Source organism: Lampetra fluviatilis, chromosome 43 (assembly GCF_964198595.1).
Source record: "Lampetra fluviatilis chromosome 43, kcLamFluv1.1, whole genome shotgun sequence".
Taxonomy (NCBI): domain Eukaryota; kingdom Metazoa; phylum Chordata; class Hyperoartia; order Petromyzontiformes; family Petromyzontidae; genus Lampetra; species Lampetra fluviatilis.
In genome coordinates, this window is record NC_136317.1 from 6,988,552 (window position 1) to 7,132,730 (window position 144,179).

The following is a 144,179-nucleotide window of genomic DNA, read 5'->3' on the forward strand; positions in this document are numbered from 1 at the left end:
AGGTGTAAAAAGGCACAGCAAAATGACTGTAGAGTTATTTTGCTGTGCAACTTTACAGTTATTTTGCTGTGCCTTTTTAAATATTTTATATTAAGTTCGCTTGCTTGCTTACGACCGTGCAAATCTTTCGGTCTTTTTTAACCCACTTCCCGTGATCCAATCGAGCTGACATTTTGCACACAGACTCGTTGTGCGTGACAATTAATGTTCGTGAAATTTTTTTTCCAAAATTTTACACTTTTTAGGACAAAAATATTATATTTAATTACCAATTGCTTAATGGTGCAATGCAATCATCTGACCCATAGGTGGCAGCTATCTCAAGAGGACTCTAGCCGCCACACATATAAAGGATTTATAGTGAAAAACTTTGTTTTTACGGGTTATACTTGTTACACCTGATGAAGAAAGCTTGTGTTGCGTCCGAAACGTGGTGATTTATTATTTTATTTCTATAATTTTGATTATTTATTTGTAGTTTTTACCTACGTGACTTTACCGAAAAAAAACCTATGGGTGGTTGGATTGTCAATAGTGGCTGCTTTAGTTGCACTTGTTGACCTGGACAGCCCTTGAATGTTGCGTTAACACGTTCGGTGACGATCATCTTTTGACCTTCCTTTCCATGAAGAAGGGCAGCATTGGGGTGGATTGCGTCTCCGTACGAACAGTCCAACACTGCCTAAACGCCAGTGCAATACAAACTCATAATGGAGTGTTCAGACTTTGAAAATCGATTTATTGAATTACTTTTTGTTTTAAGTTTGTTGTCCTTACCCCGGCACCTCCGATCAGCACGGTTGGCTACGTACGGTGCGGAGGAAGTTCAACATACATTCAGAAGTATAACTTAACCATATCTGTGTATGTCTGCTATAAATTGTCTGGCAAGGTTGCATATGATTATTTATTCAATGAATCTAGTGTATGACAAGTGTTACCTTTAGGCTAATGAAACGCATATTACAAAATATACAAGACAAGACAAATAAGAGTTTGAAACGGACAAATAAATAATCGAATCACAATCCCAGTGATTGATTTGTTCACAGCCCTAGTGAGTGTGTCGTAACCGTCCATCCGGGTGCCGCAACGGCCGTCTGGAACGCTCTTCCGATTCTCGGAAACCACCGCAGCTATCAACTTTCAAATCATCGAGATTGAAAAACTATTGGAGGAGGTTGGTAGTTCAGGGAATGTTGAGTTAAGGGCGGCATGCAGGCCCAGAGTGAACTACTGTGTGCGTGACGGAACAGGGGAGCGGTGTAGTCGTTGCGTGAGAATGATCACTGAAGCACATCGAGCAAAGGCCCTGTGACGAAGGAGGTTCTGGAATTGAAGCGTACTACGCCCATGGCTCGCCGTCAAGATTACGATTGGGAATAAGAATTGTTGAAACAAATGGCAAACATTTCAAGTTGTATGATAAGGAAACCTCTTAAGCAATTGATTATACGGCTTTGAACAAGCCCAATGAATAGGCAATTGCATTTAAAGCTTTCGTGACTGCAGGGATTCATCTTCTTGGTTCTTTCGGTAAAGTCACGTAGAAGGGAAAGAAAATAATAAAAATAAAACATAATAAAATTATTCTCACGACGTTTCGGCCACAACGCAAGCCGACAGACCTGTTCTTCCCCTGAGGACGGCTGCTTGCGTTGTGGCCGAAACGTCGTGAGAATTATTTTATTATGTTTTATTTTATTATTTCCCTTCTACGTGACTTTACCGAAAGAACCAAGAAGAGGTCATTACAATCGGCATTTCTACGCAGACTGGTACCAACAAGCACTGGCCCTGCAATTGATGGAACAAATTAAGTCCGAACCTCAAGAATCCTAATAATAAATCTCATCAGAGTCAAGCATCTCAAATGGGATTATGCACCTCGGGTGAGCATGGTTGGTTCCGTATGGTGCGAAATAAATTCAACATACATTATAGCAAACATTGTGCCCTACTGAGAAGACTGGGCAGGACCCTCCTGAGAAAGAGTCCTGAGACTCGTAAATAGTTTCCTGGATAAGCGAGCATAGATACTAGTAATAAAACAACCATTACATTCTTGAACGACCCTTTACATCCCATCCTAGTGGGGAATGTGGCATATGGGGCCATCCATTTAGTACGTACGCAAAAATCTGTCAACTTGACCCCCCCCTTCCCTGTACGCACGCGGACTTTTTACACCCCCTCCCCCCACCTGCGTACGTACGCCTGACGCACCCCCCCCCCATCCTATAGAACGGCCGATATTTAATCCACGCAGAAACGATCAAGGATTAATGATATTAACGTGTTTAAGCAAACAGATAGTCCACCGGCCGGCTGCATTAAATAATTAAGTTGCGTACATTAACCACTTATTTTGCTCAGCTGCGTGATAGCTGCAGTCAGGGGCACGGTGGCACACGAAGTGACACCTCTCCCACAGCTCATTTGAAGGCCAATGTCGACAAATTATATTATTATCGAGGCTTCACCCCCCTCCCCCCCGTTTCCTATGCGTACGTACATTGTCAGTAGACCCCCCATACGCACGCGTACGCATTTGGGTTAACCACCCCCCTCCCCCTTCTACGCGTACGTACTAAATGGATGGCCCCTATCTCGGCGTTTCGATTGATGTACCACGTGTGTATATTGATTATTTACCAAATTGCTTAAAGCTAAGTGAATTCCATAATATAGGTTTTTACGTTAGGTCGCGTAAATATATAAATGTGTCGTTAAAACCTGCCACCACCCGACACAGCCAACTAGTAACAGTACGTGGCCAATTCGTCACTAGTACAGCACACCGGTGTGTTGGAGAGCCAAGCCACAACATTTACAAACTGAGTACGACGTTACACCAGTAATTACAACCAGCTTCATCAGGCGACAGCCAGATTTGTTTGTTGTGCCTTACAAGTTGGCTGTGTCGGGTGGTGTCGGGTTTTAACGACACATTTACGCGATCTAATCCAAAAACTTCTCTTATGGATGATATTGTACCGTCAAAGCCTACGTGTTAAACTAAGTTAATTCCATTGTTTCCAAGTTCAAGAACTTATGATCCCAATTATCTCGAATACTTTTTCTCTGGGACCTAATTGAAATACCTTTTTGAATGTAACTTCTGAATCTTCTCAGTGGACCACGGAATGTGGTGATGTTATTCCGCACACGTGTGATGTCATGTTGCGTTTTCGTTTCTGCTTTTAAAAGTTTTGTGCAGGGACCACCCATGGATCCACGTTATAACCCAGGCGTGCATGGAAGTATTGCCTGTGTTGATTTCACAAGTGCATTTTATGATAAAAAAAAATATTAAACCGTCTCTCGTCGACTGATAATTTTGTTCTCTCTCACAGTACGGTATTGCCTTCCGAAATGTTTCTTTCGTACACGTACAGCCCTTTTATCGGTCCGCGAGTGAGATTCTCCCTATGTAGTTGTGCAAACTTTGGGGTCGTTAAAAAACGGTTCAAGTTGTATTTTGTGGAGCCAGGTGAGGACTCCAGGATGAGTTGTTTGCAAGAGCGTCCTGGGTCGCCAACATGAAAAGAGCAAAATTACAAATACTGACACGTGAATTACACACATGAAACGCATGGAAATCGGTACAAAAACAACCATCACGTGAGAAATGGAAAATATCGTGCACTAACATCAGGAGAATACGCTTTTGCTACCGAGAGCAATCTTGCAGAAATTATTTGTGGTGACACCGCTGCGTTGGCATTGGTGTAACAAGCACGGTTGGCAAAAATAAACCCTCGGCACATTCGTCAATAACACTCCCCTCATCAGAAAAATAACACAAGAGGCGACGTTTTGGGCAATGGTCCTTCTTCATAGCACACACATATCGAGGATAGAGTGACTTTACCGAAAGAACCAAAGAGTATGGATTGCTGCAGTCACGAAAGCTTCAAATTAAGATTGGATAATTCGAGTTGGCGACAACAATTATATACACCGTGGGATATGATGAGAATTTAAGTTTTCTGTCCAGTTTTTAAATTTACTAACAGCAACGATTGAGTAACAGGCAAATCTAGATTTGAAGCTTTCGTGACTGCAAGGATTCATACTCTTAGGTTTTTTCGGTAAGGTCACGTAGGTAAAAATAAGTAATACAAATAATAGCAATGCCAAAATAATAGCAATAATATTATTATTGCTATTATTTTGTGACTTTACCGAAAAAACCTAAGAGTAACAGACAAATCCTTCAATACTCGCTAGGTATTTACTCGTAAATAAATACATTTACATTAATGAATATATTTTTTTATGTTGCTGGTACATTGCATTTGGGAAGATTGGTTCTTGTGAGTGCAAGGCGCAGTGTTTGCCTTTTAACGTTGATTCTGCACAGTCGGCTTAAAACACGAATTATGAAAGGCAATGTGTCCTTTAGCATTATAAGACGCACACCCAACGTTTGCTTTTAAAATGCAGGTACAAAACAATGCGCATGATAATCGGGTGATAGCCACACACGCATGCCCACCGTTCCTATGATCACTGTTACATTGTTTTTACAGCTTTATTTTGGTGATTTCGAAAACGTTTTGGTTTAGACATATTTGTGTGTTGTAGTACAGAGTTAGACTGATAATTTTTTTTAATCTAAATTGTCTTATGGTTGTTATTGTTTGACTTGCATCCCACTTTGCTGTTTTTTTCTGGATTTTTCTGTTGCGCGTAATCACTTTAAGATGTTTTTTGTTCATGTTTTTGTTTGTTGCGGTTGCACTCGATTCAAGAGCCGAATGGCTCACAGGGCTACACCTAATAAATGCACTGAACTGAAATGATCTGAAATCATAAAATGGAAAAGTCCATCCAAATCCTGTCACACTCTTAGGTTTTTTCGGTAAAGTCACGTAGGAAAAAAATTATTAAAACAATTATTTCTATAATTTTTTATTAGAATTTTTATTATTTCTTTATTTTTACCTACGTGACTTTACCGAAAAAACCTAAGAGTGTGAGTCCTTGCAGTCACGAAAGCTTCAAATGTAGAAATCCTATCACTTCCACCCCTCAGCATAACCATGGAATGGGAACGTCCACCCACCCACCCTGCCCAGCCCCCCCCCCAGCGAGGGTAGCCCCACCCCTTCACCTCGCGGTTACCATGGTGACGGGGCGTTTGGGCCGCGGCCATTTTAGTAGAGGAAAAGTTGTCCGGGGTCTGTGTGTGGGGGGGGGAGATGATTTGGCTGCTTTAAATTTGCGCACGATAAGCCAATTAGTTGAGCTGTTATTTTTGTCCAGGTCTCTTCTGAAAAAGAAGTTACTATCTCGATGGGCTTTGCCTCGTAACATAAAAAGTTTACATTTAGTAATTTTGCTTAGCTTTCCTGCACTTTTACACTCCTTTCGAGTTTTTGTATCGTTCGTTGCAAATTTCTGACCCGCCCCGTACTGGACACCCGTGAAAAAGAGCTTCATAGCTAATCGGATTTCTCCTGCAAGTCTAAATAACATAACAAAACGGCGTACCAACCTCGCTCCCTCCCTACGTAAGATGGCGGCGAGGAGTCTTGCGCGTGACGTCACCGCCAACCCGTGCAGCGCATTCCTCGCGGGCAAGAGGCGCGGCGGGGGCGGCGGCGGCACCTCCCTCGTCCTCACCCTCCTCCTCCCTCCCATCTCCTCCTCCCCCTCCCTCACATCTCCTCCCCCCTGTGCTGCTGCTGCTACGCTCATTCTCGCCGCCTTCAGCGCCACCAGCGCACGGACGACACAGCCCCGCCAGCAGCGCGCGCGTGTGCGCCTACCCTTCTCAGGTAAAGGCCGCCGCGCCGACATCTCTCGCTGGCCTTGCGCGGCCCGTCGGGGCAGTCCGAAGGTGCCAGGCTGGAGGCTTGAGGCCGGGAGAAGCGACGCTTCATGCACTCGCTCGCTCGCTCATTCGTTCGCTAGCGACTCGCTCACGATTCGTCGCTGGCCAGCCAACTCGTTCGCCACACATTGTGGACGTCTGTGACAAAGCGCTTCTTAGCTCATCGGATTCTTCCCCGGTAAATATGGGTTCTGATTCACTCACCGTTCACTCGCCGCTCTCCGCTATTTCAATCCTCGCTCACGACTACTCACCGCTCATTACTCACCACAAATTCACCCCTCACCGCTGATTCAGCAGTGACTCCCAACTATTCACCATAGCCCCTCACCCACCCCACCCCTAATTCTTCACAAGCTACTCACCAACCATAGTCCACTTCTCTCGTCCCTCACCACGAATCCCTCACTCACTCCAGGCCCTCCCTGCCTACCCCCATGCCACCGGTCCCTCGCTAACGCCCTCCTCCCCCCTCAGCCCACCACCACCACCATAATCACCTGGGGGTCTGGCTTCCCTCCACCCTCTGGCGTGTGTGCACGCCTCTTCACTCTCATCACCCTCTCACATTCTCCCCCTCTTATCTCTCCCCTTCTCCCCCCGTGCCTGTCCTCCTGTGCCGTTCCCCGTTTCTCCAGGACCCACGCTCCCTGCCATCCTCCCATCCCCTCCCCTCTCTCTCCTCGCTACTGCTGCTCGGCACCTCCCGCTGTGCGCTCCGCCCTGATCCGTGCTACGCGTGACGCCTCATCCTCATCACATCCTCAGCAAAGCCTCATCTCATCCTCATCACATCCTCATCACATTCTCATCCTCCTCACATCCTCATCACATCCTCCTCACACCCTCATCACATCCTCAGCAGAGCCTCATCACATCCTCAGCAGAGCCTCATCACATCCTCAGCAGAGCCTCATCACATCCTCATCACATTCTCATCACATCCTCAGCAGAGCCTCATCACATCCTCATCACATCCTCATCCTCATCACATTCTCATGACATCCTCATCCTCATCACATCCTCCTCACATCCTCGCATCCTCATCACATCCTCATCAGAACCTCAGCAGAGCCTCATCACATCCTCATCGCACCCCCCCCCCCCCGGCACCTCCGATTAGCACGGTTGGCTACGTACGGTGCAAGAGAAGTTCAACATACTGTACATACATACTCATCATACTCACAGCATTAATAATAAGGCCAAATCTGGTCCAGGGTGGACTAAAACCGCATCTTCGTATGTCCGATGTTGATGTTTAGCAAACAAACTATAATTCTAATGAGCCAGATGATTGTGGCAGGAGTAGCGAGCGGAGTGTTGAATCGCTGCGCTGATGACGCCTTCTCCCCCCAGTATTTGTGAACGTGGCGGTGTTCGTGTGAGGCCGTTTCATCTTCCACGGTTTCTGTTCTGGCTGGTGATCACATTCGCCGCACAACTGCCCGCGAGTTATATTTTTTTAAATGTTCAATTTGTGCATCATCCTCATCATTAAGTGTCCGCATCATCCGTTGCCATGGTTTGTGTGTTTTGGGGGATTGTGGGTCCCATCATAATCTTTCGCGAAAGATCGAATCCGGGGGTATCTTCTGCGTCGCGTCCCTCGCGAGCTTGCGACTCCGCGTGTGTGAGTCGCTCAAATCAACTCGGACGTTTTGAGGTCGCATCGCCCGGGGTGGGATATCAATCAACACGGTTTTTAAATATTTAGTCGCCTGCTCAAAATAACTTGATCTATCCCACCGAGGTGCACGCCAGTGCCTCCAAAAGATGCAATGCTAATCCGCCTCAACGGCTATTTCCATCTTCTAGTCAAATAATGGATAACAATCAGCGATTGTTCCACAGACTGCATGAGGAACGTGTAATTTCCAACCAGCAGTGGCCGCGTGGGGAAATGTGGACACGAAGCTAATGCTGTTGTGAATTGATCCCAGTCCTCTGCACTGCGGATGAGTCAATGAGATTCATGTTTTTCAAACGGCTCTGAAATTCTGCGATCATTGTTATCGAGTTGTTGGTCTGTCGCCGAGGTAGGGTTTCGGGTGAGGCGAGGTTTTCATTGTAATGACCTAAGCAGATGCCCGCCACTCGCGCGTGACTCACAGTGGCGCCTTGCTGCCGGAGCAGCGAATGGTGCTTTGGGCGTGGTGCAGAATACAGCCCTGCTGAGCAGCCCTCCGTGATAATAGACGTGGCCACCACCCCACAGGGCTGGGCGTAGTTGGTGTGTCCAGCAGGGAAGGGGTTGGCAACCTAAATAGCAAGAAGTGACATTTTCTTCGAATTGGGTAAAAAAAACGTAATATTTCGAGGGCCGCAATGCGTGTGAATACGATACGTGAACTTAATGAATAATGTCAAAGCATATTTTTTGTAATCACTATTTTATGAACAGCACAGTCATTTGTAATGCCACATTACAAATCATTGTTGGGCTTGTGAGACGTTCACCGTTTATCGAAAATAATTAGGAGGGGTTTCTTTTTCACTTGGAAATTATAGTTTTGGGAGCCACGCAGCACTTATTTGAAGAGCCGGAGGTTTGCTGACCCCTGATCTATTCTGAACACACCTTACAGCTGTTAGCCCAGTGGTCCGTGTAGAGCCGGTATCCATGAGGTTGTCGATGGTTGTCGTCTCCGCATAATTATGTAATTTCATGTTGGCTGTGTGCTACCGCTGTGGGAAGTTTCAAGTTAGTTTTGTTTAACCAGATGAGAACTCAAAAGACGATTATGAGTCTCATTTGAAAGAGCGACCTGGGTCATTTGCAGAATGATTGACATGATATACCAGTAGTCATGGAGAGACTGGGAATGTGGAATTTCCACCACTGACTCAAGGCCACCAACGTCACATCCCAGGGAAACGTCGTACTCAAATTGTAAATGTTGTGGGTTGACTCTTCAACACACCGGTGTGCTGTACTAATTGGCACGTTTTGTTCATGTGACAAATCTTGACTTAAAGCTTTCGTGACTGCAGGAATTTATATTCTTGGGTCTTTTGGTATGAATGGATATATATGTGTGTGGTTTGAATGGATATGTATGTGTGGTCTGAATGGATATACAGACCACACTATCTGTAAAGCTATCACCTCAACCGTTGGGAAGGAACCATCTGAGGACCCGATCAAAACCATCACCTTGCCATACATCGCAGGGGTCACTAAAAAGATTTCCAAAATCATGAGCAAACACAAAATCCAGGTTCGATTTAACACAATACCTAAAATTCGTGATCTGATCCCATCTGTGAAGGAGGTGATCCCTGACATGCAATACCCCGGCGTCTACAAACTCAGCTGTGTCTGCGGCAGTAGTTACATTGGGGAAACTAAGCGACATGTCTCGGACCGTGTTCGTGAACATAAGGCAGATCTGAAACACAGTAGGACCAATACCCTGATCATTGTTTAATGCGGTGGGCTCACACGAAAAGTATTTCTCTAAGACGAAGGTACTTTGCAAGCCCACTGGCTATCAACAAAGATTCGTTCATGAAGCCATCCATATATATAGACACAGACACAATTTCAACCGAGAGGATGGGTACAAACTGAGCAATCATTGGAAGGACGTTATTAACCAGTTTAAGTCATAACTGGCTGTGATGTTTCTATCCCACCTTTCGATGTGAGTAGTTATTTTCGACTGTCTGGTTTTACATTAACAGGGTAAATGTCTTTACATTAACAGGTTAAATGTCTCACTAACACAGCCACCCTTGCTCGTTTTCCTCGATGTGGCGGTGGCTCTGCGATCTTACATTGACATGCTAATCTCTCACAATACAATGGCCACCTCTGCGCCCTCGTCATCGTGGTAGCTCTCCGATCTTACATTGACATGCAAATTTCTCACTTTAACATCACTAGCCCCGCCCACTTCGCTCATGACCCTTGGGCTAAACCCATTTCAAAACCTTTAAAATATCCTCCCTCAGCAGCTTTCAGGATAGTTTTTCTCTCTCCTGATGACGAATGCTTGTGTTGCGATCGAAACGTTGTAGTTTTTTGTACTTTTTTTGTTATTTTTTTTGAACCTATCTACGTGACTTTACCGAAAGAGCCAAGAATGTGAGAAATCTTGCTAGTTGGCTGTCGGGTGGTGGTGGGTTAACGAAACATATTTACGCAGTCTAACCCAACAACCTTTTATGATGAATAACATTGGTCTCGAAAGCCTGCATGTTCAACGAAATATGAAGATGTTGACTGTTACATCTAGATTGTGCCATCAGTCTAAGGAAGGCGCACTGGGATGTTTTTTTTGGCATCTGCCTTATTTATTAAAGTAAACAACGTAAAAAACTAATTTCATGAAGATAATGTTCTACAAAGTCACAAGTAAAACTTATGTGAGTTATCGGCTTGCTTTCACCTTGTTTAAATTACAGGATACTTAGGTTTTTATCATGCACCCTTCTCGGATTGATTTTTAAAGGTTATAATACAAATGATAATAATGTGACGTGATGTAAGAAAATGCTGGAAATTGCTGACAAGGCTTCAAAGGCGCATCGTAGTTTTGATGCTTCTCTGACTTTTGTTTAGACATTTAACCTGTTAATGCAGTACAGTACACAATTGTCAATCATACGAGAAAACCTCCCCCCCGCACCAATACATAACAAAATAAATACGCAGATATGACATGTCTTTCACATATCCGTCTCTCCACGTAAAAAAATAAAAGTATTTCTCACACAACCCATAGCCGCACAGCTTTTCGGGAGTGCAGGATTTCAGCAGCATTAATTAAATTTAAGCAAACTCTGGACCTGTTTGAACATGCCATGTCTCATAAGCAGTGTCAGGCTCGCTTGCATGAATGCTGGGGAACTGCCAGATGTGAAAGGCAGAGACCTGCCTCTCTTTACGATGTGGGTCCAAATTGGATACAAATGTAATAAACGCATTCTGATCATTAGCATCATTGCGGAAACCTGCTTTTTCTGTGCTGCCCCCAACAAGCATTTCATTGCCTGACAGGTGGGTGTCTCGTAACGAAATACGTCATCGTAGCGTGGCCCACAAACCCCATTCATAATAATAAGTCCGATATACGACACGTGCAGCGAGTTGCAGACAAGTCGGAGGCGCTGGGCACGATTCCCCACTGCAGCGTCCGTCACCGCCACACCTGTGCCATGCGCGGTTATCGATTTACCACGCGGCAGCGCCTGCGGCGGCATGGTTAATTTCCTGTAGCGAGCGCTGCCGTCCTTACACGGTGCGTTCTCTTTTACCGTGAGTGCGGCCGCTGGGCAGAGGTCGCAACCGGGTACCCGATACCCGTACCCTACCCGATACTCGGCCAGGTACGGGTACCTGTTTGCGACCCTGGTGCGGCCGGGTACGGGTACGGGTAGACCGTGCGTCACTGGTGAGTAACCGTTTGTCACTCATTTCCCAACGTCTTGTCTCTTCTCACAATTAAAGTTCCTAGAATCAACCCACCCGCGCCTGCAACATGGCTTCATCCCAGAGGTCGCAATCGGGTACCCGATACCCGTACCCTACCCGTACCGGGCCGAGTACGGGTAGGGTACGGGTACGGCCGGGTACGGGTACCCGTTTGCGACCCTGGTGCGGCCGGGTACGGGTAAGGAATCAAAACCCGTTTGCGACCTCTGCCGCTGGGTCGGGTGGCACCGAGTGGCGGTGGCACGAAGAAGTGGGAGGGGTGGGGACTGCTCGAGTGGGTCCTCGTAACGCGCAACGTCTCGTCTGGAGAGCGCTCTCGGTGATGTCACGTGCCCTCGGTGATGTCACGTGCCCATGTCCTCTACTGCAGAACTTTGTATGTTTTGCTCAGAATTTTGTCAATCCACTGCTGGATGAAGGCCTCCCCATGCCATGTCAGGACTGGGGGTTCATACGCTTAGGTTTTTTCGGTAAAGTGACGTAGGTAAAAAATAATAGAAATAAAATAATAAATCACGACGTTTCGGAGGCAACACAAGTCTCCGTCATCAGGTGGGACCGTCACAGCTAGATTTACTGTAAATCTAGCTGTGACGGACACAAATGATGACTTGTGTTGCCTCCGAAACGTCGTGATTTATTATTTTTTTATTTTATTTTATTATAATATTATTTTATTATTTATATAAAAAAATGTTTTACCTACTTGTCTTTACCGAAAAAACCTAAGAGTATGAATCCTTGCAGTCACGAAAGCTTCAAATCTAGAATTAGGGCTGGGGGTTGTTTAATCCATATTTCACCTTGCGAGGCAGTGTGGATTGGGCTTCCAGTAATAAACAGAATCCCAAATGTAGCCTTTTATCATACCTATACTCCTAAATGCAAGCTATAAACCTGTTGCCTATCCTCAGCCTAAAACTTAGTCTTAACTTCAGCCTACCCCAGTTCCATCATCTTATTGTTTAATATAAAAGCTGTGTGCAAGTTTCACTCTCACTATAAACATATTACCTCCCGTAGGTATAAAATAAGATAAAATGTGATCTATTTTATTTTATTTGATACCTACGTGACTTTACCGAAAGAACCAAAGAGTATGGATTCCTGCAGTCACGAAAGCTTCAAATCTAGATTATTTCCTCCCTTTAGGGGCTACTGTGGGGCACAAGCACAGGTGAGAAGTAGCACTGTATCATCTTCAATCGTAGGCTAACATTGCAATTGCAATGTTGGAAAATTACAACTCTCCAATGTGCGACTGTGGTCATCCAGAACAGACCGTAACAACGTATAGCGACGCAATGCCGGATCCACAAATATGAAGGAGACGTCATCACGGCGATGATACACTCTCCTGCTCCTGATGCGGTTATCTGGCTTGACGACCTGAATGTGGAATTGTAGTTGTTGCTCTACATCTACATCAACCATATGAAAGAAGAAGATTGCGATCGCGCTTATTCAGAGGAACTATTTAAAAGTCTTCCACGGTGCTTTGAAGACAGCGGCACAATGTGAATTGCTTTATCCAATGGTGTCAATCAAAATCTTGTGATTGGGGGGTTTTTCTGTTGTGACGAAGGGCATTTGTCCATTGATGTTTCCTGTAATAAGGTTGAATGAACAAGCTTTAAGTGTATTTGTTTGACCAGATGAGATCTCAAGAGATCAGGAAAGTTTCATTTCCAGGAGTGATCTTGGTCACCAAATTGACAAAATCAAATTAAATGAAGTACAAAAATTAAGCAAATATAAATCAACAAAACAAACAACCGTGTCACATGGGAAATTCAAAATACAGCACGAACAAAAATTGTTGTTAAGTAATTAATTCTAAATTCCCTTCAGGTAAGTCGGCTCCAGCAGATTATTTGTTGACTGATCGCAGTACAATTAACAAAAAACGCCATACATTGGTCAATAATGGCACTCGTTTCAGGCAAAAATATAGTTTTACTTTTAAGGCCACAGTGTTACTGACAAATGTGTTTAGTTTTTGTTTGTTATGTGTGTTTGTGCACCACTTGCCAATGCAGCAGCATCACAAAATAATTCCCACAATTTAAAAAAATTAGTTGCACAGAAGCATTGAATAGATATCGGGTGACTAATATGTTATGTAGTGGAGTGGCGCTTCAACGGAACCACGTGCCGACTGCCGACTGCACACTCGCTCGGTAGACAGATGTTTTTATGGTGCAACTTTACTGAATGTGTGTTTTTTACTTCCCCCAGATGGGTACGCACCAAATGTTTTTGCGCGCTAAAATATTTTCCACCGAAGAAGAGTAGTTTCACAAACTGCTATTTTGAAGGAAAGGAAAAAAAAACTCTGAACCGCGTGACCGAATTAAGGAACGGAAATCTCGCCATTTCCTCAACTCCTCTACGAAGTCACTGCCAGGGTTCTCATGCCGGTTTCCCCTCCGTGTCGATTGACCTTTCCTCGCGCGGTCGCTCGATTGCTTCGCGCACACATACAACGCATCGGCGCCCTCCTCGCGTCTCTGCGGTGCCACACTTGGAGCGGTTATTGGGGGCGTTATCACTGGAAAAGGGGGAGCTTTGTGCCGATGTGGCCGGGTGGCCACGGCAGCTCAACTATTTAAAACTTAAACTAAATCATTTTTTATTTTACCAGGTAAGGGCCCACTGAGCTTGTATTGCTCTTTTTCAGAAGCAACCTGGCCACAAATTATAGTTCAACGAAGTGGCTTATCATGTAGAAATGTAAAGCAGCCAAATACTTTAAACGCATGTTTCTAAATGTGGAGAGAAAAACCGGAGGACCCAGAGAAAAATTTACGTGACCACCAGGAGAACATACAAACTCCAGATATATAGGCGGTGGGGTCAAGATCGAACCCACGACGTCCTGTATACGAGGTCAGTGAGTTAACATCTCGCCACCGTAGTGCCTCCCGACACATTGACGCCCAGCACCACTGACCTCCAACATATTAATTCCACGCATGCTCATAGGCAATGTAGACTGTTGTAAATTGTTACGTGGCCACCGAGGACGGCGCTAAACTCCCCATCGTGTATATTGTATACCTAAAATAATTTGGCCTAATTTTGTACGAGGACTCTTATCTAAAAAGGATGGCATGATACAAATCTGTGAAAGCAGCCGTGTGAAGACTGTGTGAGCAATCTATCGGGGGGCTACATCATCACCTGTGATGTCATTCTCTCTGGGGGTCGGTCCATGTGATGATGACACCGTTTCACCACGATCTCGTTCTCTGGAATGGATACTTTTGCCTTGTAACCTGACTCTCGATTGCACAATTGTGATTTATAATCGTCATATACTAACAGATTAACGATTAGAAATGTGATAAGTGGTTAAACAACATTGAATGAAATAATAACTTGGTGGAAACACAGTTCTTGATCGTGAGAGTAATGTCGGCATGACCCAAAGTTGTGAGTTCTCAAACACGCTCCTGTGTGAATATGAAGCCGGCTGAATCCTACACCATTGGCAACACATGGACAATGTATTTGTCAAGCAAATGATACGGATCAAAATTACATATGTTATTAAAAATATATATTTATACCAAGAGAACCCCCTGACTTATCAATTTATATTGCAATATTTCATTGAGTTGTGAATTTTTTTTTATATTACCGGCAATCGCATGAACAAAACCGGTAAAAACTGGTTGCCAGTTTGGCACAAGCATAGAAATGTGGAGAGCAATAAACGTGAATGTGTTTACCTCTTTAACTGAGAAGCGACGGGAGCTGCCACGATGGTGTAAGGGTTGGCCGCACATGGGACTTGCATGCCAGACGTCGCCGGCTCGACTCCATCTCCCGGCGCGGCGGTTGAAACGACTGGGCAATCCCCTCCCGCCGCCTTTGTCCACCCAGCAGTAAAAACCTGGTTCACCACGGTTGGTGTGGCTGGTGGGGTGAAACGTGGGTATGCCCGCCCTCTTCCTACTAAAATACCACTGTAAACGATAACCACTTCCCGACCGTGAGAACTCGTAATCGATTCTCAAAACGGTTACCAGTTGAAGAACCCCAAGTATTTAATCACACGCTTAACCTGTCCAGATTGGGTTAGAAGACACGTAGATCACCGTGGCGTTGCGCGTGTCCAAGATAAGCAGGGCTGCTTGACAACACGCACGGTCTAACGCAGGCTCGCGTGGCGCGGATGTCGTGCTTGAGAGCAGAGGCAGTGAAACACTCCAGTGCATCGCAGATGGGGACACGGGAGTGCGCAGACGATAACTGCGTGTGGTGCCGGGCTTGGGGGCATTGCAGAGTTCGACATTGCACCGAGGCCGGACACAGGCACTTTAAGGTTCGCTTTTTTTGAAGTGAATTCGATGGCACTTGTTAGGGTTGGGGTTGGGTTCATGCACCTTTGTCACAGATGTCGGTGGGTAGTGAGAATGTGGAGCTAGAAGATGATTGTGCATTGAAGTAGTGATTTACATAATGCAGGGTTTTGTGAGATAGAGGTCAAGAGACGTATTGCATTCGCAGGACAGATTACCGATTGACTATATAGAGTTAAACCACTTTTTTTTTTATATAGTGTTAAGGTCAACTTTACTTTTAAAAGATGGGTGTTTGAAAAAGAAGGTCTAAGGCCTATTTCCTGCAGGGGTCAGAGAAAAGAAATGTAACCCAAGCAAGTGGAAACGAGACTTTTGGCCTTTGAGTTCGGGTACGTTTGGGGGATGTTGGGTATTTCGTGGATGGGATAAGGTCACTTAAAAGTGCGGAATATAACTATTTGTGGTGCAGTCTTGGGCGCCCTGCAGTCTTAATTGGTAGAGTAATGACACTCATCACTACCTGCTTTACATTGTCTGTGTAGTGCAGTGAATGACATTGACTAAGTATTAAACGTTGCACAAGCAGTTATGTGCAGTCCTTTGTGAACGGGCTATGGTCCTCTCTATCACGGAGCGTTTCACCGAGCCTTAAGCCTTTTTGTGAAAGTCTCCTACATTTAGATGTTTGGCTGCCTTAAAAGAAAAAATAATATGATCGGTGATATTTTGGGCAATAGCCCTTCTCAATAGCACGTGGCATTGCCTGAAGAAGGCCCGCTGCCCAAAAGCGTTGCCAATTATATATTTTTTTCTTTTAAGGCAGTGCTGTTGACAAGAGTGAGTTGTTTTGTTAACCGTTTCTGAGATGCTGCACTCGTGCGCGTCTCGGCGTTAATTTTATTTAGAGGTCTAGCGCCGTTGTTTTAAAAAAACATTTTACTCACGGCAGAGAACTGTAGCGACACGACCACCGCACTCTACGATAGCCAGCGCCAAACTGCCACGCCCTCTCGCATGACCTTGTGGGAGCCTCTGTACCGATAAAGTTATTTTAGTTTTATTCTAAAAAAAAAACATCAAAATTATAAAAAAAATAAAATAAAAATTTTATTTTTTTATTAATTTTGATGTTTTACCTACGTGACTTTACCGAAAAAACCTAAGAATATGATTCCTTGCAGTCACGAAAGCTTCAAATCTAGAATTATTTTAGTTTGATTTTTCTTCATATTTCGTTCCGATGATGTACGCGGTATGTTAATTGTGCTTTGTGCACCACTGCTGGTGCAGCGTCTCCAGATACATTGTTTAATTATAAACAGTCTGAGTGGTGAGTTAATCAACATAGCTGATGAACTCTCCTTAAGGAATCTCGCTGCCTCCATAGGTGGGCTGCTCGCACACATAATCTGGGCGTGAGCCGCCAACCCCACCCCCATGACAGTTTCATCTGGATAAGTGGACTTTCTTTGTGTTCCACACTGGGTTCTCTGTCTTTCAAAAGAGAATGTTGTACCTCGGTTTCAGAGATTAAGGATTAGGTTAAATGCCCTCCAGCCATAGTTTTCTATTGTTAATAAACTCAAGGAAATGGATTTCAGAATATTATTCAATACCTCTTGCGCCAAACCCATTCAACCTTAACAACCAACCCACTGGGAGTTGCTGCCACCCCAATCACAGGCGATGAAAACGCATGGATGTTATTCCATATTTAGTATTTTAAATCGTTTTTATTTTAGCAGGTAAGGCCCACTGAGCTGCTATATAGCTCTTTTTCAGAAACAACCTGGCTATCACAAATGATAGCTCAACGAAGTGGCTTATCAAGTGGAAATGTATAGCAGCAGCCAAATACTCGATGGGCTCTAGTTGATTTTAATGGATGCAATGTATCTGCGATGTCGATGGTGGAGCCCCGAGTCTTCTTCTTCTTGCAATGCCATCACCTCTTCCTGGATGACGCAGAGTTTCCGCATATATTTCAGTTTTAAGCCGCAGATTTCTTCCCTCTTCTTGCTCACTTCCTTATTTCTCACCTTCGTCTCGTTCTACACGGTTGTCTCCACAAGCCCGAAACCAACTTGGAGCCCGATTTGTGCTGTGACGCACGTCCGCTGCCCGCCTTCACTTAAGTTATTGCAGCCACATTCAATAAAACACTTTTGGGTTAAGATTCATAATTATTTATTTTAAGTTAGGTCGTGTAGGTGTTCTGTCAATTCATCAACTATAGCTCTCCACCACCCAAAAACAGCTCCAATCGATTCAAGTTGTCACGTCGTGGGCAAACACGCAATTTGATTTGAGTGATCGGCAAAAACCGGAGATAAGTTGAATAGCAAGCAAAACATTTCTTGGCAATTTTGTTCGACCAGGTTTTAGGCTTGAGATGCCATCGAGCATCATCAGGTGTTAACAAAAGCTCAGCACTCAATACACACAAAGTGCTTCCCACGAATGAACCACAGTGCCTTGCTGATCTCGTCACACAAGCACCGGTCGTCCTCGCAGCAGCGGCTAATGGCTAGCCACCGAACAAAGATGGTTACTGCATCGCGCGCTGTCAGATCCGCTTCTGCGGCCGTCTGGAACGCTCTTCCGATATCAGGAAGCCACTGGAGCTATGTACTTTTAAATCTATATTGAAAGCTCATGTCTTTCGAACTGCTTTTTGTGTTTAGTTTGTTGTCATTCCTCGCACCTCCGATTGGCTGTGTTCAACATACATACAAAGAAATGGATACAAAAAGCTTCTCAGTCCAGGTTAATTTGCTCCCGACAACAGGAGTGTCACCTGCTGGGGCATTACACTCGATATATTTAGTTTGTGCAGACGCATTATGAGCGGTGTAAAAGAGCAGATATGTCTATAGGTGATGGGATTTACAATAACCAAGACATCCGCAACTATTGACATAACATGTATACATATGAGCAATGTTAAACATGCAGTACTGTATTTACTTTTCAAGACCTATGTCTCAAACCCGGAAAATGGTGGTGCAGTGGTTAGTATCGCCGTGCTATGAAACAGGCGACATCATAGGTTTGATTCCCGGTCAAAACTTACCACAAGTGGTGAGTGATGTCTAAAACTGATCCCCTCTTTCTCCAATCCACACTGACCAGCATGGTGAAGTATGGTCGAACGACAGCCATGATTGATATGGCTTGGAGAGGCCTTCATCCAGCAGTGGATATAAGATAAATGGGCTGTCAATTATCACAACACATTTTTTTTCCAGTCGGCCAACAGCTTGTTTAAATGCTGTCAATAAATTTCGATTTAAAGCTTTCGTGACTGCAGGGATTCATCTTCTTGGTTCTTTCGGTAAAGTCACGTAGAAGGGAAGTAATAAAATAATAAAAATAAGACATAATAAAATAATTCTCATGACGTTTCGGCCACAACGCAAGCAGCCGTCCTCAGGTGAAGACCAGGTCTGTCGGGGAGACAGCGTCTGTCTCCCCGACAGACCTGGTCTTCACCCTTGCGTTGTGGTCGAAACGTCGTGAGAATTATTTTATTATGTTTTATTATTATTATTTTATTACTTCCCTTCTACGTGACTTTACCGAAAGAACCAAGAAGATGCTGTCAATAAATCAAGTCAAAATAATATTTACAATATATGTTATTGCGGAGCGAGAGGTTGATACGTTGCGAACAGATGTTTGCATTTTAATTAAAGCTTGGTATGCTGAGGTTGCAATTGCAAAGTAATTGCAGTGGAGCAAAACGTCTACAAATTTTTTGCAAACATGACGTACAGTGCGACCAGCTACGTTTATGCAATTCGCTTCGCGATCGCCCCGGACCACAGCAATCCATTTCCAGCCCTCATTGCCTCGCACAGTTTGATGGCAGCTTGAGAGAGAAAAATCTATTTAGGAGTGCCAAGCTCTGAAATTAAGGGTAAGTGGAAATGAGGTCGGAGAGGTGAGAACGAGCTACGCCACGAGGTGATGTGGCTGATGTGCAGCTGATTGGAATCTGGTGGAGCTGGAAGCGCGGCACTTTAACGCACGTAAAGCCAGAAGATACGAGTTTGTCCGATAACTCTGTCCACTTTATTCGTCTTCTCGTGCCCTCAGCTGTCTTCGTAACCACAGCCGCATGAGAGCGGTACGCAGCTGCCGTATTCATTTTATGTCCCATGAAGAAGGGAAATTTCCTGATATGTCGCCAATTATATTTTGACACTTTTAAAGCCCACACAGCGTTACTCAAGAATGTGTTGAGCTGCTTTGGCATTTTCGCTTGCGCACCACTGCCATCGCAGCAGCATTGCCAAATCATTTGTTGTGTCCTCGGATTTATTTCATATCCAGAACACCGAAACGAAGTCCTGTCGACGGCAGGCGCTTCACGTCTCCACTCAGCATCTCAGGAAGCCACCAAGTGAATTGCAAAACTCGACGTTCCATCGTCAACTTCTCGCGTCGTACAAGAGAACTGAAGATTCACAGTAGAGGCAGACTCGACTCTCACGCATCGGTCCGCTCGGCCACCTGTAGCAACGCATTTTGTCAGGTGCTGCACATTTGCATACTGCGATTGGTCATTGCGACGCTGAATGCACAATTTCACTTCCTTTTTGCCGAATTGCTCGCTCAAATGCGGGCAAAACAGTTGCTGCGGGTGGTTTAAGTTGAGCGGTGATTTCGAGAGCGATCTGATTTCGCAAACTGATCGCTCGCATGCGGATTTGAGATCAGGAGGTGGAGGAGGTAGATGTGGAGCCATCCTTCTGGAACTCGTGTGTGTGTGTGTGTGATGTCAGGTAGCAGCCCTGAAAGGTCACTAATTTGTGCACCACTGCACTCTGGGACGCACTTCCTCGACAAGTCCGTCGCCCTGTCTCGCCAGGCTTCCCTCATGCCGCACGGAGGAGTTGACTGCGTGCTGGCAGTCAGACTTGCGGTGCTGGGCCAGGCCCAGTCAAGTGATGACAGCTTCTGTGCAGTCACAAACTCGAACTCCAGTCATCCTTGCAGCGGCTTTTGATTAACCATCAAACAAAGATGGTCACTACTGCATCGCGTGCTTTCAGATGTACTTTTGCTGCAGTCTGGAACACTCTTCCGATATTGGGCAGCCGCTGGAGCTATCCAGTTTTAAATCTAGATTGAAAACTCATTTCTTTAGAACTGCTTTTTGTTTCGTTTTTGTCCTTCCACACCTCGGATTAGCACTGTTGGCTACGTACGGTGTGAAAGAAGTTCGACATGCGTACATACAAGCTGCACTTGAGAAGGTTGTTAGATAACGGCTAGCAATATCTGGATTTGAACACATTTTTTGGTGATTCTGCTGCATTGGCAGTGGTGAGAAAAGCACAAATAACAAACAAAAAGTTTCTCAACATGTTACGCTGTAACACCGTTCTGTCTTAAACATAGGCAACGTTTTATAGCACAGTGGAGCCAGAGAGGGAGTCACTTTATTGTCTCCATTCTCCCTCTCTGGCTTCTCTTTGTGCTCTAAAGAAGGGCCATTGCCTGAAACGTTGTCTGTTATATACTCTTAGTTTTTTCAGTAAAGTCATGTAGGTAAAAAATGAAATTAAAATTAATAAAAATAAAATAATATAAATCACGACGTTTCGGAGGCAACACAAGTCTCCGTCATCAGGTGGGACCGTCACAGCCAGATTTGCTATATCAAGTGAGGCTTCAAATCTAGAATTGTCTGTTATATATTTCTTTTTTTAAGGCCACGATGACATTTCACACACACATACACACCCTGGAGATTTCGCTCAATGTGGAAGTCATCGTCCCTCCCTCTCCGCAGTCGTTTAGTGGGGCGTTGACACGGGCGGTGCCACATTACCTCATTCGACTGTTCGTCATGCTGCTGCTTCGGTAACTTCAATGTTATTTATAGGTTTCTGCCGCCGACTTTGATCTCCTTCATAGAAGCGGAGAAACAAACGCGAACCCCGCGTTCTACACTTTTAGATGATAATTGCAGGCAGCCGTACAGATTATTGGAACGGGGAAATGTGCCAAGGGTAATAACGCACACCACCACTGGACTTTCACGAGGGAGCAGTCTTACAGGAGTGGCACCCACGAATGCCATCGACTCCCTCCGCTGGAGGAGACTGATGAAGCTGCTGTCATTGCAATCACTTTATTTGTTCAAACCTCCTGCACTTGTTCCCCAAACGTGAGGACATGGTGTGAAGCAGCAAGTGCCTCTTGTGTGTGATGTTAAAATAATGATAATTGAATTTCAACTAGGAATGTACCGCAGGGTATTCGCTCGCTCTCGACGAGAGAGAACGACGCGGAGACGCAAGGAACAGCAGACGGCAGTCACGTGGTGAACTGGTGCCAACAATTGCCCACGCTCCGCTGCGGTCCTCTGCGTATTGAGATGTTTTCCACCAATTAATGAGTGTTTGGTATTAAAATAAAGTTGGAGGAAACCAGAGCCTGCAGGTGAGGGGGCAAGGCTGTCTCACCATACAGGAGGCATAGGTGGTATTATACATAATAGAGGTTTTTGGGTTAGATCGCGTAAATATATAAATGTGTCGTTAAAACCCGGAAGGACAAGTTCAAAGGGCTCGCATAATGCACATGCATAATGTATGTTGCTCCTGTAATCCCCCCCCCCAACATTGTGGAAGAGTGCAGAAGGGTGGTCACCACATCTACGCCTCTACATAAGGAACAAAACAGGCGGACTTCTCCACAAATCTGGCTGTCGCCTGATGAAGCTGGTTGTAATTACTGCGAAACGTCGTACTCAGTTTGTAAATGTTGTGGCTTGGCTCTCCAACACACCGGTGTGCTGTACTAGTGACGAATTGGCCGCGTTCTGTTTACGTGACAACCCTTACTAGTTGGCTGTGTCGGGTGGTGGCGGGTTTTAGCGACACATTTATATATTCACGCGATCTAACGTAAAAACCTATATTATGGATGATATTGGTCGCGAAAGCCCTACGTGTTAAATAGGTGGTATTAGGTCACATTTTTTCTGTACTGCCTTCTCCTTGCGGGCCAGGGTGCGGCTCCTCAATGCCCCCAGGAAGGGCGTATCGCAACCAATCTGAGTGCGTTCCACCAACCCTCGCTGCTGCCTCCGGAGCGCGGGATTCTAGGCAGCCGCGTGCATCGCCACCGACCGCTCAGGAAATTGGAGCCACTGGTGATCCGCACCGATAATGGGCCCACGGCGGTGGAGTTCGTCGCAGTTTTTGTGCAAATTGTCTCCCCGTTTTTTTCGCCAAGCCCAACGAAGCTGCAAAGTCGCTTCAAATATGACGTTTCTTTACAGAAAGTGACGGTAAAAAATAAATCTACACAGCACAGTGCTGCATCCGTGCGTAACGTCACTGCAAAATAGCCCCCCCCCCCTTTATTAATATTCCCGCGTGGAAATTTACACGAACGCACAAGAAGGTCGCGCACTCCACATGCCACACCCCTCCCCTCATTAATAATCATGAGCGGGTGACGTCACTCCACATGGGGCACCCCCCCCTCATTAATAATAATGAGCTGAACAATTTTTCTATTGAATATTTAAGATTTACTGCAATATACAACCGTCCTAGGACGGGCAAAAAAGCTAGTTATATATAAGGTCCAAATCCTATTTATAGCAACTACTAGGTAAAATAAAACTCTTAGAAAATGTATAATTAATGAACAAGTCAAGAAATGGCACCAAAACAAATGGCCCAAACAACACAATGTATCACATCGGAGAAATGAGTCCATTGAGTCACATTCCAGACCACAATCCCAGGTATGTGCTAAGTTAAGACATCTGGATTTCGGCATTTATTTTTTCATGGATTCCTCATGAGCTGGGAGAAGAGTCTGGAGGTTTTAAAAGTGGACACAACCTTCTTTATTCTGTGGCCTTTTGCTGATTCAACACAGACTAAACTGAAATATGTTTTATTTCACAAGGTAAGGCCCACTGAGCTATTTAGATTATTTTCCGAAGTGACCTGGACACAAATGATAGCTCAACGAAGTGGCCTATCATGTGGAAATGTCGAGCAGCCAAATGTTCTAAACGCATGTTGATTCTACCCGGAGGAAAATGTACGCGACCACGGGGAGAGAGACACGCAAACTCCAAATATACAGCAGGCGTCCGGGTCGGGATCGAACCCACGATTTGTGGATGACACAAGCCGTCAGCAGCTGTAGGCTTCGGTTCGTTCTTTATTGTTCTTAGCGTGCTCTGTTGTGACTAATCAAGCGTTTGGTGCCCACGGTGGCGAGATGTTGTTGCCATCTACTGATCGGCTGCCTTGCTGAGCAGAGTTTGTTCTCCCGCCTGATCCTCGTGGGCTGTTTCTCCGAATTCTCTGGTTGTTTCTTCCCTGCAGCTAAAAAGAACGTGACTGGTGTTGGCCAAACATCCCAATGTAACAGCAGGAGCCTCCTGAAAACAATGCATTTAGCCTCAGTGGGTGTGGCTTGAATTAATAAGTAATAATAATTGTTATTAGTTTCGCCATGGGTTCTCTGGTGTTGAGGTTATTGTTGATGTCCCTGGTCCTGCTTATCAGTCAATCAGCCAATCCATCCAGCCCAACCAATGTGTTTGGGCACTGGGGATGAACGATTTGGGGAAAATGTCCCATTGAGATTTTTCTGACAGATGTTGCGATTTGATTTGCGATTACATTTTTTAAAGTCAAGCTTCAGTTCAATATACACTGTGTAATAGATTTAAAACATGTGATAGAGCATTACCACATGATACCATCAAAATATGAACTGCTCTTTTTATTCTAATGCAATGATGAGAACTTAAAAGATATGAATTGCTTCCAACATGTATTTATAATTTTTTTTATTGAAATAGAACAATTAAACATAGAAGAATTGTTAAGTTAAATAAATACAGTTCTAATAAAACAATTCCAATAAGAAAGTAGTAGGACTTTTCAATTCGCAACAAATCGCAAAGGCTGCGATTTCGATTTGAAATCTATTAATCATTCAGCCCTATTAGGCACGGAAAGAGTGCCCGTTGAGATAGCAGATTGGCTGTCCATAAGAGCATCATTGTTGGTTATAATTATGGGAATTTAGAAGCAGGTTCCACTATTTGCTTAGGTTTTATCAAAAGCGAAAACCTGAGTAAGCTTCAGCAGCTCGTAGCAGAAATATTCAAAAAATCGCATCCATGATGCTGGTGAACACTTGGGACTCTCATCTCTGTGCGATTTGTTTGCACCGCCAGGGGTAGCGAGATGTTAACTACCTCGCCTGGTATACAGGAGGTTCATGGGTTCGATCCCAACCTTGACGCCTGCTGTATATTTGGAGTTTGCATACTCCTTTCCCCGTGGTAGCGTGGATTTTTCCCTCCACATTTATAAACGTGCGTTTTAGAGTATTTGGCCGCTATAAATTTCCACATGATAAGCCAATTCGGTGTAGCTATCATTTGTGTAGCCAGGTCGCTTCTGAAAAAGAGCTATAGAGCTCAGTGGGCCTTACCTGGCAAAATAAAAATAGTCATTTATTTGTGTCGCCACCGCAGACACGATGAGGATTGGAGGGATGAGAATCGCAGGGTGAAATCTTTCACATTTCCAAGTGTCTGTGCGTAGTAGTTGTATGATCCTCGTCCAAGCTGCCCGTTTCACAAGGCATCTTTAATCATTAATGATACCGCCAACTGTGGACACACCTACACACTGTACGTTGATAACGCTATATAAGCCATTGTTGTATTCACAGAGACTTGCAACTTATGTAGCATTGTTGGCTACGTTCGGAGAGAAATAAGTCAACGTATAAACATAAAAAAGAGATTGTGAAGAGCAACAATTATTTTGCCTTCGGTTTTGGATTCGGTCTTCATTCTTAGCCGTCTTGGCTTGAGTGGCCATGGCATTGGATTTAGTTTTGACTCACGGCTTTTGACATGGTCTTTGAATGTCTAAGCCGCAAACCCTGGCTTAGTCCTGAATCCTAACATTAGCATTTTGAATCTTAGACTTTCGAAGTCCCATCCTTGTCCTTGGAAATCTTGCCTTTGGTTATCATGGGCAAAAGTAACATCGATGGGAGGAGTATTTTGTCAACGAGGCTGGATCCTGCCACGAGATGTTTAATACTGTGCTCCACCCGTACGTGTAATTGCGTGAGCACATTTCGCAAGCAATTTCATTACGTGTGCAGGTTGATTTGTCAACGCACAATGGCTTGGCACAGTTACCCCCTTGAGAGAGAAGCAAATGCAGCCCCTTAAACACTGGCCAAATGAATCACCACAGAGGCTTGCAGTAGTTGGGGCGTGAATAGACAGACAAGCACCAGTATGCCTGGGTACATCGTGACTGCACAGGGGAGACATTGAATTCACAGACTGCGTGCAGGTTGAGTGAAGTACCTGGGAGGCACACGTTTGTATTGGCTTCTTATATTTACAGATGCTTCACCGGGCACTGTATATGCCGTATATACACTCGAGTGATTCATGGTTAACCTGCACTTTATTCAGACTGGTGCTAGTCTCAACAGAGCTGAGTAAAACAAATAAAAAATATTTCAAGAGAGAGATGAGGGTCGGAGATATTCCTCAAGCGTGTTCCTCGTCGTACCAGTGATTGGAGCACCGGGGCAGTCTGGGCACGCGTGTGACAAACCTGGGCTGGGGGTGATTTGTGCGAATCTAACCGTAAATTCTGTTCGGCGTAAGTTATCGCCGCTCTCTGATGAACGAAATGGATTCTGCTGGGCTGTGGCGCGCGCGATGTGTAAACGCCGGCGCGCCTACCCAGTCACGCCCTTCCCTTAGGCGATCGCTTTCGCCCTTTCTGCACCGGTGAGTCGTTCAATCCCCTGGCCCCTTCAGACCGCTGCATTCCTCCTCTCTCTCTCTGTGTACTTGTTCTGGAGTGCCCCCACTTGCATGCCTCCTGGCTCTTGCCTGCTGCACCGTGACGAGCCGACGCCGTGCCTTGGACGGCCAACTGTGGCGCCGTTACGCAAAGCCCTTGCCAGAGCAGAGTTACCCAACGTGTCCGCGTTCAGCCTCTTTTTTTTCATCTAAGTGAGATTGGAGATGGTTATCTGTCGGCGAAGAGGTCTTTTGCAAACGGTGTTAGGTTGACCTTTAACGTCCTCTATGAAGCAGATGGCACGTAGTATTGTTATGATAGTTCACTACCGCAGAATAACCAGGTCGGTCGCTCGTTTCGAACCGTGAGCCACGGCAACAAGCGGCGAATGCACGACCACTGTACGTATGTACGTTGAACTTTTTTCGCACCGTACATAGCCAACCATGCTAATTGGAAGTGTGGGGGGGAAGGATGATTGTGTGAGTAGTTGCTGGCGATGATGAATGTGGCATGAGGACAGGTCGGGCTCACTCAGGGGAGGTGTCAGGTCTTTGCGTCGATGTTTTGGATCTGGAGATTTGATTGGGATAATCTCACGTCGTACACCAACAAAAACAATTGATTCCAGGTCAAGCGGTCAACAACATCCAGTACCGTTGGTGCCACCGCACTTCGCCACACCTCGCTTTCATCCCAGCCATGGGGACGCCCCGCCTGCGATCCAGCGCGTCGCCGGCAAGAATCGACGGGTCACGTAGGTTCATGAAACCCCCAAATGCGCTGGGCAGGAGATTGCAGTCTAGCAGGTGGTTTTGTTGACCCGTCGGTGGTGACCTTTGACTGTTATCTCCTTGTATTCGTGGGGTTTCTCCAGCTAACTCAATTCCATTCTTCCCTATGGAATTATTTTTCAGGAAGGAAACGCCAAAGGTTATATATAAAACCTATATCACCTTTGGCTCTATATTTCTTCCTGCCTCAGCAGCCCGCCTGCTGTATTTTGCCACCTGAAAACGATTGCTTGTGTTGCGATCGAAACGTCGTGATTTTTATTATTATTTTATTATTTTTCCATCTACGTGATTTTACCGAAAGACCCAAAGAGAGTGAATGCCAATGTCTTGGTCTGCTGCTCGTCACGACATAGAGGGCTTCAGCACAGATAGAGTTGGTGTCGTTTTGCTGTTCCTCTTCCTCCTTAAATTGAAGGAGTGCAGACCCACGGTGTTTTTATTCAAACAGGTGCTAGTCTCGACAAAGATGAGCAAAACAAGCAAAAGATTGCAAAGGAGAAACGGGTTGAGATATTCCTCAAGCGTGTTGTGGTGCGAGTGATTATAGCTCCGAGCACTCTGGGCACGCGTATGACAAATGGGCTGGGGGTGATTTGTGCGACTCTAACCGTAAATCCCACTGGGTTGTCTTTCATTTTATACGACACTTCAATGTTCTCCCAGCTCTAAAACATTAAAATGAGAATGGCCTAAACATCGCAATGCAGAAACCCTCCTGAGAAAGAGTCTTTGAGACCACTCCTTGAGCCCGTCCTGGGTAAATGTGGCATTGTGATTATTAGCCCCGAGCAGTCGATCCCCTTGCCCGGAGAGCCACTCGCTCTCTCTGCTGTGAAGAAGGATCACTGTCCAGAACAACTCCTGTTATATATTTGTTTCCTTTTAGGGCGAGTGTTATTGGCGAGTGAGTTTTTGTCATTTGTGCACCTTGGCCAATCGAACACGTTTAGCATCACGGACATCATTCCTGTCTTAGAGCTCCCATCGTTTAAGCCCTGCAGTTTACGCATCCACTTTTTAAAATGTGGTTTATGTAGTCGATTATAGTTCATCCGGCAAACAAACAAACACTCTTGTCTCTTCACCAACTTCTCACAGCACTCTACCTCTACTGCCTTATGCCACTGTATTATAAAGGCAAGGTTGGGGCTTCGTTATATGCCGCGAGGTTTGTGTTTATGTGTAACCATATTTTGGGGGGGTGGAGCGGTAGTGCAGTGGTTGGCGCACTACACTATCAACCCGGTGATCCAAGTTCCGTTCCCGCTCGCAGACGAATATCCGAACCAGTCCTGTCCTCCCCTAGGTCGACTCAACCTTAAATGAGTACCTGGTGCCGTGTATACATGTTTGCACATGGAGATCAATACGGCTGGGCGTGGTGCTGGGCACCCACCCCTTGGAGCGCCACGTCAGCTTTCATAGGCGCTCACTCACAGCACTTGCCCCATTAGCCTGTTAAAGGCTATCTGGGGGGGGACTTTTACCATTTTGCGACAAAATTTGAATCACTTTCTTTGACCCAGCACAAGTTTTGGGTGCTTTTTTTTCACACCTCCGATTAGCACGGTTGGCTACCTACGGTGCGAACGAAGTTCTACTTACATACATTATAATCAGGTGCATCCACATTTTCTCTGCCCACTGATACCTTGCGTTAAAGCTGTAAAGGCCATCCCTTAACACTGCCATGAACTTTGTTTCTGCCATGAACTTTGCTGTTGGCAAGCAGTGGTGGCATCATTACAGCATAATGATTACGATCTTGACTTCTTGCCTTACCGGATTTCATTTTGCTCACACTGACGTTTCAATTCCTTTTCGGGTTATTTCTCTGTCCAGCTGTTATGCAAATTATTTTGCCTTTGTTGTCGCATATTTCACATTGATTCGTTGAGATATTTGTATGTCTTTCCTGTTCAAAAGCCGATTAAACCAACTCTGCTAAACATCCGTGACGGTCATATTTTTCTTAGTTTCAATTTCTTCACACGTGTATGTATATTTAACTTATTTCGCACCTTACGTGGCCAACCTTGCTATCGAAGCTAGGATCAGTTCAGAATTCACTCACCACTGGTGTCAGCCGTGGCTGGAATCGAACCCAGGGCACTGGGTTCACAGCATAACGCGCCAAGCCAAGGTCTAACACTTTTGCAAATGTTTTCATTTATTTAAATAACTCGGCAACCATGGCGCCCTATCTGACAACGTCCGTCAGGGCAATTGGACACGGGCCAAGGTCATGTTTTCCAAAAGGCCTGTGGTGGAACTCCACTTGTGTTTGCTCACGTGAAAAAAATATCTCGTGACAGAGAATAACTTACTCGAGATGACAGGGTAGAAGCATCGTATGATAAGGTCCGTGATATTTTTCCACAGCATGTTTGTGTACTACACTAATATTTTCTTATTTCAGATAAAAAAAACGGCTCAAACGCGAGTAGTCCTCGCCCGCAACATGGTGGTGGCTATGCACGTGGCAGAGGTCGCAAACGGGTTTTGATTCCTTACCCGTACCCGGCCGCACCAGGGTCGGCACCAGGGTCGACAACAGGTACCCGTACCCTACCCGATACCCGGCTACCCGTACCCGGCCGGGTATCGGGTAGGGTACGGGTACCCGATTGCGACCTCTGGAATGAAGCCATGTTGCAGGCGCGGGTGGGTTGATTCTAGGAACTTGAATTGTGAGAAGAGAGAAGACGTTGGGAAATGAGTGACAAACGGTTACTCACTAGTGACTCACGGCCTACCCGTACCCGGCCGCACCAGGGTCGCAAACGGGTACCCGTACACGTACCCGACCGGGTACGGGTAGCCGGGTATCGGGTAGGGTACGGGTATCGGGTACCCGGTTGCGACCTCTGGCACGTGGCCTGTAATTCGGTACTCTGGAGGCAACGAGGGTCGGTAGATCGTACAAATATTCTGAAACTCCCTTCCTGTGGGTGTCGAAGGCGCTATATCCTGGCTTGCCAGGAGGAGGCGGTACAGAGAATGTGGACTAATATATCATCTGTCTCTTCTGTATGGGGATAGTGTGTTGCCCTCGAACACATGTGAGTATTGTCCAGGCGCTCTCCAACATGTAAGCACTCAACAATGAGCTGAAAACATCTTAATAGCTTGGGCTGTCGTTGATGCGGGCTCACCGCTTGACTGCTGCTGCCAAGCCGCTTGTCTATGGCTCCTCGTACCTCTGAGTCTCCCTCTCTTCGTTAGTGAGTGAATGCTGTGCGTGATGAAAGTTTAAGTTATTATTACTATTTCAATTATGATACGTACGCAAACCAGTCCTGTTTTTATTTTTTTACGTTGCAACACAAACGCGAGCCGGGTACGACGCGCTCGTAGCCATTAGGAGTTTCCAAACGAGACGACGGGGACCATGCTTAGGGGAGAGAGGGTTGGGCTCGCTGCCCCAACCAAATGAGGACTCCGTGTGGGGGGGTCGGGGGTGAAGATTTATATGGGGGAAGAGAGGGGAGGGGAGAGATAATGAACATACTAAGGGAAGAGCAACAATAGGGGAGGTGTAACCCATTTTGATAAAAAAAAAAGAATGCGCTTCAATCACTTTGTGGAATGTACACGCACCGGCAATGTGTCATTGTAGCAGGCAGGAGCACGGTTGGCTATGTACGGTGCGAAAGAAGTTCAATATGCATACGTACAGGCATGCGTGAGATGCACAAGTTAGATTGGTAGGGCGCTGTATGTGTGGAGCACGCAAGACGCGCTCGAAACGCACACGCACAGGAGAACCGGACACGTGGTCAACGTATACACTCACGGGGTCAGTTGAGGGTGCCGCGGTGGCGAGATGTTCGCTCCCTTGCCTGGTATGCATGAGGTTGTGGTTTCGATCCCAACCTTAACGATGTCTGTATATTTGGAACTTGTGTGTCTCTCTCACTGGTTGTGTGAAATTTTCTCCGGGTCCCTCGGTTTTTCCCTCCACAGTTAGAATCCACATCATACATTTAGAGCATTTGGCCGCTATGAATGTCCACATCATGAGACATTTAGTTGAGCCATTGTTTGTGGCCAGGTCGCTTCTGAAAAAGAGCTATACAGCTCCGTGATCCTTAACTGTAGAAATAAAAATTGTTAAAATAAAAATTGTTCGTTTAGTAAATAGTTAGTACGTGTTACAGCAAATAAAAACAGATTCATAAGCCGAACCTCGTCTGGATCTTCTTTCACATGAAAGACAATTGGTCCAGCAATAATCACATCTCCATAATACGTGTTAAACACAACAATCAGATCTGTGCATGACGAGGAAATCCCATCCCAGCTGAATAACAGTGCAGGCCGGAAAAAAACGATGAGATTCACACAACACGCAACATTGTGTACAAAGCACGCAGACCATTTGTGCGGAATGCCAAAAACCATCAGCATTTGTGGCCCTCTTTTCTCTTTGATCGTCATTCTTCAAAATTACTGTGAGCTCATGTGACCGACTGTCGACAGCAGTGGCAGCAGTGATGAAACCAGTCCACAGTTTGTCTATCACTGCATCACTGCAGCTGTCAGTCGCCAACATCTGCTCAGATTTGTTTCGATGGTGACCAAAGATAAGTCCACCACAGTGAACATCTCCAGGGAGTGCTGATACTTTTTGCACGATGCATCGAAGTCGTGTGCTTCATACCGATTTATATATATATTGTTTTACATTTGGCTGAACACATGCACGAGAAATGTCCAAAGTTCCAGTTGACGTGTGACGATCTTACCGGGTAAATTCCGTCAACCAAAACGACGGCGATGTTGCTGTAGAATGGGGTTAGTGAGTTTTAAAGCGAGTTGGAACTTTGTCTGTGATTACCACCACAGGCATGTTTCTCTGCTACACCTCGTGGTTAGACTGGCTTCTAGATGAACTGCCTAATTAAAGAAATGGAATAATTTTTATCCGTATTTAATGGTGAAACTGTTGGGGTTGCTGCGTGTTAGTAATCTGGTAGAGGGATCTCTGTGACCAGATTTGTATCTACTTTCTGGAACGTCTTGTAATCTGCAGCATGTAGCGTATAGCACGCGGGACATTTTCCTGTTTACAACCCTTAGCCGGTGGTGGCAATTCCACATTCCTTTGGCGGGGGGTGGCGAGTTTATGCAAAGTACAAGCGCTGTTGACTTCCCCACGAAGTGGCACCTAATTGTATGACCCTGAAAGAATATTGGGGCCGAGACAACCCCCCAACCAGAACTTGAACTCTCAACCATCTTCTCGCGAGCAGCTCGCAGAGCCACCTGGGTACTCTGAAGGGGGGAACATTCTGAATGGGGCTCACAAATTATGAATGGCGGTGGCTGTAGCACCCGCTGGGTGGTGCAGCTGCCGTTCACGCGAGCGTGCTGGCTGGGTGGGGTTGGCTGGGTGGGGCTGGGTGGGGCTGGGGGCTGGGTGGGGCTGGGGGCTGGGTGGGCACCGCGGGTGGCCGCCCCGCACGTGGCTCACGCCACCTCTCAAGTTGCGTCCGAGTCCTCCGTGATGTTCACGAGCGCTCATCCCAGTTGCCTGTGTAACGCCTACGGGGCAGGGCTGCGGCGGGGAGGGAAATGACACGGCGACATCGCAGTGACACCACGCGGCCGCCCGCCCTCTCGCGCTAATTAATATTCATGACGTCGTGGCTTTGGCCGTGACATTTGGGGCTCCCACGGCAGGCAGCGCCCAAGACTTAAAGAGGAGCCAAAAGACGGTGGGTGGAACTTATCAGCGTGTTGCTTCGATCCACTTGGCTACTTTGTTTTAACTAGTTTATTAACTTTTGATTTAAAGCTTTCGTGACTGCAGGGATTCATATTCTTGGTTGTTTCGGTAAAGTCACGTAGAAGGGAAACAATAAAATAATATAAATATAAAACAATAAAATATATAGTTTTATAACGTTGTGTTATTACTGTTCTGCGAATAACGTGACACATTGAGAACGTGCTTGTCCAGTAACGCCTTCTGCTCACTGCTCATGCTGTCTCTCTCTCGCTCTGCATGGGAAAAGGAAATGTATTTCCAGACTCAACGTTAGTCCGGTGTTCCGCAGCATTAGTGGCCATTATCCCCGGCACCATGCCCTTTTAGACAAAATGTGGTTACAAGATACCCGTGCGTATTGCTAATGGACGGAAACGGAGCGAGCTTTTTTTCAAACGACGGGCATGCTTGAGACGTAGTGGAGGAACACGCAGCGCTGAAGGATACATCTTGTTTACATCCATTGAGCATTGATAGCAAAGCTGCGTTGCAGATTATGGCGCCCAAATTTGAAAGGGTTAACCACAGAGAAATTTAAACGTGATTCTTAGTATAATAATAGAGGTTTTCCCCTTTTTTCTGGCAACAAAACTGAGACCTTTTGTCCTTATTATCAGTGTATATTGTTTGCATTTTGACTGCAAGTATTGTGGTTAATGCAGACATGAATGCTTGTAAAAAGGTTTCATTTTTGTTGCCAGAAAAAAAGGGGGAAAATCCTTTTATTATATTTTGGTACTGACAAAGGAGGTCTAATTATGTGATTCTTAGTCTGAGTGGTTTGCATTTCAAGAAGCCTTTGGGGTAAGAACATTGGAGTATAATCGGTTGCCATCGCAGCCATTGAAATTAAGTCTTTGTTCTTACAAAGTCCGCGTAAGTTCTGGTTGAAGTCGCTCAGACAGGATCTCTCATCCCTGGTCACGGTTATTTGCTGAATCAGGTGAGAACTCACAAGACCAAGATTGTCTCATTTGTAAGGGTGACCTAGAGCATTTGTCTGCCAGTAGGGGGCGATTATCGCTCTGTAAGATCTAAATTAACTCATATGCAGGTACATTTTCACATTTGGAAAAATCGGATCCTGATGCCGGCACACAATGATGGCCTATCTATGCGAATGACATCACGGGATCGTTAACGTCTGATGTCAAGCAGATAGTTCATATTATAATTGAAGTTATTACACCGCAGTATTAGTCAGGGTGACTGCTGATTTCGAATCATGATGCTTTACAACGGCAGCGAATAGTCTAGAACAGTCTCGTTTTATTACAGTTTGCTGGTAAATAAACATCACGATCGCTGTAGACCTCAACACATGCGTCAAATAACTCTGCCTTAAGAGGTCGTATATGCATAATAGGTGACGTTTTTGGGAAATCACCCCTTGCAGCGTATGTTTTTTTTCCTTTTAAGGCAGTGTTATTGATGAACGTGAATGTATTGCTATTTGTGCTTGTACACCCACCGCCAACGCAGCAGCAACATCACCAAATAATTTGTTTAATCTGTAGACCTGCTTGCTGCCAAGCCAGCAATGCAGGGAGTATGGCCGGCTTTGCCATCAGTGGTCGCTCCTACAGCTGTGGGTAAGTGGTGTACCGACCACTTGGGCTGTCAGATCTGATATCTTATATAGATTTATATAGCACCTTATTCCAAGGCGCTTTACAGCAATTATACAACTCTACGTAATATGACAGTGATTGACATACAGAGTGGGGTTATTAATAGTGGTGGTGGAGTTGTGGTAACAGGAGAATGCGTGGGAGAGATTAAGGAGGGGTTGGGGTAGTGATAGGGGTTGGGATGGTGATAGGGGTCGTGATAGGGGTTGGGGTAGTGATAGTGGTAATGGTTGGGATAGTGATAGTGGTAGGGGTAGTGATAGTGGTAGGGGTAGTGATAGTGGTAGTGATAGGGATTGAGGTAGTGATAGGGGTAGAGGTAGTTATAGTGATTGGGGTTAGGTGTCATGATAGTGGTTGGGTTAGTGATAGGGGTTGGGGTCGTTTTCAGTAGCGACCTGGCCACAAATGATAGGTCAACTTCGTGGCTTATCATTTGGAAACGTATTACAGCAAAATACTCCAAGATAAATTCACTCAACCACAGGGAGAGAGAGACAGGATCGAACCCATGACCTTCCTGCATGCCAGGCGAGGTAGTTGACATCTCACATTGCTCGAAGCGGGGATGGACGATGACCAAGAATAATAACAAGAGTGGCAACTGAGGAATGGAACACGTCCGAAGGGACATCCACAAAGCAGATGGAGCAATGAAATCGGTTATGTGCAGGTGCTGGATGGATCGTTACATCATAAGTTCCTGAGATGTTGCGGTGGCTTGGGAGGCCTTCATCCAGCAGTGGACTGACCATGTTTCTTAGCACACTGCGCGACAAAATCGGCAGCCCAGTTCAATTCCCGCTCACTACCAACAATGGTGACAAATATCTTCATATTTTTTTCAACGCAGTTTCCGAGTCTAAAACGTATGGAACTTCCTTGTTTAGTTTAAGTTTCAATTAAATGGAGTGTCCGTGTTGGTGGTGGTGTACAACCACGAATATAAAAACACACCACTCTTAGTAATACTGCCACAGCTCCATTATATCTAACTGTATGTTTTCCCATTGCTAAACTGTATTCACAAGGAATGCGGTCGGTTGGTAATGTTAAGCAGAGGTGACCGGGTGGCTACAGGAACTGAACTGTTGACCCTGTGCCAGCCGGCTTGTGGCGAGCGTTCTGACCACTGTGCGCCGTTCTTACCATCTGTGCGTGCGAGGCGGGAGAGTGGCGGCGAATCTGACCGTCGATTCCCAGCATCAGCCAACATCCGTGACCAATGACATTTTGAACCACCGGGCCTGCTTCTGGCTTGACCACCAACCCACGCTGACCAGCAGAGTGAATTATGGTCAAACAACCCCCGTGACCGACACGGTGATTGGGAGGCCTCCAACCGTTCTTGATGACCAACGGATAAGAGTGTCACACGAAGGTCGGGATCCATTATGACTTGGTGACTACGCTGGCCAGTGCGAGTTTGATACGGTGGGTGGGTGTTGCAGTGGGAGTGGCCAGGTTAGGGTCGCTGGGTTCATTTTGCAGCGCACTGAGCACTGCGTGTCTGCTCCCTATAACAGGGACTCCGCAAACCACAACACTGGGGTTGCAGAAATTAGGAGGGTTTGCACAACTTTCCTGCACATGAGAATCGGAGCCAGCCGACCGGCGTGTTGGGCATCAGGGGTCTTGCTGCGTCGCCATTTGGCGTTTCCATGTCGGCCGCGTGCTCTGGTCACCCTGAGTCGCCGGAACTTTGCTCTTCAAGTTAGGGAGACTCCATGAACACGAGTTGGGCAGTCAGCATGGCCACAGCACCAGCGTCCATGGATCAGTTTACACCACACCCGCACCTCCGATTGACACGGTTGGCTACGTACGGTGTGAAAGAAGTTCAACTCGCGTACGAACATTCCATCCGGTAATTTATCCACCGGGGAGTGACTTCCCAAAGCAATGGCCGTCTGCTTGATGAACAGCGTCACGGTGTCTCAACTCAACCAGGCTCAGCCGAGTGGCGGCGACTGCGGTGCTCGCTCTGACATCTCGCGACGTTTCTCTCGTGTGCCTTCAGCTCGCCAGTGGGAAACCCGCACCCCGTGTGCCAGGACCAGGCTCGGTGTGACTCTTCGTGCTTCCACCGCCGCGGCAGCGACGCAACGGTGACTTCATCGAGCAATCACTCGCGCGATTTACCTAGTCACACAGCACCCACCTACTATACACAGCGATTCACTCACACACCATCTATTATACACCATGATTCACTCACACAGCATGCACCTACTATACACAGTGATTCACTCACACACCATCCACCTACTATACACCGTGATTCACTCACACAGCATGCACCTACTATACACAGTGATTCACTCACACACCATCTACTATACACTGTAATTCACTCACACAGCATTCACCTACTATATACAGTGATTCACTCACACAGCATGCACCTACTATGCACAGTGATTCACTCAAACCGCACGCACCTACTATACACAGAGATTCACTCACACAACATGCACCTACTATACACAGTGATTCACTCACACAGCATTCACCTACTATACACAGTGATTCACTCATACACCATCCATATACTATACACAGTGATTCACTCACACAGCATGCACCTACTATACACAGTGATTCACTCACACAGCACGCACCTACTATACACAGAGATTCACTCACACAGCACGCACCTACTATACACAGTGATTCACTCACACAGCATTCACCTACTATATGCAGCGATTCACTCACACAGCATTCACCTACTATACACAGTGATTCACTCACACACCATCTACTATACACAGTGATTCACTCACACACCATCTACTATACACAGTGATTCACTCAGACAATATGCACCTACTATACACAGTGATTCACTCACACAGCATTCACCTACTATATGCAGCGATTCACTCACACAGCATTCACCTACTATACACAGTGATTCACTCACACACCATCTACTATACACAGTGATTCACTCACACACCATCTACTATACACAGTGATTCACTCAGACAATATGCACCTACTATGCACAGTGATTCACTCAAACCGCACGCACCTACTATACACAGAGATTCACTCACACAGCATGCACCTACTATACACAGCGATTCACTCACACAGCATTCACCTACAATATATGCAGCGATTCACGCACACAGCAATCACCTACTATACACAGTGATTCACTCACACAGCACGCACCTACTATACACAGGGATTCACTCACACAGCACCCACCTACTATACACAGAGATTCACTCACACAGCACGCACCTACTATACACAGTGATTCACTCACACAGCAATCACCTACTATACACAGTGATTCACTCACACAGCACCCACCTACTATACACAGAGATTCACTCACACAGCACCCACCTACTATACACAGCGATTCACTCACACAGCAATTACCTACTATACACAGTGATTCACTCACACAGCACCCACCTACTATACACAGGGATTCACTCACACAGCACGCACCTACTATACACAGTGATTCACTCACACAGCACCCACCTACTATACACAGGGATTCACTCACACAGCACCCACCTACTATACACAGAGATTCACTCACACAGCACCCACCTACTATACACAGTGATTCACTCACACAGCAATCACCTACTATACACAGTGATTCACTCACACAGCATCCACCTACAATACACAGTGATTCACTCACACAGCACGCACCTACTATACACAGTGATTCACTCACACAGCACGCACCTACTATACACAGTGATTCACTCACACAGCAATCACCTACTATACACAGTGATTCACTCACACAGCATCCACCTACTATACACAGTGATTCACTCACACAGCACGCACCTACTATACACAGTGATTCACTCACACAGCACCCACCTACTATACACAGCGATTCACTCACACAGCAATTACCTACTATACACAGTGATTCACTCACACAGCACCCACCTACTATACACAGTGATTCACTCACACAGCATCCACCTACTATACACAGTGATTCACTCACACAGCATCCACCTACTATACACAGTGATTCACTCACACAGCACCCACCTACTATACACAGTGATTCACTCACACAGCACCCACCTACTATACACAGTGATTCACTCACACAGCATCCACCTACTATACACAGTGATTCACTCACACAGCATCCACCTACTATACACAGTGATTCACTCACACAGCACGCACCTACTATACACAGAGATTCACTCACACAGCATCCACCTACAATACACAGTGATTCACTCACACACCATCCACCTACTATACACAGTGATTCACTCACACAGCACGCACCTACTATACACAGTGATTCACTCACACAGCACCCACCTACTATACACAGTGATTCACTCACACAGCAATCACCTACTATACACAGTGATTCACTCACACAGCATCCACCTACTATACACAGTGATTCACTCACACAGCACCCACCTACTATACACAGTGATTCACTCACACAGCATCCACCTACAATACACAGTGATTCACTCACACAGCATGCACCTACTATACACAGTGATTCACTCACACAGCATCCACCTACTATACACAGTGATTCACTCACACAGCACCCACCTACTATACACAGTGATTCACTCACACAGCAATCACCTACTATACACAGTGATTCACTCACACAGCATCCACCTACTATACACAGTGATTCACTCACACAGCACCCACCTACTATACACAGTGATTCACTCACACAGCATCCACCTACAATACACAGTGATTCACTCACACAGCACCCACCTACTATACACAGTGATTCACTCACACAGCATCCACCTACTATACACAGTGATTCACTCACACAGCATGCACCTACTATACACAGTGATTCACTCACAGCATCCACCTACTATACACAGTGATTCACTCACACAGCATCCACCTACTATACACAGTGATTCACTCACAGCATCCACCTACAATACACAGTGATTCACTCACACAGCATGCACCTACTATACACAGTGATTCACTCACAGCATCCACCTACTATACACAGTGATTCACTCACACAGCATCCACCTACTATACACAGTGATTCACTCACACAGCATGCACCTGCTATACATAGATTCACTCACACAGCATGCACCTACTATACACAGTGATTCACTCACACACCATCCACCTACTAAGCACACAGAGATTCACCGCCCAGCAATTTTACAAATTGGCTTTCTTCGATGTCGCCGCTTGATTCAAGCATCAAGAATTAGTCCCGTCTCCTTTTTGCCATCTCACTTTGTATCCTCTCTCCCATTTGCCTCCTTGTATCATTGTACAGCGTTGTTCTCTCATTCGCCTCAACGTAACCGATTGCAAACTTTTGGTTGTTGTGCCAGCGATTAATTGCCTGTTCGTTATATCGTCGGCGCTGCTGCCGTTCGTCGATGAGCGATGCCCCCGCCGGGCCACGGGCTTGTGCAGGGAAAGGCGTTTTGATGCGCGGGCACCAAGTGCCACCCGCCCCTGCCAGCCGTTTTACGCTGCCCTGTTCCCACAATCCCTCACTTTCATCTCTGCAACGTGGGCGCTGCCGCCGCCGCCGCAGCGAGGGGCTTCAGGCCAAAGTATATTTTAAAGTCAAATCGCGGGGTCGCAGAGTGAACCTAATTTCTTGAGCATACAAATCGTGAGCGTACTGCAGTGTGTCACTCCGTGCGTTATTAAACTTTTAACTATTTTTTATTTTACCAGGTAAGGCCCACTGAGCTATGTAGCTCTTTTTCAGAAGCAACTTGGTCACAAATTATAGTTCAACAAAGTGGCTTATATCAAGTGAAAGTTGATCGCAGCCAAATACTTTAAACACGTGATGTTGATTTTAAATGTGGAGGGAAAAACTGGAGGACCCGGAGAAAATTCCACGTGACCACGGGGAAAACGCGCAAACTCCAAATATTTAGGCCTCAGGGTCGGGATGGAACCCACAACCTCGTGTATACCAGGCGAGGGAGCCATCATCTCGCTACCATGGACATGTTATTACATGCCTGCTGCCTACCATCTGAGGCGATGTGTAAAATGCAACAAGTTTATTTTGTTTAATCAGGCATGAACCCAAGATACTGGGATGGTCTTATTTTGCAAGAGTGATAACAGTTATCTGCAGATGATGGATGTCTGTCTCCAGCAGTATGACATATACGTGGGGCACATTTGGTTTGGTGGCAGCTGGCAAGCCCAGCGATCACCCCTCCACACGGATCCAGTTTTACAGAGTCCACACTTTGAATCCCACATCCGTCTGGTGGTCACATTTGAGGAAAAAAACTAAAGCATGCCTTCAGCTGCCAAGCAGATGTTATGCACCGTGTGACATTATTTTCCGGACAAGTCCATAACCTAGACCAGGGGTCGACAACCTGTGGCTCTTTAAAGACTGCTCCGAGAAGTTATTTGTTCAGGACCACCGTCTCCATATTCACATTCCATTGCGGCTCTTGAAATATTGAGGTTTTTAACGAATTCAAAAAAAATTGCTGCTTTTGTTATTTTGGTTGCCGACTCCTGACCTGGACTTTAAATGTTTTCATTTTTCATAGCAGAATGTCAAACAACTAAACCACGCGAGGTTTCGTAGGCTTTTTCTCCCACGGGTTGTCACCTATTATTTGGGCTCTTGCAGTGTTGGAAATCTTAAGACACCTAAATATCAATTAATTTGGCTCTTAAATTCAGAGGCTTTATACGGATCCTATTCTCTATATTGAGCAAATTATTTCGTGATGCTGCTGCTGCATTGGCAGTGGTGCACAAGCACAAATAACAAAGGAACTCAACTTAATCGCCAATAACACTGGCCTTAAAAGGAAAAATGTATAACAGCTGACGTTTCAGGCATTGACCCTTCTTCATAGCACACGTGACATTATTCACAGCACATTTCATTTTACATTCTACAAAGCAAAGCCATTGCCACAAATGTAGCCAATTCTATATTTCTCCTTAAGGCACTGTTATTGATGAATGTGAGTTTGTTAATTGTGCTTATCCTGTATATTTGTTGTCCACTGAATAAATTCATCTCATGGCGGTACCCCGGGGTACCATAGTTCCCCGGCTCTCGCACAATGTCCCTGATGCAGTCATTTTTAGTCTGTTGATGGTCGGCGATACGGCAATCGACTCATCTCGACGAGCTGTACACGATGCACCACTACAGTGCGTACGAGCGTTCAGGGTTTCGGCGCAATCATCCTCGCTGCGTTTCGGCATCGCGGAGTGGCACTGAATTTTTATTGATTGGTACCCCAGTCGTGGAGTGAAGTACACCCCTGGAAAAAAAAGTGTCCCAGAAATAAAATATTTAATTGCCTTGGCCATTTTATATTATTTGGTACCCTGGGGTACAGCCATGAGGATCAAATGCACGTCATAATTGACTTTTGCATTGGGCTGTGGTAATGATCTGACCAGATTTGTGTCGTTCAGACCCTCCACCACCCTACACAACCAGATTCAATTGTCATGTGTCCAAGTGTTTACCGTGGCAATTTTTAATATTTGAGTTCACCGTGGGTAAATTGAAGATGACATTCTCACGATCAAATTTAGCGATCTGATACGACGTTTCTCTTAAAAAACGATCTAGGTTTAAACATCCTCGTAATATATACTTTTCTAAATGTATGAAAAATAAATTGCAGTGGTTTAATGTAATAAAGAGATGCTATTGCTGGGAATATAAAGTCCCAGTGCGGAAAGATCGATGCTGGTTAATGGTGCAAATATAGAACTTGATCAATACTGTGGGAGAAACAAAACCCACTTCCTTTTTGTGAGCTATAATAGCACAAGCCGCTCTATTTGCCTTTAGCTGGATTTCCAAACATCCATGCATCGTCACCATCATCACCGTAGTTAATTTACCTGTAGGGCACCTTCACCAATAAAGCTCAGTCCTGGCAATGGTTCGTCACATGACTTGAACGTCAATGTGTGTACGTACGTTGAACTTCTTCCGCACCGTACGTAGCCAACAGCACTTATCGGAAGTGTGGGGGAAGGACAAAAAACTACGCACAAAAAGCAGTTCTAAAGAAATGAGTTTTCAATCCAGATGATTTAAAAGAGCATGGCTTTTATTGGAAGCCTAATATCGGAAGGAAGAGGCAATCCAGAGGGCCGCAGAAGGGCATCTGAAAGCGCTCGATGCAGTGACCGTCTTTGTTCGATGGCTAGCCAAAAGCCACTGCTGTGAGGATGATGGAGTTTGCGTGCTGATGGTTTATGGTCCTTAATGAGATCGGAGGTCAATACGGGTAAAGGGGATGATGGTTGAGAAGGGAGAGATGTGGAGAGAGAGATATCTGGAAATTCAGTCCACATTTCCCTATAGAAGCCTTGAAATGTTATTTATACCACAACTGTGCTGCTTGCACTGTAGTAGCAGGGGTTTGCCCGGCGCTAATGGTGTTAACTGATGCGAATGCCTCGTAAATTAATAAAACCATTGATGTTTCCTGTATTATGGTTGTGGGAGGAAGCTGTGATGATGATGATGTACATCGAAATAGCCACGGCCATAATTGCGTGTAATGGGAAGCCTAATGCCCAGTTGTAAAGTGAATATAAATTTGATGTTCGGGGTTGTGGCAGCGCTGCTGTAAATATAAACAAGTGCTGATGTCCCTTACCACCACCCCCACACATTCCTGGCGGTCTCTGACATCATTTTCACCAACGGCTTTATCAGATACAGACGGCATTGATCTTCCCTTAATCTATTGGCCATTCACCCCGTCTCGGATCCATAAATCTTCTAGAGGTATCTCTTGCACCGTATTTTACGTCGCACCCTCGCTGTGTAGTTGAAGGGCCCCAGATACAACGCACAGGGGCAGCAGCATAGCTTCTTCCGATTGGTGAGAACGTGACATTCAAACTAGGGATGTTAACGTCACTTTTCACACTTTGCTGGTAAGCGACGTTGGGAGACGGTGATTTGGTGCTGCGGCGTTGGCAGCGGTGCACAACCACAGTGAACAAAAAAAACCTCCACATTCGTCAATAACACTCTGGCTTTAAAGAACACTGCCACTCTACTACGTATGTGCTGTGAAGAAGGGCCGTTGCATGAAGCGTCGCCGATTGTGTTATTGCAGAGTAATAGTTATTTTTTTACCCAAAATTTAATCTGAAAACGGTTACCGGCTTGCCCTGTTTATCGTTTAACATCCGGTAGTTCAAACGCACGATTCACTCGACCCATTATCATCAACCCTCTGGGGTCCTAACACTCATTAGCACCACCGAGCCAGGCTGTGGAACTTCGTGGTCTGTCCCTTGTTGGGTTGCCGGCAGGGATGACCACTGCTCAACATTTCGTCATTCAACGGACGTGCGGAGGAGCACTCTGACCTCTCTTTCTCGTTCACAATCATCACCACCGCCGCATGGATGGTTGTGTTGTAACTCACGCTGCTGCTGCAGCAGCCGGAGAGAAACGCGTGCTTTTTTGCCACAGAGGAAAAGGGAGGAGTGCAACTCGTACCATTGCCATATAAAGGCAAAAGCAGGGCAAGTTGAGCCTCCCATCCATTGCCCCCCCTTCGTTGAGTCACCTCGTGCCGCGCCCCAGGCTGTGATCTCGCCCAGCTAGAAAAGGCACAATCCAGTGAGCCCAGCGGATAACTCCACCGCCGCTTGCTTGTGGTGTTGGCCTCTCCGCTGTGTGCGTGCGTTTCCTTGTTTCACGCGGCCGCATTCTGAAGTGGGATCAAGCGCAACGTGGTCATCGGTTCAGACGATTGCTGTGCACGTGTGCGGGGGATGGCGGGCAGATAGAATCGAGATGAAGAATGCAGCTTAACAAGGAACCATTAAATCTTGACTTAACGCTTTCGTGACTGCAGGAATTCATATTCACACAAGCGATCGACACGTCGCAGTTTATCGTTATTTTCTTTGAACCTATTTACGTGACTTTACCGAAAGACCCAAAGAATAAGGAAGCGTTATTCAGTCACTTCCTCTCCTTCCCTACCCCCCCCTGCCCCCACCAATCCCATTCTTGCGTGCCCTGCAATGCAGGAAAGTGTTAGCGCGCAAAATGAGTGGCCCAGTGGAATCCAAATGTAAACAGGCGTGGTTCTTACGGAACCTCATGGCACTTCAACAAGCAGCGCAATATGATTTCGTGTTAACTAGCACGGCCCGTGCAATTGCGTGGGGTACATGGCCCTGGATGGAGGGTGGGGGGGGCGATACGTCAGCTTGAATCCGGTTCAATGCAGCAGCATGTGGGTGATATCGTCGCGCAGATGTAGCGGTGACTTGACTGCCGTGCACTTTCCCGCACGTAAGCCAGCAAAACTTTTTTTTATATAAAGATAAGCCTGGTTCCAAAGCCTATAGTTTTTTTTACTAAAACTAGTGTAGCCCTTGCATTACATATGTACATCAAGAGCACTGTGGATACTTGACGGCATGTAATGAGCCAACCCTCATGGACTCTTAATAAAACTAAAGACTCTAATGAACCGGTGCCATGAAGAAGACCCATTTGACCTATGATCTATTATTTATTTTAAAGCCACCGTTATAATGACTCTTTACACTGTTCATAGCCCTACCCACCAACTCCACCCATCCTTACCCCCCTCCTCCCCAGAGAACATGAGGCCAGAAAACGTGAAACCGGGACAAAAAATCCTAACTTTCGCGAATGCTTTGGGGTGACGCCGGGACAGCCTTGACTGAAACCGCCGGTATAGTTGCCGTACGCAAAGTAACCCAGATAACAACACCGCCAGATGAGTATATTTTTTTAATAGATCGCTCTTCCTAAGTCACACGTGTTTGCGACACCGTAATATTTACACACGCATAGCGGGAGAACCAACCCCCCCTCCTCCTTATTTCCAAGGGGGTTGCGATTGTGTTGTCATTGTCGCGTCGTGAGATGACGAACCTGTGTTAGCGACTGGCGGGGCAGTCCGATAGCCCTCCTGCTGGAGAGCGGTCCACGGACGATCTGCTCCTGGGCTCCCTTCAAGTGACCTCGTGTCTACCCCGCCCTGCAACGGATAGAGATATTCGTCGCGTGTCTATATTTTCCCCATGATATTTTTATTTCTCAGACCTGGAATTTATCCAAATCAAGTCGAGAGAAAAAAATTCATATCGTGGGATTTGTTTTTGGAGCAGTCGTCGGCTGAGACCCATCAACTGGCTGCACTTGGGAACTCGTGTTAGTCATGGGCAGCTGGTACCTGGGTTCGAACCTAGATTCTCAACAATGCCAGCTCAGTTTCCTGACCTCGGCCACCTGGCTGAAGTCAGTATGTGGGTAAAATTCTTAAGACTCATTCATATTCCATAGGCCTGGTGTTACAACGAGGATTTTTATACTGTACGTAAAATAACATTCCTGTGATGGGAGGGAGAATTTCATTATTAATTTTACTTTTACATCTCAATTTAAACTCTACTGTGCTATTTATATTTGAGCATGTTTCGTTCCCCATTCTATAAAAACGCAGCCATGTCAGCTGACTCAGGAGTGACATGACCATTGTTTTCGCGCTCTGCTTGAGTAGTTAATTTTCTGGCCCCAGTGTGGACGAGTGGATGATTCGTAAACTACCCGCCTGGCTGCCAAATAACCCCCCTCGGAACTGGGTATGACTGACACCGAGTCGAAAGACGTTCAATGTACATACAAAGCAGGCTTTTATCGTGGTTTCCGTGTGAAGTCTCGACACTCAACCTTGGAGCACAAACCACGGGGGTCTCCACACTGCCAACTCACTTTTTCAACAACAACAACCGCTGTTCGCCACTAAATGGCGATGATGTCACCACGGCGCTTATGCCTGCCAGGCTTAGGCGCACCTTGAGGGCAAGTGAAGTGTCAAAGGCCAGCTGGCAGGATGTCACGGGACAGACTGAGATGACTGGCAGATGCACATTCTGGGTGCTCCCCACTCTGCCGACTTCTTCCAACACAGCCACACGTCGTTCACCTTTTTCAGCTTCTGCAGCATTACTTTCGTTGCGTGCCAGTGCCCCAGCACAGCTTTCCGCTGCACGCGCAAATCGGCGCTTTCACCGGTAATTACCGTGACGCCTCGGGACCACAGCGGTGGCGGCGGCATTGCCCCGCGCCGCGCGCGTGCCGAGCTCGCGGCTCCGCGCGTCATCCCGGCACGGCCGCGTGGCGGCGCGCACCAAGGAGGGTGTCACGTGCCCGCGGCCGGCAAGGGGAGCGCTCTCCGCTGCTATTTCCTGTGGCCGCCCCTTCTCCCTGGCTCCCCAACAACAAAAGGGCTTTTATTCGCGAGGCTGCTGTGGTCCGTCACAAAGCCGCCCAGGCAACCCCGCCTTCCCACCCCCCCCCATCAACCACCTCCGGCTGTGGCTGCTGCCGACGCTACTGCCGCTGTTGAGCTCTGAGACTGGCGGTGAGGAGAGAGGGGGAGAGAGAGAGATTGGCTCCTGGCTCGTTCGCCAACCCGCACTTTGGCGAAGAGCAGCGACGCACGGCTGGCCGGTAACATATTGCCGTGTGTGTGTGTGGGTGTCTTGCTTGTTGAACCGTTGTGGCTGTCTGTCTGGCAGAGGTTCTTGCGTTTGTGCTTGGCAGGTGATATTATAGGATCTAGAGGGGCAGCGTGGGAGTGGTTTTTAACTTGCTTCTGTTTACGACTGCGTGTAATGATACTACTCCAGCTGTAAATGCTTTCGGTGTACACTGTTGTTTTAGAGTCGTTGTATATACGCTTAAAACTTGAACATTATCGAGTGCTTGCTTTTGTTCTTTTAAGTTTAAGCTGTCAGTCTGAACTCCTGCTTTAGCAGCTGCGAGAAAACGATTCGACCTATAGCAGCGGTGGCATGTGTGGTGCGGTATAAGTAACAAGGAATGATGGTTACACGCCGGTCGTCGATGTGCAGTTGGGTCGGTCAGTGACTCTGACGGCCGGTTTCCTGCGTCGCTCATCCCCCCGCTCGCCGCGGCCGTGTTTCTTGACCAAATGTTTGGGCGTGCGTTTCGTGTGTTCTTGGGGATGCGTTTCTGGTACGCGTCCCGTGCGCCATCACTGCCGGCCGATTTCATGCCCTGGAACAAAGAGACTCGTGCAGTCAAATTTGGGAAGAGTGCCACAAATCTTGCCGGGGTAGTCCGCAGAGACAACCGTGTGGATGATCTTGAACCTCTCTCAACCCCTTCCCTGTAAAAGTAATTTGAAGATTTGTTTTTGTCAAAGATTGCGAAAGATAATTTACGGCACCCAGCGAGAGAGTCCATTGATCCAGGACCAATGATGGTCGATGGTCCAGCGTTGTGCGTCATCGTAGGGAGCGGTTTGCTGGCCTAAAAGTTAATTGTGGGGTGGGGAAAACTAACACGTCCCCCAAACAAGAGCACGTGACAACTCATTACAAAGAAATTCACGCGCCGTCAATGAGTTTTGACGGAGTAACACCACTCCTTGTTAAACACGCTGAAAGTTTGTTAACTTTCAATGGCTTGAAAGTCGGGCAAGCGAGACAATGGGTAACGCAAGCAGAAACATTTAGGAGGACGTAGGCTAGAGAAATGATCAATACTAAAACTCAACACGTTTCTCGTCGACAATTATATGTGGCAAAAAACCGATTGCCTTGATGTGCCATGAAGAAGGGCCACTGCACGAAACGCCAAAAATATACCAAATATTCTTAAGAAGTCCACGCAATTTTGTTGACGAATGAGTTTTTATTCATTCATAGTGCTCGTGCACCACTGCCAGCGCAGCCGCAGCATCCAGCAGTATCACCAGATACATTGACTTTCAATAGTCGGGTAATTGCTGATAGCGGCACATTTCATGTTTGCTCTCTGTTCTCTATCTCAGGTTTTTTTTTATCAAGCCGCGCAGAGACACTTATCTGCAAGCCGCATGTAGGCGTGCGAGTGAGTTTTGCGCCACTCGAGTTACGGGCTCGTGCACGCACTGTCGCGATTGGTCAAAGCGTGCACAGATAGACACACTGTTGAACATTGTTAACATTCCGTGTGTACCCTTGGCTGCCCGTCTAGCCTTGTGCTCCGTACATTTCCCAGAGGGATTTGTTTTTGCACGAAAGTGGAAGTTTACCCAGCCCATCGTTTCTGTCGTAAACCCTCGTAGTCTGCGCTCTTTCAACGGAGGAATCGCAAAAGGACACGAACTCTGTCCTGAAGCCCTCTCGTCGTGGCGAGCGGACCTCGACGTTGGCATCCAGCTCGTGAACATATTGTCAGACGATAGAAAAGATTATAATTTATATGAATGTCATAATACCCTATTTATACGACTCATTCCTCGACCCAAATCTATTTCCAGCAAATGTGAGTTGGACAAATAAATCTGGCCAGTTCATCTTTGTTACGCGTGTTCGATAATGTGAGAGAAGGCTGGAGGAGCTACGTGTTATGTACAAGGGGATGGGGATAAAGATCAAAGGTCGCTGTAGATAGATGGGTTCACAAACCTCAGGATCTGAAACTTTATTGAGACTGCAGGAGGAATCCGATGAGCTCTGAAGCTCATTTTCACAGACATCCAGCGAGTTACATCAACAAACAGTACAAAACACGATATCGGAGCAAGATAGAGAAAAGGTAAGCAAGTCGCTCAAATAACTAGATGACGATAAGTAAAGTACAGTATAGCGGTAAGAAATTGCACAAAAACTGTACGCACATTCCTGCCGATTTGTGAAGACCAAGTGCAAGTTTTCCGTGCAGCCATTTCACTGCCCGGCTTAGCGTTGGATCTTCCTCACAGCAGGCAAACACAATTGCTTGCTTGTCCCCTCTGACGTCACAAAGGCACACAGGTGTGTGTGTGTGTGCGCTGCCTCAACCACGGGGGGTGTGGTCTGAGTGGAAGTAAGAAGCACACGGCGCAACGAGCTGGCTGACAAACGGACAGACGACGCTTTGAGACGTGCGGCAAACATCGGCATTCGCCGGAGCGATCCGAGGTGGGTCTCTCGTGGTTGAAGCGTTGAGGTTTTAGAGTTGTATTGACCGCGTGCCCGCGTGCCACGCGTCTGAATCCCGGCCTCGTTCCTTCTGTGTGTTCGGGTAAACGCGGCGGTGTTTTGCATGAAAATAGGGCGTGGGCACACGACGTCGCCGTGCACACGTTTGTGTTCATGCAGGTGACGTTCTGTGTGTACGTCAAGTACAGGCAGTGTTTGTGTGTGTCTGTTAGCATGGGGGAGTGCGTGTTTGTTCGAGTGGTGGTGTAGCGGTTAGCGCCACATGCGTTACGAACCTGGGTTGGATTCCCGCTTACAGTGACGATTATCTGAACCGGTCTTGGGCCTCCCCTAGGTCTACTCGGCCTCAAATGAGTACCTGGTGCGGTGTGTAAACATCGCCACTAGGGAAACAAAGGCGGACGGGCGTGGTGCTGGCCACCCACCCCGTCGTGTGCCGTGCCGGCCTTCATAGGTGCTCGCGAACAGCACTTGCCCCAACGGTCTGTTGAGGCTACATGGGGCATCTTTGTAAGTTAGTACAGGAAATTATGTGCGTCTGTTAGGATGGGAGTGTGTGTGGGATGTGTGCGTGTTCGTGCAGCGTCTTGGTGTGTTTGTTCGTGTGGGTTCGTGCGGATGTCTGTGTTGAGGCGTGTTGCATCACGGCGCAGGAATCCAGACAGGCCACATGGGGCGGAGGGAGTGCAGGGGTGTGGGGGCCGGGCGTGCTGTGAGTACGGCTCCTGCTGCTGTTGCTGCTGCTGCTGTTGCTGCTGCTGCTGTTGCTGCTGCTGCTGTTGCTGCTGCTGCTTCTGTTGCTGCTGCTGCTGTTGCTGCTGCTGTTATTTCCCTCTACCGGTGGCTGTACCAGCTGTTGTGCTAGGGGACTGCTTCCCAGGACCATTCCCCCCCCTCTCCCTAAGCTGCCACCGCTGCTGCTGCTGCGGCGCTGAATCCCGGTAACGTCTCCGTCGGCGAAACCAGCTCGCCGAAGTACAGACTTGACGCTTGCTCCTCGCTCCTCCCGTATCCCAGGGGCCATTCCAACCACTAATATATGGCTGCTATAAATTTAGAGTATTTGGCTGCTGCTATAAATTTCCACATGATGATATGCCACTTTGTTGAGATGTCGTTTGTGGCCAGATCGCTTCTGAAAAATATATTTTTAGCTCGGCGGGCCCTCACCTTGTAAAATAAAAAAATGTAGTTAGTTAGAATAGCTGGCAGCGTTCATGGCCAGCTTGCTTGCTTGCTTGCCGCTGAGTCACTTTGCACGGTGTGGACAGTTTTACACAGTCTGGCCACCCGGCGCTGTCTGTAGAGAACTTGTAAATCTCTCTGCTTGCTTGCCGCTGAGTCACTTTGCACGGTGTGGACAGTTTTACACAGTCTGGCCACCCGGCGCTGTCTGTAGAGAACTTGTAAATCTCTCCTTCCAGCGCCACCGGCTTGCTAAATACCACGTTCGTCTTGCTTCATTCCTTTCAGTTCGTACTTGGAAAGGAGGCCTTTTGCTATCAATCGGCTTATTGTTATAACCCTTTAGCTAAGTCCTGTTTGTTGCTGGCCGCTCGACGTTTTGGGCCCTTTAGACCTGTTCACGGCAGCTTCAGTCAAAGCAGATTATTCAAGGAAATAGAATTTAGTCAATATAAGTGATTCCTGCGCGTACGCGCGTGTGTGTGTGCGTGCGTCTGTGCAATAGTCCAATCATTCATGCGCATTATTTAACCAGGTGTGAGCCCATTGAGGTGGCTGGCGTATGTGAAGTTGCCAAGGAACTCGCCTTTATTATTTGGGGACGGCGATGGCGAAGATGAATGAGCCCGTTATGGAAGACGGCAAAGCTGCAGCGTTTCTCATCAGCGGCATCACAGCATCTAATGCTGTGGGTGTCGTAACCTTTGGTTGGCAGGGATTGGCACAGTGGTAACACTTGTTACCCTAGGGTGGTATGGCGACTGCCCAGGGCCCCACGCGGTGGGGGGCCCCATGTTTCGATGCCACGGTGTCGGATGTAATACTTCCGGGGGGCAACACGGTGGGATTTGCCACAGACCCTGCACCTCTCTATGGGCGGCCTTGGCAAGTGGGGTCTTGATTGGTTCCCAACTTGGACCCCTTCTCTGTGTGGAGTTTGTATGGATGTTGAACTTTTTTCACACCGTACGTAGTCGAATGGGTTTCCTCTGGGTTCTCCAGTTTTACTCCACTGGGCAAAACCATCCCAATGCTAAAACTATTGCCTCCAAATCACTCGATTAGGATCGCACACAGCAGCAGTAGCAGCAGCAGCACCGCCCACGACGGAGTATTGCATGGCAGGACCCTCCTGAAAAAAAGTTGAGTGACAGTGAGGATTTCTTGGGTAAACAAGCAGAATAATAATAATGATAACATCATTATTATGATGGTAACATCATTATTATGCTGTTAAGCAGCGTATGATTTTGCGATTTGGGATTGAAAAGTATTAAAAATAATTATTTCTGAAACCCCTTTATGACCCAATCAATAAACAATGTTATTAAATTGGTTACCCTGTCCACCTTGTTTACACGATGTTGAGTCGCATGACGCGTCTCGCCTGGTGTGATAGACTATTAGCGCACACAGTATAATACACGTAACCCTTCCGTAGTGTTGCCCCAGAGAGGAAATCCAATTTTAGAACAAGGCATTCAATCGTGCATGCCGTCATGTAATATACAGTATAAATATCTCTCTAGATGTAATGGTGTTCAATGTCTGCTTGATTTTATTTGGACGTCCGCTGTGATGTTGACGAGTCCTACAATGTTTTGACGTTAATTTACGAAAGTAACAACGCGTTGTCTTTACGAGTTTTGGGACTGAATGTGGTGTGATGTTTTTTTTTATTGCGTCCCACTACTGTGGCATGTCACGAAGGCGAGGATCGGTGGGATAAAGAGACGACACGCCTCTGGGGGTTGTGGCGGAGACGTGACTGCCACGTTGCTCAGCTGACTCGGCCCATCAGCCCTTCGCGGTCAATAAAATAAAGCAGGGCTTTGTGAGGAAGTCAACAGTGGTTGTCCTGTGGATAGACTCGCCCCCACGCCATAGGAACGTGGCATTTCCACCCACTGGCTCAGAGCTGTTCAAACGAAGATGGATGTACTTTTCTTGAACTTGTTTTGCACCGTACGTAGCCAACCCCGCTAATCGGAGTTGCGGGGGAAACCCAAACAAACTAAACACAAAAAGCAGTTCTAAAGAAATGAGTTTTAAATCTCGATGATTTAAAAGTGCGTAGCTCCAGTGAGCTTCCTAATATCGGAAGGAAGAGCATTCCAGGCGGCCACAGAAGCGCATCTGAAAACGCGCAATGCGGCGACCATCTTTGCCGAGCACCAATGCGTCGATGCTCATTTTGAGCAGGAAGTCACTTGCACTGGGGGGTTCGCGTGCAGAGCACGAACTTGCAAGCGTGTGTGGGAAGCTCTCTCGCTGTGTGTGTGTGTTTGCGTGTATCACACATTTAGCCTCAATCCAGGCTTTTCCTCGCATCTTAACCGGCAGTTCGCCTGTCGGCTTCGCTTAGTGTCAGAGGGAGCTTCTTGCTGAGGCCAGCATACGCAATAGACTGGGTCAGCAGGCTCTTGTGTTTGTGCCAATGCTGCACCAGCGTCACTGAGATCATGGTGGCACTGTTCTAATTGTATATAGCATCGTCATTCATGCAAATTACATTCCAAAATACGGCTTCAGTAAACTAAACTTTTTAAACTAAGCATTTTTGTTTATTTTACCAGGTAAGGCCCACAGAGATATATCGCTTTTTTTCAGAAGCGACCTGGCCACAAATGATAGTTCAACGAAGTGACTTATCATCACTTGGAAATTTGTAGCAGCCAAATACTCTGATTGCTTGTTGATTCTAAATGTGGAGGGAAAAACCGGAGGACCCGGAGAACACGCAAACTCCAAATATACAGGCGTTAGAGTCGGGATTCAACCCACAAACTCTTGTATACCAAATCTTGACTTAAAGCTTTCGTGACTGCAGGAATTCATAATCTTTGGTTTTTTCGGTAAAGTCACGTAGATGGTTCAAAGAAAATAACCAAAAACTACGACGTTTCGTTGACCACACAAACGATCGTCATCAGGAGGAAAGCGGAGGAAAGCTGCTGAATGCAGACTGTTTTATAGGGTGTAGTCCGAGGGTCATAAACGAAGTTGGCGGGGCGAGTGATGTTAATGTGAGAAATGAGCATGTTAATGTAAGATCAGAGAGCGGCGTCCGCGACGGGTGCACGGGTGGCTGTGTTAATGTGAGAGATTAGAATGTTAATGTGAGAGATTAGTGTGTTAATGTGAGAGATTAGTGTGTTAATGTGAGAGATTAGAATGTTAATGTGAGAGATGAGCGTGTCAATGTAAGATCAGAGAGCCACCTTTACGCAGAGGTCGGTGTCCATTGGTGCCCACGTTGGCGTGAGAAATTCAACCTGCTTATGTGAAATCGGAGAGCCGAAGCCACGGGGAATTTTTTCTTTACATCGGAAGGTGGCAGGAAGGGAACATCACAGCCAGTTATGACTTAAACTGGTTCATAACGTCCTTCCAATGATTGCTACGTTTGTACCCATCTTCTCGGTTGAAATTGTGTATGTGTCTATATATATGGATGGCTTCATGAACGAATCTTTGTTGATAGCCAGTGGGTTTGCAAAGTACCTTCGTCATAGAAAAATAAATTTCGTGTGAGCCCACCGCATTAAAACAATGATCAGCCACAGCTGAGGTATTGGTCCTACCGTGTTTCAGATCTGCCTTATGTTTCCCCAATGTAACTCCTGCCCCAGACACAGCTTAGTTTGTATGTCAGGGATCACATCCTTCACAGATGGAATCAGATCACGAATTTATGTATTGTGTTAAATCAAACCTGGATCTTGTGTTTGTTCATGATTTTGGAAGTATTTTTGGTGACCCCTGCTATGTATGGCAAGGTGATGGTTTGGATTGGGTCCTCAGATGGTTCTTTCCCAACGGTTGGGGTGATAGCTTTATGGATTGTGTAGTCTGAATATCCATTCATCTTGCGAGCTTGGTGTACGTGTTCCAGTTCACTGGCTAGGTGATGATCGTCAGAAATGCATCGAGCTCTATGGTGTAGAGTTTTGATGAGGGAATTCTTCTGGGATGGATAGTGGTGGGAGTCAGGTTTTTGGTAGGCATCCGTATGGGTGGCTTTCCTGTAGACACAGTGTCCCATTGGGCCATCTGGTCTCTTTTTGATTAAAACATCCAAGAATTGAAGCTTGCCATCCTTTTCCACTTCCATGGTGAATTTGATGGCTGGGTGTATGTAATTGATGTGGTTGAGTAATTGGTTCAGAGCTGGTCGGCCATGTGGCCAGATGACGAACGCATCATCTACGTGTACCTCTTCCACAAGGACGGACGTAGCGTGGATGCCTGGATGGCATCTGTCTCTAATTTTTCCATGAAAACATTGGCGACAACTGGAGATAATCTTCTTGGTTCTTTCGGTAAAGTCACGTAGAAGGGAAATAATAAAATAATAAAAATAAAACATAATAAAATAATCTTCTCGACAGACCTGTTCTCCACCTGAGGACGGCTGCTTGCGTTGTGGCCGAAACGTCGTGAGAATTATTTGATTATGTTTTATTTTTATTATTTTATTATTTCCATTCTACGTGACTTTACCGAAAGAACCAAGAAGATTAATCCCTGCACCCGTGCACTCGTCGCGGATGCCGCTCTCTGATCTTATATTAACATGCTAATTTCTCACATTAACATCACTAACCATGCCCACTTCGTTTATGACCTTAGGACTACACCCTATAAAACAGTCTGCATTCAGCAGCTTTCCTCCTCTTACCTCCTGATGACGATCGCTTGTGTTGTCATCGAAAAGTCGTAATTTTCTGTTATTTCCTTTGAACCATCCACGTGACTTTACCGAAAGACCCAAAGAACATGAATTCCTGTATACCAGGCGAGGTCGTTAACATCTGGTGACCGTGGCGACCCAAATAGAATTTATGACGCGCATTTTTTCGCATGTAGCCGCGGGAGGCCACCGGTAATGCGGGAAGGCAGCCAGAACAGGCATCAGAAGTTGCCCAAGCTCTGTGGGTCCTGTAGTGGCATGCTTGGCCAACTCCATCTAATGAGCGTTTATGGGGAGGAAACTCTAGTCCCATGTGCGATCATCTCGTGGAACAGATATGCGGCGGAGGTATATTGATTGTCTTCTTAATTTACTTAAGTTAAATAAAGGATCCGTTTAGGACGGGTCTTTGCGGTAACATGGCCTAGTAGTTAGCGCATTCGTCCTTTGTTGCAGAAGTTCATGGTTCAAATCCAGCGGCCGCTCTGATTAAATGATTACCGCTGGTGTAATAATGTAATAATACCACGCACCGTCTACTTAACATCGGACATAAAAGATCCCCATACGTCATTCAATTGGGGTTATACGTATCAATCATCGCCCCCTACTGGCACACGAGGTCACGCTTGCAAAATGAGACCATCGTGGTATCTTGAGTTCTCACCTGGTCCAACTAAATAACGTTGAACTGGGACGAGAGATGGGACAGCACGTAGGAGCGGCCTATAATGGCCTTATCAAATAGCTCATTGGGCAATCACAGCAAGTTATACCGTGCTGGCTTCATCCTCTGGACTCATCTCCAGTGGAGTCGTCACTGCCTCGCGTGTAGAAGCATTCTTGTAAGCACTGCTGTCCACGTGGTTCAATTTCCAGTGCTATCTGTGGTAACAATGTGCTATTCTGTCCGAGTACAACTTTACACCCACCTGGACAATCTGGTATGTACTTGTAGAACCAGGAGTCTTTATCAAAATCAAAGCAAAACTGCTTCGGGGTCAAACCATTGCGTGAACTTTGTCATGTGAACTTCGTCGCGTGAACTCTCGCGTGAACTTCCTGCCCATGGCAAGCGGAAAAATGCTTGCACTGCTCAGGTCCACGCAGCTGCTCTGGCAGCGACTCCCTCTGCTAGCAGCACAGACACAAGATACGATGTGGAGAGCGGAGCGGGAGTGGTCGTGGTGGTAAATGTGTGGTGCTCGGGGCTTCCAGCTGGTGGCGTCTCTGTGTTTCGGGAGGCGCAGGAATTTATTTAGAAAACGAATTTATATAGAACTGCTTGTTGTTGTTGTGTTTAGTTTGTTGTCCTTGCCCCGTACCTCTGATTAGCACGGTTGTCCACGTACGGTGCGAAGGAAGTTCAACACACATACATTTCTATCAAGGTCTGGTAGCAGTATTGCTGTGTTGAACTTTTTTACACAACACTGCACGGTTGATGATAGACTGAGGGTTTGGTCTGTGGAAATGGTAACAACCCTAGCACTCACTCATTTGCCTAATTACTCAGTAACTTACCCACCAATTAATTCCCCCAATGACCCACCCACCCATTAAGGGTTGCCACCTGTCCCAACTTAGCATCTGTGTTTGGGTTACTGCAGGAATTGACTTGCACTGAGTTTGTCACAGTCTTAACTGCACGGTGATGATAGACTTTGTGCTGACAGGGGGGTATTGCATGGTGTGTGGGTGTTTTCACGATCGGGGTGCAACAGTGCTTGAATTGAGCCGGAGGCTAGTATTGTGAATTAAATCAAAGATGCATCTGAATGTGCATTTAAAAAATATATATTAAAAAAAATTAGGTCTTTCTTTAATGCACAAGGACTTAAGGCAGCGAAAATCCTCAACTACAAATACAACCGGGCCGATACATCGAAGAGGCGTACAGACCCATCGCAATCGATCAATTGAAGGGAGGAATTAATGTATCGTTTAACTGATGGACAATAGCCCTCACCCGAATCCTCGCCTTCCCAATAAACTAACCCTAGCCTGAACTAGCCCTGGTAATAATACTAATCCTATCACTAATCCCCAGCATAGCCTCACATTAAAGGTAATTGTGGCCATATCCCGCGCTCTACCCCTAATCCGAGCACAAACCGTAATCCTCACACTCGCATCAACACGGACACACACACCACAGTCCCAGCAGATACCCGAGCGCTGTAGCCCAGACCATAGCCATAACACGAGCAGTAACAGACTCCAGCTCTTCGCCCTGACTAGCAGTCGAAAGGGTATTTGGAGATTCATCTTCTTGGTTCTTTCGGTAAAGTCACGTAGAAGGGAAATAATAAAATCATAAAAATAAAACATAATAAAATAATTCTCACGACGTTTCGGCCACAACGCAAGCAGCCGTCCTCAGGTGAAGAACAGGTCTGTCGGGAAGACAGCGTCTGAATGTCTTCGTCGTGAGAATTATTTTATTATGTTTTCTTTTTATTATTTTATTATTTCCCTTCTACGTGACTTTACCGAAAGAACCAAGAAGATGAATCCCTGCAGTCACGAAAGCTTTAAATCGGTATTTGGAGAGTGACAGTGGTTAAATAGTGATTGTGTTTATATCGTGATTGTATAGTGATTGAGTGTGATGTTAGTTTATATATAGTGGTTGTGTTTGTGTAGTGATCGTGCTTGAGAGTGACTGTGGTTGTGCAGAGATTGCGGTTGTGTCGTGCAGGGTCAGGGCAGTGAGAGACCGGAGCTGATGTTGTCCCGGTCACAGTGGTAGCAGCGTCCTTCGCGGAAATGTTCCTGTAGCGCCTTCCTGCAGCCAATCGCGGCACGTGGCAGGCAGAGAAACGCCATCTGTCTGGTTCCAATGCTACTCCACCACAGTGCCGGGCAACAATCGGCAGCAGCAGAGGGAGGCGGTGGGAACTATGAGAAATCCGGGACCCCCCCGGTGTTTCGCCGCTGCACTCACGTCCCAAGATGTAACACTCTTCCATTTCTGTGATTATCTGCGAATCCTGCGACCAGAATGCACCAGGGTATCTGAGAATCTTTCTGTAAGCTGTGAATCCCGTAAATAAACGAGTCCTGGATCTAATGTACTGTCGCTATTGCCAGCTCTCACGGCTGTGTAATAATCACAATGATTCAGGATACAAAGCCCCCTTTCATCAAGGATCTCAAAACACTGTACAAGTCACTGCAGTAGACGCTCAGCAACAACAATCACGAATGAAACTAAAAACGAATAAATAGCAGAAATATTAAATTTAATACGAAAAAACTGTTTAACATTTGAACAATTCTTTCAACATTCTTACTTCAATGCGTCGGTAATTGTGTGTGACGCCGTCGGATTATCTTTTCGATTTTTGGCTCGTGGTGTGCTCTGAAGGATAGCCACATGAATCTCAAATGACTGCCAATGCTCGAAGAGACATCGACCACGTACTGACCAGGCGGCGATCGCTCTTTTAGCCCGACAGGGTTGATAGGTATGCTGAGACAGCAGCAGCAGCAGCAAACACTGCCCATCGCCTCGTCAGGACAGAAACAATCTTTCTGCCCATGCTTTAAAAACCCAAGGATTTGCAATCCCCGACGACCGGACTTGCGGCGGCGGTGCCTGGAGGCTCGCAATATTATTGTGCAGCGGTCACCAACGTGTTTAGCGTGATGCTCGCTCACTCGTCACTACGTCGTTGAGGTTGCGTGGACGTCGGTGCGCTGTAGGGTTCTCTTTGCAGCAGCTGCTGCTCAAGAAGCGGGCCATGGCGAGATGGGACGCCTCGGTGGCGAGATGTTAACCACCTCGCCTGGTATACAGGACGTCGTGGGTTCGATTCCGACCCTGACGCCTGTATATTTGGAGTTTGCGTGCCTCTCTCTCTCTCTCCCCGTAGTCGCGTGGATTTTTCGCCGGGTTCTCCACTTTTTCCCTCCACATGCGCTTGAGAGTATTTGGCTGCTATACATTTCCACGTGATAAGCCACTTTGTTGAGCTTATCGTTTGTGATAGCCAGGTCACTTCTGAAAAAGAGTTGGGCCTTACCTTACCTGGTAGAATAAAAAAAATGTTTCTCAGCAGGTAGGCCGACTGCTCGGTAAGAGCCCAGCTGCTCGGCTTACGGGTGCGCTGAATGAATGGCACAAACTCAGACATTTCAAAAGCGAAGTCCAAGGTTGATCTGGAGGCTTTATAAAGTCAGCTCGCGGATGTGTGCACGTATGTTGAACTTCTGTCACACCGTATGTAGCCAACCGCGCTAATCGGAATCGGAGGTGTGGGTGGAGAGTGGAGTGTCGCAATCGTGAGCAAACCGTGCATCATTTCCTATATTCAGAAGAGTTTGGTAAAGTTACATTTCCCATTCTGAATAAAGTCTCAAATTGTTTTTCTTGGGTCATTCTCATCAGTGGGTGTGAGTAGAATTATAAAAATTATGATAAATTAGAGCGGGTTGCTGAACTTATTCATTCGAAATATCAGACATGTTCAAAGCTACATCATCATGCCATCTTTTACGTGAACATCCCAAGAAATAAAATGTGGAATTTTAACCCTATTTTTGTGAAGATGTCTGCCATATGAACCCATTTTAATGGCTTCCGTTCTGCTATTAATATAACATACGTATGTTAAACTACATCTGTACCAGTTTGTGTTGGTCTTATCACATTTCTCCTGTTTTCTGGCTCTTCCCATCTCTATAATCTACCCACTGGTCATGACTGGTGTACAGTATTGCCTCGTTCGCGAGGGATACCTACTGGAGATGCTCGTGAATTGCAAATTTAGTCGATAACGATATTGGTCTACGGAATCTATTATCGCACCACCTTCTCTCTCGTCACATCTCTCTCATCACTTTATCTCACCACTTTCTTTCTCTCCGTCGATGCAGTCGTGTAGAGTTCCAGATGCGATTCGCGGATGGCCAAAAGCTGGGGTATCAATTTCGCGAATAACGAGGGAATGCTGTAATTTGTTGACCGTGCAAGGAGGAGTCCTCTAATCTGCGAATTGGCCTACCTTACACTAATTCTAGATTTGAAGCTTTCGTGACTGCAAGGATTCATACTCTTAGTTTTTTCGGTAAAGTCACGTAGGTAAAAAATGAAATTAATAAAAAAAATCACGACGTTTCGGAGGCAACACAAGTCTCCGTCATCAGGTGGGACCGTCACAGCCAGATTTGCTGTATCAAGTGTGGACTTGGCTTATGAAGAGTTCCCTGCCTGTGACGGTCCCACCTGATGACGGAGACTTGTGTTGCCTCCGAAACGTCGTGATTTTTATTATTTTATTTTTATTAATTTTAATTTCATTTTTTACCTACGTGACTTTACCGAAAAAACTAAGAGTATCTACCTTACACTACCCCACGCCCATCGAACGGGTATAAAGCCAGCCGGCTCCACACCTGAACCAAGCCAAGCAGTTGCGCAAACCAAATCGCTTGCGCAATCGTCGCGCAACTTAAATCGCCTGCGAGTAATTTCGAGAACTTCTAAATTAAGTGGCGCATTCGGCATCGCTACGACCAATCACAGTTCACGAATGTGCAGCACGTGACGATCGCTTGAGCGTATTGTTGCTTGATAGTCGAGTATCTGCTGTAAGCAACTGGTTGCGTGATGTACACAACCAGGTTACGTAACTGTGTGCTCAAGTGTGGACTTGGCTTATGAAGAGTTTAAATGTAATTATGTAATAATTTACTGTAATATATTTAACTGTGACTGCGTGCTTTAGGCGCACAGTACCCAGCTTGTAATACATGTTCCTCGTGCCTAGAATAGTTTTAATCAGTGCTCATCTTTACTGAAAGATGATCTGAAACATTGGTGAAAATACCACATTCCTATGCCAAGGGACAATCACTACAATTTCCATCCAATGGGTGCCGCAGCCTCAGCAGCTGACGCTCACGTGTCTGACCTTGGAGGCATGAAGGGGCCAAGTTCACCTTGGCTGACATTTGAATCTCGTAAAATAATTGAGTACATTTTGTATTCGCCCCATACTTAACAGCGCGCGAGGCTATTACGAAAGAAGGCGATACATTTCGCAGACACCCGCCGAGTGTGGGTAGGATTATAGGGGGAGGCGATAATCGCCGCATGTAATTTGCGGGCACTTAAAGTTTTTTATTTATTTGGCAAATCTGTACCACGACTCCGGCACGTGTGCCCTACTCCCTTTTGAATGACGTCACGGACGAACCTTTGGGTAGAACACCCCCCAGTGTTGACCAGGGTGGCCGTGGGTCCCGAACCATCAACATCATCTGTAAGAAGCGGCAGAACACGATACCGCTCGGTCAAGTCACCGCCCACGATCTTTTTGGTTGTTTTTGTTGCATTTTTTGGTGGCTTTGCACATGGCCATTAATACAGCAGTGGAGGCGAGGGTTGGTGGATCGCTGCTCGAATGTTGTGAAACTCCCTTCCAGTGAGTGCCGAGGAGTCGTACCCTGGCTCGCTAGGAGACGGCAGTACAGCAGGGAAGGGGACAGTTTCGTTCGTATGGGATGATGCTTCCCCGTGCGTTGCGTGGGTTTTCAGAACGGCTGTTGCCCGTTTCACGTTTCCCACGAGTTCATGTGAGACGTTCGTTTTCAATGCAGTTTGGAGTCCGCGGTGTTGACGGATCTGCCCCACGTTTCGCCGTTAAGCCTCGCACGCACACATGGTGTTGCGATGGGGGCGTCGGCGGTCTCACGCTGCACAACCCCCGGCACGGCGTGACGTCGTCCCGTGGCGCCCGTTGGGTTTGCGGGGTGCTGCAATCTGCGTTCAGCTGCTATCTGTGGGGTCGGCGTGCGGTTACTGTGGGATCATTGTGGGTCTCTGGCAGACCGGGTCACGGCTTGGGGCACAGCTGTGAGAACTCTACTTTCGTTCAGTGAGAATTCGTACTCCGCCTAATTGGGCAAATTTTTTTATTTTCCCGTCGTCTCAGCATTGTGGGGCCCTTATTTCCATTGTCAGCCCTGAGCCAGTGGTGGCAATTCCATTTGTCTATGACAGCATCCCCAGTCTTTCCAAATGACAACTACTGTAGACTCACCACCAAATGGTGCAGCCTTATCGGGCGAGGAATTGCCGATGAATTTGAACATTGCCCAGAATTTAATTTGCGACCAACGATGTCATTAGCCGATTGCTCGAGCGCGTTGGCCTGCACGGACTGTGCTGGATTCAACCACAAGTCATGTCCCCCCACTCGCATTCATCAAGTGGGGTGGCCACGTGTTACATTACAGCTTGGGGGTAGTGATTGGGCACAGCAGTGAGTGGATCGTGAGTCGATTCAGGAATCCATTCCTTGTTTTGTTTAAATTTGACAGTTTTGTTTGTGTAATTTCTCAGATTTTTCTGCCCTGTTTATACATTCTAGTTTGCTTCGTTAGCTCGAGTGTGACGTTCGCTTATGAACTTCATATACGGTAATTTGCAAACACATTCCTGCGGAGAGAGCTGGTAGGAACGTTTGGTTGCTCGGTCAATGGCCAGGGTCAACGGCGGCGTGGTGTATTCCGCAAATATGGCCGACTGTGAGGGCGGGCACAAGCCGGCGTGAGTAGGTTAAACGTTGAGTTTTATAAGGGCACCACGGGGTGACCAGCCCCTCCCCACCCTCCCCACCCAGCCCCTCCCCATCCTTCTCACCCAGCCCCTCCCCACCCTCCCCTCCCCACCCAGCTCCACCCTCCCCACCCAGCCCCTCCCCACCCAGCCCCTCCCTCCTCAGCCAGCCCCTCCCTGCACGACGGACGGACACAATAATCCCCTGTGGGCTGGTGTAACCAGAAGGTTCCTACCAGTAATATTGTAAATAAATTGTTTTCACGCGCGCAACTCACTGCCGTCTATTAAGCAATTTACGTGAATGAAGCAGCACATCACTAACTTGCCTAATTAGCACCTGCCAGTGATTAATTGCAGCTGTCGTACGTGAAGTGTTGTATGTATATGACAGCTTCGCATGTTAGCCTGTGTTAGCATGGATAGTTTTACATCAGTGTTAATCAGAATCGGAAGTAATTAGTATTGCAACTTGTCCTGGGTGACCCAGAGTATAGAATGAGTTTCTGGTGTGTGTGTTACCACACACTGCAGTTCACTGCGCTACGAACCCGGCCACCAGAGTTCGATTCCTGCTCATGGACACCACCAGTGACGATTGCCTGAACCGGTCCTAGGCCTCCCTTAGGCCGACACGGCCTTACATGAGTATCTGGTGCAGTGTGTAAACATCGCCGCTTGGGGAGACAAAGGCGGTCGGGCGGCGTGTTGGCCACCCACCCCCTCGGGTACCGTTCCGCCTTCATAGCTGCTCGCTAACAGCACTTAACCCAACAGTCTGTTAAAGGCTATATAGGGGATCTTTGCCTTTGTTACCACCAGCATGGGGAGGCAAATGCTGGTCTACTGCAGCTTTAGCCGGCCAGGTGGCTCCATGGTAGACCGAGCGGCCCACAACCAGAAGGTTACGAGTTCAAATCCTGGTTGGAGGTGGGATGAGTCGGCTCATCATCTCTCCCGCGTTGATAAAATGTGTAGTGAGTTCAACTGAGTTGCAGGCGTACTTCTTGGAGGCAACACATTTATTAAACCAACACACGGAGTACTCACCTTAGCACATAAACAAACTGATTGTGGTGGACCACCAGGCTAACTGCACTAATTACACTGGAATTAGCTACTACAGACAGGACCACAGCTTGGGTCCCGGTTCACGTGTTGGTGACTCACGTAGGACGTAGAACGTAGACTCTTCAGGACGAACAACAGCAGCCGGTCCCTCTCGGAGACCCGGCTTATATCCTCTGTGGCGTGGCTGGCTCCGCCCTTAGCCACGACCACCTTCTAGAATCCTCGAGCAGGATCTCGACCCTGTCACGTGACCACCCCTAGCCCCCACCTGGGGGGCCCTGTGTAGACTTTATCGGTCACGTGTCCTCTCTAGGGTCAACCAGAGTGCCACGGCCTATAGTAACCCCATTCCCTTGGCCGGCACCCTGACACCCCATCCTGTAGGGGTCGGCACTGCACGCAGAGCATGGTGCCATCCAGCACTGTCTGTCAGCGCTCACCAAGCCCCACCTGGGCCGGTACTGTACACGTGGTGCCTGCGATGTCAATACATCGCACACCGTGCCTCTCTCGAGCCGATATTACACAGTGACATCCGTGATGTCACTACATGTGTACCAATTGGTGCAGAAGTTCACAATGGTTGTCCTATGGATAGACCTGCTGCCCCCTGCCACTCCCCCTGTCGTAGGAATGAGGAATCTCCACTACTGCCTTTTTTAAGCTGGACCATTTAGTAAACTGTGAACCATATAGTAATAGACTGTGGTCTGTAACTCCTTCAACGGAGGAAGAATAGAATAACAACATCAACTCGTGGCCAGAAGACCCTTACATTGTCTGTATGTTGAACTTTTTTCTGAACGTACGTAGCCAACCTTGCTAATCGGAGGTGCGGGGGGTTGGCAACAAACTATCGAGCTCCTGAACATATTGCTGCTGTACGCAACAACAATAATTTGAGCGGGGAATTACATCAACTTTAAGGGTAACTCGTGAAACAGCAACCCTGGCCCTCAGGCTGAACGAGCAATGTCCGTGTCCCGTGTTCGTGCGTGCAGTGCAGAGTAGTGGAGCAGCAGTAGCAGCAGCAGCAGGATGGCGAAGAAGGCAGTCATCTCCAAGGACGACTTGGAGGAGCTTCGGGAGGCGTTCTCCAAAGTTGGTGAGTGAGTGCTTGCGTGCGTGCAATCGCAGCGGGACAGGGTTCAGTCGCGCCATTCGTCATGTGCCTCGGTGGCTCGGAGATGTTAACTACCTCGCCTGGTATACAGGAGGTCGATCCCAACCCCAACGCCTCTATATTTGGAGTTTGCGTGTCTTTCTCTCCCCGTGGTCGCGTGGATGTTTCTCCGTGTCCTCCGGGCTTTTCCCTCTACGTTTGGAATTGACATGCATTTCGAGTATTTGGCTGCTATTTTCTGTTTTACTAGGTAAGGCCCACTGAGCTATATTGCTCTTTTTTTGGAAGCGACCTGGCCACAAATGATAGCTCAACGAAGTGGCTTATCACGTGGAAATTTATTGCAGCCAAATACTCTAAACGCGTGATGTTAATTCCAAATGTGGAGAGAAAATCCAGATATACAAGCATCGTCAGGGTCGCCATCGAACCCATGACCTCCTGCATACCAGGCGATGTCTCGCCACCGCGGTGCCCCTTATGAGTGAAGATGAGTGAAGAACACTGCTGGGTTCTGTGCCCTAAATCGCTTCCCCCGTGCTCCTAGACCTGGACGGCAGTGGCTACGTCAATGACTATGAGCTGCAGGAGCTCTTTAAGGAGGCCAATCTGCCACTGCCGGGCTACAAGGTGCGCGAGATCATCACCCACCTCATGTCCGAAAGCGACACCAACCGGGACGGCAAGATCAGCTTCGAGGAGTTTGTGTCGGTAAGGATTCGGCGATGGGGGGGGGGGGAAGGGGGGGGTGGCGGGGAAGGGGGGGTGGGGGGAAGGAGGGGGTGGGAGGTATGGCTACATTTCGGCATGATGTCGGTGCAGTAAGGGTCGTTAAACCCGCCACCACCACCCGACACAGCCAATTAGTAAGGTTTGTCACGTAAACAAAAGGTGGCAATCCGTTACTAGCACAGCACACCGGTGTGTTGGAGAGTAAGCCCACAACATTTACAATTCGAGTACGACGTTTCGTCGGTAATTATACAACCAGCCACATCGGGCGACAGCCACCTCACTCTGGCTGTCGCCTGCTCGTTATTTGTATTTGAGTAAAAGCCAAAGGGCTCCCTTAATGACAATAATAATAATCATAAACACAATTCATAGCATGCATATTTCATGATGTTCCTGCGAGAACTCGGGAGGCGTGGAGCCACACCTCAAATCCCCTCTAAGCCAGGCTGAATGGATGACAAAACAAAGATATTTGCGACATACGAGGGACGCTAAGAGCTAACGGGGTCGAGCTTGTGGTAGAGCGACCGCCGGGTGACGTTGATGCTGGGGGGGTGGGCTGGCGCTCACGCAGGTTCCCGGTGTGTGCCAGACACTCGCCTGCTGGGCAAAGAGGCGCTGCCTCTAGAGGAGGTGAAGAGCCGCACGTAAGCTCGTGTGTCGTGCAGAGCTTGAGTGTCATTTCCTGCCCGGTGTTACCTTGGCACCCTGGCTTCCTCTGCAACGTGCAAAAGAGACGCTCGTGAGAGCAATTTGACGAACGCAACAACTGCAGGTTTCCCTCGCTCTGCGCGGTGGTAGTCGCAGTGGTAGATGCTTTCAAAAAGAAGCGCGCACGAGGAGGCAGCTGCCTGCTGAGTAGCGTGCACAGTACGCACGCAGTACACACACACACAGTACACACAGTACACGCAGTACACACACAGACAGTACGCACGCAGTACACACACAGACAGTACGCACGCAGTACACACACACACAGTACACGCAGTACACACACACACAGTACACGCAGTACACACACACACAGTACGCACGCAGTACACACACACACAGTACGCACGCAGTACACACACACAGTACACGCAGTACACACAAACACAGTACGCACGCAGTACACACACACAAAGTACACGCAGTACACGCAGTACACACACACACAGTACACGCAGTACACACATACACAGTACACGCAGTACACACACACAGTACGCACGCAGTACACAAAATACACACACCGTACAGTACACACGTAGAACAAACAGTGCACACGCAGTACACACACAGTAAACAGTACACAGAGTACACAATATTGTGCTGCTTCCGACCGCATAGCTGCATGAAGAGTGAATTTAAACGGTAATAAGAATAGTGAAATTTGGGTAGAAATAGGTTAGCCGTATATATGGCGTGTAATCGCACAACCAGAACCTGCATAGAGCGAGGGAAACCTGTCGTACACATATAAAATATTATTGGGTCTCAAGTGATGCCTTCTTTGGAAACCAGTTCATGCCACGATGTTTTTACTCAAAACCCAGCTGCCTTTTCTGTTGCGTATTCTCCGGTTCGTTGTCCCCTGCATGTGTTTTGTCTAAACGCTGCTTGTTCATACACCTCATTCCAGTCACGGGTGAACTCCATCCTGTACCAGCACGATGGTGTTCACCTGTACTGAAGTTCACCAGCATTGATTCATGCGAGCCTGACTGCTGATGAGACACTGCGTGTCGAAACCGGTCCAGAGTTTGCTTGTCTTGAAACAATACTGCTGGAAATTGCACTCTCAGAAGGCCGTGCGGCTGATGGATAGTGTAACAGATACTTCTGTTTTGTATGTGGGCAAACGGACATCTGTGAGAAAGAGCTTCTTAGCTCACCGGATTTCTGCAGGATAAAAAAAGATTCTTATTCTTGACATGGGAAGGAGAAGTATCGTCCGCTTATCTATTCTGTACGGGAGTATGGAGCTTCTCTCCGGCCGCCGGTCAGTCCCAGGCTTAACCTTCGCGACTAAAGCCACGATTTGTTTGTGTGGTGACAACGTGTGCTTTGTTGTGAGCTGCTGTGCTGTGTAAGTAAACAATGTATAACCAATGTGCTATTGCAAGGACATAAGCCTCATCGCAGCACATGGCATAAGCTCCATTCCTGTGAACGCCTTTATGTGAAATGTGTTTTAAATGAATGTACTGTCAATGTTAAAAGTGGAGGCGTGCTATATTCTTATTTTTTAAATGGAAAATAGCACAATTATATTCATTCTATTTGGATGTATGAAAACTATTTTGAACTCGCCTGCATTTTTACGATCAACGTCATTGTGTGGTTACAGTTGATGGCCTGGTTTTGTTGCGTTTTATGGACGCTGGGCTTGTGACCATGCGTTGATTAGACCACGCGTTGATTTAGGGCGCCACGGTGGCGAGATGTTAACTACCTCGCCTGCTATACAGGAGGTCGTGGGTTCGATCCTGACTGATGCCTGTATATTTGGAGTTTACGTGTCTCTCTCCCCGTGGTCACATGGATGTTTCTCTGGGTCCTTCGGTTTTCCCTCCATATTTTGAATCAATAAATTTCCACGTGATTAGCCAATTCGTTGAACTCTCATTTGTGGCCAGGTCGCTTCCAAAAAAAGAGCTGTACAGCTCGGTGGGCCTTACCCAGAATCCAATGGGGATTTATAAAATGAGGGAAAAACAACAGATAACGTGTAACAGGCCAGGCTTAATGCACCCTCAAGATTAGTGAACGAAGGAGTGTCCAGGCTAGCTGCCCTACCACGGTAGGGGTCACGACCACGAGCAGCGTATCTAAGGGGGAGGGGGGGGATGAATAATGTAATGAAACAGAACAGAACGGTCGCCATGTGCAAGGCAGGGTGGTGTAGTATCCAGAGTCCATCCCATCTCCTTTCTCCCCGATTTTTCCAGCTATTCATGCTGGGTGTCCGCGAATTCAACCCTTTTTAGAGAGGGCCGTTGCGTTTGAGCGGGCGACTGTGAACTTGCCTGCTCCCTCTGCCAGATCTTCCACGGGCTGAAGAGCAGCGAGGTGAGCAAGACGTTCCGCCGGGCCATCAACAAGAAGGAGGGCATCTGTGCCATGGGTGGCCTGTCGGAGCTGTCCAGCGCTGGGACGCAGCACTCCTACTCTGGTGCGCTCCTGTCCGCGTCGACGACAATCGCCGTCGCCCTCGCGCTATACTCTGGCGCTAGACAAAGGGGCCGTCCATAAATTACGTCATGCACCTAGTGGGGGGGGGTGAGACATTTGTGACGATGTGTGATGAGGGGGGGGGGGGTGGTTTGAGAAATGTGACGTCACATCAAAATGCACAACTTTAAGTAAATATAGACAACACGTTCTACTTAATTAAATAGACTTTTTAATCAATGTTTTCTCCTACACCCTGTAACCACGCGGGCACCTCTTTATTGCGCGCTCACTCCGTGTGCTTGTGTGGCGGGCGTACGGTGCAGAGGAAGAGAAGTTTGCGTTTGTGAATTGGATCAACAAGGCCCTGGAGTCGGACCCGGACTGCCGGCACGTGCTGCCAACCAACCCCAACACGGAGGCGCTCTTCCAGGCCATGGGCGACGGCATCGTCCTCTGGTGAGAGCGCCGCAGCACGGCCTCCAGGTGGCAGCCACCAGCACCGCCGTCACGGCCAGTCCCTCTCGCCCGTAGCACCTACCAGCAGCAGCAGCAGCAAGAACAATATTATGACTGATCTTGGTTGCATTTTTGGGATGATCCGGGCGTTTACTTTGGTGCCCCCCTCCCCATTTTGTGGAACTCCCTCCTGATGTCGACTCTCGCACGATGTCGAGGGAGGGGGCACACGGAGCGCCTGCCTCCCCCCCCCCTCCCCCTGTGGGCCACCACGAGTAATAACGAATCAAAACGAGGTGTAAAGCAAAAAAAAGCGTTTAATTTCTGACGAACGTCGTAGCAAAGCTTTGTCAAGCAAGTGATTGTATATCGGTATCGGGGTACACCTGTTTTATTATAATAATTATAATAGTTACGTTGATAGCGGTAGCTCAGTCGATGTGCAGCGGAGTGAAGTGTGCGTGTCCTGCTGTGTTCTCCAGTAAGATGATCAACCACTCGGTGCCGGACACCATTGACGAGAGGACCATCAACAAGAAGAAGCTCACTCCATTCACCATCCAGGTCCGTGTCCTTGGTGCCGGGCCGTCGTGCCTCTGTCGTCAGCGCTCTGTGCTCAATGCGAGTGCTGTGCGCTGTTTGCTGTGTGCTGTTTGCTGCTGCTAAATGCTGGTGTTGTGTGCGGCACACTGTCTGCTGCGTGCTTTTTGCTTGGTGTTAGTGCTGTGTTCTTGCTGCTTGTGCTGTGTGCTAGTGCTGTGTACTATGTGTTAGTGCTGTGTGTTATGTGCCGTGTGCTGGTGCTGTGTACTATGTGCTTGGTGCTAGTACTGTGTGCTTGTGCTGAGCGCCATGTAGTATGTGATTGGTGCTGTGTGCTGGTGCTAAGTACTGTGTGCTCGTGCTGGTGCTGGTGCCGTGTGCCGTGCGCCGTGCGCTGACCGGGAGTCTCTGCGCTGCTGACCGCCGCTCGTCCCCCCCGCAGGAGAACCTGAACCTGGCGCTGAACTCGGCATCGGCGATCGGCTGCCACGTGGTGAACATCGGCGCGGAGGATCTGCGCGAGGGCAAGCCCCACCTGGTGCTGGGCCTGCTGTGGCAGATCATCAAGATCGGCCTCTTCGCAGACATCGAGCTCACGCGCAACGAGGGTGAGCCACCTCGCTCAGCCACTCACCGCCACTCACCACCACTCACCACTCTTCACTCACCACCACTCACTCACCCCTCTCACTCGCCACTCTCACTCACCACTCTCACTCGCCCACAACGAGGGTGAGCCACCTCGCTCAGCCACTCACCGCCACTCACCACCACTCACCACTCTTCACTCACCACCACTCACTCACCCCTCTCACTCGCCACTCTCACTCACCACTCTCACTCGCCCACAACGAGGGTGAGCCACCTCGCTCAGCCACTCACCTCCACTCACCGCTCTCACTCACCACTCTTCACTCACCACCACTCACCACTCTTCACTCACCAACACTCACCACTCACTCACGCGCAACGAGGGTGAGCCACCTCGCGCAGCCACTCATCTCCACTCACCACTCTCACTCGCCACCACTCACCATTCTTCACTCACCACTCACTCATGCGCAATAACGGTGAGCCACCTCGCTCAGCCACTCACCTCCACTCACCACTGTTACTCACCACCACTCACTCACAACTCACTCAACCCTCTCACTCATGCATAATGAGGGTGAGCCACCTCGCTCAGCCACTCACCGCCACTCACCACTCTCACTCACCCCTCTCACTCACCACTCTTACTCACCCACAACGAGGGTGAGCCACTTGGCTCTACCACTCTCCACTTACACTCACAGCGACCCACCCCATTCACTCACCCACCCCACTCGCTCACCCCTCTCACTCACCTTCCCACTCACCCGCCACTCCTACTCACAGCCACTCACCCACCCCACTCACTCACTCACCCCTTACACCTGCCCTCTCACCCACCTCTCGTGACTAACTCACCCACCCCTCTGTCACTTGTATCAGTACTGGGTGCGGTGTGTAAACGTCACCACGTGAAAGGCAATGGCAGCCGAGTTTGGTCCTGTCCACAGCGCCGCCTCGTGCGCCGTGCCGATCCTGCTAGGTGCTCACTGACATCACTTGCCCCAGCATCCGGTGTGGGCTACACAGTGGAGGGGGTGCATTTTTGAGTATTTATCCAACGACGTGTGCGCGCGCAGCCCTCATCGCCCTGCTGCGTGACGGCGAGAGCCTGGAGGAGCTCATGAAGCTCTCTCCCGAGGAGCTGCTCCTCCGCTGGGTCAACCACCACCTGGAGAATGCCGGCTGGAACAAGATCTCCAACTTCTCCTCAGACATCAAGGTGAGCGTTGGTGCTTGGGTCAGGCGCTCTCGCACGGACAGCTACCGTCGCTACGCCGTTACCCTCTCTTCTGCCCCCCAATTCTCCACATTTAGAAACATGCGTTGAAAGTATTTGTCTGCGATAAATTCCATCAAATAAGCCACTCCGTTGAGCTATCAATTATGGGCAGGTCACGTCTGAAAAAGAGCTATGTAGCTCAGTGGGCCTTCTGGTCAAATAAAAATAGTTTTAGTTTTTTTTAGGGTTGTATTTTGCTGGTCACGTTTTCAAAGTCTGCTGCGTGTCTTCTTCTACTTCCTTACGGCCGATGTCGATGCACAGCGACAACCGCACGGTCCCATTCAGGTGGTCTCAAGCCAGATAGTCGTGTGAGGAACAGCGGAGTGTCTTGCTGTCATTTCTCCTTCGTATTCATGTATTTGGCATTGCGTCGTTATATGTTGTTCAGTCTGTTCTGGATGACCCCAAGTCAAGTGCCAGAGAGTTTGTAATTTTCCGTTTGTGCATCGGGTATCCGCATTTGTCGTGGTTTGTGCGAACGCGGTTTCGAGGTGGACCATGAGCTTCGCAGAATATTAAAACCAGGGATCTTCTGCGTTGGGTCTTTCACGAGGTGTTTGCGAGTTCTTTTGAACTCCAGTCAGCTCTCCAAGATTCATCGGGGGTTGATTTCGCATTGTTGCAGGTGAAGCGCACCGGTCCAAAGGGGCTTTGCGTGACTTCAAGCGATGACGAGGGACGTTATGGAGGTCCCGATGTCATATTGATTGAACGCGTATCGAGTGGCTGGATAACATTGTGCTCGGTGCTTCTTGTCACGAAGGCCACAGGGCTTCGGTGCGTCCTCCGCTGCCGCCCGGTGAACTCGCTGGGCAGTTCCCAAAGGGACATAACGTCCGCTCGCTGCACGGCGTCAAATATTTATAGGGTGTAAGCCGCGTGTGTGTGTTAGCCACATCTTTTATGGCCAGTTAGTTTTTTGCAATTTGCCAGTTAATGTTGCTAAAATGCCACACAAATGTTTTAGCCTTGGACGAACTGACAACATGTAGTATTGTTTGGTGATACTGCTGCTGCTGCGATGGCAGTGGTGCACAAGCACAGTTTGCAGCAACAACAAGAACAACAACTCAACATACTCGTCAACAACACATCAACATTACTGTGTGGCCTTAAAAGAAAATAATCTAAAATTGGTGACGTTTTGGGAAACGGCCCTTGACGAAAAAAACAAAACGGCAGGGCCGTGAAGAAAGGCCGTTAATGATTATGTACTTTTTTTTTTCTTTTAAGGCCCACAACGTTGTTGATGAATGTGTTGAGATAAATAAAAACTACACTATAAACTGGTCGTACAAAGTGAACACTCTTTAAAATGAACGCCATTCATTCGCGTCTCACTTAAACAGCTGGGAACCAACCCTGCGTGGGGCGAGTGGGGGGGGAAGAGGTGCTTGCTGGCTCTCGGAGCGCTCGCTGGCTCTCGCCGTGTGCGTGCCCCCGCTCTTGTTTACCCCGTGTGTGCCCGGGGGCCTTCCTGTGCTCACCTCTTCTCCAATTTCCCTCCGCTGCTTTCCCGGGGGACTCTGTCTGGCTCCTAATGCCCAGACGGTGGCTGACTTTTGCAACGCCATCAAGGTATGGCGTGCCGGCCCTGTCGACGGCCGTCCTCCTCCCCCTTGCTTGCGTGCGTGCGTTTCGCCGCCCTCCACGACCCCCCCCCCCTCGGAATATCTGGCAAACGCCGAGCGTGCAATTTTGCATCCAGAAGCACGTTCACGCAAGCCTGTTTACACACAGCACCACGTACACATTAGAGGCTGAGTTGACCTCGGGGAGGCCCAGGACCGGTTCAGATAATTGTTACTGGTGTTGGCCATGAGCGGAAATTGAACTCGGGTCGCCAGGTTCGAAGCGCAGTGTGCTAACCGCTACACTGCCACTCCCACACACACACACACATCCCCACACACGCACATCCCCACACACGCGCGCACACATACACCATCCGACAGAGGTAGCCTATTAAGGGAAACATTTATTAATTATTGATGTCTCGTCAGCCATGCCATCTCTTCCCACTGAGCTTGAATCACTGTTCATCTGTCTTGACACTACTGCACCCTCAGTGTCATCTCTCTCCTCCTATTTCCTTGCTGTGAGGTTTTCCTTTAAATTGGTAAGCGGGCAGAAAATGTTCAACAAATGTACACTTCTGTGCACCCACAACATGAATATATACGGGACCCACACGACGTACAAATACACAAAGACAAAGAACCCCGTATATATAGTTTTAACAGACTGTTAGGGCAAATAACACGCGCGTGAACATTTTATACACCACCTACACGGCATGCGTACATGGCATACACAGCATGTGCACACACCATGTACACTCGTACACGTACGCACAACACACACCGTATAAAACACAACGCCACGTGCAGACACACGTTTTGTAAACGCAAACGCATGCTGCGTACGCACTGCACTAAGTGGTCACCAATTCCTTCACTGTGCTCGCAACCGGTGGGGATTTGCACGTGTGTGTGTGCGCACGCCATTATGTAAGCAGACGGATTCAAATTTATAGGGGACTCAACACCGCTTAACCTCTCGACCTCTTGACCCCCAGGACTCGCGGGCGTACTTCCACCTGCTCAACCAGATTGCGCCGAAGGGGGACAAGGAGGGTCAGCCGCGAGTGGACATCGACTTCTCTGGGTTCAATGTGAGCCCCTCCCTCCCTATGTCCCCTCCCTCCGTCCCCTCCCTCCGTTCCCTCCCTCCCCTTCCCCTGCCTCCATCCCTCCCCCTTCCCCTCTCTTCATCCCAGCACCTCGTGCCACCTCAGACTTTACATTTGTGGAGAGCACTTCGATCCTCACTCGTTGCTTTGCCCAGGAAAGGTTGGTCACGTCCGTTGGCCGGAGAAACGATTCGTATGCGATTCATAAATGTTTTACGGGTCTAAGTAAAATGTGTGCCATGCACCCTCCTCCACCCGACATGGCCAATGTAATTAAGCTGCCACGTGTTGCATCTGACTGTGCAGCCATGATGCAGCAGCCTCCTCCACTGCCATTGCCGAGTTCACCACCTGATGAAGCTCAGCGCGGTTTGAGTGAAACGCCACCGCCGTGCGTTGATGTTGAATTCCGCTGCGAAAGCCCTTGGGCTACTGCCGCCTGTTAATAATCAATACCCTTGCAGAACGTGCCAGTCCCGTCCGGCTGGTGGAGGGTTAGCGACAAGCTTGTGGCACAACATTTAATTTGTGTCCTTATGTTGAACTTCTTTTCACACCATACGTGGTCCGCTGTGATAATCGGAGATGCGGGGGAAGGACAACAAACTAAACAAATGAAAATATTTAAAACTACCACGTGTCCTAACTCAGGAATTAATATGGAATCATTGTACTGGCGTTGTAGAACCTATGTTTTAAGTTACTGTCTCACATTGTCCTCCTTACACACCTTCTTTGGATGCAATGATGTGGCCTATGAATCCCTCTAACAACATTAAGGCTCCCTTAATGGACTGGTTTCCTTGCTCGTTTTAACGCACGTGTGGTATGTTACAGACATTGACTCTCTTCTCGCTCTCGCTGTCCTTGCCGTTTCATTTCGTTTAATGACATTGCTTCAAGCTCAGTGGGAAACTATTCGGTGGGGAAAAAAAATAATTAAATACATTTCCCGTTGGCATTGCATGCACAGCATGATGCGGTTGTGGTCAAGGCTACACCCTGTGTGTCAGGCGTGGCTCGGGATAGAGTGTTTCCCCCTTACATGCTTAGGTTTTCTGTGAGCCCTCTGGTTTCCTCTGACATGTATATAAACACTCATTAAGTGGCTGAAAACATCTTAATGTAGAGAGGACCGCAGATCTTGGACAATTGTTGGCACAAGCTGAGTCCTCGGCTGCTGCCTTGCCACTTCTCTGAACTCCCTCATGCCTTGGAGTCCTTTTCTGTTTTCGAGAGCGATTGAATACTGTGCGTTACAAGTCGACATGATTATTATTAGTATCAGCAGTTTAAATTATATCCCCTCTCCTAAACTAGATTTGTAATTTACACCATTGGAACCTCATTTGCCAGTAAAAATATGATAATTGTTTTTTTACCCTTCTATCTGGCAACAAAACTGACACCTTTTTACAAGGAGTCATGTTTACATAGACGACAATACCTGCAGTCATACCAGATGACGCCAAAAGGCGTCATCTGGTTCAACCCATGTGAGACTAAGGAAAGCTGTCTCGGGTGTGGACCAATCAACTTCAAGGACAGTGCACATTATCAGAGTTATGTTTTTTTTTGCATTATGACTGCAGGTATTGTGGTCTATGTAAACATGACTCCTTGTAAAAAGGTTTCAGTTTTGTTGCCAGATAGAAGGGTAAAAAACCAATTATTAGATTTGTAATGTTAACTGTCTGTTTATTATCTCAATCGGTCAACCCATGGCACCAGGGTCTGTCCTGTGACCTGCCAGTAGGCGCTTGACACTTCACGTGGCCTTAAAGTGCACATAGCCTGGCAAAAGCGCTGTGGTGACGTCAAGTCACTTGGTTCAACATACATACATGTGACCACTGTCTGCCAAATACGCGCTCGAAATTCACGCTCGAAATTCACGCTCGTCCAAACTAGAGTACGGGCTCCGCTGTCGGGTACGGAGTACGGGCCTTCACAAAGGAACTTTTGTTCAACCTCTGTGAATATCCCCAGTGCCTCTTGCTGCACTGTTATGATACCACCAATGTATCATATTGAATGTCCTCTGTTATCAAACACCTCGAGTGATATTGACTAATGAATCTTCATGTGCCGGTGTTTAGAAAGACACGTTAAGAGGATTTTGCCGTTATAAATGTACACATGATAAGCCCACATCATTGGGCTATGATTGGTGGGCAGGTCGCTTCTAAAAAAGAGCTACACAGCTCAGTGGGCCTTACCTGGTAAAGTTAAAAATAATTTTAGTTTGTCGCCTAGAAATCTTAACTCCCAGAATTACCCCCAAATAAACAGGGGTCGACGTGGCCAAAGAGTTCCCTCTGGTGTTGGTGGAGTGAACGCCACCCACGAAGCGGTGCTACACGGAGGTGGCAGCACGGTGGTCGAAGTCATTCCGAGCAGAAACTGTTGCATGCCATAGCAACGTGCAATTTCTACCACTAGGCTTCAGATAACCAACAGACATAGTTGATTGAGCCCCTTTTCAATGGTTAGATTAATTGACGGAACTGAGATGGTCCGATACCTTTGCGGCTTCTGACATCCCCGAGCGAGAGAGCTCTTGCAGTATCTCCGTTATCCCTCGCCCGGTTAGTTCGGTTGACAGTAACTTGTGCTAAAGGGTCCCACCCAAGAAGGCAGAGTTAATGAAGACCGTGATGCACCCGGTCTGTTTTCGGGCAGTCGTTTACCGGCAATCATAAACTGCCGGTGGTTTCCGTGACACAAATTTGCCTTCTCTACAGAGCGGCATATATGTATGCTCCGTTAAGGCTTGCGAATGAGGATTTTCCCGCACCAGTCTTGCGATCGAGACAGATCTCTGACACCCTGTCATTCTTGTACACAAGCACTCACTCGGAGCAGCAAACGCTTGGTTACAGGTGCCCAAGACTTAGCTGTGTCATTATCACCGCTGTAACCGCTCGCACCCTGCCCTGCGCTCGTCTCTTGCTACCCACCGCAGGACAAGGATGAGCTTCGCCGTGCCGAGAGCATGCTGGTGCAGGCCGACAAGCTCGGCTGCCGGCAGTTCGTCACGCCGGCCGACGTGGTGAGCGGAAACCCCAAGCTGAACCTGGCCTTCGTGGCGAACCTCTTCAACAAGTACCCGGCGCTGCACAAGCCGGCCAACCAGGACATCGACTGGGGCCTGCTGGAAGGTGCACGCTGCGGATTGTTGCCGGGGCCTGCCAGGCTGCGCCGGGGGGACAGTAGCCAGCCACTGATGACACTCAACACAGGAACATGCTGAGATCATTGTCTGTACTGCTCACATTCAAGGGTTTACACCCACACCATGAGTGGTGCGGGTTTAGTGAGACAAGGCAATTTAGTTCCTCGGTCACCCGGATATCTAGCACAACATGATGATGACAGTGATGATAACAGTAATGCTGATGATAGTGGTGATGGTGATGCTGACAGTGATGATGGTGATGATGATGAGGACAGTGATTATGAAGATGATGAACTTGATGATGGTGACGATGCTAATGATGATGTTAATAATGACGATGATCGTTGTGGTGATGACAGGTGAGAGCCGGGAGGAGCGGACGTTCAGGAATTGGATGAATTCTCTGGGCGTGAACCCCTTTGTCAATCACCTGTACAGGTAGGCAGGTCGGCACTGAGATGCCCCTCTCGTGGCAGTCAAGCCCCCTCCCACGTGGAACTACCCTCACCTTCACACACACACACCACCACATACGGACACGTTTCCCCGAGCCTGCACCCACACATATGCAGCAGAAGTCCAATCGTCCGCGTTGAAGTGGGGAGACCGGATTGAGCAGAATTTTTTACGCTGGAGGAATTAGCCGCGTGATTCCATTAATCCAGGATAAATTTACGGATTACGAGCACTCGAGTTTTTCTAAGACACAAATGGTGCAAATCTGCCAAGATAGGTCGACGTTTAATGGGTTTTAGCATTTTTCTTGGGCTTCATATCCAAATCAACATAAAAAGCCAAAACCCCTTTTCTATAGTCAAATAAGTAATATTTAAAAATACTTTTTTAAAACACGCTTTAATGAAATGTACCGAACGAGTAATGGCAGAACTCCACGACTCCAGGAAGTGGCCCCGAAGCTTGCCATAACGTAAGGGGCCGTGGTGATTTACAGCCAACGACAGTTGAGCGTGGACAATTAGACCCAAGCCGAAACATAATGTATAAAAAATAATGTTTATAAACAATTTTCATAGAATATAGTATTGTCATGAGTATGACATAAGTATACCAAGTTTGCAGTCGATACCACATTGGGAAGTGGGTTCAAATTGAGTTACAAGATTTGAGGATACGACAACAACAACAACAGACAGAGTGAGTTAAATAAAAGCGTGTAAAAAATGACATCGGCACACCTTGTGTGCAATGTAAACAAATACAAAATAGCAAAATAACATGAACACAAATCCCACTTCCACATTTTCCCTGCAGCTCTACTCCTGCAGCTCTGCTCTTGCAGCTTTGTGTTCAGCCTTCACACTACGGATCGCGATTTGCGTGCCGTAGATTACGGGAAACGGTCGTGAACCGTCAATAATCCGCAAGTAACATTGATTCGTGAATTATTGGAGCGCTGTTATTGCATTTCTGCTGCTGTTTGTTGATGTTAAATAACTCGTTTCCCCTAACCTGCACACGTGGACATATTTACATGCTACCATAGTCGGCACAAATGTGCACATATTTACACGTGTACGTTCCAGCCGCGACAGGTGTTCTCATTGTGGTTGGAGTGAGTGAGTTCAAGTTTCCAGCGTAGTTTGTGTCACCAGGTGGGGGAACTCAAAGAGACCAGGATGCGTCTCGTTTGCAAGCGTGTGACCAGGGAGGATGTGACCACCCTTGATGTAGCACGGCGGAGAGATGTTAACTACCTCGCCTGGTATACAGGAGGTCGTGGGTTTGACCCTAACCTCAACACCTGTATATTTGGAGTTTGCGTGTCTCTCTCCCTGTGGTCACGTGGATTTTTCTCCGAATCCTTCGGTTTTTCCCTCCACGTTTTTAATCAACATCACGCGTTCAGAGTATTTGGCCACTGTACATTTCCACGTGATGAGCCACTTATTTGCGTTATCATTTGTGGCCAGGTCGCTTCTGAAAAAAACTACATGACTCAATGGGCCTTACCTGGTAAAATAAAAAAAATCAGTTTTAGTTTAGATGCAAGAAAGTGATGAGATCATTGTTACTGAATCCTTCTACCTCGCAGCATCATAATTTTAGGTAAGTTCATTACTAAACTATTGTTTAATCGTTAAATATTTAGTTAATGGGGTGTGCGTGTGTGTGTCTGTGCGTCTCCTCCTCGTGCAGCGACCTCGTCGATGCGCTCGTGATCATCCAGCTGTTCGAGAAAATCAAAACGCGAGTGGACTGGAACAAAGTGAACAAGCCTCCGTACCCCAAGCTGGGCGCCAACATGAAGAAGGTGAAGCGACACGCGCGTGAGATGGCGAGTGAGCGGGCGAGACGGGCGGTACGGTTACTCGGCGTAGGTCACGATTCAGCCGCCCCCCTCACCTCCCAGCTGTTCCCTGCATCGTTGCGATTCGCGGTTGCGATTCTGTTCGAGAATCGGTCGGCTTTTGGCTCGTTTTGTATCCTCGTTACTTCTATCCCGCTGTCAGAGTTGTTGCGCGACCTCCATCGTTAGCCCAGACGTGACGACGCCCTGTCACACGTAATCCGATCACACGTGCGCAGTTCGACGCGTGCATTCTCGGCACGTGCGATTAAGCCGATGATGGACGGACATTTCGTTGAGGCGGCCAAGAGGTGCTCTGCATGTTGGAGGGGGGGGGGGTTCGTGCTCCAGGGAGCACGGAACGCATGGTTGGAGTGAGAACGGCACTGTGCCACCGAGAATCACAGCGCCCTCGCCCACCGGCGGTGTTCGTGGTGGCGATGACGATGTATGGAGAGGGGGCGGCACTCGTAGCGAATGGTGTGTGGTGACGGAGGTGCGGGCGTGGTAGGCGGGAGCTGTGTGGTGTGGGAGCCGTGTGGCATCCAAGCTGTGTGCGGATGAGCATTGTGCTTTGGTGACGCGGTGTGGCGCTGCCTTCCAGCTGGAGAACTGCAACTACGCCGTGGAGCTGGGCAAGACGACCAAGTTCTCCCTGGTGGGGATCGGCGGCCAGGACCTCAACGATGGCAACCCGACGCTCACGCTGGCGCTCGTGTGGCAGCTCATGCGCAAGTGAGTGCCGCCCCTCCCTGCGCCACCACTGTCCACGGGGCCCGGCGCTAGGAATCGCGTCATCGTCAGCGCGAGAAGACCCAAGCTTGTTAACTAAACCACCTCGCCTGGCATGCAGTAGGTCTTGGGGTCGATCCCGAGGCTGACGATGCCTGCTGTATATTTGGAGTTTGCGTGCCCCTCTCCCCGTGGTGGTCGCGTGGAGTTTTTTCCGGGTCCTTGGGATTTCCCCTCCACATTTAGGATCAACACGCATGTAGAGTATTTGACTCCACTTGATAAGCCACTTTGTTGAGCTATCATTTGTGGCCAGGTCGCTTCTGAAAAATAGCTCTATAGCTCAGTGGGCCTTAGCTGGTAAAAATAAAAAAAACTTTTATTTTACCAGGTGACGCTCACTGAACGATGAGGTCTTTTTCAGAGGCGACCTGGCCACACATGACAGCTCATCACAGTGGCTGATATCATCATCGTCATCATCACACGTGGGAATTTACAGTCATAGCCAAATTATCTAAATGCCGCGTGTTGTTTGTAAATGTGGAGGGGGGCGGAACCCGGAGAACAATCCACGCGGACTCCAAGTATATAACGGGCATTGTCAGGGTCTGGGATAGAACCTACGACCTCCTGCATAGCAGGCAAGACCGATAACAACTTGCCACCGCAGTACCCCATTGAATGCTGTAAAGGTTGATTCTTAATGAATGTTTGAGTTAGGCCACTTAATGTTCTGACCAAATATATAACGTAAATAGGTAGACAGTACGTCTCCTTTCGCTATCCGTCTCTCCGCATAAAAAGCAAAAGTATTTCTTATGCAACCCATTGGCCCCGCACTGCCTTCTGGGAGTGTGTAACGTCAGCAGCTTTGATTCAAGACAAGCAAAACTCTGGACCGGTTTTGACACACAGTGTCTCATCAACAGAGTCCGGTTTGCTTGAATCAATGATGGTGACGAATATGTGGCAACACATTACCTGCTGATATATTTTGTTATTTTTATTCTCCACAACAAAACGATTATTTTCAATTGGAGGACCACATTTATGTCGTGAAATCCTTTGCCACCCAACGGAGCCCAAACCCCAAAGCCAAACCACTACATTCTTCCTGAGCCCGACCCTTGGAATGCGATGCAGGGCACCATCAGCTGACCTCAACGCACGCCACGGCTGATGGGGGAAACAATTACTGTGTGTTCTCGCAGGTACACGATTCAAGTCCTGGAGGACCTGGGTGAGGGAGAGAAGGTTAACGATGAGATCATCGTGAACTGGGTGAACCACACGCTTCGCGACGCCGGGAAGAGCTCCTCCATCGCCAGCTTCAAGGTGCCGCCCTCTCATCCTTTCAACCTTTCGACCTCGATCTCTTGACCTCTCTTCGGACCGGACCTCATACACATCTTTCACTGAGAGTCCACGACCAGTTGTGACACACGGACATGGGGAGCCGTGTCTGCTTGTGTGCGTGTGTGTGCACGTTTGGCGGCTGTGGTGTGGGGAGAATATTGGTCCAGCGGTTAGCGCATCTCTTTGCTAATCCGGTGACCCGAATTCGATTCCCACTCACGGCCAACATTACGTGATATCTGAACTGATCCGGGGCTCTCCCCTTGGTCGACTCAGCCTTACATGAGCGCCTCGTGCGGCGTATAAACATCAGCATTGGGGAAGCAAAGGTGGTCAGGTGTGGTGTTGGGCAAAATTAATCGAGCGGTGCAGGCACCTAGGAGGGAGAAGACGTGTGGACAGGGACACGTGAACACGACGTGCGAGCGCCTCTCGTGACGAGGCAGGACGTGCGTGGCTGCGTGGGCCACGAGAGTTCACGAGAGTTCACGAGAGTTCTCAACAGTTGCAACGCTCGGCTCACAGCGACCGTTGTTGCCGCTGCCGCTATGCGCGCCGCTCTGCTGGCCTCGGCGAGCGCTGTAAGTGGTTGGCTCTTTCCCTGCGGCAGGACAAGAACATCAGCTCCAGCCAGCCCGTGCTGGACCTCATCGACGCCATCCAGCCGGGCTCCATCCGCTACGACCTCGTCAAGGAGCAGCCCTTGACCGACGACGACCGGCTCGACAACGCCAAGTGAGCCTCGCTTGCATCCCCCCCCCATGTCCCCCCAAAGACAAAGATCCCCCCCCCTCGTATAGCCTTAACAGACTGTTGGGGCAAGTGCTGTTAGCGAGCACCGATGAAGTCCGGCACAGCACACGAGGGGATGGGTGGCCAGTACCACGCCCGGCCGCCTGTGTCTTCCTAGTGATGATGTTTACACATCGCACCGGGTACTCATAGGAGGCCGAGTCGACCTAGGGGAGGCTCAGGAGCGGTTCAGATAATCGTCACTGGTGTTGGCCATGAGCAGGAATCGAACTTGGATCGCTAGGTTCGTAATGCAGCGTAGCGCTAACCGCTAAACCACCGCTCCCCCTCCCATTCCCCCCCTCCCTGCCACCCCCCCCCCACCGCCAAACGGTGTTGAGCCTGTGGCGCTTTGCCACTGTCAGCGTCTCCATTGTGGAAGCGGCCCCCCCACCCCTCACCCCAGTCCTCTCTGAGCTGTGGTGGTGGTGACGCTGCGTTGGTGACGCTGCGTTGGTGACGCTGCGGTGGTGACGCTGCGCAAGCGTGCACACTTTACTCGGAACCTCAAGGGCACAAGTTCAGTCCCAGATGGGGGTCGACTCGGCCCGTCGTCCCCGCAGGGTCGATAAGACAGCGAAGTTACCGCCTTGCGGTCAGACTTTGTCCTGTGGAGTGCCCGGCCCGTCATGGGAACGTGGAAGTTCTAACCGCAACGGTGGGGGGCGCGTGCGTGACTCGCCCGGCAGGTACGCCATCTCGATGGCGCGCAAGATCGGCGCGCGCGTCTACGCGCTGCCCGACGACCTCGTGGAGGTGAAGCCCAAGATGGTGATGACCATGTTCGCCTGCCTCATGGGGCGCGGCATGAAGAAGGTGTGACGCGCTGCGCCGCAGACACCACAACTGCTGCGCCAGGCATGCACATGCACCCACATGCACGCATGCACGCACACCAACAATACAACCAACGATACAACTGCAACTTGCACCGCATGCAGGCGGCCGCGAGAACCACATGCCGTTGGTGTGCCAACGGCATGTCCTCCGCACACTCCCCGCAATCCACGCGCTTTACAGCTCGCTATGTCGCACGCGTAACACGCCGCACGCTCCTCCTGCCGCACGCCGTGGCACGGTAAATGCCACCCTTAGCAGTGCTGGCCCACGCCGCGCTCGGGCACCGCAGTCGCAGAGCCGCTCGCAGCTCGTGGCCCGCACCGTGGCACGCACCGTGGCACACACCGTGGCACACCGTAGCACACTGGTACACTGTGGCACGCCGTGACACATCATGGCACACCGTGGCATGCCGTGGTGCACCATGGCACGCATCTTGCCGTGCTGCGTCACAGCAATGCACACGCCACGCTTGCCAATCTACTGCAGATCTCACACCACAATGGCGCACAAGCATGTCAAACACACACATGGCACACAGGCACGTCGCACACACACATGGCACACAATCCACACCCGACACAAAGATACGTCACACACGCACTGCACTCTACCACTGGACACACATTGCACGAGCACAATTCACACACGTACACATGCAAAACTCATCATGTACACGCCCACTTACACTGCACTCCCTATCGCAGGACACGCACAGACATCGCTCCCACAGACATCCCACACACATCACCCGCACGCGCATCACCGCGGTCACAGTACGTTTAGTAGGCGTCCTTGGTCCCCTGTGGGGCAGGCACACTGGGGGAGGGTTGGAGTTGGGTCAGAACACTTACTGGGGAGCATTCCTCTCATCGTAGAACAGCAGCATTCAGAAACGTGCTTTGCAAGCTTTCTCCAGCGGATGAAGGTGTACAATACGACGAGCGGAGAAGAGTCGCCACTTTTTCCCAGCTCGGGAGTTCTGTGGGACCGGCCCGTCGGTCGGCTTGTTACGTGTGTTTTTTTCTGCATTTTATGACAATGTTTATATATATAACCACCCCGGTAAATATTACAATCAACGACGGGGAGAGGGAAACGTGTCGTGAAAATCGGTTGTAAAAGTGGAAATCCTGGGAATGAAATTGCGTCGAGAATTTTGATGTTTGCGGAGGGTATGACCGTGCGTCCTATCATGGCCTATGACCTATGCAAGGTAACAAAAAAATAAAGTGAGTTTGAATGAAATTGCGACAATTGGGTTTTATGCTGCAAAAATTGACACCAAAGGCGAAGACGACGCTCAGGCGTGCTAATTAGTGAATGTGACGACGCGCGACTACGTATTGTCTGTATGTGCAAGGACACGGTACGAGTGAAGCGCGTTAGTGTGGGACTGGGGAGGTGGGGGGCGGTGAATGGTCAACGAGGGGGGGGTGAGCTGTGTGTCGGACGATGGGGCCAGGTGACCCTCGGTGGCTGCGTCGTGGCACCGGCACTGCAAAGCCACAAAGGGGCACGCACGGGAGGAGGGAAATCCCCACGGTTGCTCGCTAACACCCCCCCCCCCTCGTACAACACCGCTGACTTGCTCGCCCCGCCAGTCCGACGTGAATCGGACGTTTTAAACACCCCGGCGGTCGTGCCCGTTGCTATCGTTGATCGACAATCCGGTCACCCGCGGTGAGGAAATTTGCCGCCGAGTGAATTCCAACGCGCTTTGGGAAGATCGATCTCACCTCTCTCTCTCACTCGACAGAATAAATAAATACATCTCGCTTGGGCCGCCACCTGGCAGTGTTTACGCCGGGAAGGAGCTCACCGCTGCCAGGCGACGCTCAATATCTGGGGAGCATTTGTGGGAGAGCAGCCTCGTGATTCGTTGGCTGGAGTTGAATAAATACAAATTTGATGTCGGCTCCCCCCCCCCCCCTTCAAATGACACCTGCAGGGCATCCCCTCCCCCACTGCTGCTCCCGCCGAGTGCTGCGCTGTCCGATGTGAACGTTCTCATTCATTCGCCAGCGCGACTGTCGGCTGTTGGCCACCGTCATACGTGTACGCCGGTCGCCAACACGCTCCGACCAGCAACCACTGAACTCCACCTGGGAGAGGTGGGGCCCACCCCCCCCACCCAGCGCTGGGGGCGCTGCTCAATTGTCACGACACCGATTGGTGCAAAGTTTCTGTGGCATGTCGGGCACAGGATGGGGTTGGATGGTTGCGAGTCGGAGCGTGTCGGCCACCACCTGCGGCAAACCAGATGTAAACACAAGTACAGTGTGCCCTCGTTATTCGCTCGTGAATAGCACATTTCGCAGATATTATTGGCCTACGAAAACCTCTTTTTAATGAATGAGCCTTAATAAAGAATCTATTAAAGACGTGAACATCCTAACACAAAATGGGTTTTAATAAAGTTAAAGTAAATATTTAACGATTAAATAATGGTTTATGAATTAACTTACCTGAAATTGATGCAGTAACGATGATCTCACTACTTTCTTGCATTTAAACTAAAACTAAACAAAATTTAATTTTACCAGGTAAGGCCCACTGAGCAATGTAGCTCTTTTTCAGAAGCGACCTGGCCACAAATGATAGCTCAACGAAGTGGCTTATCGCGTGGAAATATCAGTCAAATACTCTAAAACGCATCACATTCCCTCTCATAACTTTCTCCGTCTCTCTCGATGCAGTAGTCGCGTAAAGTTGCAGATGATCGCCAGTTTGTGAATAACGAGGCAATACTGTACTCTGATCTGTTTCGCCCGAAGGCGTTGAGCTCAACGCGACATTTTGGTTACATTTGCCTCCATCCCGAAGCGTGCTGGGGTTTTGGCACCGCGTGCCGGGAGGGGTCGGCCGCGATGTACGCCTGGCGGAGCGCACACAGAGAGAGAGAGCAGCGCTCTCCATCCCCCCCGTCATCCTGTGAACGCTGCCTCCGGCAATATGGGGCGGTCGCGCCCGTTGATTCGTAAGCGTAGCTCCATTGTCGGGTGGCGGCGACGGCTCCGCCGCTGCTGCTGCTCCACGTGGCTGCCCGTCAACCAGCGCCTTGGAGGCAGCAGCGGCAGCAGCAAGGGTTGGTGGATCGCCGCACAAATGACGCATTTCTGTGGGCGTCGAGGAGCCCCGTACCCTGGCGCACCAGGAGAAGGCAGTACAGCAAGTGTGGACTAATCTCCATCAGTCCCGTCTGTATTGGATAGCGGGTGCACCTTCGCATGCTGCGTTTTCTCCGGGCACTTCTGTTTCCTCCCACACGTGTAAACACTCGTTAATTGGTCGAAAAACATCTTAATGTATAGAGGAGCGCAGAGCTTGGGCAATTGTCGGCAGCGCCGGCTCACCGCCTGGCTGGGATTGTGAGATTCACTTTGCATGAACGACGATGCTATATACAAAACTTATGAATGAAGAGTTTTACTTTTAAAATGTATCCTGTATTTGGACCCAGTATCTTGCCAATAAACTGTTCATGGGATTCCGAATTGTGATGTTCAAAGCAGAGTATGGGACCGCAGTACGAAAACCGAGCTTCTGGACGTGTTCATGACATTATTTGTTTTTCTAGAATGTTGACGTCTTATTGTTTTACAATCATGTTGCCGTTGCTAGCTTTGAAGTTAACGTTTTACTTAACAGTACAAGGCTAGACATTGCTATTTTGTTCTTTGAGGTCTTTATATAAATATACTATTAAAAAAAAACACCCCTTGACAAAGTTTATTGTTTTGCTTGCAAATACAACATTGTGTCTACAGGATGAATGATAACAACCCTTGCTGATAGCAGCCTACGCTCCTTCAACAGCGGAATAGCAAAGCTACGCAAACTTCAATTCCCGCTCACGACCAACACCGGGCGACGAATATTTGAACCGGTTCTGAGCCCTCTGCTAGGATGACTCAGTCTTAAAGGAGTACTCGGTGCAGTGTGTAGACATCAGTACTGGGAAGACAAAGGTGGCCAGGTGTGGTGCTGGCCACCTCCCCTCTCTTCCCTACGGGGGGGTCTTTATCTTTGTTGTGACCTGCAGTGCGGTGTTGGTTGAACGCTGTGTGGATCAGACGAGATGGTCTGTCAGACCTCGGCATGGGTGGCGAAATCGATAAGTGAAGTTCACGGGAACGGTCACCATGGTAGCAGTGATAGAAGAGCGATGAGGAGGTGACCGACCGCCAGTGAGCGACCAGAGTGAATTGGCGAGTGTGCTGGATCATCAGTCACACGGACTGCTGCTTTACTCCGAATCCTATCCGGTGCAGCACTGACGTCTGAGTTGGGAACTCCTCAACAATGGGATCCCAACTCTGGCCGATGGCATGTTTGACTTGGGTGCCACGGTGGCGATGTTAACTACCTTGCCTGGTATACAGGAGGTCGTGGGTTCGATTCTGACCCTGATGCCTGTATATTTGGATTTTTCTCTGGTCCCTCTGGTTTTCCCCCCAACATTTAGAATCGACATGCGTGTCGTGTATTTGGCTGCTATAAAATCCCACAAGTCATTTGTGGTCACAGGTTGCTTCTGAAAAAGAGCTATGCAGCTCAGTGGGCCTTACCTGGTAAAATGTTTTTGTTTTAAAGACTTGGCAGACAAAATCAACAGCGGAGCTCGGTCGATGAACGGCTCTCACTGGGAAGCGCAGGCTTCAGAGAACACCCTCCGGGGAACCGTGTACCCATCGCACAAATCCTTTATTTCCTTAAAATGTCACAGTTCATTCGATTGCTGCACAGGAATTGGCACTTTAAAGATAAGACGCACGTTTAAAAGTAACGCGTAACAACCGATGATGCATTATGGCAAAACATCCCTGGGCAGTGAACGTAAGTATTACCACTTGACCGTTTCTCTCTCTGGTGCTGCTGCTGGTCTCCCACACGAACAAACGTGGCATCGACGTCAACCCCCGTGGCACGGGTCTCATCATCTCGTGGGCATGTCTGAGACCGGGAGAGGTCAAGGGGTCGCGAGCGAGTGGGCAGGAAGCTGCCGACAAACTCTCCCGCGGGAAGCGCACGGCACAGCGCTGCCCGGACTTACTTCCTTGCAGCCTCGGCCGTTACGCCCAAACGCGTGGCGTAGATATGTTCTCCGCTCACATAATTCCCCGTTCCCATAATCCCCCGTTCCCATAATCCCGCACGGCTATCCCGTGTCTTCTTTACTATGACGGTGGCCCTCTTCATCGTGGTTGTGAGCATCACCGTCGCTGTAGCCGCCCTGCTGGGTGACGATGGCAGCGGCGTCCTGGTGGAGTGGCGGCTCCGTGTTGGGCACGGCTTCCCCGGGGGCGGCCACCTGCCGCACCGTCACGTTGACGCGCGACTCGCGCAGGTAGCGCGCGCACACCTCCCAGTCGGCGGCGCTCACGGCGTCCGGCTCCGCGGCACTCACCACGGGGTCGCCCCGGCCCGAGGGATCCGGCTCCGCGTGGTCCCCCGCGGCTTCCCGTGGGTACGAGGGCTCCCGCAGGCACTCTGGGAGCGCGCCGCCCGAGTCGAGGATGCGTGGCACGGCGTGGTAGCGCAGCCGTGACTCCCCCGACATCACCATGACGTCGCCGCTGTGCATGAAGAGCGGCAGCGCCGGGTCTTCGCGCCGCAGCCCTCCGAGTAGGAACACCGCGGAGCAGCCAAAACTACGCGCGGCACGAACACCACGGTGAACACCGCCGTGAACACCACGCGCGGTGATAACCACGCGCGGCACAAACACCGCGGTGAACACAACACAGTGTATGAGTGAGAGGCGAGCGAGGATGGCGAGTACTCATACTCTTTGGTTCTTTCCGTAAAGTCACGTAGGTGAAAATAAAAATAATAAAATTAAAATAAGTAAATTAAATTACGACGTTTCGGGCGCAACACAAGCGTCCGTCATCAGGTGGGGACAACCACAGCGAGGATGCGAGTGAGTGAGTGGGCCTGCGAGCGAGCGAGTGAATGGGTGAGCGAACGAATGGGCGAGCGAACGAATGGGCGAGCGGGTGAGGCGCTTGCCTGAAGGAGACGAGCGGCTGGCTGAGGTCCAGTTCCGACTCGTCCACGTGAGGCCCCAGGGCCGAGTCGGCACGGTAGAAGTTCAAGATGGCCGCCTCGGCACAGAACGTGGGGAAGCCGCAGGCGGCGGCGAGGATCCCGGCCACGCCGGAGACCTCCACGGGGAGACTCGAGCGGTGGTGCGCAGAGTATCGCTGCTCTCACATATCACACACCGCACACACACACATCACACCACACACACATCACCCACACACACACATCACACCACACACATACACATCACACACACACACCACACGCTATGCACACACCACACACACCACACACACACGCACCACACACACACCGCACGCACCACGCACGCACCACGCACGCACCACGCACACCACACCACGCACACCACACCACGCACACACCACACACACCGCATGCACCACACACACACCACACATGCCAAACACCGGGCATACACACACACCGCACACATCGCACGCTTTCAGTTGCGCTTCATGTCTGTCCAGTGCTCGTCGAGCGACATTGGCTTCCGGTTGCCGAACAAACACGTTATAAGGTCGCACTCAATACACACAAAGTGCTTGCCACAAATGAACCACAATACCTCGCTGACCTCGTCAAGGAGCATAAACCATCGCACTTGGTCAGCGTAGGTTTGTGAAGCAGGAGCCCATGATCCGTTTCGGATATCGCACCACCGATGTTTAGCCGTGGCCGGGAATAGAAGTTCACATACACACAGCAGCGGACACTGCACACACGCACTGCACACACGCACTGCACACATCACAGCACTCACCGTGCTCACATTATCAGAGGCTCGGCAATACCGCGTTTTCACTCTCTACTGGAGCAAGTGGGAGTGAGTGGGAGCGAGGGAGCGAGCGAGCGAGCGGATCACTCATTGGAGTGAGTGGGAAGCGAGCGAGTGGGGAGGCTGCGGCCCACCTTGGTATTCCAGTTGTAGTGGTACCCCAGCGTGACCCAGCGCAGCTTCTCCAGGAGGCTCCGTGGCTCCCGCGGGCCCTTGCCGGCCCTGGGGGAACAGAACGCGGGGGAACAGAACGGAACGATCGCTCGACCACGTGGTAACCAATCGCAGCTCCTCCACCGAGTGACACCGCGAGGAACGTGACCCCCCCCTCTCGCCGGCTCCCCGTGGTCACGCCGGTTTGGTCGTAGCTGCTACACGGGGGATCTTCGTTTTTTTGTGTGGGGAGCTCCCTCACCTGATGCCTGAGGCCCACACGTCGTCGCGCTGCGGATCGTGGGCGTCCAGGTTGCACACGTTGGGCTTCTGCGGGTACAGTTTGAGGCACTGGCGCACCCAGAAGCGCTGGCCGCTCGGCAGGAAGGGGTTTACGATGAAGATGAAACCTGCGGGGTCACATGTCACGCCCCCGGCTCCGTTTGTAACAATGCCGTGCTTGCGTCTCTGCATAGTCCCCAAACGCAGGCGATCCACAACCAGCATGAACATCCGTAATAGGTTTCTTTGCGGGCTAGATCGCCGTGCGGGTACGATGATGTTTCTTCAACGATAACCCTCCACAACCCAACAACGGACCAAATCAAGTTGTCACCTGGGAAAATATACCAATTGGTTTGTCTTTACCCCCCTCCATCCCTTCCCCCTCCCCCGGTGGCCCCTCCCCCCATGTACCGGGGTATCCGTTGAGGCCGTAGGCCCTCCACTGCGACACAGGCTGCAGGCCCACTCGCTGGGCCTCACCGTCGAGTGCCGAGGCCTCCAGCCGGGCGCGGTAAACCTGGGGCAGCATCCAGGCACGCACGGGACGCACGGTGAGACTCCTGTTGCCATGAGAGACTGCGGGGTTACGGGGACGGCAGAACGGCTCACAGCACCGGAACGGGTAAGCGGGGGGGGGGGGGGGGGAGTCAGGTGCAAGTGCATCGTCTTAGTTATTACTTTGTTACGATTTTGAGCCAGCTGGCCAGCGTTGGTGAATTATTACACAACTGGCAGTAACCGTGACCGGGACGTCGATCCACGTCTGACCGATCCCTGGAGGTCTGGACCAACGAGCGGCTTAACCGGACTTTCTGGCCGGGTTACAGAAAATCTCTCTCCCTGCTCCCTCCTCAGGGTCCAGGAGGGGGTTGGGGGTTCAGGGGGGTGGTTTACAGAAATGTTTAATCCTTCTTGATATCAGGGCTCCACGACAACAAATGACGACTATCAAGTCGTGACACAGCCAACACGGTTGCGTGGAGCATGGTATCGACAGTATTGCAACTCGCTACTCTACGGGACGTCTGGCAAAACCATTCCCAAGCTGCAGCGTTCACAAAATAGTCTGGCACGTGTCGTGACGAGCACCGCAGGATCCGACCGTGTCCGTCCAGTGCTCGCCGAGCTGCATTGGCTTCCGGTAGCTGAACGAATGCTTTATAAAGTCGCACTCATTACATACAAAGGGCTTGAAACGCATGAAGCACAATCCCTCGCTGATCTCGTCAAGGACCATAAACCATAATCACACGAACTCCGGTCATCCTCGCAGCTTTTGATTGGCCATCAAACAAAGATGGTCACTGGACCGCGCGCTTTCAGATGCGCTTCTGTGGCCGTCTGGAATGCTTTTCCCTCCGATATCAGGAAGGCACTGGAGCTATGCATTTTAAAATCTAGAATGAAAACTTATTTCTTTAGAACTGCTTTGTTTAGTTTGTTGTCCTTCCCCCACACCTCCGATTAGCACGGTTGGCTCCAGATGGTCCAAAAAAAGTTCTACATACATACTGTACAGACAAACCCATTGGAGTGGCCAAGAGATGGGGGCAGAACAGCAAGTGTGCTCATCACCCATCTGTGTCGACATTGTTTCTAGATTTGAAGCTTTCGTGACCGCAAGGATTCATATTCTTAGGTTTTTTCGGTAAAGTCACGTAGGTAAAAAATTAAAATTTATAAAAGTAAAATAAAAATCACGACGTTTCGGAGGCAACACAAGCTTCCGTCTTCAGGTGGAACCGTCACAGCCCGACAGCTGTACCAAGTAAATGAGAGATTACAAGAGATACCACTCCGTATATATAATGGTTGAGGGGGGAAGGGCCAGGAACGGCACACTTTTTATTAATATGGTAAGGTGAGGCTTAAGACTAAGAATAGACTGCATAACAACGACATTGTTTTTAGTGTTACCATAAATACCGGGGTCCGGCGTGGGGAGGGTGGGGGGGGCCCCTCACCGTGTCCGGGTGCCGTGCAGCCTCGCGCAGGTCGAGCACGCCGCCCAGGTCGGGCGGTGGGCGGCGCCGGCGGTAGAACTTGAAGAGTTGCCGCATGGCCTCCTCGCCAGGCTCCACCATCACCGCCACTGCGGGGACACGCGCAGTCGCCGTGGTGAGCAATGGGGGGTGGGAGGGGGGAGCCGTGGCGACCGCATTGGAGCGATCGGTTGCCTGCAACTCGGTTGCCTGCAACTCGGTTGCCTGCAACTCGGTTGCCTGCAACTCGGTTGCCTGCAGCGGAATCTCCTGGACATCTGTGAACAAGAGCTTGAGTGCTCAGATTCCTCCAGTATGAATAAATATTCTGAATCGCGTGTACACAATACTCTTAGTAATACACTTGGTGTTCTATCACAGCACAGATCGCACAAGGTCTCAACGCGCTTGACATGAAGCTTGTTACGTGATAGAGAAAGCCTCGCATACAGACCGGTGAGTTTTAAGACGCGATTTAAAAAGGGAAACACTCAGATTTCCAAACATCTTGCCAAGGTGGCAAGATGTTAACTACCTCGCCTGGTATACAGGAGGTCGTGGGTTCGATCCCGACCCTGATGCCTGTATATTTGGAGTTTGCGTGTCTCTCTCCCCATGTTCGCGTGGATTTTTCTCCTGGTCCTGCTGCTTTTTCCTCCACATTTAGAATCAACATCACGCGTTTAGAGTATTTGTCTGCTATACATTTCCACATGATAAGCCACTTCACTGAGCTATCAATTGTGGCCAGGTCACTACACAGCTCAGTGGGCCTTACCTGGCAAAATAAAAGTGTAGTTTTAATAGTTTAGTTTAACAACCACAATCGTGGAGCCTGGTTGCAAAAATCTCCCTCTCCCATAGAACAACAGTCTGGCCTTTGGAATCAGGGAACTGATTCCAAAGGCCAGTGGAATATAAAACTGAAGCCATATCGGTGAGATTATTAGGAGCCAACTCATTCAAGGCATTAAAACGTGAGAAGCATCTTGAAGTCTATTCTGTGATTTACAGAGAGACAGTGCAGGGAGGAAAAGTGATATGGTCACGTGGTTTAGTCGCGACCACCTACATCGGCTCTATGGAAGAGGTGCTGCTCGCCAACAGCACTTGCCCTAACAGCCTGTGCAGGCTACACGGGGTGCATCGTCTTTGTGCGCGTGCGTGTGTTCGTACTTACCTCCCGGCAGCTTTGTAGCCTTGGCCAATAATGTGCAACTACAATTTGACGTGACCCAACGAGTGTGGCTCAGGACACCGTCATCGGCCGCGCGCGTGCAATTGCTGCCATAGTCGCCGGGCGACCGAGGCAACCAAATCACAAACAACGGCCGAAGGCTCGAGCGGGGTACCCTGGGAGTGAGGTACCCTGGGAGTGTGAGGTGTCGCCCTCAGTGGGCAGACGAACCGGATCCGTGGGACGCGAGCGATCCCCGCTAAGGCAGGCGCGGTTGGGCAAGATCTGAGCGTCGAAGAGAAGCTTCACCTCTGGGTGCCAGTGTGATTGGTGCGCCCCGGTGGTGAGATGTCCCTCTCCTGGTAGACGAGGTCGTGGATTTAGATCCCGACCACGACACCTGCTGTATATTTGGGGGTTGCGTCTCTCTCTCTCTCCTGTGGTCACGTGGATTTTTCTCCGGGTCCTCTGGTTTTTTTTCTCCGCATTTAGAAACGTGCGTTTAGAGTATTTGGCTGCTATAGATTTCCACGCGATAAGCCACTTCGTTGGGCTATCATTTGTGGCCAGGTCGCTTCTAAGCTACATAGCTCAGTGGGGGCCTTACCCGTTAAAATATAAATAGTACAATAGTTTAGTTTAAAGTTTAAATATATGCCAGAAGAAGATGCGTACGAGTCCAGATGAAGTGGTTCTGCACAGCACTCAAAACTGCTGCGCTCTGAACACACGGCAGCCGACTGAGAAGCGTTTCAGCAGGCATGCCCGGCAAGAAATCGCCACAATCGTCACTCGCCGCTGGAAACACCCAGAGGTGGCGGCGTCGGAGGTTTCCCGACGCCACATCGGGTGCTTTGACTTGACGAGAATGAAAAAAAAACTCAATTCACATAGACAATATTTAAGCAGCCATCGTTTTTATTATATTATGTCTTTGATGTTTCAGTGCGATCCTCTCACTCAGTTCGACATTTCCAAGCACACGGTTAGAATGGCAATTAGATTACACATGCATACATGTCCACACTGCACACACACACTGCTGCATTGGAGTTGTGCTAAAATAAAATATTGTACCCATGGCACACACCAAAGTATGGAGAGGAGTAGAGTCAAGGGGTGGGGGTGGGGGAATGGGAGAGGGAAGAGAGACGAGAAAGAATGGGAAAATAAGAAAACAAGGAATGGAGAATCAGGAGCCAAAGGAACGCCGTACAGGAATAAGAAGAGGCATGACTGGGCCAAGATGTTGGGGATGAGATGATGAGAGGGAAGAGAGGAGCGAGCACACGTGAGCTGCACGGAGCGGCGTCTGTTCTCACAGGGGGCGGGGGAGAGGGGAAGGGTTCAGAGCGGGGGTTGCCACACAGAAGTCACGTGATGTACGGGAGGCTTGAGATGATTTAGATATACTGAGAAACAATCGGTTTCTCCTGTTTGAGTGAACAGCGTGTACTGCACTGTTTAAACAACATTTACCGGCTCTACCAAACTTGTTAAATGCATGCGTGGGCAGCTGTCGGGCGTGTTGTTACGAGGGTTAGCACCGGTCTGTTCCCAATTGTTCCCCAACCCACCCTTCGTTTCCCCAACAGCAAATAGACACGGCAGCCTGGGGCAGCAGTCTGGGACGTCGCTGGCAACGAGACCCGGGCCGCGCGCAAAACAACGGAGCGATTAAAAGGGCATTGTTTGGCTCGCGGTTACAAGCACCAAACCGTGCGAGTGAAAGGCGGTCTATTCAAACATGACTCCTTGTAAAAAGGTGTCAGTTTTGTTGCCAGATAGAAGGGTAAAGAACCAATTATCATATTTTTACTGGCAAATGAGGTTCCCATAGTGAAAGGCGGCTATTGTCTTTGCGTTTCTGGTTTGGCTCAAGTGACCCCCCCCCTCCTGCAGCCACTTCACCATCTCGCCGGCGCTCAATGATTTGATTCGATTGGAGAATCGAAGGGTCGACCCATGAATTGTGGCGATGCGTTGCATTGCGTGGGGCAAGGTGGGTGGAACCGTGACAGGCCTAACACGCACCGCTGGCGGTTAATAATTCACCGCGTACGCCAGAGAACGGTGAAACCGACGCCGATTACTGCACCGCGCAGCCTCGAATTACTAATGTACGTGTATAAGGTTGACACCATGACCGCCGTAACGATTTGCGCCCGGGAAAAAGTGATATTGTTTGGGTAAATCCACTAATCAGATCTCTGAATCAAATCTAAATGGCGCACAATGCAGAATTGTCTCTATTCATACGTGAACAAAAGCAAACCATGAATATGAACGTGTAACTTGAAACGTTGCGCGTGCAATGCACAATGCGCATAAACAAAAGACGATCCTCTCCAAGCGTAGATCAACTGTTAGCCTACGACGGGCGAACGCCGCTTAACACGGCTCGCGGCTCGTACGGAGCGAGCGCTGCCCTCTACCGCGCGAAGGGATCTCGGAGGTAGCTCTGCGACATCCGCTTCCCGCGGGCCATTCTGCAAGGCGACCGTCGGGTCCGCACCGCTCTGCGAGTGATCCCAGTGGACGCTTCGTCTCGCGCCAACAGCGCAATCGGGATATCATTTGGGAGGAAAAAAATTAGTTGAGGACGGACAATGTCCGGCTGTTAAGAAGCTGCGAGGGGGGGGGGTTGGGTTTCCAGGAACGCCAGCATCACGCTGCGGCTGCCCCCCGCGGATACCGGTAACCAGACGCTGGCGCTCCGCCAGTCGTGGACGCTAGCGCTCCGCCCCGGCTGCCTCGGCGGCGCCGGGGAGCTGGCACTTGGCGACGAGCGCGGCGAGCCGGCCCTGCTGGCTCAGGCGCTGCGTCTCCGTGCCGCCCCCGATGCAGCGCCCGTTGACGAAGACCTGCGGCACGGTGCGAGCGCCCGTGGCCAGCGCCAGCGCTTGCTGCAGGGCGCGGCCGTCGGCGCGCCGGTCCAGCTCCACGGCGAGGTAGCGCGCGCCGATCTCGTCGAAGGCGCGCTTGGCCATGGTGCAGTAGGGGCACGCGGTCTTGGAGAAGATGACGACGCAGTTGGAGGCCACCGTGTCCCGCACGTACTCGCCCTCCGCCGTGTCGGGTGGCCGCGTCCACAGCGAGTTCCCCATCCTCGCCGCCCGGCACCGCTGAGCGCAAACGGGCGGCACCACAACGCCGTCCGGCCTTTTAGAGCGGACGCGGCCAACTTCCACAGCACGCCCGAGCGCTTGTGTCACACGTTAACTCGCAATGTCCCGATAGCCGTGACGACGCTGCACCGCCGCCCGACGTTCGCTCTCCGAGAGAGAGGAGGGCTCGAGAGGTGGGAGCAGGGACCACGGACACGACCGGGAACGGCAGCAGCCTGGTGGGGAGTCATCGCTAACAACTGCCCAAGCTCTGTTGGTCCTCTGTATGTTAAGATGTTTTCAGACAATTAATGAGTTTCTACACGTGGAAGGAAACCAAAGCACCCAGGGAAAACCCACGCAGACAAGGGGGACAACAAGAGATGGACATTTGCTGTACCGCCTTCTCCTTGCGGAGCCAGGGTATGGAAACTCGATGCACACGGGAAGGGCGTTTCAGATTTGTATTATCAAACAGTCCTCGTTTCCTCCAGTGCTGGATTGCAGACCAACGTGCATCGTAGCCCCCACCACCACCACTGCCTGGCTTTGCCACGTCACGTGGCCTGTACGATATTTTACCATTTTTTTTCCCGCAACTCCCTTGTAGCCGACTGTACGGCGTGGTCCTTACCTTTATTTTCTTCAGATAATAAAAAAAACTTATCCCAAAATAAAAAAATTTAAATCTCCCGCACTGTACGCACAGCGAAAGTTAACGAGCTTGGTGTCCAGGTAAACTAAACTCAAACTAAACTAGTTTACTTTCCCAGGTAAGGCCCACTGAGCTATGCAACTTTTTTTCAGAAGCAACCTGACCACATAGGATAGCCCAGTGAAGTGGCTTATCACATGGACATTTTATAGCAGCCAAATATTTTCAACATGTATGTTCATTCTAAATGTAAAGTGAAAAACCGGACGACCCGGAGAAAAATCCACGCGACCATGGGGAGAGACAAGCAAGCTTCAAATATACAGCAGCAGGCGTCAGGGTCGGAATCAAACCCACGACCTCCTGCACACCAGGTGAGTTAGTTAACATCTCACCACTGTGGCCTCAAGGTCAGGGAGCCGGGCCGGCACCCCACGGATCCTGTGCTCAACCCGGAGAACCACCTGCGATTAAGCCAGGCCCTTAGGGGCACGCGAGTTCATGACCTCAGGCTGGTCATCAATTAATTAACTCAATTTTGGAACTTGAGGATCAACAAATACCAGTTTAACTGCCACGTGATGAACAATCAGCCGGGTGCCGGTGGCTACGCTGCACGTGGCTGACTGTAATCCAGGAGGCAGCAGCGAGCTGGGTTGGTGGATCACCGTACACCGATGTTGAGCAACTCCCTTACTGCGGGCGTCGAGGTGGTGTCGTACCCTGGGCTCGCCAGGACAAGGCAGCACGGCAAAACGTAGCCTCCGCCTGTTCCACCGGCGTTCGGGTTTTCTCCCACATGTAAACATTCATTAAGTGGCTGAAAACATCTTTAGAGGATCGCAGAGCTTGGGCAATTGTCGATAGCGCCGGCGCCTCCGGCTGGTCGACTGCCTTCCCGCCCTTCCGTGGTTCCTCCTCGTGCCTCCCGAGTCGTGCTCTCTCTACGAGAGCGAGCAGATGATGGGCGGTTGCGCGCTACGAGTTGACGCGATTGCTATTCCAACAGCAGGCTGTTTGGGAAAGTGCAGTGGCCCCTTTGCAATGACAAGAGCCAAGCGCCGATCACAGAGGCAGTTTTGTGAGATCTTCTTCCGCGGACCGTACTCCCAACACACTAGGTGAGTCAAGCTCAGTCATTCGAAAGCGTGGCTGTAGAGGTGAATTTGTAAGTGTCTCTTGAAGGAGACGATGGAGGTGATGCTGCGAATGTGCAGAGGGACGGCGTTCCAGACTGTTGGGGCAGTCTGGAACGCCATCGCATTCTGCAGCTCCGCAAAACTTTTCCAATCTCCCGCGGTATGCGGTGCCATTTCCACACGGACGTGCGTGGGAAGTCCGTGCGGTGGTAATCATTGGTGGTTCGCATCGTCGCAAATTATTAACATTCTGCCGACTGGAACTCTAAACCGTGCCCTTCCCCTACACGCTCCGAACCGTCCCACACACGGTATGAAACAAGGCACACTCGGCTACCTGCAGAAGCACTATTTTATTAATCAATTACAACCTGACTTTCTCGCACCTAGACACAAGCATCGCTCGAGCTGCGTTGTTAACGCCGACTTAATTGTCGTCAAGTCCGAGCACTACTTCGCCTGCACGTAACGGAGCGCGCCTCAGTGATAAATATCGAAACTTTTGCAACGAAAAAAGAAAATGAAACATTGCAGACCACCACGACCAGCTTGTGGAATGAAAAGATTTAAAGCTGCGTGTAGCGTTCATGTCAAGTAAACAAAACCCGAGGCAGCTCTGTGAAGTGAGAATGACCGTCTAGACCAGGGGTTGGCAACCAAAACAACAAGGGACGTTGTTTTCAATTTCGTTTAAAAAAAAAAACCTCAACATTTTGAGAGTTGCAATGCACACGCGGTGAGTACGCGAGGCAGTGGTCCTTAATAGATGACGTCACGAGGCAGCCCTTGAGGAGCCGCACTCACCTCTAGAGCCGCAGGTTGCCCAGCCCTGCGCTAGGCCCAGCCTTTGGATCACACCTCTCAAGCACTTCCCCAAGCAAAAGGGCTCTCTAACTTCCAGTGCGCACGCCCACACAAACTCGCCACAATACTCCCAATTAAATGCACATTTAATAATAATTTGAACTTGTAATGCGCCGCACGGTATCCGCTCCCCGTTCTCGTAGACGGAGAGAACGATTGGGGGGCGCGACGAGGAACCACAGACAAGCGGTGAAGGCAGCCACGCGGTGAGTCGGTGCTAACTGTCCAAGCTCTGCCGTCCTCTAGCGCGGTGGTGGTTCTCAACCTTGTTGAGCTACTCTACCCCCCTTGCTGAATTTATTATCAACCAAGTAACCCCCTCGCCCGACCCAACATGGTTCGGAGAAATACATTGATTAATAATGAACAGAAATATTTTCACCAATTGTCCATTTTGTGAGGTGTCCTAACTAGCTAGGAACTGCAAACGAATAAAAACAAAATCAACAAACGCGCTGGGTGCGTGACGTCATTTGTTCACGCTCGCTGGTTATTCTGGTAAACCACATTGTGTACGATCAATGAGTTTAAAACGGTCTTCTATATAGTTCTAGGTTACCATATGGATTTAAAATGTATCAGCGTTATTTTATTGGCAGATTCACATATGATTATTCAACAATGACTCTCATGTATGATATAATTTCACACATTTATGAATCACCTCATCACGTACCCCCCGGCTGAGAACCAGTGCTCTATATATTCAGGTGTTATCGGCTAATTAATGAGTGTATACACATTATGTCATTGCAGACCGGCAGTATTTTGTGATGAACGCGGGACTGTGGTGGTGCTGGAATGTGGGGCTGGCCTGACCTAGCCAGCGGCAGCTCTGCTCGTGCAGAGAGGCACACTCATCGGGAAACGCATCTCTTCACTCAAAATTTATTTTATTTCGATTTAAAGCTTTCGTGACTACAGGGATTCATCTTCTTGGTTCTTTCGGTAAAGTCACGTAGAAGGGAAATAATAAAATGAAATTCAGATGCTGTCTTTCCGACAGACCTGTTCTTCACCTGAGGACGGCTGCTTGCGTTGTGGCCGAAACGTCGTGAGAATTGTATTTTATAATGTTTTATATTTATTATTTTATTATTTCCCGTCTACGTGACTTTACCGAAAGAACCAAGATAAAAATTTCTTGCACGTGCCGTTGAAAATGTAATTACTCATCCGTCAGTCCCTGTCTTTTCTTGATCACACACAGCTGAAACGCCCCCTTGTCATTTGCGTATGTGTACACTTTTTACATTTTCTGATATTTCAATGCAAGGCTGTGCCGATGGATCAACCGCTACCTCTACTTACTCCTCAACTGCACTTGGCTCTATGGGTCCCTCGTCATGACTTGAATTCCTGTCCACAATATGAACACAGTAATGTTCGAGCAGAGATTTCTTGCTCCGATCATGATCGGTAGACCCGCGGTGCCTGTGAATGGCATTGCGTACCGGTGCTATGCGTAGCTGTGATTATAGGAAAGTGCAGAGGTGCTCGCCAACGTCAGGAAGCTGCCAATCTCCAAAAATGCCAAAATCCTCAATCAGTGGCCACTGCCCACACTCAATTGGTAGCAGAGAACCTGCCGACTTCCTATAGTAATACAAATAAAGACGCTGCAAATGGACAAATGTGACACGGAAACGTTGAACGGGGACACTTAACAGGTCGAGAAATTTGAATTTATAAACGGCAGACGCGGTCCGACGCAAATGCTCGAAGTCGTGTTGCGTTTTAACGGTTACTTCCAGATGCTACAGCAAGTCTCTAGAGAGATGCACTGACACAACCGGACCCTAAAACTCTGAGAGCCAAACTCGTTGGGCAGGAGTGGAGTTGGCGTGTGCGTGGGGCGCTGGGCAATGGCACCTGTACCAATTAACATCATCATCATCCCGTCATATCTGTATTACAGCACGTCCCATGTAAACCGCCGAGTTGAATCGACTTTAAGCAGGCGGACACTTTCCAAAACAATGATCCGCGTTAGCTGAAATCAACGAGCATAAATAAAAACCGCTTGCGTGCATTTGTGCGTTGCATCTCAACTCTGCCAGGTTTGTGCGCGTGCAGCGGTCCGAGACTTGGCGATGCAGGAAGCAGCAAGAGGAGACGACGGCGCGTGACCTCTGTGTATCGCGAGCAGCAGCAGCAGCAGGCAAGTCCCTCCCCGCCTCCCCCCGACCCCCAAGCGGAGCAAGCATCCTGACGCGAGCGAGCATGCTCCTTCTACGATGCTTCATATGGACCCGCAGGGCGTGCCGGGGCAGGTCCCGTGTCCTTGCTCGCCACACCCCGGGGAAGTCTGCCGGCCATAGTTCTGCGCATTCCTCCATCACGCCGCGTGCAACGACTTGGCGGCCGGCGCCGGTGCCGCCACCACCTCGCCCTTCATGAACAGGTCCTTGTCGTAAACGACTCGCACGAGCAGGGAGCAGCTGGGGCACGTGGCGACGTCCTCTCCGTTCTCCAGGTCCTCCTTGCTGATGGCGAAGCGGTCGCCGCATGGGCACGGGTAGTAGTAGGTGTCCGTCTCCTCGTCGAACTCAAAGTCCTCGATCTCCACCTCGTCGTGAAACGTCCCCTCTGGCTCGGCCATCTTGGGCGCGGGGGCGTCAGAAGTAGTCAAGGCGTCTGTTGACCGGGAAGAAACAATTCGGGGTTGAAATTTGCAGCCATCTTCCAAGGGTCTACAAACTCAAGTTGCCCGCGTACGGAACCTTTGTGCAGCCAACGTTCTGACCGTCTGTACGCGTGCCCGCACTGAGCGACTGCGCGGAGGCGAATGGAGCAAAGGGTCATCTCGTGCGGGGCGGAGGCGCGGTCACAGACGCGCAAATCTGTGGGCAAGAGGGGTCACGCTCGCAGGTCGATAGACAATTTTTTGGCCGAGTTCAACTGTGACACCACTGTGGCCGTTGCCGCGGTCAGATGCCGAGTGAGAACAACGCTGCAGGGAACGATAAACACCGGCAGGGGGCTCCCTCTACTCCTCGACCCGGCGAGAGCCGAAGTCTGCCGTGTCCACGTTGGTCGACGTCATGCGCTCCCCAACTCCGCAGCCCTGGTGGCACCTCGCACGAGGGCTCCGTGCGCTCGCGCTCCGCCGCAGGAGACGACGTTCGAGTCCCGCGGAGACACGCGGGGAAGAGAAGCGATACACCAGAGGCGTGCAGACTCCCTCCACGTGCGAATATCATCAAGTGCTTCTCAAAAAACTGTACATCAGTTTTGGATTTGTTTTTCTGTTCCCAGCCATGAGACGCGGACACGACACGGGAGAATTCTCATCTGCCGCCGTGTGTAGGAGGCCGTGCCTCTACCAAAGCTCAGGACAAAGACCGCTCTTGCAGCAGACCAAGCGCTTCTGAATTCCGACCACCATCGACTCCCGATCACCACAATAGTCCGCCTGCAGTGGCTGAACATGTTCACATGGGACTTGTGTTGTAGACGAATGGCCCAATCGCGGCCATTTGTGAGCGCCCTGCTGCATTTCACGGGCGTCTAGGGAACTGTATGACTCACGATGCGGAATACATGAGGGATGTACACCGCCTTGACCAGGGGGACGCTGGGACTTGTGCGTTTAAATGAGGGACGCCATAGGCGTGTGTCCCTCATTTAATATACTATATATATTTATATAAATGTAATATATTTACATACTATATAATAGGTTACAGTGCAGGGCAATGCCCCTTCTTCACAGCGCATGGTGAGGCAAGTGAGGTGGTAGTGCCATCTCTATGCGCTGTGAAGAAGGCCCATTGCCCAAAACGTTGCCTATTTGACATATACTTATATTTAAAGCAAAAGTGCTTTTTAGTTTTGTAACAGCACACACAGCTCCACCACTCCGGGCTTTTCTCTCGTAGCCACACTGCCAGGTTGTGCCAACTCGCCTGTCACCTGGACCCCCCCTTTGACGCAGAGTTAATGAGCAGTGGTAAACAACAACAACAATTTAAAATCAGAGTGGGGCGCCGAGTCTTCATGGCGCCCTGATGACGTAGCTGCAGCGGCGTTACAACACAGCCAGCCCCTACCGCTCTCAAGTCGTGTGGTCTGGCGGCCCCCCAATCAAGGCCACAAGTACCCCCTCCCTCCCCCACAGCCCCAAAAACACAACTACGTTTCTGACGACTACCACTGCCAATACGGAGGTATTAATATGTCGACGGCTCCAGTCAACACGGTGTTAGTAAGGAGGTCATTTCACGTCGTGTATTCGTATTTTGTCGCCGCACCGTGGAGCTCACGTTTTCTCGAGCACATTTTCATATTTCCCTGCACAGTTTCCACGCCGCAGCCTACCTTGAAGGCTTTCGCACTCCGTGCGCCCCACAGGTTAGGTAGGTAACACTACTTTCGAGGGTGCTTCCATCACTAAGCGCTTACCCTCACCGTGACTTTAGATATTTTTTTTTATCAACTAAACATTTAAAAAAATGTTACCAGGTAAGGCCCACTGAGCTATGTAGCTCTTTTTCAGAAGCGACTTGGCAATCACAAATTTTAACTCAATGAAGTGGCTTATCATGTGGAAATGTATAGCAGCAAAATACTCTAAACACGCGTGATGTTGTTCTAAATGCGGAGAAAAATCTACACGACAACGGGGAGAGAGACACGCAAACTCCAAATATACAGCTGCAGGCGTCAGGGTCGGGATCGAACCCACGACCTCCTGTATACCACGCGAGTTGACATCTCGCGAGATGTTCCCGAAGCGCTTCCCCCTCACCGTGACTTAGGCCTCGGCAAGGTAAGTTACCCTTTTGACTGGGTAAAAGGGTAAAGGTGTCGACATGCCAAGGGGTAAGGTAAAGGGTAGGGTAAAGGTAGCTCGGAAGAATTACCCGGTAGGGTAAAGGTAGTGCGAAGTATTACCCGGTAAATACCGCTAAAAGCTCCGTGGCGCAGTCCGTGGCCTCCATTTAATAAAGAATATTTTTTTAAACTTTCTTTTTAAAAAACATCGCTTTTTTTTAATGTACTAGTAATGGCAGAACTCCACGACTCCAGGAAGTGGCCCCGAAGCTTGCCATAACGTAAGGGGACACAGTGGCCAATTACAGCCAAGAATATAGTATTGTCATCAGTATGACATAAGTATACCAAGTTTGCAGTTGATACCACATTGGGAAATGGGTTAAAATTGAGTTACAAGATTTGAGGATACGACGACAACGACAACAAACGTGTAAAATGACACATGAAAAAGGTTTATAACGGTAAATGCTAGGTAGAGCGCTTTATCCATATAGAATACTCTCGATTATTCCAAATTTTCACGCTTTCTTTTAACTCTGTTGTTGTTGTATCCTCAAATCTTGTAACTCAACTTTAACCCACTTCACAATGTGGTATCGACTGCAAACGTGGTATACTTATGTCATACTGATGCAAATACTATATTCTATCATAAAAAATTGAAAACATTTTAAAACATTATTTTTATGTTATGTTTCGGCTTGGGTCTAATTGTCCATAATCAACTGACGTTGGCTGTAATTGGCCACGGTCCCTTACGTTATGGCAAGCTTCGGGGCCACTTCCTGGAGTCGTGGAGTTCTTCCATTACTAGTACAGTACATTGAATAAAAACGTGTTTTAAAAAAAGGTTTTTTTAAGAATATTACTTATTAAATGGAGGCCACGGACTGCGCCACGGAGCTTCTAGCGGTAAACAAGGCACCGTATTTACCGGGTAATGCTTCGCGCTACCTTGACCCTACCGGGTAATTCTTTCGAGCTACCTTTACCCTACCCTTTACCTTACCCCTTGGCATGTCGACACCTTTACCTTTACACTTTTACCGCTAAAAAGGGTAAATTACCTTACCTTGCCGAGGCCTAGTTGTAATGAAGGTCATCACAGCAGTACCGGTACCAGACCTCGACTCAAACCACCATCTCCCGCTGCCAACTCGCGGCACGGTCAGTCGGCGCTTTACTAACAAAGGCAGCTATCCTGCCATACGCGCATGGGGACGTACGGTGCTAAAGAAGTTAAATACAGTACATACTACATACAGTACCGACACGCACAGGTGCCCACGTGGCCCCACGGAGAAGCGGATATCCGACAAGGTGAAGGCCGCGTCGGAGTGCAAGTCTAGCTGAGAAGGTCGAGGCGTGGAAGTCGAGGAGAGAACGGCGGGATGAGAAGGTCAAGACGGGAAGGTCGAGGTAGAAAGGTGGAGTGGAGGCGGTGGAGGGATCGAGGTTGACTCACCGCGAGGAGGAGGAGGCGATGGACTCCGCGCGTCAACTCGCTCGGAAACATCCCCAGTGGGCCTCGACTACGGCAAGCGCGGAGCGGTCACCCGCGTGCACTTTACAAACGCGTTCCGGGCCGCTCGCAACCGCGCATGCCCATTGGACGACTCTACAACAATAAAATAATAATAAAATCGTCTGTCGTTGAATAATGTAACTTACTCTTTGGTTCTTGTGGTAAAGTCAAGTTAAATATAACTTACTTGTCAACTCAACAATTGTTTTTTTTACCCTTCCATCTGGCAACATACTCTGATGGTGCATTGTCTTTGAGTTGTGCGCCTTTTGGCGTCATCTGGTCCAACACCATGTGAGACTAGGCTCTAAGGAAAGCTGTCTCGGGTGTGGACCAATCAATTTCAAGGACAGTGCACACATTATCAGAATTATGTTTTTTGTTTGCATTACGACTGCAGGTATTGTGGTCAATGCAAACATGACTCCTTGTAAGGAGGGTGTCGGTTTTGTTGCCAGATGGAAGGGTACAAAAACAATTGTCGTGTTTTGCTACTGGCAAAGGAGGTTCCAATGGTTACGTGTCAACTCCTTATCAGTGTCATGCGTTTGGAGTATTTGGCAGCTATAAATGTCCACATGATAAGCCACTTCGTTGAGATAGCGTTTGTGACCAGGTCACTTCTGAAAAAGAGCTTTATAGCTCAGTGGGCCTTGGTAAAATAAAAAAAGTTGTATTTTCTATCTACGTGACTTTACCGAAAGAACAAAAGAATATTAAAAAGTTGTAATAGTTTAACATCAATGACTGCAGCATCCGGCAGAGGGCGCGACACGCGGACACTCCACAGATGCGCGCCTCGACATACATATATTTTTTAGGGGCCGTCCATAAATGACGTCACGCGATTTTGGACTATTTTTTACCCTCCTCCCCCTTCGTCACACGGCGTCACAAAAAGTCAGACCCCCCCCCCTCAAATATGACGTCACAAAGCTCTGCCCCCCCCCCCCCAAATTTTTTTTATAAAACATGCTTCAAATCGCTTTAAACTATTGTCATTGTAGTGCGTATTTAATGTGGCGCTGCACTCTGATGTTGTATGAGAAAACATTTATTAAACAGTATATTTAATTAAGTAGAACGTGTTGTCTGTATTTATTTAAAGGTACGCATTTTAATGTGACGTCACATTTCTCAAACCCCCCCCTCGTCACACATCGTCACAAATGTCTGACCCCCCCCCCCCGTAAGTTCGTGACGCCATTTATGGACGGCCCCTAAGACACATTAAAACATGTGGCCCGTATTGAAACGGCTGTGCGCCGTATGGACCTGGAAACTCAACTTCCCTATACAAGAATACGGAGTAAACCGTGTGGGTTGGCGGCAATGATATAAATAACGATATCAGCAGACTCGGCATATCCGTCTCTGCACCTAGACAACAAACTAAGGACTCCTGGTTCTCTCGGCAAAGTCACGTGGGTAGAAAATAAAATGAATCACGACGTTTCGGGCGCAACACAAGCGTCCGTCATCAGGTGTGTTGCGCCCGAAACGTCGTGATTTATTTTATTTTATACTCCCGTGACTTTACCGAAAGAACCAAAGAGTTTGGATTCCTCCAGTCACGAAAGCTTCAAATCAAGATGAAGGACTCCTGTTGACACAACAGATAATCCCGCCACGGCCTCTCTGGCAGGGCAACACATCTGGAGCAAGTTTGGACATGCTGCTGAAAGTGTGCGCTCTCAGAAATGTCGTGAGGTTCTGGAGGAAGTAACACTTGTAATTGCTACAACACTTCAAATCTAGATTGAACACTTGTAATTGTTTGTCTATACGTGCAGAACGGATCGCGAGCGAAGGAGAACATCACCATACTATTTGGTTATACTGGTAGGAACGAAGTGGACCAGACCACCAATAGATTATATCGTCCGTCCGTCCGTCCGTGTATCAACATCGCCCCCTACTGCAAACACTTGGCAGGACCCTACAAAAACCTTTTGACTCAGTGGGGCTTTCCTGGCTTAACAAGTGTAATTAATACATTATGTTTATATTCTTTGGTTATTCGTTCCTACCAGCCCACCCCGCAGGGTCCTGTTTTCGGTTAAGTCACGTAGGTAGAAAAAAAAGTAGCCGGATCGATTAATTCCCCACCCGCATCCACTATGCCGCGTAGCTGATGGGATGTGGAGTAAAAAAGTCCCTCGATCATCCAGCAGCAGAGAGGTCACGGCTGATGCTGATGATGCCACGGTGGCTAGGAGATGTTAACTACCTCGTCTGGTATGCAGGAGGTCGTGGGTTCGATCTCGACTCTGACGCCTGCTGCTGTGGATTTGGAGTCTACGTGTCTCTCTCTCCCCGTGGTCGCGTGGCTTTTTCTCCGGCTCCTCCGGTTTTTCCCCCTCCACATTTAGCATCAACATCACGCGTTTGGAGTATTTGACAGCTATAAATGTCCACGTGATAAGCCACTTCGTTGAGATATCGTTTGTGGCCAGTTCGCTTCTAAAAAGAGCTACACAGCTCAGTGGGCCTTATCTGGTAAAATAAAAAAGTTGTATTTTCTGTCTACGTGACTTTACCGAAAGAACCAAATAATATAAAAAAAAGTTTTAATAGTTTAACATTAATGACTGCAGCATCCGGTAGAGGGCGCGACACTCAAAGAAAATAAACACGCGGGCACTCCAAAGGTGTTTTCACTTTGTAAGTTGTCTGGGCCGCACTAAATACCACCAGGGGCTGCCAGTGGCCCACGGGCCTTGCGATAAAGAACACCGCCTTAAGTGAAACATCTCCCTGGATTGCTGCTGATTTGAATAGGTGATCAGCTCATCGTGTACCTATAGGATTGGCAGACTGATGCCCGCTTGCAGGCCTGGGTGCTGACTCACCTCGTGCCGCACAGAGACTGCTGCCACTGAGAGTCCCCTCGGCTAGGCCGCATGCAATCATCGCCGCCGACTCGCAGTCTGATGCCCGTTCGACAGAGCCAGCCTCTCGGTCACCTCGTGCCGCACAGGGACAGCTGCCACTGGGGGGTGCACTTAAATTAGTTTTAGATGAGATGAAAGTCGCTTAAAGCGTGTAATGCTCTATCAGAAACACATCAACATTGTTAAGTTGTATTATGCAACTGAGCCCATGTCCTTACTGCAGACAAATGGACCACATCTGTAACCTCATTCTCAGTCACCGTGCACGAGGGCTGGTGGATCACACCGAGACTGCGAAACCTTCCCGTCGCGAGAAGGAGCCATACCCTGGCCCGCCAGGAGAAGGCAGTGAAGCAAGAACGGAGTGCGCTCGTCCCGTCTGGATGATGATGATCGAGCGTTGCCCACCTGGCGAGTGCGGGATTACTCCGGGACCTCCGATTTCCTCCCCACGTGTAAACCACTCATCATCGATTGGCCGATGACACCTTAATGTACATATATAGGGGACCGCAGAGCTCGGGTAATTGTTGGTTGGCGTTGGCTCACCGCGTGCCTGCTGCTGCTGCTGCTTTACAACTCGTCTGCGGTTTCTCCTCCCGGCGCCTCTGAGTCGTCCTCCCTCTCTCTGCGAGAGCGAGCGAATTACCGCACGGCGACAAGTCGACGTGACTATAACGGAATAATAATAATTATTATTATTGTTATGATCTACACAGTTCTACGATCAGCACCGCGCGGTGTAACCAAACCCGTTCGCATTGTTCATTGTTCGCGCACACGACGGCCGCTGGACACCGCCCGGGTTATTTCTGCGCCGTGTTTAGCGCCGAGCGAGCCTCTCTCCGCGGTTATTTCGGTCCGTGCGCGCGCGCTGCCCTTGATGAGCCATCACGGCAGCGCGCGGGGCGCCACGGATTCATGGCAAGCTGTTCATAATTGCCACGTGTGATATTCCGAACTCTTCTTACTCGACGGGTTGCAACCGAAAAGCGTCGCCAGGCTCATTGAGTGCCAGGTCGGCTCTAAGAATCCTCAAATAAAAAACTAAAGTCCAGGTAAAGCCCACTGAGCTATATACTGTATATCTTTTTCAGAAGCGACCTGGCCACAAATGATAGCCCAACGAAGTGGCTTGTCGTCATGTGGAAATGTATAGCAGCCAAACACTCGAAATTCGTGTTTCTAAATGTGGAGGGAAAAACCGGAGGACCCGGAGAAACATCCACGCGACCACGGGAAGAGAGACGTGCAAACTCCAAATATACAGCAGCAGGCGTCAGGGTCGGGACCGAACCCACGACCTCCTGTACCCCAGGCTAGGTAGTTAACATCTCCTAGCCACCGTGATGATGATGAGAGAGAGAGACACTCAAACTCCAAATATACAGCAGCAGGCGTCAGGGTCGGGATCGAACCCACGACCTCCTGTATTCCAGGCGAGGTAGTTAACATCTCCTAGCCACCGTGATGATGAAGAGAGAGACACGCAAACTCCAAATATACAGCAGCAGGCGTCAGGGTCGGGACCGAACCCACGACCTTCTGTACACCAGGCGAGGTAGTTAACATCTCCTATCCACCGTATCCTCTCCATTGGCCGCCCCCTCCCCTAAGCCAACGGTGTAAATTCCACATTGCTATTGCAATTTTCCACACATGATCGTAGAAGGATGATACAACTTAACACGCGTTCGTCAACAACGTTGTGGCCTTAAAAGGGAGGCATATATAGTAGGCGACGTTATAGGCAATGTCCCTTCTTCATGAATGATACGGTACACGGCCGCGTACCCTCATCGCAGTTCTTTGATCCGTCGTGCGATGACTGCAGACTGATTTTACAGTGTAAATGTGATTAAAATTAGCATTGTTTAACGTATTTATTTATTGATTCCCTGTACTGTATATACAGTACAGTATTATTTGATGATTTAGTGTTTGTCACCACAGATTTTGCTGCACCTTGAAAAGCCAGTTTCTGACCTTGTGTGAAAGCCCTCTGCGACACGCGACCAGGGCTCCAGCTGTCAGTGAACAGATATGATTATTATTATTTGCAGAGAATGAAAATCAAAATGGTTGGTCATCACGGCAACTACTATCAAACCCCCCAGGCGCTTCACCTTTGCTTCCTTCCGTCTCTCAAATCTTTCAGCTGTGGACAATTCCTCTTCACGCCACAGAGGTCTGCTCTGAGAGTCTCATCATCATCATCACCACTCCCACGTGGTCTTATTTTCCCCTTCGTCGCCGGGCGCGACTCCAGTGCCCGTCTCGGTCACCTGCTCCACCCCCCCCCTCGTCCACCCTGCACACCACGTGTCCCGCCCATCACACCCTCATCCTTCTATCCTCAACCTCCGAGTTGCTTACCCTATCATCATCCTCCTCCTCCACCCCACGGGACCCACTCACCACAACCTCCTCCTCCTTGTTACATCTAAAATCCTATCCTGCCACGTTATGTTTTTAACTTGCACGTTTCCTACCCTATCCTCCTCTATCGTATGAAGGTGTCCCAGCTATCACAACCTCCTGATTACATCTGCAATGCAACCGACAAGTTATTTACCCTATCCTCCACCGTGCACACGTGTCCCACTCATCACAACTTCCTCCTGATGACATCTACAATTTATATACATGTTCTACTCAGATCTTGAAAATTGTTCCATTTCGATTTAAAGCTTTCGTGACTGCCGGGATTCATATTCTTGGTTCTTTCGGTAAAGTCACGTAGAAGGGAAATAATACAAGAATAAAAACAAAAGATAAAATAAATCGAAACCTCGTGAGAATTTTATAGTTTTATTTTTATTAGTTTATTATTTCCCTTCTACGTGACTTTACCGAAAGAACCAGGAATATTGTTCCATTTCTCCATGATACGACTGGCATCCCTCACGCACACAGACCTCTCTCGTCGAGAGCGAGGAGTGAACGCTGCGCGGCGCCGCGTTTACAAGTTGACGTCATCATTATCGCGAAAGGGCTTCTCATCGTTCACGAGGGGGCTGCTTTGATCATACTTCACCACGCTTGGTCAAGCGGGAGCCCGTGATCCGTTTCGGACATCGCGCCACCGATGTTTAGCCGTGGCCAAGAATTGAAATCAGGTTCCCTTGGTTCATCATAAAAGGCAGGCAGCGTGTGAACCACGTGCATTGCCACCTCTTCAAATGATCTCGTCAAGGAGCAGAAACCATCACGCAGACTCCGATCATCCTCGCAGCAGCGGCTTTTGGCGAACCATAAAAACAAAGACGGGCACCACATCGCACGGGTTCAGATGCGCTTCTGCGGTCATTTGTTGTGACATAGCCAACACCGTGGCGTGTAGCGCCGTGCTGCGAGCGTGTGTAGTGACAACACTACACGTGTACACAATTCTCTGGCGCCTGTCGTGACCGTCCAGTGCTCGCCGAGCTGCATTGGCTTCCCGTTGACGAACGAATACTTCGTTATAGGGTCGCACTCATTACGCACGAAGCGCTCGCCTCATATGAACCACGATGCCTCGCTGATCTCGTCGTGATTTTTGTTTTTATTTTATTTTACTTTCTGCGTGGCTTTACCGAAAGAACCTAAGAAGAGAATAAACCACCACCACGCAAACTCCGATCATTCTCGCAGCAGCGGCTTTTGGGTAACCATCGAGCAAAGACGGCGGTCGTCGCATCGCGCGCTTTCAGATGCGCGTCTGCGACCGTCTGGAACGCTCTTTCGATATTACGAAGGCACTGAAGCAATGCACTTTAAAATCTAAATTGAACACGAATTCCTTGAGATCTGTTGTCCCTTCTCCCGCACCTCCGAATAGCACGGTTGGCTCCGTTCAAGATACACGGACACATTGCCCACTCCACGGTCCTCAGCCGTTGGCTCATGCGTTTCTATTTATCGTGCCACCAAATTCTATTTGTTGCGGCGAGAATGCTCGCTTATAATAACCGCTTGGCTGGCATGGCAAGGACGCGGGCGCGCGTGTATGTGTGTGTTGGGTCTTTTTGTACAATTCATTAGCCGTGGCACCCGTGCCCCGTCATGGGAAAGAATGTGTGGGCATCTCAGCTGTTTGGCATAGCGAGAACAAGGGGTTATTTCTGCAGCAGGGCCTGGCCACGGGGCGGAAAGGGCAGGAGGCGAGGTGGATCCATAATGCTCAGACGTTTGCGGAATCCCGCGTGTTATTTTCGTAGGTGCTAATTTGGTAATGAGCAGCAATAAGTGTCTGTCAGGCGTTTAAATCAACCACCCCTCCTCCCCACACCCCGGGCGCTATTTGGATGTGATTGTTGAACGAGCTTCACCTTTTACAAGCGAGGCTCAAAACAAACCACTGCTGTGAAGGGGCTGTGCGTTCGCGTTCGGTGGCTGCGAGCCTGAGACTCGTTTTAAACACCTCTATTGATCATAGAGGTGGTATATCCTTGCTTTCCTGCGTCTGTGTTGTGCTGTTCACGTGGCAATGATAACATCTGCCACTGCTCCTTCATACGGGGTCTGGGTCAATGATTTTTATCGTGTTATTCTATTTATTTTCACAAATCACAGAGGGGTTATTTAAGCTATTTGAACGAACGTTCAAACTAGCTTCCACTAACATCAATGAACGATGCATTCAATATTTTTTTTAATTGATTTAGTATTTAAAGAAATGTCCAGCTGCCTTCTTTAGGATACTTAAGCACAGTAATTTAACTCGTTCGTCTTCAATCGATTTTTTTTAATATAATCTGAAAGGGAAGAAGACACATAGACGTTAATAATGATATAGATACGATATTTACTTAAGTAATAAACAATTTAAATGTTTTAATGCTGGTGTTAAAATAAAACTATGGGGCCACCTTGCTGTATATGTTACCCTGCATATACAGCGCAACAACAAACTACAAATTCCGCAATGATTAAAAACTATATTTACTGCTCGATCAGTTCGTTTGTTGTCCTTGCCCCGCACCTCCGATTAGCACGGCTGACGAATCGGGGCGACTGCCCCGGGCCCCGCGCTTTGGGGGGCCCGCGCTTCGACATGACGGTGTCCTATGTAACTCCCAGGGTTAGTTTGAAGGCGTTGGGGGCGCCACACCCCCTATGGACGGCCCTCATTGCAAAGATCCTACAATGCAAACTATAATCAACATTTTTTTTTAAAAGAAGGATGTTAAACATTTCACGGACAGACGACACGAGTGATGTAGATGTATTACGGACAGCAGCAGATACACAAAGACAATTAATGAGAAAAATTCGAGAATAAGCAGAGTTACATTTCTGGGACATGTGATGAGAAAACAAGAGACTGAATATGCGTGTGGGTTTGACTGGGAAAATGTTCAGTACATCAAGAAGCCGGGAAAGACAGCGAATTAGGAAGTTGCATGAGCAATTTGAACAAATGGAAACAACTGCGAGTGTCTGTTGCATTTTCTTGGTGAATATCGTGAGCAGGGTTGAATGTAAGGACGGTGATGATAGCCAACGCCTTGAGAAAAGACATGGCACATAGAGAGATCGACTATCATTGCCCATAGACTATCATTGCCCATAGACTAACATTGCCCATAGACTAACATTGCCCATAGCCTAACATTGCCCATATACTAACATTGCCCATAGATTAGCATTGCCCATAGCCTAACATTGCCCATAGACTAACATTGCCCAAAGACTAACTTTGCCCATAGACTAACATTGCCCATAGACTAACATTGCCCATAGACTAACATTCCCCATCGACTAATATTGCTCATAAACTAACATTTCCCATCGACTAACATTACCCATAGACTAACATTGCTCATACACTAACATTGCCGATATACTAACATTGCCCATATACTAACATTGCCCAAATAATAACATTGCCCATAGACTAACATGGATCATATACTAACATTTCCCAAAGACTAACACGTTCTTGAGTAAATACAGGGTGTTTCAAAAATATGGACCCAATCTCAAAGCAGTATATTTCACGATGGCAACATGTTACAATTACACAAAACGTTACAAACGGTTTAATGAGTTATCACGTTTAACTAACCATTTTATAAATGCTCTACGTGCCCTCCACCTGCTGTACGGACAACATCGAGACGACAGTTGAATTCGTCCCAAACGCATCTCTTCTCACGTTTTCCTCTGAGGTGCGTGCTCGCCCTGTGCTCTTCCCCTTACATCAACATTCTCAAATTGTCGGTACCAAAGACGAATGCTCTTTGACATTGGCGGATCAACGCCAAAACGCCGTTGAAACGCACGCTGCACCGCAATTACGGATTCAGTCTTGCTGAACTGCCGAACGCAAAACGCCCCTTGTGTTGTGGGGTCACCGTCTTGCGAACGACTGAGGCTAGGGGCTGTTCGTGCGCTGGGAGAGGCATCTTGCGGTAATCATTTGAAACTCTACGCCCCGCCCTTTCAAGTGGTAAGAGTTTCATTCATGGGCGGTTCGTGGTTGCAGAGATATAACGATTTCAAATCGGGTCCACGTGTTTGCAACACCCTGTATAATGGATTGAGCTGAATGGAAGTGCACGATCGCCTACGCCTTTGCCGAGGGACACGGCTCATGGTTCGAGGCAGGGTTGAGAGGCGGACTGGTGTCCGTTTCAAAACACAGCCGCAACTTACAGCCACGTTGTCAATGCACTGCTGGATGAAGGCCTCCCTCCTGCGTGTCGGTCATGGAGGTCGTTTGACCATACTTCACCACGCTTCTCGGTGGGCATCCGTGAAGGGTGTACAGATATATCTTCTCTGGCCACTTTAATTTGATCGCGGGTAGGAATCGAACTCATCCATCTGGGTCGTCACATCTGAACAATTCAGTGGCAATGATGAATGAGTGTTCATTGGTGGGTGAAGTCATCCCTGGCGGTTGAGTAACACCAGCTCCGCAAGTCGCTTTACACCTAGTGCCAAGAACAATTAGAATATACTGTTAGGGGCCGTCCATAAATGACGTCGCGCACCTAGGGGGGGGGGTGTCAGACATTTGTGACGATGCGTAACGAGGGGGGGGGGGGGGTTGAGAAATGTGACGTCACTTAAAAATGTGCAACTTTCAATAAATATAAACATTCTACTTAATTAAATAGACTTTTTAATAAATGTTTTCTCTTACAACATCAGAGTGCAGCGTCACATTAAATACGCACTACAATGACAATAGTTTAAAGCGATTTGAAGCATGTTTTATTTTTTGGGGGGGGGGGGGTGCAAAGCTTTGTGACGTCATATTTGAGGGAAGGTCTGACTTTTTGTGTGACGAAGGGGGGGGGGGTCAAAAATCGTCCAAAATCGCGTGACGTCATTTATGGACGGCCCCTTAATAGGTTCTCGCTCACAGCACTTGCGCCAGTGGTCGTGATGCGCCAACGCCCTCCACTCCTGCCACCCTCCCGATGCCCCTCCCCCACACCGCCACCACTCCCCATGCGCCCCTCCTTCTCCATCCTCCTACACAGCTGATTGTGTTCGCACGTGTTCGTGTCCGGCCAAGCGTTCGCGAATTCCCCTTTCACCACGCGACAATCCACACCCCCCCCCGTCATTAGCGCTGTTCGTTAATCGCGGCTCCCATTGAAGTCGGCGAGCCGCTCGCTCTGAGCACCGACAATGAAACGGAGTCGGTTAACGCTGTCAGTGGAGCGGTGGTGGAGCGGTGGTGGAGCGGTGGTGGAGCGGTGGTGGAGCGGTGGTGGAGCGGTGGTGGAGCGGTGGTGGAGCGGTGGTGGAGCGGTGGTGGAGCGGTGGTGGAGCGGTGGTGGAGCGGTGGTGGAGCGGTGGTGGAGCGGTGGTGGAGCGGGTAGCGCGCTGCGCTGCGAATCCGGCGACCGAGTTCGATTCCCGCTCACGGCCATCACCGGTGACGATTATTTGAACCCGTCCTGGGCCTCCGCTAAATCGACTCAGTCTCAAATGAGTATCTGGTGCGGTGTGTAAAAATCGCCACTGGGGAGACAAAGGCGGCCGGGCGTGGTGCTGGCCACCCACCCCCTCGTGTGCCGTGCCGTGCCCGGCCCTGCATAGGGTGCTGCTATTCGCTAACAGCCCTTGCTGCTGCGTGGACAGTCGTGCACAAACACATATCACAAACAAAACTAACTTAACAATGTCTGTCAGCAACACTGTGTGGCCCTAAATGAAATACACAATCGGTGACGTTACGGCCAATCAACCTTCTTCATAGCACATAAACAGAGAAGCGAGCAGGGTGGATGAGAAGAGTTGGAGACTGCGTTTAACACCACGGGGACCTGATGAGAATTACACTTTACATTCGTTTTCTGATGATATGTTTATAAATGACCACGTGAATAGTTACACGAATAGCTGTTGAGAAACAGATAATCAACAAACACTGACAATTGATGTCCCCATCAATTATACAAAACAAAAGTATTATGACTAAAGAAACTAATTTATATCGAATTAACAATAATGATCAAATGTCTCTAAGTATTCTCAGTGTCCAAGGGAACCTTCTAATGGTAATAGGCGGCCCAGGCAGAGGGAATTGTGGTTGTAAGAGAACGTGGTTGTGGTTGTCAGGTTGTGGGCTTCTATGCAGCCACACCAGAGATCAGATACTCTGCCAATCCATCGTCCACATTTTAAAATAGTTTTATGATGCTCAGTTTTGTTTTTAATGGGCACGTGAATAGTTACACGGATACAATTCATCGTGGGCTTCTGTTCGGCCGCATCAGAGATCAGATGCTCTGCCAACCCATCGTCCGCTGAGTTCCTGATTCAAATCAGTCCCGAATTGCGAGGTCCGCAATGCACCGGAGAACGTTGGCTTTGTCATTCAAATTGACTTTGTGGCAATACTGCAGGTAGCTCAGATTTTCCGTTGTATCCATCCAACGCCAATTTTTTATTGTTGCGTCAATTTAAGGCTCAAAATCGTCTGGAGGAGATTTTAACGATTCTGGCAATTGTTGATGATGTCTGTTGTCACTGGCAGTCCGTACCCAATCGTTAGCTGCGTGTGGATTGCTCTTTAGCACGTCGGGTGTGCTGAAGAGCAATCATCAATTGTCAGTGTTTGTTCACTTGACAACTCTATTGATTTGGCTGTGTTGGGTGGAGGAGGATGAACGACACACATTGGAATTTTACTCACGCGGTGAAATAACCCCCCCCCCAACCACCCCCCCCCCCCAAAAATAGTTACGAATCTTAACATTGCTCCTCGACGCATGTTAAAGTTATCTTCTGTTATTCAGTAAACGTATTTCAAACTGTTTATATGTATTTTGAGTCCACCTTTGCAGCCTTCTGTAACCCCTTAAATCATTTGCTAAAGGTTGAATCTCGTACGTAAGCTTTAATGACCAATATTACGACTCACAATCGGCTGATTCTGGATTATATCGTGCAGGGACGATGTCAATTAAACCTCCCCATGAGTAAAATAAATAAACAATATAAATAAATCCCTTTATACCAACACGCCATTGCTGTAGTTTATCGACCAATCTCGGAATCGTCAAAGCTTCATCTGTTCATGTTCAAGGCTTTATGTCTTCAAGCCACTGTTGTAAGAAGAAAACATTTCTAATAATAATATTGAGCGCAACTGCACCACACATGCGCTGCGTTATGCGCAACACATGGAGGCTCAGAGGTCGCGATGATTTCAGCCAATGTAGCGGAGTGTGCACGCGCGAGGCAGGAAGCCGGAGCACCCTGAAGAAACCCACGCGTGTAAGGGGAGAATGGCGCCTGATCCACCACTGTGAGTGAGCCAGGCGGCGCGTAGACTTTTACCGTGAATACACACACACACACACCGCGGTATTAACCGGGGTGGGCTGCCGGATTCGAACCGCGAACCTCTGCAACAAAGCGACGGACACGCTCCCGCCAGTGGGGGGGGGGGGGGTCACTGCCGCGTAACCTGCGTTACGTTGACGTGCTGTGGCGTAGACGCATTGTCGCATATTGTAGAGGTCGTCATCTCGGGTATTAATACTGGTCACGTGGTGCCACCACGAGCGCCCCCCCCCTCAACCCCCGGAGCGACGAACGAAAACCCCCGAAGGATGAAAGCGGCAAATCCTCTGCGGTTGTTTTCACGAGCAAAACGATTCGGGGGCGATGTCAACAAACGCCACGAGGAGGAGAAGAGCAACGCGCAAGATGACCCCTCCGCGGGGTCGAGTGAGGAGGGGGGGCGGGTGGGCCGGTGGGGAGAGGTGGGGGGGTGGGGGTCAGAAGGATGGACGTGATAACAGTCGGCAGGTGCTGTGCGGCTCGCAGCCACGGCTCGTGTTTAATTTTAGGCATTGTTTAAAGTATCACTTACGCGTGGCGGTTACGAGCGTTGAGCGGGCCACGGGGTGACGTGGAACGGCGGTCCATGGCAATTACCGCGGAATGCCACCGCCGATTGCCTCGTCCGGTGGTCCGTGCGGGCGTGAGGGCGACTCCGTCGCGGTGGTGAGTTTGTGGTTCATTCGCGGAGACGTGGCGGGTGGTGCTGTTGCCTGCGGATAAATTGCCCGGAACGAGCCTGAGCTGGGCACACCTCGCACGCTAAGCAAGAGCGAGCCTGGACAATGTGCTTGGGTGGGTCACTCACCACGTGGTCACTCACCAGCTGGTCACCCACCACCTGTTACTCACCACCTGTCACTCACCACCTGGTCACCCACCACGTGGTCACCCACCACGTGGTCACTCACCACCTGGTCAACCACCACGTGGTCACTCACCACGTGGTCACCCACCACCTGGTCACCCACCACGTGGTCACCCACCACCTGGTCACCCACCACCTGGTCAACCACCACGTGGTCACCCGCCACCTGGTCACTCACCACCTGGTCACCCACCACGTGGTCACTCACCACCTGGTCACTCACCACGTGGTCACCCGCCACCTGGTCACTCACCACGTGGTCACTCACCACCTGATCACCCACCACGTGGTCACTCACCACGTGGTCACCCACCACCTGGTCACTCACCACCTGGTCACTCACCACGTGGTCACCCACCACGTGGTCACTCACCACCTGGTCACCCACCACGTGGTCACCCACCACGTGGTCACTCACCACCTGGTCACCCACCACGTGGTCACTCACCACGTGGTCACCCACCACCTGGTCACTCACCACCTGGTTACACACCACGTGGTCACCCACCACCTGGTCACTCACCACGTGGTCACCCACCACGTGGTCACCCACCACCTGGTCACCCGCCACCTGGTCACCCACCACCTGGTCACTCACCACCTGGTCACTCACCACGTGGTCACCCACCACGTGGTCACCCACCACCTGGTCACCCGCCACCTGGTCACTCACCACCTGGTCACCCACCACCTGGTCACTCACCACGTGGTCACCCGCCACCTGGTCACTCACCACCTGGTCACCCACCACCTGGTCACCCACCACCTGGTCACTCACCACGTGGTCACTCACCACCTGGTCACCCGCCACCTGGTCACCCACCACCTGGTCACTCACCACCTGGTCACCCACCACGTGGTCACTCACCACGTGGTCACTCACCACCTGGTCACTCACCACGTGGTCACTCACCACCTGGTCACTCACCACGTGGTCACCTACCACGTGGTCACCCGCCACCTGGTCACCCGCCACCTGGTCACTCACCACGTGGTCACCCACCACCTGGTCACTCACCACGTGGTCACCCGCCACCTGGTCACTCACCACCTGGTCACCCACCACCTGGTCACCCACCACCTGGTCACTCACCACCTGGTCACCCACCACGTGGTCACCCGCCACCTGGTCACCCGCCACTTGGTCACCCACCACGTGGTCACTCACCACGTGGTCACCCACCACCTGGTCACCCGCCACCTGGTCACTCACCACGTGGTCACCCACCACCTGGTCACTCACCACGTGGTCACCCGCCACCTGGTCACTCACCACCTGGTCACCCACCACCTGGTCACCCACCACCTGGTCACTCACCACCTGGTCACCCACCACGTGGTCACCCGCCACCTGGTCACCCGCCACTTGGTCACCCACCACGTGGTCACTCACCACCTGGTCACTCACCACCAGTCACCCACCACGTGGTCACTCACCACCTGGTCACCCACCACCTGGTCACCCACCACGTGGTCACCCACCACGTGGTCACTCACCACCTGGTCACTCACCACGTGGTCACTCACCACGTGGTCACTCACCACCAGTCACCCACCACCTGGTCATTCACCACGTGGTCACCGGCCACCGGTGATATTTTTACGGACAGGCACGGATAGAAGGGACGATGACCGATGGTCGAGATGAACTAAGCTTTTAAAACAGTTTGCCTCAGCAGCAGGCCACGCTTTCCCACCTGATGTTGCGCTCAAAACGTCGTGATTCATTTTATTTTCTACCCACGTCACTTTACCGAAAGAACCAAAGAGTATGGATTCCTGCAGTCACGAAAGCTTCCAATCACCATCAATATATTTACAAATGAATCTGTCGCTTCAAATAAGTTTGGCCTGTGATATATGTGTTGCTGTTCTAACCCGTGACATTGGTATCATATTGGTATCATGCCCTGAACATTTCGGCCTAGTGTTGATATACGGTGCTTTTTCTGGAAGACTTTGCTGATTTTTTCCTGGATTTTTCTGTTGCGTGTAGTCACTTTAAGATGTTTCATGTTCACGTTTTTTGTTTGTTGCGGTTGCACCCGATTCAAGAGCCGCATGGCTCACAGGGCTATACCTAATCAACAAACTAGTGGTACCAGTTCGGCCTCGGTCGCACCTAGCGGCTATTCTATATCGCGTCTCATCTTGCCCTAATCGCATCGTCCTTACGCCCACGGTCTCGAACATGTGACGCTGTAGGGACGCTCCGTCTTCGCAAAATGCAGCCACTGCGTAATTTAACGAAATAAACATTCCAGAAACCGATGTCTACGTCCAATGTTCTTTCACTCAAGTTTGCCAAGGGAGCCCCAACTCGTAGCTTTGGCCCCCAGAGGGGACAAAGCCCCCCCCCCGCCTGCCACAGGCTGCTCGTTACCCTCCAGGCTCATTGTTGGTTCGCCACACAAACAATGGTCCCAGTGCGGGCGGAATGAACGAGCAGCAGCGGCAGCAGCAGCGGCCACTAGGGGCCACTCTTCACCACAAACTCCCAGAGTCCCAGAGCTCGAGACACAGACCACAACCTCAACATGTTCGTCAACGACAACCCACACCCTTCGTGTGTGTGTGGCCTGATAAAAATAATAGTCGACGTTTGGAGCAATGGCCCTTCTTCTTGTTGTTGTTGTTATTTACCCGCCCATACTGGAATGACAGCTTCAGAGCTCATCAGATTCCTCCTGGTGTCTAAAATTAAAATGTTCTGAGCGCTAGCGCGTGAAGAAGGTTTTTGTTCTCAGGGGATTGTTCTCAGCCCATAGCTCGGCCGGACATCGCCTTAGGGGCCGTCCATAAATGACGTCACGCGATTTTGGACGATTTTTGACCCCCCCCCCCCCCATCGTCACACGGCGTCACACAAAGTCAGACCCCCCCTGAAATATGACGTCACAAAGCTCTGCCCCCCCCCCAAAAAAAAATAAAACATGCTTCAAATCGCTTTAAAGTATTGTCATTGTAGTGCGTATTTAATGTGGCGCTGCACTCTGATGCTGTAGGAGTGTTGTTATAACAATTAGTGTTGTTATAACAATTCTATATTTAGTAAAAGTTGCGCATTTTGATGTGACGTCACATTTCTCAACCCCCACCCCCTCGTCACACATCGTCACAAATGTCTGACCCCCCCCTCCTCCAGATGCGTGACGTCATTTATAGACTGCCCCATAGCACGACCGGACATCGCCTTACCCCCTGCTCCCCCACTTTGCCCCCCCCCCCCTCTCTATCCCGTCAACTCGTGGTTGTGGTGATTCACGAAAGAGGCGCGCCCCGAGTTGGTGATCGCGTGGCGCTCTTCACCGGGAGCGGCCCGGGCATCGGAATTTTCGTCCCAATTCCTTTGGCAACGAGTTGCGGTGCACGGGGTAGAGGCGCGGACCCTGCAATAGCCTCGCTCGCGCCCCCGCTGCCGGAGGCTGCCTCCGCTCGCGCTGGCCAGATACGACTTGCGAGATGTTGCAGTGCCCACACTTTAGCACATCGCAGCCGGTCGACTGCAGTACCATTGACTACGTACGGTGCGAAATAGGTTGTACTTAAATCTTGATTTAAAGCTTTCGTGACTGCAGGGATTCATATTCTTGGTTCTTTCGGTAAAGTCACGTAGAAGGGAAATAATAAAATAATATGAATATAAAACAATAAAAAAATGAACTTACATACGTGCAGTGTACTTCACTGTCGTGCACCCAATAACATTGAGAATTAAACATGCCTTTAGGGGCCGTCCATAAATGACGTCACGCGATTTTGGACGATTTTTGACCACCCCCCACCCCCATCGTCACACGGCGTCACAAAAAGTCAGACTCCCCCCATCCTCAAATTTGACGTCACAAAGCTCTGCCTCCCCTCCCCCAGGTGCGTGACGTCATTTATGGACGGCCCCTTAGAGTATTTGACTGCTATACATTTCCACTTCGTTGAGTCGCTTCTGAAAAATAGCTACATAGCTCAGTGGGCCTTAGGGGCCGTCCATAAATGACGTCACGCACCTAGGGGGGGGGGGGGGTCAGACATTTGTGACGATGTGTGACGAGGGGGGGGGGTGAGAAATGTGACGTCACATCAAAATGTGCAACTTTAAATAAATATAGACAACACGCTCTACTTAATTAAATTGACTTTTTAATAAATGTTTTCTCCTACAACATCAGAGTGCAGCGCCAAAATAAATACGCACTACAATGACAATAGTTTAAAGTGATTTGAAGCATGTTTTATTTGGGGGGGGCAGAGCTTTGTGACGTCATATTTTAGGGGGGGTCTGACTTTTTGTGATGCCGTGTGACGAAGGGGGAGGGGGGGGGGTCAAAATCGTCCAAAATCGTCCAAAATCGCGTGACGTCATTTATGGACGGCCCCTTATCTGGTAAAATAAAATAAATAAAATACTCTCCATGGGGACATGGAAGTGCGCGAGAGAGGTGGGTTATTGAGTAAACTTGCTCATGAAATCAACTACCGCGCCGGGAATTGGAACCGGCGATATTATCTGCATTGCAAGTCGACGCGTTGTGAACTCCTTCACACGCGGCAGCTTCCGGGACATACTGAGACGCGAATAACCTGCGAAGCGATGCCTATGCGTGTGTCCGTGTCCGTGTGTGTGATTCTAGCGCGTGTCTGTGTGTGTGAGGAGCGGTGGTGCATCGGTTAGCGCGCTGCGCTTACGAACCCAGCGACCTGAATTTGATTCCCGCTCACGGTCACCAACACCGGTGACGATTATCTGAACCAGTCCTGGGCATCCCCTAGGTCGACTCAGCCTCAAATGAGTGCCTGGTGCGGTGTGTAAACATCGCCACTGGATGAGACAAAGGCGGTCGGGCGTGGTGCTGGCCACCCACCCCCTCGTGTGCCGTGCCCGGCCTTAATAGGTGCTCGCTGACAGCACTTGTCCCAACAAGTATTTCGAGGCTACACGGGGGATCTTTGTACAAAAAGCACGTGGCCGATTCTCCGGCGCGGCAGTTCTAAACAAGGTGATGCCCACGTGTTTAACTTCCACCCCATGTAGTCCACGCAGAAGCACAGTTGGGTTCGCGACACTGAGTCTATGGTCGCGTGTGATCGGGTAAAGTGTGGGCACTCTTGTGGGACGACTGTCACGACGTCTGAAACGGCGAGACGACTGACTGAGATGACTGACTGAGATGACTGACTGAGATGGCTGACTGAGATGACTGACTGAGATGATTGGCAGGTGTCGCTCACACGCGCGCCTCCACACGCGCTTACCGCGTGATGCTGGGGACAACACGAGGCGAGAAGGACCGTGGAGCGCCACCAATTGTATCTGTGTGTCTCCTCCACGTGTGTGGATAGGTCGACTCAGTCGTACATGAATTGCTGGTGCGGTGTGTAAACATCGCCACGGGGGAGACAAAGGCGGTGGGGCGTGGTGCTGGCCACCAAACCCCTCGTGTGCCGGCCGTGCCGATATGGGTGCTCGCTAACGGCACTTGTCCCAACAGTCTGGTAAAGGCTATACGGGCGATCTTTGTCTTTGTTGTGTGTTTGTAAAGATGGGGAGCGGTGGTGCAGTGGTCGGCGCACTGCGCTAGGAACTCGGAGACCCCCCAAGTTCGATTCCCGACTCAAATAAAAAACTGCTACCAGCGACGAATAACTGATCCGGTGCTGGGCCTCCCCTATGTCGACTCAGCCTTAAAATGAGTCCCTGGTGCGGTGTGTAAACATCAGTACTGGGGAGATAAATGCGGCCACATCGCTCATCGCGCTCGCATTATTAAAAGGTGCTCGCGAATTTCACTTGACCCAACAGTCGGTTTAGCTATACGGGGGACCTTTGTCTTTGTATGTGTGTTAAGGCGGCTGGAAAGTCGGTCAAGATGACCCCGCGATCACACTCTCTCTCCAGCTGTCAATTACCTACCTGTATTCACCCAACCAGGTATTCATTTTAGGCTGAGCCGACCTAGGGGTGGTCTGGGTTAAACTCAAATGCTACTGGCGTGCGTTGCGATGAATGGCAACCTGGGTTCCTTGTTTTTTTGCAATGTGAGTTTGACTCTGAACACGCCGTGTAAAGCGAAACACTTCAACTAATGGGCAGTGGCGTGGTGACGACATTATCAGCTCAGGGGGTGCACCAATCAGCAAGGTGCCCCCCCCCCCCCAATATTTGATTTGTCTCTTCGCACGATCGCACCGAGAGGCGATTATTCAACATCGCGGATTCTCTTGCCGAACCACACCGTGACGCTCACGGTCTCGAACATCTACCGCTGTAGGGGCGCTCCGTCTTCGCAAAGTAAGTGTCGTCGTTCTTTGACAATGTTGCTGAAAATATTTCTCATTGGTGGCTGTCAAGGACCCCCCCCCCCCCAGCTCGTAGCTTTGGCCACCAGGGGGGGGGGTGGGGGTGGAGGGGGGGCAAGGCACCCCCTGGCTGCCCCACGCTCGCTGCTAATCGAGTAGAGTACTTGCATATCGCGAGCACTGCGCGGGTAGGCACTTTCTCATGAGCACAAGCGTCCACTCAATGCCCCCCCCCCACCCCTCTCCCCAAGTTTCAGGGATCCACTCAGCCCATCATCATCATCGTCGTCATCGTCCTTCCAGAACCGATAAATCACGTACCACTGAGTTAAACCGTCAGCAAAGTACCATCCAATACAGATAAGGCAATGGATAGATAGATGGATCAACTGGTACCCTCCATGTGAATGTGGAATTTCCACCAAATCTGCCGATGCTGCTCCAGTAAGGCCGCTGGCCGACATCCTCCACGACGGCAGAGCCCTCGAGCAAGATGCTGGGGGGGGGGGCAGAGGTCGCAAACGGGTTTTGATTCCTTACCCGTACCCGGCCGCACCAGGGTAGCAAATGGGTACCCGTACCCAACCGGATACCCGGCTACCCGTACCCGATTGCGACCTCTGGGATGAAGCCATGTTGCAGGCGCGGGTGGGTTGATTCTAGGAACTTGAATTGTGAGAAGAGACAAGACGTTGGGAAATGAGTGACAAACGGTGACTCACCAGTGACTCACGGCCTACCCGTACCCGGCCGCACCAGGGTCGCAAACGGTGACCCGTACCCGGCCGGGTACAGGTAGCCGGGTATCGGGTAGGGTACGGGTATCGGGTACCCGGTTGCGATCTCTGGGGGGGGGGGGGGTGCCCGCACTCCACCTCGCCACAGACGAGGAAGGCGACCGAGCGAGATGTCGTCCACGCGCTCTCACTGCTGCGTGGACGGAGGCGTGAGGCTAGAGAGGGGGGGGGGGTGCCCACACTTGACCCCACCACCAGCGCGACTGTTACTACTGTTGCTACTGTTGCTACTGTTGCTGCTACTACTGCTGCTGCTGTTGCTGTTACTACTGCTGCTGTTACTGCTGCTGCTGTTACTACTGCTGCTACTGCTACTACTGCTGCTACTGCTGCTAATGTTACTACTGCTGCTGTTGTTGCTGTTACTACTGCTGCTACTGCTGCTGTTACTACTGCTGCTGTTACTACTGCTGCTACTACTGATGCTACTGTTACTACTGCTGCTTCTATTGCTACTGCTGATACTGCTGTTACTACTGCTGCTACTGTTGCTGCTGCTCTCGCTGTCTGACTTGAGTCCGTGATGAACTCTCCGTGCCGCCCCCCTCGCCCCCCCCTCGCCCCCCCTCCTCTGTCGCCGTAGCGCGTCCCAAGCTCAACCCTCAACGCGGAGCTACCGTCACATCGCAGCCAATTAGCGGCTGAATGGAGGAGGCTGTCCCCCCTCCACCCACCCACAGCCCAGCACCTCCCTCCTCCTCCTCCTCACCCACCACCACCTCCTCCTCATCCTGTCGCTGCCGCTGCTGCTGCTACGATCATTGCACACAGACAGACAGAGAGAGCGAGAGAACTCGTCCCGACACTGCGTGGTCGCGTTCCGGTGAAGTTGCTCGCTCCGTCCCTGCCGCTGCCGCTGCTCCCTCCCTCCCTTCCCTCCATCCCTCAGCAGCACTTCCACGAGTGAGTGGCACCACCAGTCGACACCCCCCCTGCCCCCTGCCCCCCTCTCTGTCTCTCTCTCTCTCTGGCAGACAGAGCCGGGCATGGCGACGCAGTCCGCCAAAAGCGTGCACTGCTCCCGGGAGCTCGCAAAGATGTCGGAGGAGAAAAGTAAATTGGCCTCGCCGAGCGGACACTTGAAATCGTCGTATTGCATCGACAGCATCCTGGGAAGACTGCCGCCGCAGAAGGCCGGCTCCGAGGAGATGGGTGGGGGAGGAGGAGGAGGGCTCGAAGGAAGATTCTTTGGCGAGCATTGCTCGGAAGGTGAGGAGGATGCTGGTGACATCAGTGCGTAATGTCACTCTGTGTGTGTGTGTGCAGAGCCAGTGCTGTGTGTAACGCGTCACTCTGTGTACACCACGTGCTGTGTGCAACCACAACACGTGACCCTGTGTACATCACGTGCTGTGTGTAACCACAACACGTGACCCTGTGTACATCACGTGCTGTGTGTAACCACAACACGTGACCCTGTGTACATCACGTGCTGTGTGCAACCACAACACGTGACCCTGTGTACATCACGTGCTGTGTGTAACCACAACACGTGACCCTGTGTACATCACGTGCTGTGTGTAACCACAACACGTGACCCTGTGTACATCACGTGCTGTGTGTAACCACAACACGTGACCCTGTGTACATCACGTGCTGTGTGTAACCACACCACGTGACCCTGTGTACATCACGTGCTGTGTGTAACCACAACACGTGACCCTGTGTGTGCATCACGTGCTGTGTGTAACCACAACACGTGACCCTGTGTGTGCATCACGTGCTGTGTGTAACCACAACACGTGACCCTGTGTGTGCATCACGTGCTGTGTGTAACCACAACGCGTGACCCTGTGTGTGCATCACGTGCTGTGTGTAACCACAACGCGTGACCCTGTGTGTGCATCACGTGCTGTGTGTAACCACAACACGTGACCCTGTGTGTGCATCACGTGCTGTGTGTAACCACAACACGTGACCCTGTGTGTGCATCACGTGCTGTGTGTAACCACAACACGTGACCCTGTGTGTAGCCAGTACTGTGTGTAACCACAACACGTGACCCTGTGTGCATCACGTGTTGTGTGTAACCACAACACGTGACCCTGTGTGTGCATCACGTGCTGTGTGTAACCACAACACGTGACCCTGTGTGTGCATCACGTGCTGTGTGTAACCACAACACGTGACCCTGTGTGTGCATCACGTGCTGTGTGTAACCACAACACGTGACCCTGTGTGTGCATCACGTGCTGTGTGTAACCACAACACGTGACCCTGTGTGTGCATCACGTGCTGTGTGTAACCACAACACGTGACCCTGTGTGTGCATCACGTGCTGTGTGTAACCACAACACGTGACCCTGTGTGTACATCACGTGTTGTGTGTAACCACAACGCGTCGTTAACTTGTTGTGTCCGGCAGTGGCGTACGAACACACATGTGTAATTTACGGGTTAACGTTTCGGGCGATGAGCCGTCAGCAGAGAGAGAGAGAGAGCAGAGTGGCCGCAAAGTAAAGGCGCGATGTTCTAACAATCGTAAAAGAACCAACTACTCGCTCTGCTCCCTTCTCTGAAGAAGACTCGGCGACTGAAACGTCGCCCTGTAAGGGAGACAGTTGTACATTACTACTGCCGTACTAAGGACGGATGTTGAGGAAACGGAACGGGTTCCCGAGTGTCTTATACAACGTATCTCTCTCTCCGATTAAACTCGTACTCCGTGCTGTCTGTATGTGTTTATAGATGTTCACGCGCGAGGCAAGTCGCCTAAAACGTCAGTTTTTCACACTTTCGCAATGAAGAGAGAATTGTGCTCATTTTCACTTTAACTCATTCATTCATTTTCACTTTAACTCATTCAATTTCACTTTAGCTCATTCATTGATTTTCACTTTAACTCATTCAATTTCACTTTAACTCATTCATTAATTTTCACTTTAACTCATTCATTCATTTTCACTTTAACTCATTCATTCGTTTTCAGTTTAATTCATTCATTCATTTTCACTTTAACTCATTCATTATTTTTCACTTTAACTCATTCATTAATTTTCACTTTAACCAATTCATTAGTTTTCACTTTAACTCATTCATTCATTTTCACTTTAACTCATTCGTTTTCAGTTTAACTCATTCATTCATTTTCACTTTAACTCATTCGTTTTCAGTTTAACTCATTCATTCATTTTCACTTTAACTCATTCATTCGTTTTCACTTTAACTCTTCATTCATTTTCACTTTAACTCATTCATTTTCACTTTAACGCATTCATTCATTTTCACTTTAACTCATTCATTACATTTTACTTTAACTCATTCATTCGTTTTTACTTTAACTCATTCATTTTCACTTTAACTCATTCATTCGTTTTCACTTTAACTCATTCATTCATTTTCACTTTAACTCATTCATTCATTTTCACTTTAACTCATTCATTCATTTTCATTTTCACTCATTCATTCATTTTCATTTTCACTTTCACTTTAACTCATTCATTCGTTGGGAGTGTTACCACTCGAGGGAATGAAATCAGAAATGGCTTTTCACTCTGAGATCGATGTACAAATTCAAACATCCGCCGTACAGACCACATCGGCTACTGGGGCAAGTGCTGTTAACGAAACCGATGTTACATGCACTGCGTGTTTGTGTGCCTAAATGTACGCGCGTCTATGCAGTCTGCGTCCGTGTATGTCTTTGTACGCTCCTATTTGTCTGTTATGGCTATACGGTTGATATTTGTGTATATATGTGTTTGCGTGTGTTTGTGTGTGTACAGGTCGTGTGTCTGTGCGTTAGTGGGGAGCGGTGGTGTAGTGGTTAGCGCTACGCTGCGCTACGAACCCAGCGACCCGAGCCGATTCCCGCTCACAACCAACACTGGTGACGATTGTCTGAACCGGTCCTGGGCCTCCTCTTGGTCGGCTTAGCCTCAAATGAGTTCCTGGTGCGGTGTGTAAACATCGCCACTGGGGAGACAAAGGCGGCCGGGCGTGGTGCTGGCCACCCACCCCCTCGTGTGCCGTGTCTGCCTTCATAGGTGCTCGCTAACAGCACTTGACCCAAAAGTCTGTCAAGACTATACGAGGGGGGGGGGTCTTTATCTTTGTTTTGTTTTGTGTATGTATGTTTGTGTATATATGTGTATGTGCAACACGTCTTGTCTGTTCGTCTTTGCGTGTATGTGCATACACGGTGTGTGTGTGTGTTATTGTGTCAGTAGTCTATTTGTGTATATTGTGTGTGTTATTGTGTGTAGTCTATGTGTATATTGTGTTATTGTGTGTGTGGTCTATGTGTATATTGTGTGTGTGTTACTGTGTGTGGTCTATGTGTATATTGTGTGTGTTATTGTGTGTGTGGTCTATGTGTATATTGTGTGTGTTATTGTGGGTGTGGTCTATGTGTATATTGTGTGTGTTATTGTGTGTGTAGTGTATGTGGGGAGCGGTAGTGTAGCGGTTAGCGCGCTGCACTACGAACTTGGCGACCCGGGTTCGATTCCCGCTCACGGCAAACACCAGTGACGATTATCTGAACCGCTTCTGGGCCTCCCCTAGGTCGACTCAGCCTCAAATGAGTACCTGGTGCGGTGTGTAAACATCGCCGCTAGGGAGACAAAGGCGGTCGGGCGTGGTGCTGGCCACCCACCCCCTCGTGTACTGTTCCGGCCTTCATAGGTGCTCGCTAACAGCACTTGCCCCTACAGTCTGTTAAGGCTATACGGGGGATTTTTATCTTTGTAGTGTATGTGTATATTGTGTGTGTTACTGTGTGTATTACTGTGTGTGTGGTCTATGTGTATATTGTGTGTGTGGTCTATGTGTATATTGTGTATGTTATTGTGTGTGTGGTCTATGTGTATATTGTGTGTATGTCATTGTGTGTGTGGGCTATGTGTATATTGTGTATATTATTGTGTGTGTGATCTATGTGTATATTGTGTGTATGTTATTGTGTGTGTGGGCTATGTGTATTTTGTGTGTATGTATTGTGTGTGTGGTCTATGTGTATATTGTGTGTGTTATTGTGTGTGGTCTATGTGTATATTGTGTGTGTTATTGTGTGTGTGGTCTATGTGTATATTGTGTGTGTTATTGTGTGTGGTCTATGTGTATTTTGTGTGTGTTATTGTGTGTGTGGCCTATGTGTATATTGTGTGTATGTCATTGTGTGTGTGGGCTATGTGTATATTGTGTGTGTTATTGTGTGTGGTCTATGTGTATATTGTGTGTGTGTGTGTTATTGTGTGTGTGGGCTATGTGTATATTGTGTGTATGTCATTGTGTGTGTGGGCTATGTGTATATTGTGTATGTTATTGTGTGTGTGGTCTATGTGTATATTGTGTGTATGTATTGTGTGTGTGGTCTATGTGTATATTGTGTGTGTTATTGTGTGTGGTCTATGTGTATATTGTGTGCATGTATTGTGTGTGTGGTCTATGTGTGTATATTATCCTAAACCTTTGTACAGTCAGAGCAGTTAGCGCGCTTCGCTTCGAACCCGGCTACTCGAGTTTGATTCCCGCTCACGGCCAACGCCGGTGACGATAATTATCTGAACCAGTCATGGGCCTCCCCAAGGTCGACTCAGCGTCCAACGAGCACCTGGTGCGGTGTGTAAACATCGCTACTGGGAAGACAAAGGCGGCCGGGCGTGGTGCCGTTCAACTTATCCAATCATGTGCCGTGCCGGCCTTCATAGGTGCTCGCTAACAGCACTTGTTTCAAAAGTCTGTTTCGGTTATACGGGGGACAGAAAATAAAAATAATAAAGTAAAATTTTATTTTCATTTTAATTTATGATTAAAATTTTCTTATCTACGTGACTTTACCGAAAGAACCAAGAATACGAATTCCTGCAGTCACGAAAGTTTTAAGTCAAAATTGAGTCTTATTATTATTGTTTGTATAAATATGATCACCTTGTCGGGTGGTGGAGGGGTTGACGACAAGCATTCGGCAGAAATCCACCGTCACGTGGGCCTTAAACAAATACGAACTCAATTGGGATGATTTCCGCTCGTTGTGTAGTATTATTATTATTGTTGTTATTGCTATCGGCTGTTTATCTCAATACCTGCCCAATGATTAAAGCAACACCTCCATTGGCTGCGTACGGTGCTAAAGAAGTTCAACATGCATTTACCTTATTAAGGAATGAGTGGAGTTGTATGTCATTAAGTTTACTTCTCGGTAAAGGCTTTCAATCCAAAGAACGGCAGAATATCATCATGTTTTATTGGATAGATTTATTTGAAACATCGATGCTAAATTAATAACCCGTAAATAAATTAAAACACCAAGGAACCGCGTTGACAGTTACCCAGGCTAACGTTAATCACACATTTGCCACTAACCACCTACAGTATTTATAACGGTAAATTATGGAGATACACAGAGGTACATGCTGTGTTCGGGCCGATGTTTCGTTCAACGCACCTTCTTCAAAGGACAGACAGATGGTAGGGTAGGGAAGCACCGCAGAATGACGTGGACTTAAAATCCAATCAATATCTGTGCACTCTCTGAAAGAAAGGGCCTGTTGGCCAAAACGTCGGCCAACCCGTCTATGTGTAGTTGCTGTGTAAAGGAGCGTTGCTGAGGCTCACGGTGTGCTGGCGATTTGCTCGGTGGGGTCTGAATGTGAACAGGGCGCACAGGAAATGCGTTGTCAGCTACTCGGTACGACGCACACTCAACGCCGAGCGTTTCGCAGCCAGTGTGAACATTCAGAATTGATATTTGTGGGCTTCGGCCAGTGCACTGGGCGCCACGATGGCTAGGAGTTGTTAACTACCTCGCCCGGTATACAGGAGGTCGTGGGTTCGATCCCGACCCTGACGCCTGCTGCTGTATATTTGGAGTTTGCGTGTCTCTCTCTCATCATCACGGTGGCTAGGAGTTGTTAACTACCTCGCCCGGTATACAGGAGGTCGTGGGTTCGATCCCGACCCTGACGCCTGCTGCTGTATATTTGGAGTTTGCGTGTCTCTCTCATCATCACGGTGGCTAGGAGATGTTAACTACCTCGCCTGGTCTACAGGAGGTCGTGGGTTCGATTCCGAACCCAGACGCCTGCTGCTGTATATTTGGAGTTTGCGTTTCTCTCTCGCTCCTCATAGTCGCGTGGATTTTTCTCGGGGTCCTCCGGTTTTTTTGCTCCACATCTGGAATCAACATCACGCGTTTAGAGTATTTTGGCTGTTATAAACTTCCTCGTTATAAGCCACTTCGTTGTGCTATCATTGTGATAACCAGGTCGATCTTGATTTGAAGCTTGCGTGACTGCAGGTATCCATACTTTCTGGTTCTTTCGGTAAAGTCACGTGAATAGAAAAAATAATCACAGAAAACACGGCGTTTCGGCCGCTTGTGTTGCGACCGAGACGTCGTGTTTTCTTTGATTATGTTTTCTACCTCCGTGACTTTACCGAAAGAACCAGAGAGTGTAGCCAGGTCGCTTCTGAAAAAAGAGCTGCATAGCTCAGTGGGCCTTACCTGGTAAAAAAAAACAACCCGTCGTTAAAGTTTTCGTTTTAATAAAGTGGCCCAAATGTGCGCGGTTGGCATCCTGATTGCTTGCGCCTCACGCGACTATAGCTGTGAGTGTTCTTTATAGGGCTGTGTCGGGTGGCGGAGGGTTATAACGACACGCTCCACATTTACCAGATCATTGTACGTGGCGGAGGTGGTGATGGTGGCTCAACCACCGCCCCCCCCCCAAATATAAATAAATAAATAATCGTCCAACTCATCGTTTCAATCTCAGCTTCAAGTGGACATCAATCACCGGGCTTATTAGAGGCGGGGGTGGGGTGGTGCGGTGTGGTGTGCTGTGAATGGTGTGTGGTGGCCTGGGGTTGTGTGGTGTGGGGTGGTGTGGGTTGGTGTGGTGTAGTGTGGGGTGGTGTAGTGTGGGTGGTGTGGGGTGGTGAGTGGGGTGGCCTGGGTTGGTGTGGTGTAGTGTGGTGTAGTGTAGTATGGTGTGTGGGGCTGGTGTGGGGTGGTGTGGGGTGGTGTGGGGTGGTGTGGGGTGGTGTAGTGTGGTGTAGTGTGGTGTGGCGTGGTGTGTGGGGGTGATGTAGTGTGGGGTGGTGTGGGGGTGGTGTGGGGTGGTGTGGGTTGGTGTAGTGTGGTGTAGTGTGGGTTGGTGTAGTGTGGTGTAGTGTGGGTTGGTGTAGTGTGGTGTAGTGTGGGTTGGTGTAGTGTGTGGTGTAGTGTGGGTTGGTGTAGTGTGGTGAAGTGTGGGTTGGTGTAGTGTAGTGTGATGTGGTGTGTTGTGGTGTAGTGTGGTGTAGTGTGGTGTAGTGTGATGTGGTGTAGTGTGGTGTGGGTGGTGTAGTGTGGTGTAGTGTGATGTGGTGTAGTGTGGTGTAGTGTGGTGTGGGTGGTGTAGTGTGGTGTAGTGTGATGTGGTGTAGTGTGGTGTGGGTGGTGTAGTGTGGTGTAGTGTGATGTGGTGTAGTGTGGTGTGGGTGGTGTAGTGTGGTGTAGTGTGATGTGGTGTAGTGTGGTGTCGGTGGTGTAATGTGATGTGGTGTAGTGTGGTGTGGGTGGTGTAGTGTAGTGTGGTGTAGTGTAGTGTGGGTGGTGTAGTGTAGTGTGGTGTAGTGTAGTGTGGTGTAGTGTGGTGTAGTGTGATGTGGTGTGGTGTAGTGTAGTGTGGTGTGGGTGGTGTAGTGTGGTGTAGTGTGGTGTAGTGTGGTGTAGTGTGGTGTAGTGTGATGTGGTGTAGTGTAGTGTGGTGTAGTGTGTTGTAGTGTGGTGTAGTGTGGTGTAGTGTGGTGTAGTGTAGTGTGGTGTAGTGTGGTGTAGTGTGATGTGGTGTAGTGTAGTGTAGTGTGATGTGGTGTAGTGTAGTGTGGGGTAGTGTGGTGTAGTGTGGTGTGTGGTGTAGTGTGTTGTAGTGTGGGGTGGGTGGTGGTGGTGAGTCAGGAGGCGCTGCCTCTGAGTGCGTCTGACAGCGGCGCGGCCTTCCCCTCCCGTCTCCTCTCGCACGGAGGCCGCTCGCGACGACACTGACGGATGATGATGGTGTCACGTCAATGACAATCAAAGGCAATTCATTAAGGACTAATTATTATCACTGTATAATAATTATTATTTACACTTACACGCGCAAGAAATATGGTGATCCGTGTTCAGTCTCGCCGTGTGTAAAAATTGCGGTTTGCAAGGGATGGGCGAGGAGGAGGTGGAGGAGTTTGCGCCACGCTTAGGGGACGCGCTCACTCCGCTCCCAGCAGCAGCAGCAGCCAGGTTCTATCCACTGCTAGATGAAGGTCTCTTGCGATGCTCCGCTGTCATCTCGCTCGTGTGCACGAGGCTGATCCCTCATCGCTCCATCTCCGCCGCGTCTCCTGCCACCTCGCTGCGCTGCTGCTGCTCCATCATCAGCCGTGCGCATCCAGACCCATCGTGCTCTCACTCCTAAACGATTTACTAAGTCAGGTTCACACAGACGTGTCCTCGCTTTTACAATGTTGACTTGCCGACTTGATAATTGTAAAATAATGATTTATGTGCAAAGAATTTGCCGAAACGTCGCTTATATTATATATATGTTTTACTTTTACGGCCAATTACGGTGTTATTGACAAATGCGTTGAGTGTTGTTGTTCATTGTACTGTACGTGTGCACCACTACCGACTCAGCAGTAACACGGTTGGCTGCGTACGGTGCGAAAGAAGTTCAACATACGTACACGAGTTGTTTAGCTTCAAATGTAGACGACAGGGTTAGGCCACGTTATAATCTGCGAAGCGTTGTGTCGTTACGACCCTCCACCACCCAACACAAATGAAGCTCCGCCGTTGGTGAGTTGAACTGCAGTCCTCACACACAGCCACGCGTGTATCTATACAATCCCCTCGCTCCACGCCATACATGCGAATAGTGCAACCTATTTCTATCCAAAATGCGCTACGTTATGCGGCTTGAATTCACTCTGCATGCGGCTATGCCGTCGGACGTGGGACAACAATGTGTACTGTGTGTGTGTGCGCACTGTGTGTACTGTGTGTGTAATGTGTGTACTGTGTATACTGCGTGTGTACTGTGTATGTAATGTGTGTGTAATGTGTGTACAGTGTGTGTACTGTGTTTACTGCGTGTATACTGCGTGTGTACTGTGTGTATACTGTGTATACTGCGTGTGTACTGTGTGTACTGTGTGTACTGCGTGTGTACGGTGTGTACTGTGTGTGTACTATGTGTACTGTGTGTGTACTGCTTGTGTAATGTGTGTACTGTGTATACTGCGTGTGTACTGTGTGTGTACTATGTGTACTATGTGCACTGTGTGTGTATTGTGTGTACTGCGTGTGTACTGTGTGTGTAATGTGTGTACTATGTGTACTGTGTGTGTAATGTGTGTGTACTGTGTGTGTACAATGTGTGTAATGTGTGTACTGCGTGTGTACTGTGTGTACTGTGCGCGCTACTCGGCAGGCAGATGTCTCCTCGTGCGTTTTCGCTTCGTGCACCCTTTTTTGGAACGCATCTACCACCACCACCACCACGACTACTACCGCGTAGAGCGAGGGGGGCACCCGTGGTTGCTAAGTTACATTGCGATAAATTGGTACTCCAAACTTGTGTACTTTCGTGACGGTTGAATTGGTTTGTCTGTGTCGGGTGGCGGAGGGTCTTAACGACACGACTTTTGGCCAGATCATTACGTGGCCGAACCCAAACATCTATTGCGAATAACAATAACAATATTAAAGTAGCTCGGATCACCTGCATGATAGGTCTTTACTAATTTGGGATCACGCGTATGTGTATAATCCTCACTCAGACAGGACATCGATGGCATTGTGTCTTACCATGCCGGCCTTCATAGGTGCTACTCGCTAACAGCACTTGCCCCACAAGTCTGTTAAGGCTACACGAGGGGTCTTTGTGCATGCTCGTGATGATGTACCATATAGAACAGTCTATATACACAGACATATATATGTTTATGTCCGTCCAAAAGTATATGTGAGTTTAATATATGTGTATATGTATATGTTTGTGCGTATATGTTTAGTGGGGAGCGGTAGTGTAGCGATTAGCCCGCTGCGCTATGAACCTGGCGACCTGGGCTCGATTCCCGCTCACGGCCAACACCAGTGACGATTATCTGAACCGGTCCCGGGCATCCCCTAGGTCGACTCAGCCTCAAACGAGTACCTGGTGCGATGTGTAAACATCGCCACTCGGGAGACAAAGGCGGCCGGGCGTCGTGTTGGCCACTCACCCCCTCGTGTACCGTGCGTAACAACACTTGCTCCTACAGTCTGCTCGGACTATATGGCTGATCTTTGTCTCTGTATGTATGTTTATTAAAATATGCGTGCACGTTTTTCGTGCACGTTTTTTTTAAGGAACGAAACCGGAGGAGGATTTCTCCAACAATTTGTCTGCTGTCCGCCTGATGATGCCGGTTGTAATTCCGAGCGAAACGTCGTACTTGCATTGTTAATGTTGTGGATTTGCTCTCCAACACACCGGTTAGTGCTGTACTAGTAACGAATTGGCATGTTCTGTTTACGTGACAAACCTTACTAATTTGGCTGTGTCGGGTGGTGGCGGGTTTAACGACACATTTATATATTTACGCGAGCTAACCCAACAAAAAAACCTTGATGGATGATATTGGTCGCTAAAGCCAACGGCGCATTAAACTGATGTTTTTCGTATGTGTACAAGTGAATGTGTGTCCGTGTACTTGCGTGTGTATGAGTATATCCAATGTGAGTACTGTATTTTACTATACTGTATATGTGTGAGTGCACGTGGACCGCCTTAATAGGTGCTCGCTAACAACACTTGCCCAACAGTTTGTCAAAGGCTACACGGGGGATCTTTGTGTTTGTGTGTGTGTGTCTACACGGGTAAATGTGGGGAGTGGTAGCGTAGCGGTTAGCGCTTTGCACGACGAACCTGGTGACCCGAGATGAGACTCCCCTAGGTCGACTCGGCCTCAAATAAGTTCCTGGTACGGTGTGTAAACATCGCCACTGGGGAGACAAAGGCGGCCGGGCGTGGTGTTGGCCACCTACCCCCAAGTGTGCCGTTCCGGCCTTACATAGGTTCTTGCTAACCGCACTTGCCCCAACAGTCTATTAGAGGCTGTACGGAGGGGGGGTCTTTGCCTTTATTAACGTGTGCAGTCTATTACAGCCGGCCTGTTTATTTAATTTACACTGCTAATGCACTACTGGATGAAACGGCTCCACACATCACCGCTTGACCATACATCACCACGCGAGTGTAAAGGGGGAGTGGGGTGAGCAGGACCGGTTCAGATTCCACTTGCCACTGATGGTAGCCGCTGCCGGGAGTCGAGCTCTCACAGTTGCCGTGTTCAGCAGAGCGCGGTGCTGGCAACCACTGCACCACCGCTCCTCCGCACGCATTGGCGTATAGTCGCGTATGCGCGTAAGAGCAAGCGTGGATATATGATAATATAGCAATGATAATTATGCAACAATGCATCGATGCGCGTCAATTCCATAAACGAAGTTTTGGTATCACGAACTTTGGATGTATTACCATTATTTTGCAGAGAAAGCTAAAGAGAAAGAAAAAAAGAATACTCTGAAATAAATAACGAGACCAACGAAATCCGGCACCAGATCAATTTCGTGTGTTCTCTATGTTTATTTTATATTTCAGTTTTTTTCTTTTAATACTGTACGGCATATAATATAGTTATTTTCAACATTAATTGTCTTTGTTTACAATATAAATGGTAACTTACGAAGTGTTTTATAGTATGAAACGGTAATGTAGGAAGGCTGGGAACGCATCCTCGTAGTACGAATGTTAAACGCTGTTTCATATACGATGTTTCGATATACGAACGAAGCTCCGGGGGACCCATCTACGTCTAGTTTGTTGTCCTTCCCCGCACCTCCGATTACCTCCGATTACCACGGTTGGCTACGTACGGTGCAAAAGAAGTCCAGCATACGTCCATACATCTACTTCGTATATGGAGGTACAACTGTAATTATGATAATCATTATTAACAATGCAGGAGAGTCCAAGCACTCCCTTTCAGGAGGGTCCTGCCACATTGGGTTGGTTTAAAAAAAATGTATGGACATGTGGGGAGGAAACCTGAGGGTCCGCATAAAACGCCACGCGTGCGAGAGGGCAACGCTCTATCCCCGTACAGGTGGAACAGATGGAGATGAGCCCACGCTTTGCTGTACTGCCTTCTGGCGAGACAGGGTAATACGGCTCCTCCTCGACGCCGACGGGAAGGGAGATGTCACAACCATCTGCGTGTCATCCACCAACCCTCGCTGCTGTTTCCACAGTGCTGGGCTACAGGCAGCCACGTGCAGCGAACACGCGTGTGCACAGCGTGCACTGTGCACACGCGTGTGCGTTTGTCCGTCTGCGCATGAGCGTGTGTGCGTTGTGGGGAGCGGTGGCGCAGTGATTAGCGCACTGCGTTGCGAACCCAACGGCCACAGTTCGACTCACGACCAACAACAGCGGTGGATATTTAAACCGGTCCTGGGCCTTCCCTCGGTCGACTCACCCTTGAAATGAGTACCCAGCGCATTGTGTCAACATTAGCATGGGGGAGACAAAGGCGGCCGGGCGTGGTACTGGCAACCCACCCCATCGTGTGCCGTCCCAGCCTTCAAAGCTGCTCGCCAACAGCACTTGACCCAACAGCTTGTTAAGTCTATACAGGGGATCTTTGCCTTTCTACAGTATTATGAGTACAGACGGGTCGTTAAAAAATCGGGATTATATTTATTTACGTAACCTATAACCGCATGAAAAAAACCGTATGGAAACCGGTTACCGGATTGCCATCACATATCGAAACGTCTAGCAATACACATGATGCGTTTAGCTGCTGGGGGTGGGAGCCTCTTCAATCCTCCCCCCCACCACCACCACAGGTGTAAGTCGGTCGGTAGGTGGTGGGGAAAAGAGTGGGCACGCCCACCTCTTCCAAAACGTCTGGGCAGCGTGGAAGAGTAGGCAGAAGGCCCACTCTAGAGCTGCCTCTAAGCGGAGGCGCTTCGATCAGTGGGTTAGTGAACATCTCTGAAATAATGGACATCTGTCAAAAGAGATTCATGGCTAATCGGATTCCTCCAATATAAATTAATATTCTGATTCTCTTCCTTCAGATTCCAATTGTGAGTGAGCGAACAAGCAAGGCAATTGCATGGCTGCGCCTTTATCCTTTAGCCGAGGAACGATAGCAGATGTGAGACGCGCTACCACGCCGTGCCGATCGGCGCGTTCGTCGATAGAATTCAACTGAAAAAACGGTTACTGATTCACGACTCTCCCGAACCGGTAACCGATTATTTAAACGGTTACCGGTTTTACCGGCTATCGTTGAACAAACCCTAGCGTACGAGCGAGTGCATGCAAACACGCACGCACGTGTGGTCTGTAAGCGTACCCCGTGGAGTTCGTGTGTGTGTGCACGTCTCTGTCATGATGTGTGTGGTGCAGGGGTTCGCGCGCCGCGCTACGAACCCGATTCCTGCTCACGATCAACACCTGCAGTGATGATCATCTGAACCGGTCCTGAGCCCCCGCTAGGTCGACTCGGCCTCAATGAGTACCTGGTGCGGTGTGTCGTAAACATCGCCAGACGGGAGACAAAGGCGGCTGGGTGTGGTGTTGGCCACTCACCCCCTTATAGGCGCTCGCTAACAGTACTTGTCCCAACAGTCTGTTAAGGCTATATGAGTATCCGTGTGTCAATCAATGTGTGTATATTTCAATGTGTATATATGTATATGTCTAAGTGAGTATATGTGTGTGTGTACGTCTAAGTGACTATATGTGTGTTTATGAGTGAGTATATGTGAGTGTGTGTATATGAGTATATGTGAGTGTGTATATGAGTATATGTGAGTGTGTGTATATGAGTATATATGTGTGTATGTTTGCGTGTGTATATGTGAGTATGTGTGTATATACCGATGTCATATACTGTACGAGCTATGGGCAGCGAAATTCGCCATCTATTTATTGGCTTTAGCGTCACACGCTTCGACAAAGCACCTGCAAATTAAGTCACCAACAAGATTTCCTATTGTAATTCAGAACACACACACAAATATTTAAAACGCCCACTTACAAATGCTCGTAGGCTTATCGTCTCAAGCGACACGTTAAAATTACTTCCTGTCGCATATTCCTCGTGCCTCATTATAACGAAAGGCGTCACTATTTGCGCCACGATTCAGGTGTCTGCACTCTGCATCACTCAGTCACCCGCTCGCCCGCGTCTCTCTGCTGGCTGCGTGATTGAGTTATTTGTCCATGCGCCTTTAGATCTGGGGGGAATGTAAGGCGATAGCGTGCGAGGGGAGCGGTGGCGCAATGGTTAACGCACTGCACTACGAACACGAGGCACCCGAGTTCAATTCCCGCTCGCTGACAAATAACAGCGGCGAGTATTTGAACGGGTCCTGTCGGGGCTCCCCGTAGGTCTACTCGGCCTTAAAAACGAGTACCCGTTGCGACGTGTAAACATACGCAGCGGAGAGACAAAGGCGGCCGGGCGTGGTGTACCGTGCCTTCATAGGTGCTCGCTAACGGCACTTGCCCCGACAGTCTGTTGAAAAGGCTACACGGGGGAACTTTGTCTTTGCGAAGGGAGGTAACGTTTCTATGACATCACGACACGTAAATATAAATGCCGAGAATATTAATATGCGGGACAATATTAACCACAGCAGAGGTTATTATTATTATTATATTGCTATCACGGGTATTTGTGGCTCCTCCTCGCGCTACGAGTCGTCCTCTCTCTCTCTCCCCCTCCGAGATTGAGCGACTACTGTGTTGCGTTACAAATTGACATATTTATAATTTTTATATATATATAAGCCTCATATCAATTCATTACAACTATCTAAACAATGTTAAAACTCTTCTTGGTTCTTTCGGTAAAGTCACGTAGAAGGGAAGTAATAAAATAATACAAATACATTTATTATTTTTATTATTTTATTACTTCCCTTCTACGTGACTTTACCGAAAGAACCAAGAAGGGAAGTAATAAAATAATACAAATATATTTATTATTTTTATTATTTTATTACTTCCCTTCTACGTGACTTTACCGAAAGAACCAAGAAGATGAATCTCTGCAGTCACGAAAGCTTTAAATCGAAATGTTAAAACTATTAAACATTTTTATTTTAGCAGATAATGCCCACGGAGATGTGTAGCTCTTTTTCAGAAGCGACCTGGCTAAAAATAATAGCCCAGCGAAGTGGCTCATTACGTGGAAATGTATAGTAGCAGCCAAATATTCTAAACGCGTGATGTTGATTCTAAATGTGGAGGGGAAAACCGGAGAACCCGGAGAAAAATCCACGCGACCACGGGGAGATCGAACATGCAAACTCCAAATATACAGCAGGCATCGGGATTGAACCCTCGACTTCCTGCATACCAGGTGAGGCAGATTTAATCTCGCCACCGTGTCGTCTGATGTATCAACTTAATAGAAATACATGGGTATGCGATGCAAAAACAAGAGACTCGGTATACACGTGGGTCTGACTGGGAACATTCGAGGGACCACAAGACGCCAGGGGAAGACAGCGAATGAAGTCACAGAAGCAATTTAAACAACTGGGAAACAACTGGGAGGAGAGAATCCGATGCAGAGTTGCTGAGTGAACATCACGCACAGAGCTGAATGGAAGGAAGGCCACGATCGCTGACGTCTTGATAAAGGACACGGCTCATGGAGAGATAGAGACTAACATTGCCCATCGACTAACATTACCCATAGACTAACATTGCCTATAGACTAACACAATCTTTATTTTGACTGGATGAATCCAATGAGCGATGGAGCTCTTTCTCATAGATTTTCAGTAAGGGCGGGTCAGCAAGTTTCAACAACAATACTAAAAGAAGCATTGCCCATCGACTAACATTGCCCATAGACTAACAGTTCCCATAGACTAACATTGCGCATGGACTAACAGTTCCAAAAGTCTAACTTTGCCCATAGACTAACATTGCCCATAGACTAACATTACCCATAGACTGACATTATCCATAGACTATCATTGCCCATATACTAACATTGCCCATAGACTTACATCATCCATAGACTAA

The 144,179-nt window shown here is 49.1% G+C and overlaps 4 protein-coding genes across 9 annotated transcripts; 1 reads left to right on the forward strand and 3 right to left on the reverse strand.

Annotated features, from left to right (window-relative positions):
• Nucleotides 1–5,670: 5,670 nt before the first annotated feature.
• LOC144947063 (plastin-3-like) lies at nt 5,671–87,439 on the forward strand. Of its 6 annotated transcripts, none has more exons than XM_078876217.1 (18): nt 5,671–5,786; nt 36,652–36,739; nt 65,155–65,258; nt 65,824–65,987; nt 69,042–69,171; nt 69,497–69,629; nt 70,112–70,193; nt 70,615–70,780; nt 71,843–71,985; nt 73,597–73,626; nt 74,627–74,722; nt 77,706–77,901; nt 78,278–78,356; nt 80,076–80,190; nt 80,831–80,961; nt 82,173–82,296; nt 82,928–83,052; nt 83,799–87,439. In XM_078876217.1, the coding sequence occupies exons 3-18, from the start codon at nt 65,192–65,194 to the stop codon at nt 83,929–83,931; spliced, it is 1,914 nt and encodes a 637-aa protein (XP_078732343.1). In that variant the 5' UTR covers nt 5,671–5,786; nt 36,652–36,739; nt 65,155–65,191; the 3' UTR covers nt 83,932–87,439. The 6 variants fall into 6 exon arrangements, with proteins under 6 accessions (XP_078732343.1, XP_078732347.1, XP_078732344.1 ...); XM_078876218.1 differs by lacking the exon at nt 5,671–5,786 and adding an exon at nt 5,824–6,020; XM_078876219.1 differs by lacking the exon at nt 5,671–5,786 and adding an exon at nt 32,929–32,947.
• A 1,068-nt stretch (nt 87,440–88,507) lies between these two features.
• Nucleotides 88,508–106,490, reverse strand: ALKBH1 (alkB homolog 1, histone H2A dioxygenase). Its single transcript, XM_078876223.1, has 7 exons — nt 106,403–106,490; nt 93,199–93,326; nt 91,646–91,751; nt 91,212–91,359; nt 90,931–91,018; nt 89,965–90,158; nt 88,508–89,603 (listed from the first exon to the last, which is right to left on the reverse strand). Exons 2-7 carry the CDS (start codon nt 93,316–93,318, stop codon nt 89,111–89,113), a joined length of 1,149 nt encoding a protein of 382 aa, XP_078732349.1. The 5' UTR covers nt 93,319–93,326; nt 106,403–106,490; the 3' UTR covers nt 88,508–89,110.
• Nucleotides 96,052–106,487, reverse strand: GLRX2 (glutaredoxin 2). The gene is made up of 2 exons (XM_078876224.1): nt 106,403–106,487; nt 96,052–97,518 (listed from the first exon to the last, which is right to left on the reverse strand). The coding sequence occupies exons 1-2, from the start codon at nt 106,451–106,453 to the stop codon at nt 97,126–97,128; spliced, it is 444 nt and encodes a 147-aa protein (XP_078732350.1). The 5' UTR covers nt 106,454–106,487; the 3' UTR covers nt 96,052–97,125.
• DPH3 (diphthamide biosynthesis 3) lies at nt 101,232–106,464 on the reverse strand. The gene is made up of 2 exons (XM_078876225.1): nt 106,403–106,464; nt 101,232–102,795 (listed from the first exon to the last, which is right to left on the reverse strand). Exon 2 carries the CDS (start codon nt 102,758–102,760, stop codon nt 102,497–102,499), a length of 264 nt encoding a protein of 87 aa, XP_078732351.1. The 5' UTR covers nt 102,761–102,795; nt 106,403–106,464; the 3' UTR covers nt 101,232–102,496.
• Nucleotides 106,491–144,179: the final 37,689 nt, after the last annotated feature.

Excerpts from the sequence above, each read along its gene's own strand:
- GLRX2 (XM_078876224.1), bottom strand. The coding sequence starts at position 106,453 with ATGTTTCCGAGCGAGTTGACGCGCGGAGTCCATCGCCTCCTCCTCCTC. Across the intron at positions 97,519-106,402 it reads ATCGCCTCCTCCTCCTCGCG|CGGTGCCGGGCGGCGAGGAT; the intron begins GTGAGTCAACCT and ends GTTTGCGCTCAG.
- ALKBH1 (XM_078876223.1), bottom strand. The coding sequence starts at position 93,318 with ATGGTGGAGCCTGGCGAGGAGGCCATGCGGCAACTCTTCAAGTTCTAC. Across the intron at positions 91,019-91,211 it reads GTGTGGGCCTCAGGCATCAG|GGCCGGCAAGGGCCCGCGGG; the intron begins GTGAGGGAGCTC and ends CTGTTCCCCCAG. Across the intron at positions 90,159-90,930 it reads ACTACAACTGGAATACCAAG|CGATACTCTGCGCACCACCG; the intron begins GTGGGCCGCAGC and ends ATGTGAGAGCAG.
- LOC144947063 (XM_078876217.1), top strand. The coding sequence starts at position 65,192 with ATGGCGAAGAAGGCAGTCATCTCCAAGGACGACTTGGAGGAGCTTCGG. Across the intron at positions 65,259-65,823 it reads GGAGGCGTTCTCCAAAGTTG|ACCTGGACGGCAGTGGCTAC; the intron begins GTGAGTGAGTGC and ends CCGTGCTCCTAG. Across the intron at positions 77,902-78,277 it reads CGACTGGGGCCTGCTGGAAG|GTGAGAGCCGGGAGGAGCGG; the intron begins GTGCACGCTGCG and ends TGGTGATGACAG.
- DPH3 (XM_078876225.1), bottom strand. The coding sequence starts at position 102,760 with ATGGCCGAGCCAGAGGGGACGTTTCACGACGAGGTGGAGATCGAGGAC.